Source organism: Stegostoma tigrinum, chromosome 1 (genome assembly GCF_030684315.1).
Source record: "Stegostoma tigrinum isolate sSteTig4 chromosome 1, sSteTig4.hap1, whole genome shotgun sequence".
Taxonomy (NCBI): Eukaryota; Metazoa; Chordata; class Chondrichthyes; order Orectolobiformes; family Stegostomatidae; genus Stegostoma; species Stegostoma tigrinum.
Window position 1 is genome coordinate 81,131,217 of NC_081354.1, and position 144,179 is coordinate 81,275,395.

The 144,179-nt window shown below is 41.1% G+C and overlaps 2 protein-coding genes across 3 annotated transcripts; one reads left to right on the forward strand and one right to left on the reverse strand.

The window, feature by feature from the left end:
* The first annotated feature begins 4,814 nt into the window (after positions 1–4,814).
* On the forward strand, positions 4,815–35,109 carry LOC125453541 (carcinoembryonic antigen-related cell adhesion molecule 15-like). 2 transcript variants are annotated; one of them, XM_048533282.2, is made up of 6 exons: positions 4,815–4,949; positions 18,134–18,472; positions 19,698–19,976; positions 20,074–20,232; positions 27,725–27,795; positions 34,339–35,109. In XM_048533282.2, the coding sequence occupies exons 1-6, from the start codon at positions 4,895–4,897 to the stop codon at positions 34,510–34,512; spliced, it is 1,077 nt and encodes a 358-aa protein (XP_048389239.1). In that variant the 5' UTR covers positions 4,815–4,894; the 3' UTR covers positions 34,513–35,109. The 2 variants fall into 2 exon arrangements, with proteins under 2 accessions (XP_048389239.1, XP_048389246.1); XM_048533289.2 differs by lacking the exon at positions 27,725–27,795 and having other exon boundaries at positions 34,339–34,445.
* Positions 34,842–100,970, reverse strand: bod1l1 (biorientation of chromosomes in cell division 1-like 1). Its single transcript, XM_048533271.2, has 15 exons — positions 100,802–100,970; positions 81,577–81,701; positions 75,300–75,487; positions 72,879–73,427; positions 70,076–70,240; positions 66,357–66,508; positions 64,778–64,922; positions 63,216–63,366; positions 57,571–57,661; positions 52,651–57,061; positions 51,584–51,657; positions 47,558–47,672; positions 47,292–47,421; positions 42,729–42,908; positions 34,842–36,505 (listed from the first exon to the last, which is right to left on the reverse strand). Exons 1-15 carry the CDS (start codon positions 100,916–100,918, stop codon positions 36,388–36,390), a joined length of 6,711 nt encoding a protein of 2,236 aa, XP_048389228.2. The 5' UTR covers positions 100,919–100,970; the 3' UTR covers positions 34,842–36,387.
* Positions 100,971–144,179: the final 43,209 nt, after the last annotated feature.

The window sequence follows — 144,179 nt, forward strand, 5'->3', positions numbered from 1 at the left end:
CCGCATCTGCTCCCACGATAAGACATTCCACTCCCGCACATCCCAGATGTCCAAGTTCTTTAAGGACCGCAACTTTCCCCCCACGGTGATCGAGAACGCCCTTGACCGCGTCTCCCGCATTTCCCGCGACACATCCCTCACACCCCGCCCCCGCCACAACCGCCCCAAGAGGATCCCCCTCGTTCTCACACACCACCCTACCAACCTCCGGATACAACGCATTATCCTCCGACACTTCCGCCATTTACAATCCGACCCCACCACCCAAGACATTTTTCCATCCCCTCCCCTGTCTGCTTTCCGGAGAGACCACTCTCTCCGTGACTCCCTTGTTCGCTCCACACTGCCCTCCAACCCCACCACACCCGGCACCTTCCCCTGCAACCGCAGGAAATGCTACACTTGTCCCCACACCTCCTCCCTCACCCCCATCCCAGGCCCCAAGATGACATTCCACATCAAGCAGAGGTTCACCTGCACATCTGCCAATGTGGTATACTGCATCCACTGTACCCGGTGCGGCTTCCTCTACATTGGGGAAACCAAGCGGAGGCTTGGGGACCGCTTTGCAGAACACCTCTGCTCAGTTCGCAACAAACAACTGCACCTCCCAGTCGCAAACCATTTCCACTCCCCCTCCCATTCTCTTGATGACATGTCCATCATGGGCCTCCTGCACTGCCACAATGATGCCACCCGAAGGTTGCAGGAACAGCAACTCATATTCCGCCTGGGAACCCTGCAGCCATATGGTATCAATGTGGACTTCACCAGTTTCAAAATCTCCCCTTCCCCTACTGCATCCCTAAACCAGCCCAGTTCATCCCCTCCCCCCACTGCACCACACAACCAGCCCAGCTCTTCCCCCCCACCCACTGCATCCCAAAACCAGTCCAACCTGTCTCTGCCTCCCTAACCGGTTCTTCCTCTCACCCATCCCTTCCTCCCACCCCAAGCTGCACCCCCCGCTACCTACTTACCTCATCCCACCTCCTTGACCTGTCCGTCTTCCCTGGACTGACCTATCCCCTCCCTACCTCCCCACCTACACTCTCTCCACCTATCTTCTTTACTCTCCATCTTCGGTCCGCCTCCCCCTCTCTCCCTATTTATTCCAGTTCCCTCCCCCCATCCCCCTCTCTGATGAAGGGTCTAGGCCCGAAACGTCAGCTTTTGTGCTCCTGAGATGCTGCTTGGCCTGCTGTGTTCATCCAGCCTCACATTTCATTATCTTGGGCTCTGGGGAGGTGCTGGGAGACCAATACTGCCAGTGTCCACAAGATGAGTGCACCCTCTCAGGACTTATCAATTGTCAGACAGGATAGCAACTGGAAGAGTATGGGCTCTACTTCTGCACAATGGGAGATTGAGGAGGCAAAGGCATTAATCACAGACTTGCAGAATGCAGATTCACATCATTTGTGAACATATCACCATGTAGTGTGGAAATGTTTGGGATTCAAATGTTGCTCACAGGCATTGTCCACCATGTCCTGACAAATTGCACTAAGATAACTCCATGAAGCAGAAGTAAGAACATTTAAAGAGGTGACTATGGGCCACAATGAACACAGTTCTTGTTAGACATCCAGGAGTGCATGAGGAAACTGAGTTGAATCCCTCTCCACCTGAACTGTATAATGCAATAAAAACCGAAAGAACTGCGAATGCTGTAAATTAGGAACAAAAACAGAAGTTGATGGAAAAGCTCAGCACATCTGGCAGAATCTGTGAAGAAAACATCAGAGTTAACGTTTTGGGTCCGATGACCCTTCCTCAGAACAGTTCTGAGGAAGGGTCACTGGACCTGAAATGTTAACTCTTGAGTTTTCCTTCACAGATGCTGCCAAACCTGCTGAGCTTTTCCGGCAACTTCTGTTTTTGTTACTGTTGAGGTTGTTGAGGTTTGTTGGCTCGCCGAGCTGGTTTCTTGTTTCACAGACATTTCATTACCATGCTGGGTAACATCCTCAGTGCAGCCTCTGATGAAGCATTGGTGTGTTTTCCCGCCTGGTTTTTAAACTCTGGTGTCCATTGAGATGGATTGCCTCACTTCCGGGTTTCCTTCATAGTGGAATGTATATAGGGTCGAGTTCAATGTGTTTATTAATAGCCTGCTTCGTGGAGTGCCATGCTTCTGGGAATTCTTGTGCCTATCTCTGCCTAACCTTTCCCAGGATCTTGGTGTTGTCCCAGTCAAAGTGGTGGTTCGCCTTGTCCATGTGGATTGAGATGAGTGAGTATGGGTCCTGTCTTTTTATAGCAGTTGGTGTTCATGTGCTCTTGTCATTCGTTTCCTTCCTGTTTGCCCGATGTAGTGTTTCTCGCAGTCTCTGCAGGGGACTTTGGTCCTGTCCATGGCAGGGAGTGGGCCCTACGTTCGGGTGAGCAGTTGTCGTAGGGTTGACGTGGGCTTGTGAGCCGTTCTGATGCCCCTGATTTATTCCTGTGTATTATGCAATACTCTCTTTCATACACTGGTAACTCTCATGGGTGATATGGGCCTTGAGGGGATAGGGCTCAGTACGCATGAACCATTTCAAGTTATTGTTATATATTTGCCAGATGACCATTAGAGCAACACTAGTGCTAATCTCAGAATTCCATGACAATTCAATCAATGGCCATTCTTGCTGGGACAACCCATGTCCCATTGTATGGAGGATTGTGTCCAGCTAACATCTGGAGGGTAACTGACTCTTCTCAATGTGATCTGTTTCTTACACATGTTTATTGTAAATGAGAGTGATGGATGCTGCCACACGAGGTGTGATCATTGCAGAGACTGCCTTGTGAAGAATGTGAGGGAAGATGAGGAAGAGCAGATGTGTGAGCTACAGTGTCGACGCAGGCTCAGCATGTTCTAGGATGCTGTGACTAACTGTGTGTGTGACTCGAAGGAGTGGGAGGGCCATCCTTTCCCAGTGGCCAGGAAGGTGATAACTGGGTCCTTCCAGGGAGTGGTGGGTAACCTGTGTTGTATCTCTCTGTCGTGCATCCACAAAGGACACATGACTGATACCATTTGTGCAAGGCCACACTAGTTTATTTTATTTCCCCATGATGAGGTTCAAGCTGCAGCTGCACACTTGGATTCAGTGTCATTGACTATACCCACTCCGCACTTTGATGGCTATATCACAACACAGTGGAACTCATCATAGGAAGGCTTCTGTACCATCAATGAGCGAGTGATCTGTGACCACCACTTCCTGAGGTTTTGTGTCTGCTAGCCTAGCAGCTGCAATGACTCCTACATCCTGGAACATTCTCATGTTCCTGCTGCATTTGTGGGTCCAGATGCCTCACTGGGCTGGTTATCGGGGGGACAAGGGCTACCCACTGTGACCATGGCTACTGACACTATTGCAGATCCCTTGATTGAGGTACAATGCTGCCTGTGCTTCGACTTGGGCTGCAGTGGTGCAGACCATAGGGGCTGCTGAGGATGTTCCTCTATTGTTTGGACTGAACTGGTGTGACTCTGCAATATATTCCTGTACTACATGTGTTGCGTATCCTAGCATGCTGCTCTGCATGACTGGAGCAAGCAGTGAAGGGAGAGAATGAATGCTGAGGAACTATGAGTGTGGAAGCAGCCTTTCAATGATGAAGGTGAGGACATTGATGAGGATGTTGTACATGATAGAGCTCAGCTTGTAAGCCAGACAGTAGTCAATGACATCCGGTTCTGGTAGCAGAGAGCTGATTGCAGCAAACAGTCTTTGCTGGTCAACATGGAAGTGATTTGTTTGTGAGAGATAGTAGGAACTGCAGATGCTGGAGAATCCAAAATAACAAGGCATGGAGCTGAGATAATGGGAACTGCAGATGCTGGAGAATTCCAAGATAATAAAATGTGAGGCTGGATGAACACAGCAGGCCAAGCAGCATCTCAGGAGCACAAAAGCTGACGTTTCGGGCCTAGACCCTTCATCAGAGAGGCCCGAAACGTCAGTTTTTTTGCTCCTGAGATGCTATTTGGCCTGCTGTGTTCATCCAGCCTCACACTTTATTATCAAGGCATGGAGCTGGATGAGCACAGCAGGCCAAGCAGCATCGGAGGAGCAGGAAGACTGATGAAAAGAAAAGAGGAAGGGTCTAGGCCCGAAACGTTAGCCTTCCTGCTCCTCTGATGCTGCTTGGCCTGCTGTGTTCTTCCAGCTCTATACCGTTTTATCAGTGATTTGTTTGTATTTTTTTAACTGTACAAGAAGAAATTACTAAAGCACAGAGGAGGTAAAATCAGAGTAATTCTCTTCCAGAAAACAAACAAATCTTAACCGTTTTCTGAGCATTTGTCTCCCAACTCCTTCTCATGTGCCCTGACCTATTCACAGTCCTTTTTGCTTCTCTAGGCTTGCCTGGCACAGCTAGTTTATTACTTTCCATCTGCCTTGGAACCAGCCCTGAACTAAACTGAAGTCTTGTGATTTTTGAATGAGACTGTAGACACAGTGATTTAAAATGTATATATTTTTTAATAAATGCTAAAGTAGTCTTATTTAAAGAAGTTGAACAAATTGAATTTTCTTAGGCAAACATATGGAAGTTCTCAATTGGTTTATAGCTAAATCTGTGGGCCATTGATAAACATCTGTTCTTGAGATTTTCAGTCAAATTCAAATTCAACCAAGTGCATCCCACATAGCTACTGCTATTTAAAGGGTCCGTTACTTTAAATGATGAAAATAAACCATCTTTACCAAAAAAGGAAAAGAAATAAAATAAAAACAACAGAAGTTACAAGACTGATAATAAAACATTTTTCAAGGAAAGGAAATGACTTCACAGGAAATATCAATGGAGGGTAACGAAGTAAAACATTATTAAGCAACTACTTTTTCATTAACGTATTTGAAAGCTTGCTACTTTAACTGTACTAAGGATCTCAATGGCAGTAGAAGTTTCAAGAAATCAGCTAACAACGTGGCTTTTTATTGTTATTGGTAAGTAATACAGAAAACAAAAGGTTAGTGTCAATGGGTCTTCCTCAAACTGGAAAAGATATGAAAATGATAAATATACCAAAGTCATCAGTATTGGATGCACTTTTGCTCTCAGTATCTGTAGATTATCTGGACCTGAGCATAGGATGTGCAATTTTGAAACTTGCCAATGGTGCATAAACAATGTCTACTGTAAACGAATATTTTAATGGTTGTTTCAGAACTATTTTCAAAACACTTAAGAATGAATTTTCAGACTAAAGTGGTAGTATTTTCAACTGTAATTTTGTAATTATGATTTCTGGTCATTGTAGTAGATGCAAGTATTGCAGATGTATTTTTCAAATTTATTTCTCACTGTTAGCTCTTTCAAGGCATTTTGTGCACCAGGTACAGATTAACCTTTCCTCTGCTGGTATGTCCAGCCGCATGCTTTAATGCCAGTGTTAGGAGTGGAGCCATTACATATAGTACCAGTGAAATTGCTGCATTTTTCATGCCAGATCTCCTTTTTTCCTCTTTGATTAATGTTGCTACTCATGCTTAATTATACACAAATCTATTTGTGGAGACGTACCAGATAAGTATTAGGGTGAGACTATTCAGATGTCTTTCTAAAGGTCTTTCGCTGCCATTGTGCTAAGAGCAGAGATGAAATAATAGTTTTACTGACTAAAGTACTTGATCGGTGGTTGCTGCTAAACTTGACTCAAGTAAAAATTAACCATATTAACAATCGTACAAATTGGTATACAGGTCTAAGTGCTAACATTATTAGATTTTTAAAACAAAAGTCACTTTGATTGCTAATTTCCGAAAAGAAAGCTTTCCAAAACTGCTGCATTCGCTGATTGTAGACTAATAACATGAGACAAATCACGAGTGAAGATGTGTGTTCCTGTGGAACCAGTGGAGGTTCTGACACGTGGAGCTACTTGGAAATTGCCTGGGAACTTTCAATTTCTGATGAGCAAATCTATTACTCCCTGGGACCTAATGCAAATGTCCTTAATTTTGTGTCAGTGCCAGACATTGGACAGATTCCTGGTAATTAGTTGCATGGTTACCCAGGAAATTTGGTCATTAATATCCTGTAGGGAAGGAAACTGCCATCCTTACCTGGTCTCTCCTAAATGTAACTCCAGATCCACAGCAATGTAGTCATCTCCTCGGCAATTAGGGCTGGGCAGTGAATGCTGGCCGAGCCAGTGATGCCCACATCCCGTGAATGAATAAAAGAAAGCTGGACAGATTAAATCCAGGTACATCATCTGGGTGATTAACAAATGAACCCTACATCGTCTTCCCTTTGACCCCTAGACTACTCCACTGACCCACTATTCCCAAAATCCTACTGTCCAAGTTAACCCAACCCAACCCAAATCAGCTAACTTGACCACTTGACAATGCCCCCAGCTTGACCTGACTATTCCCTTTGACTGACTATCCCTCTGGATCGCTCAACCACCCCTCCTGACCTTACAGGAGGAGGCCATTCAACCCATCATGTCAGTACTGGCTGACAATAGACAATAGATGCAGGAGTAGGCCATTCGGCCCTTCGAGCCAGCACCACCATTCATTATGATCATGGCTGATCATCCATAATCAGTATCCTGTTCCTGCCTTATCCCCATAACCCTTGATTCCTCTATCTTTAAGAGCTCCATCTATCTCTTTCTTAAAAGTATCCAGAGAGTTGGCCTCCACTGCCTTCTGGGGCAGACCATTCCACATATCCACCACTCTCTGGGTGAAGAAGTTTTTCCTCAACTCTGTTCTAAATGGCCTACCCCTTATTTTTAAACTGTGTCCTCTGGTTCTGGACTCACCCATCAGCGGAAACATGCTTTCTGCCTCCAGAGTGTCCAATCCCTTAATAATCTTATACGCCTCAATCAGATCCCCTCTCATCCTCCTAAACTCAAGTGTATACAAGCCCAGTCGCTCCAATCTTTCAACATATGATAGTCCCGCCATTCCAGGAATTGACCTCGTGAACCTACACTGCACCTCCTCAATAGCAAGAATGTCCTTCCTCAGGTTTGGAGACCAAAACTGCACACAATACTCCAGGGGCGGTCTCACCAGGGCCCTGTACAGCTGCAGGAGGACCTCTTTGCTCCTATACTCAATTCGTCTTGTTATGAAGGCCAGCATGCTATTAGCTTTCTTCACTGCCTGCTGTACCTGCATGCTTGCTTTCATTGACTAATGTACAAGAACACCTAGATCTCGTTGTGCTTCCCCTTTACCTAACTTGACTCCATTGAGATAGTAATCTGCCTTCCTGTTCTTGCCACCAAAGTGTATAACCGCACATTTATCCACATTAAACTGCATCTGCCATGCATCCGTCCACTCATCTAGCCTGTCCAAGTCACCCTGCATTCTCCTAACATCCTCCTCACATTTCACACTGCCACCCAACTTTGTATCATCAGCAAATTTGCTAATATTACTTTTAATGCCTTCGCCTATATCATTAATATATGTGGTAAACAGCTGCAGTCCCAGCACCGAACCTTGTGGTACCCCACTGGTCACCGCCTGCCATTCTGAAAGGGACCCGCTTGTCACTTCTCTTTGCTTCCTGTCAGCCAGCCAATTTTCAATCCAACTCAGTATTTTGCCCCCAATACCATGTGCCCTAATTTTGTTCACCAACCTCCTATGTGGGACTTTATCAAAGGCTTTCTGAAAGTCCAGGTACACTACATCCACTGGTTCTCCCATATTCATCTTCATAGATACATCCTCAAAAAATTCCAGAAGATTAATCAAGCACGATTTCCCCTTCGTAAATCCATGCTGACTCTGACCTATTCTGTTACTGCTATCCAAATGAGTCCTAATTTCATCTTTTATCAATGACTCCAGCATCTTTCCCACCACGGACGTCAGGCTAACCGGTCTATAATTTCCTGTTTTCTCTCTCCCTCCTTTCCTGAAAAGTGGGACAACATTTGCCACCCTCCAATCCACAAGAACTGATCCAGAATCTATAGAACCTTGGAAAATAATTACCAACGTGTCCACAATTTCTAGAGCCACCTCCTTAAGCACCCTAGGATGCAAACCATCAGGTCCTGGGGACTTATCGGCCTTCAGTCCTAACAGTCTGTCCAACACCATTTCCTGCCTAATATAGACACCCTTCAGTTCGTCCATTATCCTCGGTCCTTCAGCCACTATTGCATCTGGGAGATTACTTGTGTCTTCCCTAGTGAAGACAGACCGAAAGTACCTATTCAACTCTTCTGCCATTTCCTTGTTCCCCATAATAAATTCACCCGTTTCTGACTTCAAGGGCCCAATTTTAGTCTTAACCTTTTTTTCCTTTTCACACACCTAAAAAAGCTTTTACTATCCTCCTTTATATTTTTGGCCAGTTTTCCTTCATGGCTCATTTTTTGTCTGTGTATTGCCTTTTTAGTTGCTGTTGCTCTTTAAAAGCTTCCCAGTCCTCCGGTTTCCCACTCATCTTTGCTATGTTATACTTCTCTTTTATCATTATACAGTCCTTAACTTCCCTCGTCAGCCACGGCTGCCCCTGCCTCCCCTTAGGATCTTTCTTCCTCTTTGGAATGAACTGATCCTGCACCTTCTGCATTATATCCAGAAATACCTGCCATTGTTGTTCCACTGCCATCCCTGCCAGGGTACTGTACCACTGAACTTTGGCCAGCTCCTCCCTCATAGCCCCATAGTTCCCTTTACTCAACTGCAATACTGACACTTCCGATTCTCCCTTCTCCCTCTCAAACTGCAGATTAAAACTTATCATATTATGGTCACTACCTCCTTATGGCTCCTTTACTTTGAGGTCCCTGATCAAATCCGGTTCATTGCACAACACCAGATCCAGAATTGCCTCCTCCCTGGTAGGCTCCAGTACAAGCTGTTCGAAGAAACCATCTCGGAGGCACTCCACAAACTCCCTTTCTTGGGGTCCAGTACCATCCTGATTCTCCCAGTCTACCCGCATGTTCAAATTTCCCATAACAACTGTAGTGATACCTTTGTGACAGGCCAATTTCAACTCTGAAAGATCTGCCCAGCTAATACAGCTCTATGTCTATAGCCCTCTAAATTAATCACTTTCAAGTTTATATCCAGCTCTCTTTTGAAGCTTCATATGGAATCCGCCTCACCAGTCTCCCAGGCAGTGGATGTGAAAATCCTAACAAATTTCTGAACAAAGCAGTTTCTTCTTATTTCACTTCTAGCTGTCTTGCTGACAATCTTGAAATTTTGACTCATAGTTACTGACATTACTGAAAACAGGCCTTGTCAAAATTATTCATAATTTTGAACACCTCAATAAAGTCACCTTCTCATTTTTCCTGCTCCAAGGATAATAAGCCCAATTTCTCTAATCTTTCCTTGTATGTAAAATGCCTAATTTCTGGTATCATCTAGTAAATCTTCTTTGCATTCTTTCCAGAACTTTAACATCCCTCCTTCAGTAAGGTGACCAGAACTGAACATAATACTCTAAATGTGAACTGACCAAGGATTTGTTGAGATGTAACTTCCCCACCTTGCTTTTACACTCTATGCCTCTATTTATAAACCCAAAGATCCTATAAACCTTCTTCACAATTGTTTCAACCTACTTGACCACTTCCAGAGTATAAACCACATGAACCCTAAGGCCCCTCTGCTCCAGTACCCCTCTCAAAGTTGAGCCCTTGAGTTTGTATTGTCTCTGTTTCTTCTGCCAAAAAGCATCACCTTACATTTCTCTCCTTTGAAATTCATTTGCCAGGAGTCTGTCCATTTGGCCAACTTGTCAATGCCCCTCTGAAGTCACTCTGCATCACCCTCACAATTCATTGTCCTCCCTAGCTTTGTATCATCTGAAAATTTAGAGATTTTGCCCTCAACACCCATCTCCAAATCATTTATATAAACCAGGGTTCAAAAACCGATCCTTGGGGAACACCACTTTCAACTCATCTCCAAACTGCGAAATGCTCATCTATACTTACCTTCTGTTTCCTATCTTTCAGCTAACTTGTCATCCATTCTGCCAAGGACCCATCAATCACAAATATTTCTAACTTTCTAACCAACCTGCTATCTGGCACTATACCAAATGCTTTCTTAAAGTTCAAACATACAACATCCACAGCAATTCGTATGTCACCTCGTCAAAGAACTCAAACACATTTGTCAGACAGGACCTGCCCTTAACAAAGCCATGATGACTATTAACTTATTTTTCTCTACATGTATATTTACCTTATCACATATTATGGCTTCTATCAGTTTTCCCACTATTGATGTCAAGCTGATAGGTCCGTAGTTTCCTGAGTTATCCTTTACCCTCCCTTAAACAACAGTGTCACTTCTGCAATTTTTCAGTCCTTTGTGACTCAACCTGTGTCAGAGGAGCCTGGAAAACTTCAGTCAACAGCTCTGAAATTTGCTCTTTTGTCTCTCCCAGCAGCATCCCAGCCTGACCTCATGACTTGCCTACTTGGAATTCTCCCAGCCTTTTTAGCATATCTTCCTTATTTATCACGATACTGCTCAGTTACATAACACCCACACTATAAACTAGACCATTGTCACCATTTTCTAATTCGATAAAGACAGAAACAACATATTCATTGAGTACCTCTGACATGCCCTTTGCTTCTTTGATCAGCTTACCTTGCTCATTCCTGATAGGCCTCACTCTATCCTTCACTAATCTGAAATTTTTCATATGTTTGAAGAACATTTTACTGTATTAGCAAAGTCTGCTATCTTTTCCTCATGATTCTTCTTAGCCTTCCTTAATCCAACCTTATCCTTTTTCCTGCATTTGAGGTACTCTTCATGATTTCTATTGCTATTATTATTACAGTATGCATCATGTGCTTTCTTGCTCTTCCCTATTTTCTCATTGTAACCTATTCATCACTCTTTTGAAGTTCTCCCATTTTTCATGCCCTGTTTTCTACACCGAAATATACTTCCAATCAAACTGTTCTTGTCCAAGTTTTAAACTCCAAGATTCTGTCCTTCCCCAGTCTTTCTTAATAATTGATTTTTATCCTTTTCCAATTTAATATTGAAAATTATTTTATTATGATTGCTATTTCCTAAATTCTCCACTTACCTGCCTCATTTTCTAGGACTAGATCTAGCACCGCTGCCTCCCGGTAGATATGGAAATGTACTGTTCCAAAGAATCTGCTGCACATATTGTAGGAATTTCTCCCCCTCTTTGCCCCATACTCTGTTTCTTCCCATGTTACCCTCTGAGAATTGAAATCACCATCTATCACAAACATAGTTGTCCTGCAGGTTTCCATAATCTGCCTATGAATGCTATCTTTTACTTCTTTCCCATTATTTGAAAGTCCATAGTGAATATGCAACAAGATCACCACTCCCTTTTTCTCACCTCCAACCATATAAATTCTAATTCAGGAACTGCATCTCGTTCAAAGGCAATGATACTATCTTTGACCAAGACTGCTACACCTCCTCTCTTTTTGCCCACCCTGTTTTACTAAAATCCTTATAACCCAGCATGTTAAGTATCTAGTCCCATTCTGTCTTGAGTCATATTTTCATCAATGCTACTATGTCAGATCCCCCAGAGCAAATGCTTGCTCAGGTTTTGACACCAGATCCTCTGTAATCCCCTTCTCAGTTGTTGTGAATGGGCTGAGCTCTCCCAGAATCCTCCTCAGTCACTTCTCACAGCCACCCTCTCACCTGACTGTGTCTTTTTTTAGATTAGATTAGATTCCCTACAGTGTGGAAACAGGCCCTTTGGCCCAACAAGTCCACACCTCCCCTTACTTCAACTACAAGCCCAACAAGTCTTACCTCCCAACTACCAGACTAGCCTGCCCTGACCTAACTACCACTCTTACTTGGCTACCTATCTTTGACCTGACTGCCCATGCACCCACATTAATATATTTAAAATGCTTTTTATGGAATGTGGGTGTCATTGGCAGGCCAGCATTTACTGCCCATCTCAAGTTGCCCTTGAGAAGGTGGTGGTGAACTGCCTTCTTGACCTGATGCAGTCCACCTGTTATGGGTTGACCCACAATGCCATTAGGGAGGGAGTTCCCAAATTATCACCCAGCAAATGGCAATATATTTTCAAGTTAGGAAGGTGAGTGACTTGGAGGGGAACTTGAAAGTGGCGGTGTTCCCATATATCTGCTGCCCTTGTCCTTCTTGTTGGAAGTAGTCATGGGTTTAGAAAGTGCAGTCTCAGCATCTTTGGTGAATTTCTGCAGTGCAGCTTGCAGGTAGTACATAGCGCTGCTCCTGAGCATCCATGATGAAGAGAGTGGATGCTTGAGCATATGGTGCCAATCAAGTGGACTCTTTTATCCTGAATAGTGTCAAGCTTCTTGAGTTTTGTTAGAAATGCACTCATCCAAGCAAGTGGGGAGTATTCCATCCCATTCTTGACCTGTAGATTGTGGACAGGTTTTGGGGAGTCAGAAGGTAAATTACTTGCTGCAGTATTCCTAGCCTCTGACCTGCTTCTGTAGCCAGTGTGTTTATGTGTTTAGGTAGTGAGTTCAGTTGAGTTTCTGGTCATTGATAGCCTCCAGGGTGTTGATAGTGGGGGATTCAGTGATGGTAATGCCATTGAATGTCAAGCGGCAGTGGTTACATTTTCCATTATTGGTGAATGTCATATCCTGGCATTTGTATGGCGCGAATGTTACTTGGCACTTGTCAGCCCAAACCTGAATATTGTTCAGATCTTGTTGCATTTGAACATGGACTGCTTCAGTATCTGCGGAGTCATAAATGGTGCTGAACATTGTGCAATCATCAACGAACATTCCAAGTTCTGACCTTATGTTGGAGGGAAGGCTATGAACGAAGCATAGAAGATGGTTGGGCCTAGGATACTATCCTGAGGAACTCCTGCCGAGATGTCCTGGAGCTGAGATGACTAGCCTCCAACAACCATGACCATCTTCCCATGTGCCAGGTATGACTCCAACTTTGCCCCGAATCCAGTTTTGCTCGGGCTTTTTGATGCCACAATTGGTCAAATGCAGTCTTGATGTCAAGGGCTGTCATTCTTACCTCACCTCTGTTTGAACCAAGACTGTAATGAGATCAGGAGCTGAGAGGCCCTGGCAGAACCCAAACTGGGCATCACTGAGCAGGTTATTGCTGAGCAGGTGCTGTTTGATAGCACTGTTGATGATACCTTCCATCACTTTGCTCATGATCAAAAGTAGACTAATGGGGTCGTAATTGGCTGGGTTGGATTTATCCTGTTTTTTTATGTATAAGACATACTTGGGCAATTTTCCACATTATTAGTAAATGCCAGTGTTATTACTGTACTGGAACAGCTTGGTTAGGGGAGAGGCAAGTTCTGGAGCATAACTCTTCAGTACTATTGCTAGAATGTTGTCAGGACCCAGTACCTTTGGAATATCCATTGACTCCAATTGTTCCTTGATAACACATGGAGTGAATTGAATTCATGTCTGTAATGAATTCTGGAGGAGGCCAAGATGGATCATTCACTTGGCATCTCTGGCTGAAGATTGCTGCAAAAGTTTCAGCCTTTTCTTTTACCATGATGTGCTCAGCTTTTCCATCATTGATGGTAGAGATATTTGTGTATTTCTATACTGGAATACATGTGACAATAAAGGCTATTCTATTCTATTCCAGTGAGTTGTTTAATATTCCACCACCATTCACAACTGGATGTAGCAGAACTGCAGAGCTTAGATCTGATTAGTTGGATGTGGAATCACTTAGCACTTTCTATCACTTGCTACTTATGTTGTTTTGCACGCAAGTAGTCTTGTTTGATGGTTTCATCAGGTTGATACTTCATTTTCAGGTATGCCTGGTGATGCTCTTGGAATGACCTCTAGCACTCACTATTGATCCGGGGTTAATCCTCTGGCTTGATGGCAATGGTTGAGTGGGGGATATGCCGGGCCGTGAAGTGACAGATTGTGCTGGGGTACAATTTGGCTGTTGTTGATGCCCCACAGTGACTCGTGGATGCCCAGTTTTGACTTGTTCGAAGTCTGTCCCATTTAGCACAGTGATAGTACCACACAACACGATGGAAGTTATCCTCAGTGTGAAGGTGGGACTTTGACTCCATAAGGACTGTGAAGTTGTCACTCTTACCGAAACTGTCATGGACAGATGCATCTGCAGCCAACAGATCAGTAAGGTTGAGGTCAAGTATGTTTTTCCCTCTTGCTGGCTCCCTCACCACATGCCCCAGGCCCAGTCTAGTGGCTTTGCCCTGTAGGACCTGACCAGCTCGATCAGTAGTCCTGTTGCCGAGCCACTCTTGGTGGTGGACATTGAAATCCCCCACCCAGAGTACATTTTGTGCCCTTGCCATCCTCGGTGCTTCCTCCAGGTGTTGTTCAAAATGGAGGAGTACTGATTCGTCAGCTGAGGGAGAGAAGTCTATGTGGTAAACAGCAGGAGGTTTCCTTGCCTATGTTTAACCTGGAGCTATGAGGCTTCATGAGGTCCAGAGTCAATGTTGAGGATTCTCAGGGCAACTCCGTTCCAACTGTACACCACTGTGCTGCCACTCCTGCTGGGTTTCGCTTGCCAGTGCAACTGTACATTTGCAGGGTGGTATCTGAGACACTGTCTGTAAGGTATGATTCCGTGAGAATGATTGTGTTAGGCTGTTGTTTGACTCACCTGTGAGACAGCTCTCCAAATTTGGCACTAACTCCTGCAGGGTCAACAGGGCTGTTTCTGCAGATGTCTTTTCTGGTGCTTAGGTTAATCCTGGATGATCATCTGGTTAAATTTATTTGAGACTCCGTAGCAAATGGTACAACTGAATGGCTTACTAGACCAGTTGAGAATCAATTTCCAGTGTCTGCAGATTTTCAGTTCTTTTGGTTATTATTTTGTCAACCACATTGCTGTGGTTCTGGAGTCAATATGTAAGGCAGACCAGGTGAGGATGGATGATTTCCTTTCCTGAAGATCATTAGTGAACCAGATGGGATTTTCCTGACAATTGGCAATGGTTTCATGGTAATCAGTAGATCCTTAATTCCAGATATCTTTTTTTATTGAATTCACATGCTATCGTCTGCCATGATGTGATTTGAACCTGAGCCTCCAGGAAATTACCTGAGTTTCTGGTTAATAGTCTAGTGATAAAACTGTTAGGCCATCACCTCCCCAAACTTCTTAGTACCTTAACTGTATATCCATCTCACCAACCAACTTCTTTACTCACTCACCCATTCTCTCATTCATTCATAACATTCACACTGGATATTTATGCTTATATCCCAGGGTTACTGCTGTAAATAGGGAGTGTATCATGTCTTCCCCTGACTCTACTTTGCTCCAAAAGAGACCCCCAAAGGTGGCATTGTTGTGTATTTCTGTGAAGGTTGGATTGGAAGTTCTTTGCAAAAAAGCACAACAGCAGCAAAACAGAAATTTCTTAATGTACTGACAATCTGGCAGTCATTGCTGCTGTTCCTGCTGCTAATGGGAAGCTGTAGGTCTCAATCGGTCTCTTTAGAAAATAGTAAACACCTCTATTCTTCCTATCAAAGTGCATATCCGTATAGTTTCCTGCATTGTATTCCATCTGCTGCTTCTTTGCCCACTGTCCTCGCCTGTCCAAGTCATTCTACAGCCTCCCTGCTTCCTCAACCCTGCCTGCCCCTCCACCTATCTTTGTTTTATCTGCAAACTTAGCAACAATGCATCAGTCTTTTATCCAAATTATTGACGTTATATATTAACAGTTGTGGTGCCAACACTGAGCCCTGCAGAACTCCACTGTCACCGGCTGCCTTTCTGAAAATGGCCCCTTCATTACTACTTTCTGTCTTCTGCCAGTCAGCCAATCCTGTACCCATGCCAATATCTTGCCTCTAACATCATGGGCTTTTATCTTATTTAGCTACCTCTGGTGTAGCACCTTGTTAAAGGCCTTCTGCAAATCAAAATAGATCACATTCACTGGCTGATCCTTGTCCAACTACCTCCTCAAAGAATTCTAATAGATTTGTCAGACATGATCTCACCTTGATGGAGCCATGCTGACTCAGCCCCTTTTTAACATCCACTTCCAAGTACTTCTGCAATCTCATCCTTAATAATGTTCACTAAAATCTTACCAATGACCGAGCTTGGGCTAACTAATCTACAACTTTCTGTCCTCAGCCTCCCTCCCTTCTTAAACAGGAGTGTTGCATTAACCAATTTTCAATCCTCCAGGACCCTCCCTGACTCCAATGATTCCCGAAAGATCACCAATACCTCCACAATCTCCTCAGCTATCAATTTCAGAAATTAGAATTCTGGGGTGTAGTCACCAACTACAGGTGATTTATCCACCTTCAGATCTTTCAGCTTCCCCAGCATCTTCTCTTTAGTGATGTCGCTTGACTCTTGACCTTCTGGTATGTTGCTCTCTTCCACTATGAAAACTGATGCAACATACTTATTCACCACCTCTGCAATTTTTGTGCCCCATTACCACCTCTTCAGCTTCATTTTCTAAGGTCCAGTATTCAGTCATGCCTCTCACTTCTTCTTTTATATATCTAGCTTACCCTCATATTTCACCATCTTCTCCCTTATTGTTTTTTTGATTATCCTGTGATTTTTAATGGCTTCCCACAAATCTTCACCACGTTGTATGCTTTTTCTTTTGCTTTTATGCTGTCTCTGACTTCCCTCATAAGCCATAGTTGCCTCATCCTCGCCTTAGTGTGCTTCTTCTTCCTTGGGATGAATTTCTGCTGTATTTCCTGAATTATCCCAGAAACTCCTACCACTGCTGCTCTACTGTCTTACCTGCTAGTCACCACTTCCAAGCAACTCTGGCTAGCTCCTCCCTCATTCCTTTGTAGCCAACTTTACTCAATTGTAATATTGTGACATCTGATTCCAGCTTCTCCCTCTCAAACTGCAGGGTGAATTCTATCTTGTTATGGTCACTGCCCTCAAGGGTTTCCTCAGTTTAAAGTCTCTAATCAAATATACTTCAACTCACCTAATCAAATCAAGAATTGCCTGTTCCCCTATTGGACTCCACTACTCCAAAAAACATATTCCAGACATTCTACAAATCCTTTTCTTGATATCCACCACCAGCCTGATTTTTCCCAGTCTATCTGCATTTTGAAGTCCCCCATAATTATTGTAAAAGTGCCTTTTTCACATGTTCTTTTTTAATCTCCTGATTTATTTCCTGCCCCACATCCTGATCACTGCTAGGAGACACATAGATAACTCCCACCTGGCTCTTTTTTCCCTTGTGGTTCTTGAACTCTACCCACACAGATTCTACACCTTCTGACTTTAAATCGATAGCAAAAGGTGATGTAATTTCATTTCTTTCTGGCAAGACAACCCCACCCCCCTGACCACATGCCTGTCCTTTTGATCAGGCATGTATCCTTGGATATTTAGTTCCCAGCCCTGATCCCTGTTCAGCCACGTCTCTGTGATACCCACAACATCATACCTGGCAATTTCAATCTGTGTTGCAAGCTCATTTACTTTGCTTCATATATTGCGTGCAATTGAGAAAAACATCTTCAGTCCTGCATTGACAGTGCTCCTTCTTACAATTGTACCCTTATCTGTTATGCCTGAAGTTGGTTTCCTGACCATCCATGTACTCTCTGTCCAAAACCTATTTTGGAAACATTAAAAACACTGCTGAGCTGTTGCCCCCTTTAATTTTCCACAATTTTCCATGCAATTGAAGCCCCACCACATTATTTAATTTAAAGCTCTATCCACAGCCCTAATTATGTGATTTGTCAGGATGACATTTCACAGAAGCATTGAAGGTCTGCTATACTGTGAGTGGAGCTGTCTTTTTGGATACATGGGCCCCTTAAATGGGAATAAAAGTCAACCAAATGGCCATTTTGGAGAAAAATAAAGAAACATTCCTGGTGCTCTGTCCAACATTATCCTTCTTAGTGATTGCCTGAGTCCTTGAAAAGGATAATACGAATTTCAAAAATATTTTAACAGACTCACACTTAATGAGATTTCTCTTTAAGAAGCATGTTTCACATTTTTATTATTCTAAAATAATATGCATTTTTAAAAAGCAATGTAAATTAAAAATTAAAGTATTGCTGCATCTAATAAAGCGGACTTTTATTGCTCAGAATGTTACCTCTCGTCTCTTCCCGCTCATTTTGCAGTTTCTATTAGTCAAGCACAACAAAATAAGGTGAATGGATCGGTTGGAAGAAGTGCATTGCTTCCGTGTTCATCCAAGTTTATTCCTGACCAATACACCAACTTCAGTTGGTTGAAGAACAATTCATTGCTAATAACAGGAACCATTAGCAATTCTGAAGTCAATGTTCAAGATGAAACTTATCGAAACAGAGTTCAACTTCCAGAAAATTTTTCATCTGGGAATCTCTCACTCCTAATCACTGACCTGAAATTAAAAGATTTTGGAATATACAGGTGTGAGGCATTTAGGAAGAATCAAAGTATCAGATCTGAAGAGACCTTCCTTACTGTAACTAGAGGTAAGATATCGAGTGCTCACAGTAAAACAAAACCAAAGTTTCTAACTCACAATTTATTTCAGTTTTATTGCAAGTGTGAGAATAAAGCAGCATCTTAAAATTTCTAATTGTTAAAGTGAAGATGCTTCCATTGAAATATTATATAATAAGAAATTATTTTAAAAGGAGCCATCTGCACACGTACTGGTTTCTTTTATGCTAGAGAAGCAACCTTGGTGCAGATGATTCATGTGGGCTTTGTGATACATTTGAGTTAAATCTTGCACCAGCATTATTGTCATTATTATCATTTTTATTATTGATGAAGGTCTGAGCTATGGATAGGCTAGTGTTGATTTCCTCAGAGCAGCAAAGGTTGACAGGGAACCAGATAAAAGTGTATAAGATTATGAAGGGTATAGATAGTATGGATAAGAAGACATTTTTCTGTTAGTAGAAGAACTAGTAATGACGGAGATCGTAGAGTTAAGATAGGAGGTGGAAGACTAAGAGGGGAGTTATGAAGAATTGTTTCCATCCAGAAAGTGGCAGGAGTTGGGAACTCACTTCCTGAAAGAGTGTTGAGTTAGAAACTCTCAAAAGCAACATTTAAATTGTCACTTGTGTTACTAATAGCCTCCAGACTAGGGGTCAAGATCTGAAAAATGGAATTAGTGTTGTCAGATCCTTGTTAACTAGCGTGGACACAATGGGCAAAATGGCTTCGTTTAGTTTTGTAAGCATCTATGAGCCTATAAGATGGTTGGCATTTGGCAGTTGAGGGAAGCATGTTGTGTGGGGTCAACTTTCCTAGTCGACATTTTTGGCAAACAATTTCATAATTATATAGACCAGTTGAAATGTATCACAGACTCTGTGTTATCACATTATTTGTAGAAACACATCTGTCCAATAAATATATTAACATAGCTTTCTTTCTCAGAAAGAATAGCAAACAGTAGGACAGTTTACAATGCACTATTCGTTGTTGAAAGAAGGGAAAGACCTCCCGTTGATGCAAACTAGAAAGAAAAGCAGAAATTGCTGGAGGAAGTCAGCAGGTCGGGCAGCATCTGGGGAGAGAAAGCAGATTTAAAGTATTCAATCCAGTTAACCTTCTTCAGAGTAGAAGTTAACTCTGCTTTCTCTCTGCAGACATGCTGAGTTTTTCCAGCAATTTCTGCTTTTGATTCATTGATCAAAGTTTTGTGTCTTTTAAAGTTATTAAATACCTCTCTTATTTCAGATGCTGTTTCAAAACCTATTGTCAGAATTCTTCATCCTCAAAACATTACTGATCAAAACACAGTCATATTGAAATGTGAAGTCACACGTGGCTCCTTACCTATCACATACATGTGGCACAGGAAAGCCAATAAAACAGAAAAAGCCAAGAAAATAAAACATTATCAACAAACGTTGGAGATCAATCGTACAGTGAAGGAGGGTAGTGGCTTTTTCCACTGTAAAGTCAGCAATAATTTTAGTACAGAGAGGAGCAGCCCAGTGGAAATTCCAATATCTGGTAATCTCCCTTTATTACTATTATCACTGTATATTAACATATTTTCTAGATAAGTGCATTTTATGAACAATTATTTTGTTGTGATTTATTTTCGCAGACTCTGCCACATCCTCAGAGGAAACGACTCTCAGCACACCAAACAATACCAGCACTCCCAGAATTCCATGGCTGGTGGCTGTTGCTACTTCAGCAATGGTCTTATTCATTGTTTCCATAATCTTGATAACAATAAGGATAGTTAAGAAAAAGATGAAAGGTAATATATTTATTACAAATGTTATTAAAATTGTACTATCAATGTAATATATAGACAGATGAGTGCCAGAATTAATACTTCTAATTCCATCTGGTTTAAGATTTTTACCATTTAGTATCCATCAAGGATTCTGTAAGTGACTTTCTGAGAAGTTATTGCCATTTGCCTCAGTCACTATATTGACTACACTTCAAACAAATAAAAAGTTTGTTGTTCATCACTTTGGGTCGGAAGAAACATTCAAACATATGATAAAACAAAAACAATTGTGGATGCTGGAGACCTGAAACAAAAATGGAAATGTCTGGCAGCATCTGTGCGAAGAAAACTGGATTAACATTTCAAATCTGGTCAGAAATCTGAGGAAGGGACACCGGACTTGAAACATTGATTCTGCTTCCTCTCCACCGATGTTGCAAGACTTGTTGAGTTTCTCCAGCAATTTCTGTTTTCAGACTCATAGAGTCATAGAGATATACAGCACAGAAACAGACCCATCAGTCCAAATCATCCATGCCAACCAGATATCCTAAATAAATCTAGTCCCATTTCCCAGCATTTGGTCCATATCCTCTGTACACCCTTCCTATTTATATACCCATCCAGATGCCCTTTAAATGTTGTAAATGTCTTCACCACTTCCTCTGGCAGCTCATTCCATACGCACAAAACCCTCTGTGTGAAAAACTTGTCCCTTAGGTCCCTTATAAATCTTTCTCCTCTGACTTTAAACCTATGCCCTCTAATTTTGGACTCCCCCACCCTGGGGCAAAGACCTTTTCTATTTACCCTATCCAAGCCTCTCATGATTTTATAAACCTCTCCCCTCAGCCTCTGACGTTCCAGGGAAAATAGCCCAGTTTATTAAACCTCTCCTATAACTCAAACCCTCCAGCCCTGGTAACATCGTTGAAAATCTTTTCTGAACCCTTGTAAGTTTCACAGCATCCTTCCTATAGCAGAGAGACCAGAGTTCCACATGGTATTCTAATAGTGGCCTAACCAATGTTCTGTACAGCTGCAAAATGACCTCCCAACTCTTATACTCAAAGCACTGACCAAACGCCTCCTTCACGATCCTTTCAACCTGCGACTTCACTTTCAAGGAACTATGAACCAGCACTCCAAGGTCACTTTGTTCAGCAATGCTCCGCAGGACCTTACCATTAAGTGTACATGACCTGCCCTGATTTGCCTTTCCAAAATGCAGCACCTCACATTTATCTAAATTAAACTCCATCTGCTACTTCTCGGCCCATTGGCCCATCTGACCAGGATCCCACTGTACTCTGAGGTAACCTTCTTCACTGTCCACAATGCCTCCAACTTTAGTGTCATCTGCAAGCTTCAATGTTCATATCCAAATCATTTATATTAATGATAAAAAGCCGTGGACCCAGCATCGATCTTTACGTCACACCGCCGGTCACAGGCACCCAGTCTGAAAAGCACCCCACCACCTACACCCTCTGTCTTCTACCTTTGAGCCAGTTCTGTGTCCAGATAGCTAGTTCTCCCTCTATTTCGAGTGATCTATTGTTACAAACATATCAACAAGGAGCAGATGGAGGCTGTTCAGCTCTTTGAGCCTGTTCCACATTTAATACGATCAACATTAATCTGTTTGTGTTCCAGGCTTCGCATTCCTGTGAATCCCAAATGACCTTTGATTCCTTCCCTCTATTTATTTCTGCCTCAAAAATATTATTGACCACCACCCACCCTGCAACCTTCTGATGGAGTTACACAGCGCTCTGAGAGAAAAAAAATTGTGAGACTGAGGAGTTCTGAATAATTATTCCTTACAGTATTAGTTTATTTTATTTAGGAGTATGAAGGGAACATTCTGGAAACAGCCAGCAGGTCTGACAGGATCGATGGAAAGAGAAAAATAATTAAAGTTCAGGCCTGATTTTATATAGAACTTTGTCTTTGTGGTGTTACAGATTCTGCAAGGCTTGCTGAGTGTTTCAAACATTTTCCATTCTCATTTCAGATTCTCAGTTTGTGTCCTATTTTATTTTTGTGTTGTTGTTCCAATTTCTCAGCAGAGTGGAAATGTTACTCTTGCTGGCAAAGCAGAATTGAAGTCACGTGAATAATGTTTCTTCCTATAAAATTCATTGTACTGGAAAATAAAAAGGCAGCAAGAAAGATCTATCCATGGCTTATTACAAAGTTAAGAATAACATTAGATTACAGAGGAAGTTTATAATATTGCAAAGCAAGCTTGAGAATTTATATTGTTATAGAAATTTGTAAAAAGTGAATAAAAATGGGGCAAGATAGCATAAAAGAGTAAATTTACCAGAAATATAAACCCAGATTGTCAGAGGTTTTCAAATATACAAAAAGGAGAAAAGTAGGTAAAATACATTGTCTTACAGGCAATTACAGTTCGGGGAATGAGCAAATGTCAGAGGTATTGAACAGATATTTTGTGCAGACATGTTACAAGTAGAGGGTAATTAATGAGGTAACAAGAGTTAAGGGCTTTTGTGCTATTGAGCAGAAAATTTGTACTGGAGAAGCTTAAGGGACTAAAGACCAATGATTTACATCCTTGGAGGTAGCTGAGAGATAGTGGATGCACTGATTTTGGTTTTCTAATATTCCCTATGTTCTATAAGAATCCCTATATTCAAGATTAGATGCAATGGGCTCAAAGTCAGCAAATACAACACTATTATTCAAAAACAAACAGGAAAACAGAAAACAGGAGCTACAGGCCAGTTAGCCACATATAAATTTGTTAACATGAAACTACATATTCATCTCAATTCTGAATAGAAGTAATAATATTTAGAGCTATTTGTTCATGAGTTGTGGGCATTATTAGCAATTTCCTAGCCTACCAGCTGGAAAATTTGGTGGTGAGCTGTTTCTTTGAATTGCTGCAGGCAGTGATGCAGGGACATCCATAGTCCTTTTAGGAAAGGAGTTCCAGGAATTTGACCCCATAACATCGAAGGGAAGGTGATCGAGTTTCAAGTTGGGATGGTGTGTGCCTTAGACAAGAACAAGACAAGTAGTTCAAAAAATTCAAGGAATAGGCTAAATAGAATACTGTTCTTTTCATTTAGATTCTTAACTCCTAAAATCTGAAAGTGATCAGATTTCTTTGATCATATCTAAAAATGATGTATTAATGTTTGCATATGAATGAACAGCATAGTGTATTTTACCCAGAAACTAAAGCGCCACTTTTAATCTCAGATTTGCAATGCCCTTTCGTCTTATGAATGTAGCTCTTTATCTTAATCCATTTGTCAAAGTCACCTCAAGCCTTTTGTTTAATCATTTATGAAATGTGATGTGACAATATCACATTTGGGACCTGTACAAGAAGGACGGGTTGCATCTGAACTGCAAGGGGACCAATGTCCTGGGTGGAAGGTTTGCTCGAGTAGTTCGAGAGGGTTTAAACTAGTATGGCAGGGGGGTGGGAACCTGAGCTGTATACCGGAGGTGAGAGTTGATGCAGGTGAGGCAGTAGCAAGAGGCAGACCAGCTAGTGGGAAGGATTTTCCTGGGAAGGAACCAAGGGATCAGTTAAAGTGTGTTTGCTTTAACGCAAGGAGTATCAGGAATAAAAGTGATGAACTTAGAGCATGGCTCAGTACCTGGTGCTATGATGTTGTGGCCATAACAGAGACGTGGGTTTCTCAGGGGCAGGAATGGTTGCTGGATGTTCCAGGGTTTAGAGCATTTAAAAAGAATAGGGAGGGGGGAAAAGAGGAGGGGGTGTAGCACTACTAATCAGAGAGGGTATCACAGCTACAGAAGCTTCCATTGTCGAGGAAGATCTGCCTACTGAGTCAGTATGGGTGGAAATTAGGAACAGCAAGGGAGTAGTCACCTCGTTAGGGGTTTACTACAGGCCCCCCAATAGCAGCAGGGAGATTGAAGAAAGCATAGGTCGGCAGATTTTGGAAAAGTGTGGACGTAGTAGGGTTGTTGTAATGGGTGACTTTAACTTTCCCAATATTGATTGGAACCACCTTCGAGCAGAAGATTTGAAAGGTGCTGTTTTTGTAAGGTATGTTCAGGAGGGTTTCCTAACTCAGTACGTTGACAGGCCGACGAGGGGAGAGGCCATTCTAGACTTGGTGCTCGGAAATGAGCCGGGGCAGGTATCAGATGTTGTGGTGGGAGAGCATTTTGGTGATAGTGACCATAACTGCCTCAGATTCTACATAGCTATGGAGAAGGAGAGGATTGGGCAAAATGGGAGGATATTTAATTGGGGAAGAGGAAACTATGATGCGATTAGACATGAGTTAGGAAGTATGGACTGGGAGCAATTGTTCCATGGTAAAAGCACTACAGACATGTGGAGACTGTTTAAGGAACAGTTGTTGCGAGTGATGAATAAATATGTCCCTCTGAGACAGGCAAGAAGGGGTAAGATAAAGGAACCTTGGATGACGAGAGCGGTGGAGCTTCTCGTCAAAAGGAAGAAGGTAGCTTCAATAAGGTGGAGGAAGCTAGGGTCAAGCTCAGCTCTAGAGGATTACAGGCAGGTGAGGAAGGAGCTCAAAAATGGTCTGAGGAGAGCCAGGAGGGGACACGAGAAAGGCTTGGCAGAACGGATTAGGGAGAACACAAAGGCATTTTAAACTTATGTGAGGAATAAGAGAATGGTCAAAGAAAGAGTAGGGCCGATCAGGGATAGCATAGGAAACTTGTGTGTGGAGTCTGAGGAGGTAGGGGAAGCCCTAAATGAGCTTTTTGCTTCTGTCTTTATGAAAGAAACAAACTTTGTAGTGAATGAAACCTTTGAAGAGCAGGTGTGCATGCTGGAATGGATAGAGATAGAGGAAGCTGATGTGCTGAAAATTTTGTCAAACATTAAGATTGACAAGTCGCCAGGCCCGGACCAGATTTGTCCTCGTCTGCGTTGGGAAGCAAGAAATGCAATTGCTTCGCCACTTGCGAGGATCTTTGCATCCTCGGTCTCCAATGGAGTCATACCTGAGGACTGGAGAGAGGCAAATATAATTCCTCTCTTCAAGAAAGGAAATAGGGAAATCCCCAGCAATTACAGACCAGTAAGCCTCACGTCTGTCGTCTGCAAGGTGTTAGAAAGGATTCTGAGGGATAGGATTTATGACCATCTGGAAGAGCATGGCTTGATTAAAGGCAGTCAACACGGCTTTGTGAGGGGCAGGTCATGCCTCACAAACCTTATCGACTGGACGTCCATGGTGAAAATGAGGTGTTGGGGGCCAGGGATTTGGAAGTCCTGGAGGAGGTGGAGGGCATGGGTGGTGTCACGGACGTAGGTAGGGAGTTCCTGGACCAAAGGGGAGAAAATGGAGTCCAGATAGGTGGAGATGAGTTCGGTGGGGCAGGAGCAGGCTGAGACGATGGGTTGACCAGGGCAGGCAGGTTTGTGGATTTTGGGAAGGAGATAGACATGGGCCGTGTGGGGTTGGGGAACAATGAGGTTGGAGGGTGTGGGTGAACCTTCAGTTCGCCTGAGCCATCTCCAGCACATCCCTCACCTTCCTGGACCTCTCAGTCTCCATCTCAGGCAAACAGCTTGTAACTGATGTCCATTTCAAGCCCACCAACTCCCACAGCTACCGAGAATACACCTCCTCCCACCCACCCTCCTGCAAAAATTCCATCCCCTATTCCCAATTCCTCCGCCTCCGCCGCATCTGCTCCCACGATGAGGCATTCCACTCCCGCACATCCCAGATGTCCAAGTTCTTCAAGGACCGCAACTTTCCCCCCACAGTGGTCGAGAACGCCCTTGACCGCGTCTCCCACATTTCCCGCAACACATCCCTCACACCCCGCCCCGCCACAACCGACCAAAGAGGATCCCCCTCGTTCTCACACACCACCCCACCAACCTCCGGATACAACGCATCATCCTCCGACACTTCCGCCATCTACAATCCGACCCCACCACCCAAGACATTTTTCCATCCCCACCCCTGTCTGCTTTCCGGAGAGACCACTCTCTCCGTGACTCCCTTGTTCGCTCCACACTGCCCTCCAACCCCACCACACCCGGCACCTTCCCCTGCAACCGCAGGAAGTGCTACACTTGCCTACACACCTCCTCCCTCACCCCTATCCCAGGCCCCAAGATGACTTTCCACATTAAGCAGAGGTTCACCTGCACATCTGCGAATGAAGTATACTGCATCCACTGTACCTGGTGTGGCTTCCTCTACATTGGGGAAACCAAGCGGAGGCTTGGGGACCGCTTTGCAGAACACCTCCGCTCGGTTCGCAATAAACAACTGCACCTCCCAGTCGCAAACCATTTCCACTCTCCCTCCCATTCTTTAGATGACATGTCCATCATTGGCCTCCTGCAGTGCCACAATGATGCCACCCGAAGGTTGCAGGAACAGCAACTCATATTCCGCTTGGGAACCCTGCAGCCCAATGGTATCAATGTGGACTTCACCAGCTTCAAAATCTCCCCTTCCCCTACTGCATCCCAAAACCAGCCCAGTTCTTCCCCTCCCCCCACTGCACCACACAACCAGCCCAGCTCTTCCCGTACACCCACTGCATCCCAAAACCAGTCCAACCTGTCTCTGCCTCCCTAACCTGTCCTTCCTCTCACCCATCCCTTCCTCCCACCCCAAGCCGCACCTCCATCTCCTACCTACTAACCTCATCCCACCTCCTTGACCTGTCCGTCTTCCCTGGACTGACCTATCCCCTCCCTACCTATACTCTCCTCTCCACCTATCTTCTTTTCTCTCCATCTTCGGTCCGCCTCCCCCTCTCTCCCTATTTATTCCAGAACCCTCACCCCATTCCCCTCTCTGATGAAGGGTCTAGGCCCGAAACGTCAGCTTTTGTGCTCCTGAGATGCTGCTGGGCCTGCTGTGTTCATCCAGCCTCACATTTTATTATCTTGACTGAGCTCGGACTTTTTTCATTGGAGAAAAGGAGGAGGAGAGGGGACCTAATTGAGGTATACAAGATAATGAGAGGCATAGATAGAGTTGATAGCCAGAGACTATTCCCCAGGGCAGAAATGGCTAGCGCAAGGGGTCATAGTTTTAAGCTGGTTGGAGGAAAGTATAGAGGGGATGTCAGAGGCAGGTTCTTTACACAGAGAGTTGTGAGAGTATGGAATGCATTGCCAGCAGCAGTTGTGGAAGCAAGGTCATTGGGGTCATTTAAGAGACTGCTGGACATGCATATGGCCACAGAAATTTGAGGGTGCATACATGAGGATCAATGGTCGGCACAACATCGTGGGCTGAAGGGCCTGTTCTGTGCTGTACTGTTCTATGTTCTATGTTCTAATATTGTTTTTAACAAAAGTCCACAGCTTCAGGGAGATTCACATACTGTAAACAAGTTTCAGGTGGCAGCCAAAGTTAGCATAATTCTCTGGTTTTATGACAACCAGCAACACATTCAAGAAAAACACATTGGAGGAAAAGGAAAACAGAAGCCTGAAGGCAATACACAAGTCCTAAGTATGTTTATGATGTTTAACTTATTATAGAAAGACAACAGCGAAGTTCAATTTTCCTTGTGGAAAACCAAAAAGATATTGCTGTACAAACCGATGAAGAGGTAAATCTCCATTTTACACTTTACAGAACAAAGTACTTTTTCAGTGTATGTAACCAGCAAGTGTTGCTATTTGTGCTGTCTTCTAGTTTCTTCCTCCCATTCCTTTTTTCAAAAGGTTGCTGATTGTGGCTAGACATGTAGCCAGGAGCTGAACAATACCTTGCCCTGCAGACTGTTCTTCATTTCTAATTCACTAGGCCTTAAATTTGAAAGTTCCTTCTCTAAAAGTCTTGCCTCTTTCTCCCCCTTCAGGATGCTTCTTAAAATCCAGCTATTTGACAAGGTCTTCCTCATCTATCAATTTATCTCCTGGTGCCACTTGGTATAAAAATGTTGATAAGGCTTTTATGAAGTGCTGTGTGTGTTTTACAACATTAAATTTTTAAATGTTTTAATGAAGATCTGTTGCTTGGGTTGCGGTTGGAGTTTTGGTTGGTTTGCCGAGCTGACTGGTTTTCATGCAGACATTTCATCTCCCTTCTAGGTGACATTGTCAGTGTTGTGTAGCCTCCATTGAAGCACTGTTGTTCTGTCCCGCTCTGAATTCACATGGTCCGGTCTGTCATGGTGGGCAGTCTTGTTTCTGGTTTTGTACTGTAGTGGTATGTAGTTGGGGTCTATTTCAACATGTTTGTTAAATTGCATCGGTGGTTGAAACCAAGCCTCCAGGAATTCTCATGCTTGTCTTTGTTTTGCTTGTCTTGGTACTGTAACACTGTCCAGAAAATTGATGTCCTTCTATGTCGGAGGGTATTGAAATAAGGGAGAGTTGGTTGTGCTGTTTTGCTGCCAGTTGGTGTTCATGTATCCTGGTGGCGGGTTTCCTGGCCATCTGACCTATTTAGTGTTTCTCCCAGTTGATGCATTATATTTTATATGTCACATTTGTTCTGCTCATTGTGGCTATGAGTATGGGTATACTCACAATGAGCAGGATGAATATGATATACAAAATACCAAGTAGCAACTGCGAGAAACACGACGTAGGACAGATAGGCGGGAGACTCCCATCAGGATACATGAACACCAACTCGCAACACAGCGGGACAACCAACTCTCCCTTATTTCAATACACCCTGACATAGAAGGATATCATTTTATTTGGGACAGTACCAAGACAAGCGAAACAAAGACAAGCATGAGAATTCCTGGAGGCCTGGTTTCAACCACCGATGCAATTAACAAACATGCTGAAATAGACCCCAACTACATACCACTACGGTACAAAACCGGAAGCAAGACTGTCTACCATGATAGACCGGACCATATAAATTCAGAGTGGGACAGAACAACAGCGCTTCAGTGGAGGCTACACAGCACTGATATTGCCACCAAGGGAGATGAAATAATTTGTATGAAAACCAGTCAGCTTGACAAACCAACCAAAACTCCAAAATTAAACGTGAAAATAAAGACGTTTGCAGCAGAGATGGACATTCAATCCATGCCTGTGCTTTAGTTTTTAAAAAGTAACATGCTTAGATCTATATCACCGTCTTTTGTCCGTGACTCCATAGTTTTTTCATTCCCATGTAAGTTTCCACTTCACTTTGAAGTTACATGTTCAACCAGCTTCAACCACCTATTCAGGTAGACTCAAGTCTCAACAACAGTGAAAAAAAGATTATCTTCACCTCCCCTCCAGATTTTTGGCAATGATTTTTAAATCTCTTATCCCTGTCAGTTGACCAGAGCAAACTCTTTTTATTCTATCTACTCTTACAAAATTTCTCATTATCTTGACAACCTCCATTATTTCAATGCTTTTCTGTTCCAAGGTGAATTATTCTAATTGCCCTAACTTTTCCAACCTCACTTTGAAATCATGTGGTTATGAATATCCTGGTAAACCTCCTCTGTAGAAAAGGAGTGTGACAAGGCAGATGTAGACAAGATGCTACCGCTAGTAGGTGAATCTTGAACTATGAGACATAGTTACAGAATAAAGAGGCACTCACTTAAAACTGAGATATGAAGGAATTTCTCTGCTCAGAGGATAGTGAATGTCTGGAATTCTCTAGCCCCACAGTTGTGGAAGCTAGACCACTGAAGTATTCGAAGAGGAGGTAGATAGACTTTTGAAATATCAGGGAGTTGAGGAATAGGCTGAACTGAGATGAAAGAGAAGTCCATCAGCCAAGACCTTGTTGAATGGCAGGATAGGCTTGAGAGATCAAATGGCCTCCTATTTCTTGTGTTCTTTTGTAACCTTTCTGAGGCTTTCCTTAACTGCAGTATCCACAAATATCCACAATACTGCAGATCGGACCCACATGCTTTTCAAATTATTTACTGAATCAGCTTCCACTGCCTTTAAGGGTCGAGTGTTCAAATTGCTATTATAAATGCAAGATGCCAATGTGAGCCCTGAAAACGGAAACTCTGATATTCACCTGGAGTGGGAATTGCTGGTGCATCAATTGACATGGACAAAAATCTGACTAGGCCCCTGGAAAATAAGACTGAGTAATTTCAATTCCAAAGTTAAAATTAATGCAATACCTATATAATTGTCATTGTAATAAAATGTGAGGCTGGATGAACACAGCAGGCCCAGCAGCATCTCAGGAGCACAAAAGCTGACGTTTCGGGCCTAGGCCCGAAACGTCAGCTTTTGTGCTCCTGAGATGCTGCTGGGCCTGCTGTGTTCATCCAGCCTCACATTTTATTATCTTGGATTCTCCAGCATCTGCAGTTCCCATTATCTCTAATTGTCATTGTATCCTGGTCTTTTGTTTATTAATTAGCCTCCCCTCCTGCTTACTTTAAGGTTGCAATTTCAGATTACTCCAGGTGCCTTGTGCTCACGAGCACAAAAATAGGATAACAGAGCAGATAAACGTGTGGCTCAAGAGTTGATGCAGGAGAGAGGGTTTTAAATGACTGGATTACATGGACTGTTTCCAGGGAAGGGTGGACTTCCACAAGTGGGGCAGTCTGCACCTGAACCAGAATAGGACCAATATCCTTATGGATATGTTTGCTTATGCTGTTGGGATGAGTTTAAAGTAGTTCAGCAGGGAACGAGATACACTGTTCATACATTAGGGATGCAGCAAACCTTAGTAAATGAACCAAGACATAGACAGTTTAATCATTTTGAGTTTTAACAGAGTAAAGCAAGGCTGCATGATCACCCCTATTAATGTATCTAGTAATTATAGTATTCGCACTAAGGTAGATAAGTTAAGGGCATGGATTGACATATGGAATTGTGCTGTTGTTGCTATTACAGAGATGTGTGTGAGAGAGTGGCAGAACCTGCTAATCAACATTCCAGAGTATTGGATCTTCAAGCAGGGTGGGGTAGGGTGTAACAGTGGAGGTGATGTTGCATTATAAATTAAGGGGGCAGTCACTGTTTTAAGAAGGGAAGATATCTTTGAATGGTCTTCCATTGAGGCTTTGTGTAGACCTGAGGAAATAAAAAGGGGATGGTCACATTGGGGTGAGTGCCTTATAGACCAAGAAACATTCAGCATGCAATGACGGAACAGATATATAGACAATTCACGGAGGTTTGCAAATGCAATAATAAGGTAATTATGTTAGGAAATTCAACTTGCCCAACACTAATTGGGATTATCATACTATAAAGAGTGTATAACGAGCAGATTTCTTGAAATATATTCAAAGCAGCTTTTTATATCATGTTAGAAAGTCCAACAAGAGATGGTGCAGTATAAGATAACAAAGTGTGAAGCTGAATGAACACAACAGGCCAAGCAGCATCTTAGGAACACAAAAGTTGATGTTTCGGGTCTAGACCCTTCTGGGGTACAAAGCTGATGGGTATTTGAGGTAGCAGAGGGATAGCATTTTAATGATAGTGACCCGAATACCATTTGTTTTGGAGAAAAAGAAGACAACAATCTGTACAAATGGATTTTAGATTGGGGTGAAGTCAGATTTTGTTGAAATACGGCAAGACGAGGCTAAAACAGAATGGGAACTGCTACTTTATGAGAAAATCTACAGCAGAGCACTGGAACATGGGGGAGGGGACGGGGCTTTCAAAATGAACTTGGCACAGTACAAGTCAAACCCTTTACGGTAAAATGTAGGAGCAAAAAGCCTGGAGAACCCAAAGTGTCTAGGAATATTCAGGACTACATCAGATGGAATAGAGTCTGGGATATTACCTGGGATAGAGCAGTTTAGCTATGAAGAGAAGCTGGATAACTTCAGATTATTTTCTTTAGAGCAGAAAAAGCTAAGAAAAGATGTGATAAAGGTGTACAAAATTGCGAAGTACAGAAAGGCTGGATAGAAAGCAGCTGTTCACTTTTAAGAATCAGTAATGAATGGCATAATTTTAAGATCCAGTGTAGGAGGTTTAGAGGACATTCAAGAAAGAATTCTTTCACCCAGAGGGTGATAGGAATCTCAAATGTACTGCCTGTGAGGGTAGTTGATGTGGGAAAGCTCACAATCTTTAAAAATTATTTGGATGGGCACTTGAAATTACTTACATTCAAGGCAACGGGCCAAGGGCTGCTAAGTGGGACAAATATAGACTTAGAATAGTTTTTGTCTATGCAAACTCAATGGGTCAAAGGGCCTCTTCTTACTATATGATTCTACGATTTTGCATATATATTGGGCTGAAACTTACCATGTTTTTTGCAAAATACAATTTTCATGGTCAATTACAATACTCGATATATTCTCAATGTACATTCTTTGTTAAGGAGTAGAAAAATTGCCTTTTGTGGACTATGGCCAATTGGATAAATATCTTCCAAATTTTGTCTGCATCCTCCCAAGACCTCTGTATCCTTTTCATAAAGGATAACTGGAGCAGTTCTCTAAGTGTAGTCAATCCCGTGTCCTATATTGGTTCTAGCTGTATATCGAGTAAACTTCATGCAAACACTTATCTATGTTGAATTGCATTAATCAATGATTTGTCCATTCTGCACACTTATTAAAGACCTCCTTCAAACATTCCGCTTTCCCAATTTGACATCATCCATGAATGTCAAAAATATGGCCTGGATTTCTTGCAAATTCCATTGCGCTGATTAGGCAGAAATTTACACAAAGTTTAAATTTCCAGTGGGTAGCATCAGAAACCTTCCAAAAGATCTCCAACTCTGAGTTAGAGGCTTCTGACTTACTGATCTTAATCGTTAGCCAGGAAAACTTAGAGGAATTAGAACAGGCTTCAGTTCCTAACTACCAAGCATTAATAATACCCCAATCACTGACATTCACCAAACATCTGATTCAAGCACCCCTAACATATAATCCACTCTTAACCACCTGATAACTCACACCTAATCACACCTCAGATATCTGACCATACTCTTGGACACCCAGATGTCCCACCTAAATGTGAACTTCACACCCACTCCAATTTGACACTTGTCTACTCACTTCTCAGGACATGGTTAATCCCACTTTGATACTTGAACTATCTTACCCTCTTATCCGCTGACCTGGCACTGTCTTCCTCACCAGCTTACCTGTTACCATGCAGAAAGTTTTAATCAGGCATTAATTGGGCAGCAAGGGCGTTCTCTAGGGCCAAGGACCCCATAGATAGGAATCAGGCCAACCTTCATGAGCTTCTGGATGATCAGACTGGCAGTAACGCATCACGCAGCAATGCCAAAGGGGGAAGCAATAGCATCGAGTGGACCCAATCAAAGTCCAGGAACACCAGCACAGGCATGGGTAGGTCACAGAGAGTATGAGATATTACAGGAGGGTTTTTTTTTAAATTTGCCAGCAAATGCAGGTCATTTCATGGGGTCTCGCTTTCAAACACTATGCCCCTGAATAAGTGATCAACATACTCTTGCTCATGTGCTTTTTCAGAGTCCTCACTTAGTGAGTATCTGAAAGGGCTTCAACTGACATGGTGGGAAGGCATTTTACATGCCTTCTCATAGTGAACAATCATGACACTGTCAGGGGACCTGCCACGAACCTCTCTTGGGAGAACATTAAATTCCATTCAAAATCTAGTGTCAACATTTCAAAACCTCTACGAGAACACTGCTGAGTCGCTTTTATTAGAAAAACAAACAGATCTAGCCTGATAATGCTGTACAAGGGTTGTCTCAATTCTTGTCTCAGTGTTGTAACCACCTCTGCATCTTCAAGTGCATTTATTTATTAAAAATCTTTCATGGCGACCAGACCTGCACAGTACAGTAAAATATAATGAAAGTTTTGCTACACATAGCCCAAATTCTCCACTTTTCAATTTTATCCCATGGTGCTAAACCTGAGTGCTTCGCCTGTTTTTGCTACAGCCTTATTAATTTGTGTCACAATTGATTTATATAGTTGCACTAGTCCCCTTGCTTCGCTACACCATTTAAAATTTCTATTTCTATTATATGCCCTTACATTTTGGTAAGGGAAAAAAAATTAAGACAGCTTGGAATTTATTTGCCAATTCTATGTCCATTCAAGTTCATTAATATTTTAAATGATATTTTACATGTTTATTGATGTTATTTATAAAATATGTTTAAAAAATAACGTAATGAATAATCTCTCTATCCCATTACCCCTTTTCTCATTATATAGGAATTGGAACTCCACGAATTTTGGAAAGAAAATAATGATGTCACTTATGCAACCATTGACCACACTAGACGATTGTCTAGACCACCAGCCAAAGCAAGAAACAAATCAAATCAGTTCACTGAAACTGCCTCAGTGACGCATCAACCATACATGAATTGCCATGTAATCTACTAACATAGGAGCTGGTCACTGTGAAGCAAAAGACATCACCTACATGGTGTGCAACACTTTAACAACTGTGAAGTGTATTTTCATGCATTTACTTTTGCTGCAACAGTAAGCCATTAAGAATTAAGTGTTTCATATAATTGCTTCAGTTATCATGAATCAGTATTTTATTTTTAACTAACAAAGATGAAATAAAATATTAGATGCTAACTCAATCAGTCTATATATTTCTAAATAGCAATATTATCACCTGACAAAGTCATGTGAAGTAAATGTCTTTCAGATATTTAAGATTTGAGAGAGATTTACAACTTTGCAGGAATTTTTGATAATTCCTGCAAAGGTTAATAGGACCTCAAAATGAACAATGTAGCGTAACAGTTCGAGTAAAGGAGCTTGTTGTGAAGGAAATAGCTCAAAGACTCAAGATATTTAATGGATCATAAAAACAAAGTACTTTTGTTATTTTCTGTACAGGAAGACATACTAAAGCTCCTTACTAGAAATCCCTCACACTGACATTACATTGTCAGCTACATTAAGTAAATACTGATAAATTCTCTTTACATTTTTAAATAAATTACCTTTGAATTCTCTGTACACAAAAGGAAATTGATCTTAACATTTAATATATATTACAAAATATTGAAGTTTCACTTTGAATTATGCTAGTGCAAATTTTTACTTATCATTCATGTATTGTGCTGTAAATGCAATGTGTTATTTTAAATATGTTAGTTCAAGACAAATATGAACTCCATGCTTTACAGTTCTACCCCTGGGTATTCACTGGCAGTAATTTTACATCTAGTTGATCCTATAACCAAATTTTTTGAATACTACGAATGCTCATTCTTGCTGTGAAATTTTATTTACACATCACTTGTATGACAAGCATGATTTGATGCATGCATCTATATTTGAATATCAATTTTTTTCACACATTTGAAGAGCTCAAAGCCTAGTTGTTGTAAACAATTTCATTTTGTTTTGTGAGAAATATGGAATTCCAGGCTTATGCTCTTAGTCAAAAGCATTGAGATTATCTTTTCTCTTTAAAGTGATTGTTTTACACCTATAATTACTGGACAAAACCAGAGTTTAGTTATGAGATAAGAACAGCAGGAAAACTGCGCAACAAATCTAACCATTAGATAAGAAGCTCCCAACATTGATGACTATCTTACTCGGTTTCATTTTATAAAAATGTTCACAGGTTTAACAAAATATGTCAGGAACATGATGAACAAAGTGCGCATAGAACGATATAATACATAAGCTTGCAAACATAAGATGCATTAAAATTAACCTCAATACAGTCTTGGCCTTAACAGTAATTGCACCTTAGAAATTATTTCATGGTGTGAAGTGTTTCCAGGTGTTTCTGCATGATAAGGCACTATATAAACAAGTCTTTTCTTTTATTATAAACCATTTGTACATGCTCAATGAGTTTTATGTGAATACAAAATATTTTGGTCACCCATTCCAAAGATGTAACATATGGAACATTAACAAGAGATGCACATTAAATGTACAGTATATTCTGAATAGTCGCATCCCTCGATTGCTTATTCTCAGCAAACAACTTTTGTCAATTAAATAGGATTTGGTAAAAATAAAATACATTCATAGAATGAAAACTTTGTACTTAAAATTGCAAGTTACAACAGGTAAAAGCACGTCAACATTTTCGTTACAATTTCCCATATACAACACAAAATTTTAAGTACAGTAAAAAAGACAGTTTCAATCTATCAATACTGACTTCACGTTTCCCTTGTGTTACTACAACAAATATAACTTAATTTATAATATACAATGTACAAGATTGGCTTAACAAAGTTGTTAAGCCAGAGTAGCAACATCTAGCATTCTTAGTTATCGCCTTGTTCTCTTTGGTGGCACTTCATTTTTATGATGTCCCCTCCTGTGTTCTCCTGGACTTGCTTCTCGTTTGCGTCCTTGTTTAGTCACAGGAGATAGCTGACTCCTCGATCTGTGAAATAACAAACTCCTATGATATACAGTAGGATACAGACTTGGATCTAAATATTCAGTTTAGAATTCTATCCTTGATTACAATTCCCCACATTTCATTACAATGTGACTCAAATTATCCTTCATGGCTTTACAGCCAAATCTTCAGTGAGACATAATTTGATTTATGCAAACGTATGAATTAGGTGCAGGCACTGGTGACAGGACCCCTTGATCCTGCTTTGCCACTCAGATTACTCTACTTTCTTCCCACCCGATAACCTTTCACCTCTTGTTCACTGAGAATCTATCTATCCATCCCAGCCTGAAAAATATGCAAGGGCTTTGCTTCCACCACGACTTCTGGAAGACAGTGTCTGGGGAAAAAAAAAATTCTCATCTGTGCCTTAACCAGTTCTAGATTCTCACACAAAACATGTTAAGACCCTACAGGATCTTAGCAGCTTAATCAAATCACCTCTTACTCTTCTAAACTTGAACAGATACAAGCGTAGTTTGTCCAACCTTTCCTCTTCTGGTAATCCACTATTCCAGCTATTAGTCAAATACTTCCAATGCATTTACATCATTCCTCAAATAAGGAGGCTAATACTGTGCGCAATATTCCACGTAGTCTCATGTTTGACTTGCACAGGGCATTCATAACTTCCACACTTTAGTATTCAATTGCCCACACAATAAACAATAACATTGTTAGCTTTCCTAATTATTTGCTGTAACTGCAAAGTTCTTGTGATTCAAGCACAATGCCAGTCAGCTCCCACTGCATCTCAGAGCTCTGCAATCTCTCAAACAATTAGATACACTTTTTAAAAATTCTTCCTGCCACAATGGACAATTTCACATTTCCTCAAATTACATGCCATTTAACAGATCTCTACCCATTCATTTAACCAATGTGTATCACTCTAACTTCCTTATGTCTTCTTCACAATTTACTTTTCTACCTATCCTTTCTTGATCAATAAATTGAACCACCACAGCGTTCCTCCATTCAGAATCTCAGAATTCGATCCACTGTCCGCACGAGGTTCCCTAAGCAGTTTGAAGCATCCTCTGAGCATTTATCCAAATAATTTATCTAAAAAGTTGAGGTTCAAGCACTGATTTATGCGGCATGCCTCTCTTAATCTTGCTAACCAAAAAATGACCAATTTATGACTCTGTTTCTTGTTAGCTGGCCAATCTTTTGCCATGCCAATATGAATGTTAATTTTCCATAATAACTTTTGAGACAGCTCTTTATCATATGCTTTTTGGAAATCTAAGTACAGTGCATAAATGACTCCCCTTCATCCAAAGCATGTTAGTTCCTTAAAGAACTTCAACAAATTGGTCAAACACAATTTTCCTTTCATAGACAAAGGTTGGCTCTGCCTGATTATTTTGAACTTTTCTAAATTTCAAGTTATAGCTTAGTTAAAGATCGCTTCTAAGATCCACACTATGACAGGCACTAAGTTAACTGGCTTGAAGTTTCTTGCTTTCTGTATCCCCATTTTTTGAATAAATGAGTTACAATTGCAACTTTTCAACAAAATGGAAACTTCCAAGAATCTAGGGAGTTCTAAAACACTAACACACACTAACTCTCTCACTCAGCAATTATTTTAAGACTCTAGGATGAAGTCCATCAGGTCCTAAAGACTTGTCAGCCCGCATTCCAGCATATTGCTCAGACCTACTTCCCTGGTGATTGTAATTTCCTTGATTTCTTCTCTTTTCTATTTGCTGATTTTGATTGATTAATTGATTGATTTATTGTCATGTGTACGGAAGTACAATGAAAAGCTTTGTTTAATGCGCAGTACAGGCAGATCATAGTAAGCAAGGATGTACATTTCAAATAAGTTTAAACAGATGCATACAAGTTACACTGCACAGGATCAGCATTATTTGATGCTACAGAGTCCATTCATCAGTCTAATAATGTCTGGGAAGAAGCTGTTCCTAAATCTGCTGGTGCATGCGTTCGGGCTTCTGTATCTTCTACCTGACAGAAGAGGTTGTAGGACAGCATGACTGGAGTGCAATGAATCTTTGCTGATGTTGGCAGCCTTTCCACGGTAGCAAGCCATGTAAATAGGAGTTCGTGGATGGAAGGCTGGCATCTGTAATGGCTTGGGCTGTGCACGCTACATTCTGTACTTTCTTATGGTCCTGGGCAGAGCAATTGCCACACCGTGCCATTATGCACCTGGATGGTATGCTTTCAATTGTGCATCTGTAGAAGCTGGAGACAGTCCTTATGGGCATGCCAAATTTCCTGAGCCACCTGAGGAAGAAGTGTTGTTGTTGTGCCTTCTTGGTCATTGTATCTACGTGGGAAGTCCAGGACAGGTTGTCAGTTATCATCAATCCAAGGAACTAGATGCTCGCCACCCTCTCAACCTCAGTTCTGTCGATGGGGCCATATTATCCTACTTTCTTTCTGATTTTACAGCTATTTCTGGAATGTTATCTGTATTCTCTTTTGTGAAGGCTGATGCAAAACATCTGTTCATTTTCAGTCTCCTTATTTTCCATTAAGAACTTCAGATCAACTTGTTTTAAAATATCCACAGAAACTATTCCTGTTTTTATATTTCTAGTTTATGCTCTCTCATGTACTCTATAAATTTTCCCTCCTTATTACTTTAGGAAATCCTTTGTTGCTTTTATATGTTGCCCAATCATCTCAACTGCCACCCATCTTTGCATAGTCATAGGCTTTTCCTTTAAGTCTGATATTAGTTTTAACTTTTTTGATTCAATCACGACCCTTCCCATGGAATTTTTCTCTCTCATTGGAATTTACCTATTCTGTGTATTCTGAAATATCACCTTGAATATCTACATTTCTATTGACCTATCCCTCAACCAAATTTGCTAGTTCACTTCAGCTAGCTCTGATCTCAGACCCTCATCATTACCCTTATTTAAGTTTGAAATACTTATTGTCTTGGACCCATTCTTCTCTCCCTCAAACTGATTGTAAAATTCAATCATGTTATGGCTGCTACTTGCACTCAGTTAAACCACCAGTCATCTTGCCAAATTTTCCAGTGATAGTCCGATTTGTATTTTTCAGGTGGACTTCCATGGGGATTATCATGTTTGGAAGGATGGATCTGGAAGGGCTTGGCTATCTACAGTTGCAAACTCAAATCATAGCTTGCTTTGGAGCTGTGCCAGATGCGGCAAGCTTTGTTTTTGAAATTTCCAATTTGTAATCATAAAAAGTGAACTGATCAGCAAAGTGCTTAAAAAGTTTGAAGGGCCTTTCACTAGATGATAGAAGCATGCTTCTATCACCAGTTTTCATCGTTACCCTCGGCTCGCATCATCATTAGTCATCTCTCTCTAATAAGAGAGCAGCCCTGTGGTCCTCTGAGACTAATCAATATCACTGGCAGCAGAAAATCCAAATCTGATTTGGCTTTGGACTATGAGCATCAGTCAAAATAACTCAGTTGGGACAACAGTCAATGTAATCTGATGACCAGCACAGACTGCAGCTGCAGCTTGGGAACAGACAGAAATTCTGACACAGCTGACTGAAGAAAACTTTCATCCAATAGGCAATTTCCTGCATCTATACAACATTTGTCAAAATTGAAGAAATTAGAGAGTTCAGACTGATTTAAGCTGAACAGTTAGCAAGGAATAACTAGAAGATTAGAAACATACTCTTAAACCCCAACACAGCACTGATTCATCCTCATATATCTCCATCAGTCCTGACAACCCCGACTTGACGTCTAGCCCATTCCAACCTCACTGGACTTGCTCTCCCAAATGCCCCTGCCCCTGACAAACCACAAACTTACCTGACAATAACACCCAGCAACCTCCCCCTCACTCGCCTCTCTCCAATTCAATAACATCCCACAATGCTTATTAGATGCAACATCAGCCACCACCCTCACCATGCCCCTCAAAAAAGATGCTTTGAGTGCAAATTGTTGGGAAGTAAACAATTATTAATCCAAGTATCTATTAAAAAGACTTTGACTGCTTTCGCACTACAATAAGCTGTGCAATAAAATGGTCTCCAATGTCTAGTTGATGAAGATATTGTGTTGTAGGCCAACTTGGTATAAGTTAGTAGCAATGCCAAAGCACATTACATTGCTTAAATCAGTAATTGTGTCAGCAAGTAGTACAGGAGACATAAGTTCAAATCTCAACACACTGGCTGGGGAATTAAAAAATAGCTCCCATCGGTAATGAGTATATAAACTGATGGATTATCAAAAAAAAATTGGGTTGTAATTAAATCATTTGTCTTTGCATGGTTTGGGAGAGAAGGGAGTGGTCTGTAAAGGCAGTGGGAGAGAAAGACGTTTGCAAAAGGGGAAATGAGTCTGAAAGGCTACAAAAGGGAGAAAAACAGTTCAATTTTTTAAATAAAGGAACACAGCTAACTTGTAAACACAAAAAGTAGAGTAGCAAATTCCTTGCAAATTAAATTGCAAACTCGAGGTTAAAGTTTCGAAGTTGGTGGGGAAATACAGTGGATGTTGTTATAATGAATACTTAACTATTTTAAGATTGGACAGTTTGTTTTTTCTTAATTATAGAATTCCTACAGTGTGGAAGCAGGCCATTCAGCCCACTGGGTACACATCAACCCTCCAAAGACAATCCTACTCAGACCCATCCTCCCTATCCTGTCCCTACTCCTACATTCCCCATAGTTAATCCACGTAGCCTGTACATCCCTGGAAACTATGGCAATTTAGCATGGCCAATCCACCGAACCTGCACATCTGAGGATAAATAAAGATTTGTTTTTGTTTGTTGTTATCTTCACAGTTTTTTTTACACTTAAGGTGCAGTCACTGTGTTGTAGACAAATGTATAATTGTTTAACTATGATCCCACCAGTTTGCAGAAAGCAAGTTTAGGGTGATAGTTTTTGCGTACTTAAGTATATGTCAATAATCTTCGGATAAAGCAATTGTTGATAAATTATGCCTGTGGTCTTGTGGCTATTTAAACATACCGGGGAGCCTAGGAAATTACACTTTCCATATTTGCTTACATTTATGTTTAGTGGAGAAATAATGATTACTGGGAACTATGATGAATTCTACTAATTCTGCTTCTGTGCAAGTCTAAAACCCCAAATTATCAGCACAAACATACAGGGCATTAAGTCAAAATGACTGCATTACCCGAAGAGTCAGTTAAGTTGAAAAAGTAACTCCCAAAAATCAGAAAGTATCCCTTCAGAAATCTCAACAGAACCTTTCTTCATAAAACAACTGCTTTATCCCATAAATCAGCTGAGTACAGTTTCTCTGAACTGCTTTTCATGCAGTTACACCTTTTCTTAAATAAGGAAACTAAAACTGTACACAGGATTCCAACTGTGTTTTCACCAGTGTCCTGAACTGTACGAAAACATTTCTGCTTTTATCTTCCCTTCTCTTTGCAATCAACAACATTCTATTTGCCGACATACTCACTAGCTGTATCTGCATTTGTAATTCATCTACCAGATCATTCAGATTGAAAACACACAAATTAACATCCAGTCCGTCAGGTCTGCCTCCACCATTCAATAAGATTGCTCTGTGCCATCAAGTTCTTCAATCTATCTATTTAAATAATATGGTATTATATGAGTAGTATAATATAGTATTTCTGCCAAAGACGACAACTTCACATTTTTCCACGATATACTTCATCTGCCATACTAATGCCTACTCATCTGAATCATTGATACTCCTTCACAAGATCCCGCGTGCCATTTTCACAACTTATTCTCCTGCCTATCTTTGTGTCATCAGCAAACTTAACATATGCAGTCATTTCATCCAAGTAATAGTTACAGATTGTAAATAGTTGATGCCCCAATGATGAGGCACCTCGTCAACGGAAATCCACACACACCTCACCTACATGTCCCCTTTTATCGACACTGCATGTTACTTCCTCAAAAATCTCAAACATTAGACAATTTTATTTAACAAATATCGCTCACAGAAAAACATATTTTTGTTAGTTTTAAGGTTGATGCACCTACAAGTGCAATAGTTAAATCTGGTAACAAAATAATTTAAAAATTGAAAATTATCATCAGTAAATCAAAACCAATTTCTCTCCAGAACACTGGGAAGAAGTGAGGACTGAACTTTAGAGATCCTTCTAGGGACCAAGTGAAACGTCTTAATAGAAACATAATTAAATATGCACTAATTATCTGCAAAAGGGATAAACATTTGTGGCTTTACCTTGTAACTGACATTGTTACTGGAGCTTTCGCAGCTTTTATATCAGATGTTAGTTTCTCTTTTACTGGAGCCGATGAACGCCGTTCTCGTTCAGTCACTGAATGATGCTCAGGGCTACTAATTCTTTTGGCTGCACGAGTAGTTGGTTTATTCTGAATGTTTAAATCAGATATCTGGTTTCTGGAATATAGAATAGGAAATCTTTACTGCAGATTTACAGGGTCTTGATGAGATCACATCTGAGGTACTATATACAATTCTGGTCCACCCCAACTTGTTTGAAAAATATATATTGTTTTAGCCATTCAGAGAAAGTTTGCAACGGGGATAAAAGACTTACTTTATCAAGCAAGTTTGAATAGGTTGGACCTAGGCCCACTGGAGTTTAGGAGAATGCAAGATGTTGGACGGCTACACAGAACCCCTGCAATGTGCAAAGAGGTTATTTGGCCCATCAAGTCTGCACAAGCCCTCTGAAGAGTATCACACCCAGACCCAGCATCCTCTACTCTATCCCCATTACTCCACATTTACCATGGATATTCCACCTCGCCAGCACATCTTTGGGCTGCAGGAGGAAACCAGAGTACCCAATAGAAACCCATGCAGAACGGGGAGACCACGTAAACTCCAAACGGTCACCCAAGTTTGGAACCAAATCCGGGTCCATGGCACTATGAGGCAGCACTGCCAACCACGGAGCCACCATGCTACCCTTGCGATGGCACTGTTTCTATTTATGGGGCAAGACTGCTTAAGAAAACAAGGTCGGCAATGAAGGTAACGTTCCCTCTAAAGTGCACAGCTGCTTGGATAGTCTGCACATGTCAACTGGCATGTGGACAAATTGAATACTGCATCTAGAGGCTGCTGGCACACACTATCCTCAGAGGTCCACGCAGTAGCAAAAAACATTAGGGGTGACATGGGAGATAGGGAGACATTTTTATTTTTCTTGCTGAGGATTGTTAAAACATGGAATTCTCTTCCCAGAAAGCAAAGGAGTCTAAGCCTCTGAATTTATTCAATACAGAGCTGATTGGATTCTTGAAAGACAAAGAAATGTACAGTTATGGGGTGAACAGGAAAATATACTTGAGACCACAACCAGATCGGCCACGATTCTACTGAATGGCACAGCAGGCTTCAACAGCCGAATGATCCAGTTCTAGTTCTATGTACTACAAAATGGATAAAATATCATGGTACGTACTGAAACCGAGAACAGCAATCCCTTTGTAGTCTGACTATGGCTATCTTGGTCAAAACATTTTTATGTGATGCTGTTAAAATCCCAGCATTAGCTTAGGCAGCTAATCCTTCTATAGCCAAGTGATCACAGTTATTACCACCAAGGTGCTCATCTGTTTAATTAAATGTCACCTCTGCAACTAAGGCCACAATGGAAGAACTTGCACACTGTTGCAAAAACGATCATGAATCAGCGTGACAAGCTCTGATTTCGAGAGGATGCTAAATTGCTCAATAACTATCTGAAACAAAGTTCTTGGCACAAAGGTCACTGAAGAATTTGAACACAATTCTGCACCATGCTGTGCAGTGCTGCAATGTTGTAGATGCTATATTTCAGCTAATGCCACCACAAAGGACATTTCTCCCTCCCTACCCTTATCTGCTTTCCGGAGGGACCACTCTCTCCATGACTCCCTTGTCCGCTCCACACATCCCTCCAGCCCCACCTCGCCCAGCACTTTTCCCTGCAACCACAGGAGGTGCTACACCTGCTCCTATACCTCCCCCCTCACCCCCATCCCAGGCCCCAAGAAGACTTTCCACATCAAGTAGGTGTTCACTTGCACATCTGCAAATGTGGTAGACTGCATCTGCTGTTCCTGTTGTGGCCTTCTCACATTGGGGAAACCTAGCAGAGGCTTGGGGACCGTTTTGCAGAACATCTACTCTCGGTTCGCACTAAACAACTGCACTTTCCAGTCACAAACCATTTCAACTCCCTCTCCCATTCCTCAGACGACATGTCCATTCTGGGCCTCCTGCAGTGCCACAACGATGCTACCCATAGGCTGCAGGAACAGCAACTCATATTCCGCTTGGGAACCCTGCAGCCCAATGATATCAATGTGGACCTCAAGCTTTAAAATCTCCCCTCCCCCTACCGCATCCCAAAACCAGCCCAGCTTGTCCCCGCCTCCCTAACCTGTCCTTCCTCCTACCTATCCCTTCGTCCCACTTCAAGCTCAACCCCCATCTCCTACATACTAACCTTATCCCACCCCCTTGACCGGTCTGTCCTCCATGGACTGACCTAGCTACTCCCCACTTCCCCACCCACACTCACCTTTACTGGCTCCATCCCTGCGTCTCTCTCCACCTATCTTCTCCTTTATCTATCTATCCACCTCTCCCTCTCTCCCTATTTATTTCAGAACCCCCTTCTCCTCTCCCAATTCCGAATAAGGGTCTAGGCCCGAAACGTCAGCCTTCCTGCTCCTCTGATGCTGCTCGACCTGCTGTGTTCATCCAGCTCTACACCTGATTATCTTGATGTCTGCCCTTTCAGTTGCATGCAAAAGCTATATTGGAATACTAATAAGAGTCTGCCTGCTGCTCTGATCAATGTTCTTCCCTCAACTAAGACCAGCAAGAACAGATCAGATGGCCAATTATCTCAATGTCAATTAGTAGCTATTGTCCCTGCTTACATATCATGAGATGCAAAGAGTTTTGGGTGTAACAGCAAGATCTACCAGCTGGAGTACAACGTGGGGAAGTGTGAGGCCATGCACTTTGGCAAGAAGAATCTAAGTATGGGCTATTGAGAAAATTCAGAAGTCTGAAGTGCAAATAGACTTGGGAGTTCTAGTCCAGGATTCCCTAAAGCTAAACTTACAGGTTGAGTCATTAGTCAGGATGGAAACTGCAACTTTGGCATTTATTTTGACAGGACTTGAATATAAAAGCAGGGATATACTTCTGAGGCTCTATAAGGCTCTGGTCAGGACACATCTGGAGTACTGTGCACTGTTTTGGGTCCCATATCTCAGGAAAGATGTTCTGGCCCTCAGAGAGGTTCACGAGAATGGTCCCTGGATGAAAAGCTTAACATATGAGGAACATTTGCGGACTCTAGGTCTATACTCATTGGAGTTAAGGAGAATCGGGGGGATCTAACTGAAACTTACAGAATATTGAATGGCCTGGACAGAGTGGATGTTGGAAAGATGTTTCCATTGGTAGGAGAGGCTAGGACCCAAGGGGACAGCCTTAGATTAAAAGGAAAATCTTTTAGAATGGAGATAAGGAGAAATTTCTTCAGCCAGAGGATATTTTCAGGATGGCAACCTGTAGATTGTCACAGAGATCGGTGCAGGGCCACAATTATTTATAATATATATTAATGACTTGGATGTTTTTGGATAACACAAAAGTAGTTGGAAAGGCAAGTGACGAGCATGACAGAATCTGCACAAGGATATAAACAGGTTAAGCAAGTGGGAAAAACCTTGGCAGAGAGAATGTAAGACAGAAAAATGTGAAATTATGCACTTTGGCAGGAAAAATACAGGAACTTATTATTTTTAACAGAGGAAGTCTGCAGAAAGCTACAAAGTAGAGGAATTTTGGTATCCTCTTGCACAAATCACAAAGTTCAGCAGGTAATAAGGAAGGCAAGTGAAATGTTGGTCCTTACTTCAAAGGGAATAGTGTATCAAAGTAGGTAAGTTTTTTTAGAACTATACAAGATTACAGCTGGAATGCTGTGAACAGTTTTGGGCTACTTATCTAAAGGAAGATCTATTGCCTTTACAGACAGTGTGCTGAAGGTTCACTACTGTATTATCAGGTATAGAAGGGCTGTCTTACCATAAGAAACCGACTAGGTTGGATCTGTACTCATTGGTATTTAGAAGAATGAGGGCAACTAAGGGGATTTGACAGGTTAGATGCAGAAAGGTTGTTTCGCCTTGCAGGAGAATGTAAGACCAGAGGCATATTCACAGAATAAAGGATGACCAGCTTAAGACAGATGAGGAAGAATTTCTTCTCTTAAGAGGATGGTGAACCATTTGGACCTATTTACTTCAGAGGGCTGCAGAAATTGGCTCGCTAAGTATATTCAGATCTGAGAAAGACAGGCTTTTAATTACTTAGGGAATCAGGGGTTATGGGGAACTAAGATTTGTCAGATCAGCCATGATCTAACTGAATGATGGAGCAGACTTGATGGGGTGATTGGCCTACTCTGCTCCTACATCTGATGGTCTTGCATTGTGAAAGCCAAGGGAAACCCCTACTGACCTGTTAAGTGTTTTTCAATTCATTAAGGGGTCTCCAGCAGGTAGGCTTATGGAGCAGTAAAACATATCAGCTTCTTACAGAATTCAGTTCATAGAAGCTGCAATCTGAAGAAAGGACTACATGTGATTGCACAATTACCAATCTAAGTGTTCCTATTAGGAGTTTACTTCAAAATTTTAACACATTAGAAATGGACAAAGTCATTGTAAAGGATACAATAATTGGATGTTTTCTTTTTCAAAGTGTACCTCTTTAAATTGTCATAGTTACAGAGCAGGAAATCACCTTGTTCTTTCTTCAAGCTTGGCAGCAATTTTGCCCCGAGATTGTGTTGGTTTTTCTACATCTGGTACTTGAGCTGATACAGCTTCTGAATAAGGTTTGTGCATATCCTCCTCCATGGTAATTTTCTCCTCTAATGGCATTAATAATACAGCATGAAAATTTATTAGAATTGGTATCTAAAGACTGAAATTCTTATAAGCTGTCTTTGATTTAAAAAAATGACCAACAAGTGAAAAAATGTTAAGATGAGATTTGTTTATACTTACCTGAATGAAGATGCCGTCGTTTAGAGGGATTTTCTACTGGAGAGTAAGGGCGTTTGGGTTTTCTTTCTCTTCGACAGGAACTTTGTTCTTCAGCACCCTTAACAGATTGCTCCTCCTATATTGGGAGGAAAACTTGTATGATCACATCGCATTTGACTTTTTATAAAAAGCAAGACTATACACCAGAGCCGAAAACTGTTACATAAATCAACTTTCCAGTATCCTCAAAATATTCTCTGTACAACAATTGTTACAATGCAGTATTTTGCCTGTAAAACTGTCACACAAGTGCAAAAGCAATTAATTATGAAAAACATTGATAATGTTTGATCCAAAACTCTCAAGTATTCTTTATTTCAATTTTAATGAGCTTACATAGCAAACATACTAACAGCGCACAGGTGGAAATGCTGAGTGAAGAGAATTGTTATTAGCTGTTGGCTAGCCTGCCAACATTCACTGTGTAGGTATCCAAGAAGAGTGGTTACTTTCATGATACAAGGGATAGTGGTCATTGACAATCAAATCATATTCCAGCTGTGTTAGAACATTCAGAAGGATAAAAATTGTAAAAAGATGGGCAAAAATACTTGGAAATGCAAATAAAAGCAACACTTGGCCAAAAAGATTCATGTGAAATCATGATAACAAAAAAAAAATGTTCAGACCTAGTATTTCATGAATTTTACCAAAACAAATTGACACAGCCTCCTGCTTCACAGGGCAAAATACTTATCCCTTGACAGTGCTAGACTAATACTAATTTTGTTCTTTTTTTATTCAACGTGCAACATCTTGAGATCAATTGCAGCAAACCTGAGTAGAAAGCCAGTTTAAGTTTCTCCAGTTCACAGGTTACTGGATATAAACTTACAAAGCAAATATCTACAAAGCAAAATAAATAATGTTCAGCAAAAGATGCTCTCCTACTTGTTGGATTATCTGAGCCTAGCTGATCATTACAACTATTACAAATGCTATTCAATATTTCACGTATTAAAAACTGAATCCCAAATAAAAGTACTTCTTTACTCATTACTGGCAAAATACTTAACATAAACACCTACAGAATCAAGCAATTTGTGCTGCTTAGTGTGATCAAGTTGTGAATTTCTTTGTGAAGAAATAGACAGCATATAGAGACAATGCTAGGTAAAGATATCATTGCTTAGGCACTTGTTAACGAGTGGTGAAATGAGATATGCAGACATATGCATAGAAACAAGGAAAATCAGAGGGATACACAACTGAACCCTCTTAGCCTTCTCTGCCATTCATTACAAGGTGGGACTGGCTGATAAATCTTCACTGAAATGTGGTACTTACATTAGGATGGAAAGAAGATGGGTGGTTATAGACTGTAACAGTGCTTGAGAGAGGGGATGTCCCAGAGACTTCCAGGGCAGAAAATATTTGGGTATAGGTACAATCAATGACTTACAAGTGGTTCCTCATACAGAAGCAAGTCAAAAGATTGGGACTAGCTAAATTGCTCTTGCAAAGTTCAGGCACAGACACACTAAATGGCAAGTACCCAAATGGACTTGGGTTTGCCTGCACTGCTGACAGTTTGCTTTCTATTGCTATAAATGATTTGAACATAGACATTATTAAGTAGACATTATTCAGTAACTCCAAATTAAATGGACATTGCTTACAAGAAAGAATTGAGAAATATAAAATTGAAAGAAAATACTCCTTTGTTAAGACTAAACTAAAGATGGTAGGATTCTAGCTGTACTTTAAATTTATACATTAGACCAATGGTGGGTGTAGGGTGTGCAGCTCTAAATCTTCCATAATAGGAAAGAAAATGTATTCAGGTACAAGACAGTGGACATTCATAGATCAAATGCTGTAATGAAGGCTATAATAAAGGCTTCCGTTAATTCATGACTTTTTTTATATTAAAGCAAAATCATTTAGAAATCCAATTATGTGAACTACTTCATGTTAATAAGCACAGAACATACAAGAAAGGACTATTTAAAAAAAAAATCAATGTGATGTATACTTTCGAGTCAAAATCCTGGAACTCTTTCCCTAACAGCATTGTGAGTGTGCCTACACCAAATAGACTGCAGTGGTTTGACAAAAACACTTCATTACTACCCTCTCAACAGCAACTTGAGATGGGCAATAAATGCTGGCCAGCCAGTGGAGCCCATATCTGCTGAATAAAAAATTACTTGAGCAGTCCACATGCTTCACAATGCAAAAGTTCACTTTGTAATATTATATGATACATTCTGCCAACAGCCAGAAGCATGCCAGTCACTTCTTGGTCAAGCGTAATTTGGTAAATTGCAGGCTAGTAGCAGAAACATGCTTGTGAAGATTGCCTTATTGATTTATACACTCAACTAGTTCTTTAATAGAAATAGTAGGAATTGCCGATGCAAGAACCAGAGATAACAACCAAGCTCTCTGGTGAAGGGTCTAGGCCCGAAACGTCAGCTTTTGTGCTCCTGAGATGCTGCTTGGCCTGCTGTGTTCATCCAGCCTCACATTTTATTATCTTGGAATTCTCCAGCATCTGCAGTTCCCATTATCTCTCATAACAAGGTATGGAGCTGGATGAACATAGCAGGCCAGGCGCATCAGAGTTGCGGGAAAGCTGACGTTTCGGATCTGGGCTCTTCTTCAGATTTTCAGCTTTCCTGCTCCTCTGATGCTGTCTGGATTGCTGTGTTCATCCAGCTCTACATCTTGTATCTCTGGTTCTTTAATATACTTTATAGATACCAGGAACCGACCATGCTTATCCTGTCTAGTCTACATGTGACTTGAATTTACTCTTTGTGGTTCACTCTGATTGCGTTTGACTGTGGTCTAGCTGTCAGGTGCACAAACTACAAATGAGAAATGAATGCAGTGTTGCCAAGGACAGCAATAAAAATTGGAGTCATGCCTACGACAGAGGCTGCCTCACTATCATTGTCTGCTCATCAAGTCAGTATTGACTGTCTATACCTATGTAGAATCCATGATAGTCAAATGGAGCTGGTGATTTGAATTTACAGTGGTGAATGTCATTTTCAGCAGATTCCTCTTTAAGCTGATTGCACTTTTTAAAAAATTGTTATTCTTTCATGGGTTTTCACATGAGCCCCACAACTGTTAAATGCCAACATGACTTTTCTGACTTAAGATACTCATGCTTTCAACAAAGTGGCTACTGTTCCTCCAAAAAAATCAGTAATATTCATGGGCATCATTATATGGGATTCTTATTCTGTGGGGGACACAGACAAAAAACAATGTCATGGAAGAAAAGGCAGGCAGAGGAACTTCCAATCTGTAGAGGTTTCTTTCAACCATCACCCACCCCATGCTATTGCATGCTCATGCAAACCATCACAGTTTTGTAGCTCAGATCTTCTCGCACCTGAAAACATATTGTTGACAAAAGTTAGCATTTTACTTGGCAGCACTTTCTGAATAAACCCTGGATTGTGAGATCGCAATTTAAAAATGTTATATCTCATCTCGATGCCAACGCTTTGTGGAAATACTGTTTACTGTCTCAAGTGTTGAGTTATTGGGTGAATTCATTCGTCCTCAGGTGAGATTATATTGCCCAGGCACACAAGCAGCTCCAAGCCTGAATTCAAATTAAACTGCAAATTTGGGAGTGAATAGCAAATTCAAATTAACAAATTTGCACTGAGTTTCTAAGTAAGCAACCATTATTCATTAGGAGGCATTACTTTTCAATTTGAATAAAGCAGCTTTTAATCAAAAGTAAACTGAACTACAAAGACTTAAAACTGGCACCGTACCACTGGTTGGAAAAGAAGAGGCATTTATTATAGGTTTTCAGAATCATGGAAAGTTGCTTTCACAAATGACCTGTTACTAAATGTTAGTGATTCCATTAGACAAGCAGAACACATGCCAAATACCGTATCAAAGGCAGAAAGGGTTGGGCATGGAATAGGAAGCACACTAGAATCACCAGTGATAGTTGAACCATTTCACATTTTAGTTTCCAGCAACATGTACCGTTGCTATATAGCTACTTACCGCAGCTTCATCTTTCCACTCACAAATGGCACTTGTGATTATCTCTGATACAACATCCTGCTGAACTGGCAACTCTACATGAATGGGTAAAGAAATTTAGTAAGGAAAACTCTTCGCAATTTTGTGTTATAAGTTCTGTCATTCTTATTGGCATAAATCCATATAAAGAAAACAGCTACCTGCAGGAACACTGCAAAGAAAATATCAAATTCTTGTTCACTTTTATCAAAGTCTATTCATATACAACTAACATGAGGTTTTTTGTCAAAATAGGATGATAGTATGCATATTTTTAAAATTTCAATGAGCTTTTAAGGTACATCCAGACATTCGGGCAAAATGATACAAAGAGGGCTTGATCCATGAAGTTAAACATTAATTTTCACCATGATTGATGAATGGTGGCAGTAGCGTGTATTTGTAAACAAACTGCACTGCAGCAACTCACCAAGGTTCCTAGGACATCATCTTACAAACTTGTGACCTCTACCACCTAGATCAACAGCAAAAGCAGACTCATAGGAATACTATCACCTGCAAATTTCCCTCCAAGCAACACACCACACTAACTTGGAACTATTTCACTGTTCCTTCAATGTTTTCCGAATCTAATACTAGAACTGCCTTTCCAGCAGTAACACAGGCATCTAAACCAAACAGAATGCAGTTGTTCAAGAAAGCAGCTCACCAACTTCTCAAGGACAATTAGGAGTAGATTTGAAATGCTGGCCTTGCCGCAAGATACACATTCATGAAGAAAACAAAAACTTAGGTGAACTTAGAGCAGAAAATAGCACACGTCAAATGACTTCAAAGTCACTGAAATCTCCACTGTGACGAAATACACACTGCAAGGAAAATGTGAATGCTTTCTGCAACCACTGAGAAAGCTAAAAGAACCAGTTGAAATCTTGCCCTCAGTAATATTGGGAAGGAAAATCAGTAGTTCTGAACAGATTGTGCCATGCAAAAGCTAAATCCAAACTCTACAGTGTACTTTTAACATTGAGTTTTTAATATTCTTGGCCACCCTATCAATGCAGGATCATCGTATACTTTCTCCTTACCTTGCGATTTCATGTTCAAGTCATATTTTGATTCTAATTCTTCAGCTTGCTGCTCTTTACATAAAACTTGCTTGATATTTTCTGAAGTACAAGCCTTTTGCTTTTCAGAATCTTCTACAGAAGATTCAACCACATCTTTGGAACCAGAGGATGCCTCATAGCTAAAGCTTTCATCAAGTGTTGGAGTGGCTGGCGAAGATGGATTATAATGAACAAACTGTGCTAGGCTTGCAGCTGGATGTTGAAGACTTGCATCATTTAATGTTGGAGTGTCTGCAGGAAGTGTCTGATAAGGAGGAAGTAAAGACTCTTGTTGATCCACATTTGGAGGAATGTTTAACTCATTAAGCCTTGCAGCTTGGTCATGAGCTGGGTCCTCAGTTTGCTCTTTTTGCAACAATGCTGCACTACAATTACCAGTTCTGATTTGTACAGATTTGTGCTCTTTTTCACCATTTGGCACATGCTTCAAATGCTTGCTTTCACTCACTCCACTTTCAAAGGCTTCATTTCTCTCCTCTAGTTTGTTTTCACTTTTCAAAAACTTCTCTGCTTCTACCTTTAAATCTCCTGCATCGTGTCCAGTTCCTTTTGTATCCAGCATGCTTTCTTCTGATTTGAACTGGGAGCTTGATGTACCAGTTCCCTTTTCAGCACACGGATCAGCTTGTACTTTTTCCTTTGAACTTGACACAAGGTTTGCAGACATTTTTCCTGTATCATCTGTTTCGTCAATATCTTTCACTTGCCGGTCCTCTAATTTTGAATCTAAACTTTCAGAATAATTTTTCTTCCCTATCTCACTACTTTTGACAGCTTCCAGCAGATAAGCTTCAGATTCCGGTTGATCATTCTCAGGTTTATTTCTTTCTTCAGTTCCATTGCCTTTACTAGGTGTCACATTTTCCTTGAACGCTGACATTAAGTTTTCCAGTTTACGTTTTGCCTCACTATTTTGAGCATCTTGATAACCAACTGCGAGTGATTTGGAAAAATAATTTTGAGACTCATTTTCTTTCAGCTCTTCACTTCCTCGATTATTTTGTATTTTATCCAATGATCTTGTTTGAATGTTTTCTAAATTATCCTTCTTTTCTACATCATTCTCACAGCTTTGTGCTTTTCCTGTAGGCTTTTCTTGCAGATTTTCAGAGGATTCTTTGGATTTTGACTGAATACATTGGAAATCATTTTTCTTTTCCTCACCTTTTTCATTGTCTTGAATGTTTTCTTCATCTTCATTTGTTCGAGACCTTCCAGGCTGTTCCACAGATTTTAAATGTCGGATGTTCTCAGAAAGACATTTATCTTGTCCTTTTTCACTGTTTTGAATAGCCTGCAGCAAATTTTCTTCACATTTTGATTGAGTGCTTTCCGGCTGCTCTTTAGATTTTACCCATGAATGTTCAAAAGGTTCCCACGATTGTGACTGAACATTTTCAACATCACGTATTTTCTCCATTTTCTTGTTAACGTCATCTTCCTGCAAGTATTCCTTAGACTTTGATCGGGACTTTTCAAAATAAATGCTTTTTGAATCATGCCTTTTTTCAGTTTCTTTCTTATTGCTTTGAATGTCATCTTGCATATTCTCCTTGAATTTTGATTGAAAGCTTTCCGAATGATCCTTAGCTTTTGACCAAGTGTTTACATAATCAGGTTTCTTTTCCATTCCCTTTTCATTGTCTTGGACACCATCCCTTACTTTCTGTCTGGATTCTGATTCAGAATCATGGCTCTTTTCTGCTTTCACGAACTGAACATTTGCTTCTAATTTATCCTTAGGTTTTAATTGTGATATCTCCGAGTCTCTGGTTTTAAACTGAATCTTTTCAGTGGCATGTCTTTCTTCTGTTCCCTTCTGAGTACATTCAATATTTTCCTTGAATTTTGACCGTGAAATTTCACCGCTGTCCTTTGATTTTGACTGCGGGCTCTCAGCACTGTCCTTTGATTTTGACTGCGGGCTCTCAGCGCTGTCTTTTGACTTTGACTGCCAGCTTTCAGCGTTGCTTTTTGATTTTGACAGCGAGATTTCAGAGTTGTCTTTTGATTCTGACCGTGAAATTTCAGAGCTGCCTTTTGACTTTAACCGTGAGATTTCACGACTGTCCTTGGACTTTGGCCGCAAGCTTTCGACACGGTCCTTGAACTCTGACTGTGAGCTTTCAGTGCTGTCTTTTGATTTTGACTGTGAGGTTTCAGTGCTGTCTTTTGATTTTGACCGTGGGATTTCACTGCTATCCTTGGGCTTTGACCGCAAGTTTTCATTATTGTCCTTGGATTTTGAATGCAAGTTTTCACAGCTATTCTTCAGTTTTGACCGTGAACTCTCAATGCTGTCCTTGGTTTTTGACCGCGAGCTCTCAACATTATCTTTGGACTTTGGCCGTGAGCGCCCACAGCTATCCTTGGATTTTGGCTGCGAGCTTTCAAAGCTGTCCCTGGGTTTTGACCGTGAGCTCTCACCACTGTCCTTGGGCTTTGAACGTGAGCTTTCAGTGATGTCCTTGGGCTTTGACCTCAAGATTTCACCACTGTCTTTGGGTTTTGACCTTGAACTTTCTGTGCCGTCCTTGGGTTTTGACCGTGAGCTTTCTGCACTGTCCATGGATTTTGATCGTGAGTATTCTATGCCACCCTTGGATTTTGACCGCAGGTTTTCAACACTGTCCTTGGATTTTAACCCAAAGCTTTCAATGCAGTCCTTGGATTTTGATCGCAGACCTTCTGCATTGTCCTTCGGTTTAGATCGTGAGCTTTCAGTAATGTCCTTGGATTTAGATGCTGAACTTTCAGTACTGTCCTTTGATTTTGACCATGAGCTTTCAATGCTGTCCCTGGACTTAGACCGTGGGCTTTCAAATCCATCCCTGGGTTTGGACCGTGAACTTTCAATGCTGTCCCTGGGTTTTAACCTCAAGCTTTCAATGTTATCCTTGGATTTAGAATGTAAGCTTTCAACGTTGTCCTTGAATTTTGACTTTAAGCTTTCAACAGCATCCTTTGACTTTGAACGTGAGCTTTCAATGCTATCCTTGGATTTAGATCGTGAGGTTTCAGTACTGTCTTTGGATTTTGACTGAGAGCTTTCACCGCAGTCCTTGGGTCTTGACTTTGTGCTTTCAACAGTGTCCTTCGATTTTGAACGTGAACTTTCAACTATTTCCTTCAATTTTGATTGAGAGCTTTCAGAATTGTGTCTCCTTTCTATTCTCTTCTCGTTGCGCCTATCACCATGCAAATCCTCCTTGGACCTCAATCGTGCATCTTCAGAATTTTTTCTTTTCTCTTTACTCCTCACATCTTCCTGAAAATTTTCCTTTAATTTTGACTGAGGGCTATCAGATACAGCTTGAATCTCTTTCACTTTCTCATGGCTTCTTGAATCTTCCTGCACTCTCTCTCTGGATTTTGACCAAGAGCTTCTAGGTTCACTTCTCCGCTCTTTGCGTTTCACATCTTCCTGCATGCTTTCCTTAGATTGAGACCGAGAACGTTCAGAATCATTCCTCTTTTCCTTGCTTTTATCATCTTGCACAATTTCTTTAAATTTTGCTCGACTTTGCTCAACTTCATTTTTCTTTTCTTTGCTTTTCTCATGGCTTTTAGCATATTCATGCGTGTTTCCCTGGAATTTGGTATAAGGGTTTTCAGAATTATTCTGTTTCTCTTTCACCTTTTCACTAACATTAATGTCTTCTTGAGAGTTTTCTTTGAATTTTGGTCGATTAATTTCAGCTTCATTTCTCTTTTCTTTGTTCTTCTCATGGCCTTTTGCGTCTTCTTGTATATTGTCCCTAGATTTTGACAAGAAGCTTTCAGAATCACGTCTTTTTTCTTTCCCTTTCTCATCACCTTTCTCTTCCTTCACTTTTGAGTGCTCTTTTGGTTTAACATCTTGGCTCTGTTCAATTACAGATGAATCTGAAGAATTAGAGGAAACTGGAGTTTTGTTGTCACTCTTTGACACGATAACATAGAGGCAATTTGGAATGGCTTTCTCCTCTGAAGGGTTCCTCAGCTTCTGATCAACATCTACATGAATACCGTCTGCATAACCACTCTCAGATACCACCACTTGCTCATCACTTTCTTTTATGTGCTTTCCTTCATCTTTCTGCTTAGATAATTCATTTTCATTAATATTTCCATCTGATTCAAAGTTATTAACTTTATTATTTGTTGACACTTTTAACGCTTCCATATCTGAATCTTGAGAGGAGGAATTGCTTCTTAGCTGCTTTCGACAAGGCTCATGATCTATTTTCACTTCATTCCTCATGTCATTTGATTGAATGCACTCTGAAAATCTCCTCACAGGCCTCGATGGCACATCTGAGGATGATGCACTCCTGGAATCTTTCAAAACAGAGGAAGTAGCCACCTTTTCTTTGCTCTGAAAAAGAAACTTAAAGCAGAATTTTACAATTAAATTATAAGAAACAAACTATTGGTCCAAAGTGATCAGTCCAATTTTTACAAACACTAAGGTGAACAGAAATATCTGTTCATCTTTTACAGTATAATAAAGATTAACACTGAAATAAAAACTACTTATTTTAAATGATCAAACAATAATAGTCATGCAAAAATATTTTTATGCACTATGTCCAAATAAGCTGGTTGAATTACTCTATGCAAACTAGATACAAACAGGACAATAGGAGTAATCTTTCAAAAGCATCCAAAACCAAAATTCAAATTTTTCAAATGTCTTTTAAAATTAATCAAATATCAATTTCTACATTGAAGAATAAAGCCACTTTTCTCACCTAATTTCAGGACCTGTAGTGCATATATTCTTGATACATGTGTTTACATATTTAAGCTGCATTATTTTAATTGCTAACCATCACACACCAGAGTAAAGCCAATTATTTCAAATATGCTAAATGATAACTTGCTTTCATACACTACCTCCATTTTACTCTGTCTTTCTTTAAAGTCTTCTGGCTGTGCACGCTTTCTTTTTCGATCTTCATGCAAGACACGTTCCTCTGATAGGGTTCTGCAGGAAAAGATAATGTTAAGACATTATGACTAAAAGAAATCAAAAACGTTTGCAAATCATTATTTTCAGTCAATGATGCTATTTGACAAAGGGGGGTTGCTGAGTTAGAAGGATTGCAGTCTCCTTTTTAAAAATATAAATTATTAACATCAAGGAACTTAAAAATAGCTTTATCAGCATTAAGATGCTGTAAACTGGAAGACGGTTACTAAATCAAATAAAAAAGCAGATGCTAGACATCTAAACTAAATCTCACAAAATACTGAAAACACTCAGTACTTCAGTCAGCATCTGCGGAGAGGTCCAGCAAATTTGTATTTTGATTTTGCATCAGGAATTGCATTAGCTTCAGGAATTTCTAAGATTTTTAAAAAAAGTTATTTCAGAGCACTCGTCAATGTTCAAATTACAATTGCGTGCAGATGTAAATAGCAACAGTACAGTACCAAATTATATGTTAAAATGATTGCACTATGAAATTTCTAAGTTTATCTCTTTTGCCACCAGTTTAATTTTAAGTATTCGGTTTTTATTCATTTTTACAATTTTAAAATTATATCATTTTTAACCGTTGCAAAGTGCTACATCTAACTTTTTCGTGCTTTTTATATTTCATATATTCTGGCAGTCTAAATTTACTTAGTTAACACGTAACTTCTGATCATTTTCAAACTGTCCAAAGGCAGTTAAATTAAATGGAGCAGTGACATTAGAACTAATTAGTGAAATACCTGGTCAAATTTATGCAAGGGCTAAGTAATCCTAGATTGTGTTCAGGAGAGTTTTCCACAGCAGCTCATGCCTGGTACAACAAGAAACGAGGCATTGCAAGATCTGGTTCTTGGGAATAAAGTCAGCCATGCCCAGCAAGTGTCAGTGGATCTGCATTTTGGGGAGAGTGATCATTGTCATAAGCTTTAGGGTGACAGCAGAAGAAAAAGGGCACTCCAGAGTAAGAATACTTAACTGGACTGCAATGGGGCAAGAACAGACCGAATGGGCAAGAATGGGCTGAATGCATTGAAGGTTTGTAGGAAAAACCGTAGATGAACAATGGGCCACCTTTAATGAGATGATTTGGACATTGTTGAAGCTTATTCCTTCAAAACAGAAAGACAGGGCAAACAAACTCACTGGATGAGAAAGGAAATACAGATTAAGATAAAGGATGCTTATGATAGCTGTCAAGTAGAAAATAATAATTGATAACCACACTGAGTACAAAGGGAGATGTTAAAAACAAATAAGGATTATGAGAAAACACGAGCAGCTAACGTAAAAAAGTTTTCCGCAGGCACATAAACAGTAAAGCAAAAGGGTGGTGAAAGGAGTAGGGTTGACTTGCAATTAAAAAGGGGATTTGTAAACAAAGGAATGGGGCATAGTTGAGGAGTTAAATGAATACTTTACATCTAAGGGTGTGTGGAAATTGCAGAATCGTTCAATCTTTCTTGTACTAGACAGTGATGCCACAGGATAGAAAATTGCAATGTCCTTGTTCAAAAAAGACAAAGATAAGCCCAACAATTACAGATGAGTGAATAAAACTTCAGTGATAGGAAATATCTTGAAATAATTAGGAACATAGGAATATGCATAGCCCATTCAGCCCCTTGAGCTTGTTCCACCATTCAACAAGATCTTGGATGTTCTGTGTCCTAATTTCAAACATCGGCCTTTGGTGCATATCCCTTATCACCTTTGCTTAACAAAAATTTATCAAACTTATGCTTCAAAGCATCCACGGCCTTTTATGAAATAGACTTCCAAACTTCTACCACCTTTTGTGTGTAGAACTGCTTCCAAACACCTCTCCTGAATGGTGTGACCCCAAATCTCAGGCTATGCCCCCTAGTTCGAGAACCCCTAACCAGTGAGAATATCTACCACTAGTTATCTGCCTTGTCTTTTCCTGTTATTACCTTGAACACTTTGATGAGGTTACCCCAAAACCTTCTGAATTCTAGAGAAAACAAGCCTAACGTGTAAAATTACTCCTTATAACTTAACCCCTAAAATCCAGGTAATGTTCTTGTAGGCCTATGCTGCAGGTCCTCCAAGGCCAATGTATTCAAACTAATTGTTTGGGTTAAAATTAGTAGTCATGTGGAAGAATGCGGGTTAATCAGAAAGAGCTAGCACAGATTTGGGAGGCTATTTTGAAGAGGTTACGGACAGAGTTGATGAGGCTAATACTGATGAATGTACAAATGAGAAACAAGAATATGCCATTCCACCACTGAAGCTTGCTCCACTATTCAAAAAAAAGTATGGCTGATCTAATTTTAACCTCAGTTCTGCATTCCTGCATATACCGTTCTAAACCCCTAGTAATCAAGAATCTAAAATCTGGCAATGTGGTGTACATGGAATTTGATACAATGCCACACATCAGACTCATGAGAAAAGTTTAGCTCATGACAAAAACAGCATAGTAACAAATATACAAAATTTATTCAGGGAAATTAAACGATTAATGAGCAATGATTAATGGATACCTTTTAGGCTGGAGGGAGATTTGTAGTGCAGTTCCCTAGGACAATTTTAGGATCTTTGCTTTTCCTGATATATATTAACGATCGAGACCTTGTTGTGCAGGAAATAATTTTCAAGTTTGTGGATGACACGAAATTTGAAAGCACTGTGAACTGAATGGAGGATAGTGGAACATCACAAAAGGACATTGACAAATTGGAGTGAGCAGATAAGTTGGAGATTAATATCAATGCAGAGAATTGTGAGGTGACAATGTGGCAAGAAGAACATGGAGAATCAGTTTCAAAATGCAATCCAACCCTCAAGGTTGTGCAGGAGCAGAGAAGCTTAGGCATGAGTCACTAAAGGTGGCAGCACAGGTACAGTGAGCAGTTAATAAAATATACAGTAATCTAAATGTTATTAATAGGGGAATAATAAGAATAGTAGTAATAATAATAATAATAATAATAATAATAAGGGCAGGAGGTCATGCCAAACTTTCATAAGACGCTACTTAGGCTCAACTAAAGTATTGTGTACAGTGCTACACTTTAGGAAGGATATGAACATATCAGAAAACGTGAAGAGGTGTTTACAAGAGTAGCTCCAGGGATGACAAATATCAGGTATGAAGACAGACTGCACAAGTGGGGACTGTTTTCCTTGGCGATGAGACAGCTAAGAGGGGATTTTATAGAAGCTTTTGAATCATAAAGGGATTCCTGCAGAAGGATCAAAAGTAAAAGGGAAAAGATATAAAATAATTTGCAAAAGAAGAAAACGTGATGAGAGAAAAAAAAACTCGTTCATACTTTTGCCACACAAATGTCAGAACATGGCCATCACCAATTAAAGACAATCTAACCACAGCTCCTTGACATTCAATGGTGTTATCATCACGGATTCCTCAAAGATCAACCATCCTGGGAGTGATCATTTAACAGAAACTCAACTCCCTCTTGCCACATAAACTCAGTGGCTGGAAGAGCAGGTCAGAGGCTAGGATTACTGCAGTGAGTAACTCACCTCCTCACTCCCCAAAGTCAGTCCACTACTTACAAATCACAAGTCATCAAGGTGATGGTATAGTCCCCAGTTGCCTGAATGGGTGCAGCTCCAACAACATAAGAAGCTTGATGCCATCCACACAATGCAGCCACTTGATTGGGGCCACATCTGCAAACATTCCCCACCAAAGATGCTCAAAAGCAGCAGTGAGTACTATCTACAAGATGCATTGCAGACATTCATCAAAGAGCGGCACAGCAACTAGCACTGCTGCCTCACAGCACCAGGGACCTGGGTTCAATTCCAGCCTCGGGTGACTGTCTGTGTGGCGTTTGCACATTCTCCCCACATCTGCGTGGGATTCCTGTCGGTGCTCCGGTTTCCTCCAACAGCCCTAAAGGCCTCCAAGTTAGGTGGATTGGCTATGTTAAACTGCCCATACTGTTTAGGGTGGGAAATGCAGGGATACAATAAGGTATGGGGTGGGTCTGGGTGAGATGCCCTTCGGAGGATAGGCGTGGACTCCATGGGCTACAATCCTGGAAGTCCATCCCTAATGGCATTGTGTTTCAACCTACAGCGGTTCAAGAAGGCAGCTCACCAACACCTTCTCAAGAGCAATTAGGGACGGGCAACAAATGCTGGCTAGCCAGTGATGCCCATATTCTATAAATGATTCAAGAAAACTGAGCAATTACCATTTAAAACACATCACCTGGACATATAGTGGAGGCAGGTTCAACAGAGGCATCTAGTGAGGCCATGAGATAATTATTTAAATAAAGACAATATTCAGGGTTATGAAGGAAAGGCAGAGAATGGCACCTAGCCGTTTGAGCAGAGACTGACATAGTACTCACGATGTACAGCATAGAAACAGACTCTTTGGTCCAACTTGCTCATGTCAACTAAACGTCCTAAATTAATCTAGTTCCATTTGCCAGCATTTGGGCCATAGGCCTCGAACCCCTTCCTATTCATCTATCCATCCAGAAGCCTTTTAAACAGTGTAATTGTACCAACCACCACTACTTCTTTTGGCAGCTAATTCCATACACACACCACCCTGCGCGTGAAAAAGTTGCCCCTGAGGTGTTTTTTTTTAATTCTTCCCCTCTAGCCTTAAATGTTTGCTCTCTAGTTTTGGACTCCCCCACTCTGGGTGGATGAAAAACCCTTGACTATTAGCCCCATCCATGCTTCTCGTGATTTTATAAACACTGACGCACCGGGAAAATAGCTCCAGACTATTTAGTATCTCCGCATAGCTGAAGCCACAAACCCTGGCAACATTCTTGTAAATCTTTTCTGAACCCTTTCAAGTTTCACAACGTTCTTCCTATAGCAGGGAGACCAGAATTGAACGTGGTATTCCAACAATGGCCTAACCAATGTCCTGTACAGCCACAACAAGACCTCCCAACTCCTATACTCAATGCACTGACCAATAAAGCCAAGCATACCAAATGCCTTCTTCACTATCCCATCTACCTGCAGCTCCACTTTCAAGGGACTACGAACCAGCAATCCAAGGTCTCTTTGTTCAGCAACACTCCCAAGAACCTTATCATTAAGTTTACAAGTCCTGCCCCAATTTGCCGTATCAAAATGTAGCATCTCACATTTATCTAGATTAAACTTCACCTGCCACGCCTTGGCCCATCTAATCAAGGTCTCGTTGTATTTCGCGACAACATTCTTTGCCGTTGACTACACCACCAATTTTGGTGTCATCTGCAAAGTTACTAACGACACCTCCTATGTTCACATCCAAATCATTTACATAAATGACAAAAAGCAGTGGACCAGCACCAAACCTTGCGGCACACCGCCGGTCACAGGCCTACAGTCAAAGAAAAATCTTCCACCACCACCCTCTGCCTCCTACCTTTCAGCCAATTTCATATCCAAGTGGCTAGTTACTTGATTGTCCAAATGGCCTCTTTCTGCAATGGAATGATTCTGCGATCCTGCAGGCTAATATTCCTCATGGACACTATGAATCATTTTATCAGTTATCCAAGGAAATTTTCTTTCTCAGACAATGCCTGAAGAATTATTATACCTTAAATCTCCTTTTCTTTTTCTTCTTAAGGCCACTTTTTTCTCCAAGACTTTTTGTTCTTTCAAAGTTGCTTTATTTACTTTAGAATTTAAGGCAGCTGATTGTTGCATTTTCCTCGAATTAATCACAACATCCAAATTATTATTAATACCTGAAATAAATATTAAGGAAGAGAGTGTATAGAATTAATTAAAATGTAATCTTCAGGCACTTTGAATAGATAAGCCTCTCAAAATTTAATAAAGATGCAAGGACAAATGCCAACACTGAAGGATCACAGTGTCAAAGGACCAAATTGCAGTTCTTAGCATATTTAGTCTCGTGTATTTGGTTTTCAGCTAAGAACATGGAAGCATATTGCTTAATTCCATTTTAGAAAAGTTCTGGATATAGTCTGTTTGCTCTGACAAGAAACTGACAAAACAGGAAGAAACATTTATAAGTTTACAAACACCGCTAACAGGGATATTTTTCATCAAGACATGATATAACAAAAAGACAACTTGTAAATCTTGATAAACATGACTTTAAATTAATTTCCATACAGTTCTAACTAACGAGAAAAGACAATGCTTTCAACACTGGTTGAAGCATTCAATTTATTCCAGAGCCTTTAGCCAGTTTGATGGGGTTATTGATTTCAGAGGTTGCCATGTGCAGGGAATTCTGATAAGAAAACAGGAATATGAGTACACTTTTGAGGGAAAAATTTCTAAACAGTTTGACTACATACATATTAACCGAGTGCAAGTTCATAGTTCCTTGAGAGTGGAGTCTCAGGTAGATAGGATAGTAAGGAAGTCACTTGGCATGCTCACCTTTTATTAGTCAGTGCATGGAGTATTGGAGTTGGGAGGCCATGTTGTGGCTGTACAAGACATTGATTAGGCCACTTCTGGAATACTGCATGCAATTCTGGTCTCCTTGCTATAGGAAGGATGTTATGAAACTCCAAAGGATTCAGAAAAGATTTACAAGGCTGTTACCAGGGCTGCAGGGTTTGAGCGATAGGGAGAGGCTGAATAGTCTGGGTCAATTTTCCCTGGAGCTGAGGGGTGACTTTATAGAAATTTATAAAATCATAAGGGGCATGAATAGGGTGAAAGCCAAGGTCTCTTCTCTGACAGTGGGGGAGTCCAAAACTAGAGGGGATAGGTTTAATGCGAAGGGGAAAGATTTAAAAAGGGACTTGGGGGGCAATATTTTCATGCAAAGAGTGGTGTGTGTATGAGATGAGCTGCCAGACTAAGTGGTAGAGGCTCGTACAATTATCAAATTTAAAAGGCATCTGGAGGGGGTAAATGAATTGGAAGGGCTGAGAAGGATATGGGCCAAATGTTGGCAAAAGGAACTAGATTTGTTTAGGATATCTGGTCTGTACGGACGAGTTGGGCTGAAGGGTCTGTTTCCCATGATGTGCAACTCTATGGCTCTATGAAAGATTTCGTTAATAAAACACATTAAACCAGATTTAATTGTTGGGGAAATATGCAATAACCATTTAACGTTGGAGAGTAAATGCACAAGTACACCATTTGCAACTTTGAATTAGTGTTAACTACCTTTTTGCAGTGTTTGGTGACATTCTTCATCACTGCACCTTTCTTTTGGTGGTCTGTCTTTATCAGTTTCCACCTGTTTATGCTTATCATCTCCCCTTTCCCTGTTCCACTGCCGCCTGAGTAACCGCTCTGCTTTTTGTTTTGCCTGCATAAATAGACGGTAACAGCATTTCAATTATATCTAGTATGCTCCCAGTGATGGTTGAAAATTGGCAGGAAAGCTCTATCATTCCCTCATAAATTCTGTTCATAGTAGTGCTTGTTACATGGCTGCCATCTGATTTTATCATTTGTTTGGATATTTTCGTACTGGTTTATGTTGTAATTGTTATTTATGATTCGTGCCTTGCACACTAAGTGGACAAAATGCTTTCCTATCAATGGATGTAGCCTTATGTTCCAAACTTGTCGAAAGTGAAACCAGTAATGCTTTGTTGTTGAGCATTTGAAGCTCAAGCATAAATTAGTTTTAAATTAAATATGTCTAGCACAATTTAACTGGTTCCAGACATCATGAGATTAGTATGAAAAAAGCACCTGTAGCATTCATGGTTCCTATACTTCAGTTTGCACAATCTTAGATTAATATCTCAGCATTATTTTCCAAATATTTCTCAGTAATGCAGTGACAAATAAATCACAGACAATGAGTGAATTTCACAACTGTTGTCTCACAGAGTAACAGATGGAATGCCAAGGAAAGCAGCTCAGAAGCCGGAAATCAAATAAGATAGAAAGTGCTGGCAATCTCTCAGGCAACACTCATGGGAAGAGGCAGAGTTAACTTTGCTGGTCTAGTACCTTTTGTCTGGGAAAACCTGGAGATTTAACATGTTTTAAGCGAGTACAAAGTCGGGGACATGGGTACAGCAGGGGAGGAGAACAAAAGGGAAGGTCTGTTCAGTCCACAGGCATACCAAGGGCTTCCGGCTCCTGCCACTTTCATTCATCTTCTCATTCTGAATTCTTGTCCTTGACCTTAAGAAACAGCATCTCATCTCTCCACGAGGCACTTTACATCGTTTTGGACCAGACAGCGCCTTGTGTTATGAGCTATTAGCATGCTTTTGCCTCACATCACCTTTTATCAGCTATATTCCCTTGACTTCCATCCTATCATCGGCTTTCCCTTTCGTGCTATGCTAGTACGCCCCAACTTTGGTACATTTCTAACATTCCTTGCTCTGAAAAAAAATCATCAACCTGAAATTGTAACACTATTTCCCTCTCCACAGATGCTACCAAACCTGTTCAGTACTATCCAATATTTTAATGTTTCTGTTAGACTGGAATCCCCATTTGCAAACAAAGTGGCTGGGAATGATTAAACATGACAGTGCAATAACCAAATCAATAACAGATAAAATAATAAATTAGCAAATCACTCCAGGTCTGCAAAAAATTGAGCTCATTGTCAAAGCCAGTAATTTCAGGAAATCAATTATCTAACATACAAATAACACAAAAATAAAATATAAACTTCAATCACTTCATCTAATTGGCTCATTCATTCCACACCCCTAATTCAAAGTATAAACTTTCAAACTAGCAACAGGAAAAAGGAATAGCTCAAACTTACGATTGACTGTCGACGTTGAACTACCGTTTCTTCATCATCCGAATCACTATAATACTTTGAATACAGAAACGGTTTGTGGACATATGGATGTCGCACAGGTTTTGCTCTGCTCTCCTTTTGGTCCTCGTTTGTTCCTGATTTAGTATCTTTTTCTAAATAAAGACAAGATTTGATGAAAGCCTGTCCAAAATTATTTACTTTATTTTCTCTTCAGCTTCCTGACTCCATCAGCCTCAGTACAATGTACCATACTCATGAGATGGTTGAACATGGAGCAGCATACCACTGCTTTATACTGGAATTGACCCTCATTTGGACTTTCATCGGACGTGCTGTCTCTTTGAGTGAGTGAAGGGATTACTACATGGTGGGTGCTTAATTTCAGGTGTTCCCTAATAAACGACTTGTGACAACAAATTATTTACGCATCTAATAACTTGAAACTTATTTTTATCAATTAAATGGATTTTGGCATTCTTGCTTATATACAATTACTGATGCAGTATGTCTAAAATGCACAATATACCACAGTATCTTTAAGGACATTTAAGGGATTCAATTTCAGGTGTAAATGTGCTACTATTTAAAGCGAAAATGGAAATGTTATACACAATTCTGTACTGTCTTTATGCTTTTGGTTTCTATTGGCAGTTGCACATGCAAAATTGATTGTGCAAATTCATGATCAACTCAACAGATTATTTTATCACTGTGAGGAGAGGAGAGGCAGTGTACATATCACAGTTTCCTTACAGTGTGGAAGCAGGCCTTTTGGCCCATCAGTACAAAAGATCCATCTCTGGTTTGAAAGGCAAGTTGAGGACGTTATTAATTCAAAATCAAAGCTTATATTGTTACAAAGATTACTAAGCCTGAGGATCAAAGTGTTTTCAAAGCCAGCAAAGGATGTCCAAAAATGCTGAAAAGGGATAAAAAGAATGAATCTAAACTAGTAAGGGAAATAAAAATTGACTGCAAGAGCTTTTATGAGTGTATAAAAAGAATAAGCATAATTAAAGCAAATACTGGTCCCTTGGAAGCAGAGACCAAGTCTAATATACCCAAGTTTGCTGAGGATACAAAGCAAGTTGGAATGAATGCAAGCTGGGAGGAAAGAAATGCTGCAAAGAGATACAGAAAGGTCAAAGGAGCGGGCAGCAAGTTGGCAGATGGAGTATGCAGTTTGAAATTCTTTATCCGAAAACATTAGGACCAACTATTTTTTGGATGAAGGATATTTTTGGTTTTCAGATATCATAAGACCATAAGCTATAATAGCAGAACTAAGCCCTTCAGCCCACAAGCGTGCTCCACCATTCAAGTATTTCTGATATATTTCTCAACCTCATTCTTCTGCCTTGTCCTCGTCATCTTTGATCTCCATACTAATCAAGAACCTATCTTAAAAGCACTCAATGACTAAGCTTCCACAACTTTCTGTGACAACAAGTCTCACAGAATCATCATTTTCTAATTGAAGAAATTCCTTCGTATCTTTGTTTGAAAGGGTTTTCCGTTTACTGTAAGGTTACACCTCTGGTCCTAGTCTCTCTAACTAGTGAAAACATCTTGTCTGTGTCCACTTTATCTAGACCTCTCATTTTTTGCTAAGTTTCTGGGAGATCCTTCTAAATTCTATCAAGTACAGACCCGGAGTCCTCCACTGCTCCTCACATGATAAGCCCTTCATTTGCAGGATCATTCTTGTTAACCTCCTCTAGACCCCCTTCAATGCCAGCACATCTTTCATTAGATACATGGCCTAAAACTAGTCACAAAATCCCGAATTGGTTTAACAGGAGCCTGTATAATTTTGGTAACAAAAAACAAAAATGTTGACAGACACTATTTTAAGTGCTTCATTTATTCCAAACAAAAGGCAGATTTTTAAAAATATATATATTTCTTACGAAAACAGTTGACATAACTTATCCAAAGCAATCAGAGAAATACTTCGTCATAAAATGTTCCAATTATTTTAACAACTTAATGTTTAAATAACTTGACTGAGTTATTAAATATTTTTGTGCTGAGGAAACAGAGGAGGTAATGCAATTAGCATGCTGTAAATGAACTTGCAAACAGTGTTCGATGAAGTCCCAAATCATATGGTTTTCAGCAATAGGGTTAAGGTAAGCATGGGGAATAAAACAGAAACAAAGTTTGTGAAATGAAAAGGAATAGCATTGATAAATGGTTGCTTTTGCAACTGAAGAACGGTAAACAAGAGATTCCCAGAGTTCAGTGCTAAGATCATTGCTATTAGCATTTATCAATGATTTAAACCTGGGGGTACAAGGCGCAGCTTCAAAATTTGCAGATTACCCACAAGTTACAAGTACTTAACTGTAGAATAGCAAAAGAATTCAAAAGCACAAACGGGTTGATGAAATGACCAGACTGATGTGAGTTGCAATTTAATGCAGATGACTGTAAAGTGGCATATGTGCATACAAAAGATGAGGAGAAACAATATAAAATAGCAGGTACAATTCTAAAGGGGGTGCAGGAACAGAGAAACCTGTAGGTGTGTGTGCAGAAATCACTGAAGATGGCAGAGTAGGTTCCTGAGCTCATAAACATATAGGATCCTGAATCTATAAGTAGGGTCAGCACAGTACAACACCAAGAATATTGGAATTAATATTTTTCTTTAAAAAGTTGATTTGCTTTAAATGGTGCATTGTTTTCGGTTATGGTCACTTTGTGAAGGATGCAATGGTTTTTTGAAGGTGCAGAAAAGATGGTTCCAGGGACGAGAACCTTGAGTTATGTAGAAAAACTGGGAAATTTAGTGTGGTTATCTTTAGAGAAGTAGACATTTGACAGATTTGTTGAAGATCATGAAGGGCCTAGAAAGAGATACAGATTTAAAATGATTGGCAGAAAAATCAAAGACAATAGAATGAATGACATTTTTTAATACAATGTCTGGTTAAGAAATAGAATGCAGTTCTTCAAAGGGTGGTGGAGACAAATTGAATTGTGGCTTTCGAAAATGAGAACAGGGTAAACACCTGAAAGAGAGAAAATGCAGATTTCAGCGAGGACAGGGAGGGGAATTATAAATTGCTTCTGTAGAAAGCCAGTGCAGATCAAATGGCCTCTTTCTGTGCTGTCATTATTTGATGATACTACTGTACGTCTTTCCCAATGCCATTTTTTCAAGATGCAGAATGTTTATGATGAAAAATTTCCTTAATGACTCTCCTTTTGATATTAGCAAAACCTTTCTGCTATTTTAACCCAAGTGGTGAATCTAAGCAAGACTTACTTTGACATAAATTCTATTACATACTAAGTAGTTCTTTACAAGATCCAACACGTTTTCATAGTAAGATAATTTTTAAATCAGTTTTACAATCTTACTTTAAATTTATGGAGTTACATGATGTAATACTCAAGCAATAAAATCAGAAAATACAGAGACTACACATATGTTCTTTCAAAATAAGCTGATTAAGCTTTGCACTACCCCCGAAACAGGTACTCAAGAATAAGCTGTGACTAAAATAAATATTATTTAATTTTCATTTTTGATGGATTATCTACAGCTAAAATATTAATTTTTGCAGGCTGGTGTTCATGAACTTGACGCCAAATGTGAAATAAATTATCTCTTTGCACTTATGCTGCGACTACATACCTTAATCTTTTGTTCATCTTGGTTCATTTTAAATCTGTTGAACAATACAAGTTATTGATGATAGATGCAGTACCTTCTGAACTTTGATCCTGGTCTTCTTCAGTGCTGTCAGAAGCCATAACTTCACCCTCCTCCTCTTCATCATCATCCACATCAAAAGATGAAAGATCACTGGTATGGACTGAACTAACAGTGATGTCACTAAGGCCTTCAAAATCAGAATCGTCCAAAGAATATTCTGAAAAATAACAAAGTAGTTTAACATTAAAATTCCAACAATGTGAAATTTTTCTTAGAAACTAATTTCCAATAAACTTTGTTGGACAGCTTTGCATATATCTTGTCCTTTGCTTCATCTTTCCCTCAATTACATTTTTAAAAACTGCAAATGTAAACCACCTTCCTGGAGCAATGGACAGCAGATAATGTATTATACCGATACTGCAACCAGTCATGGTTCTGAAATGTTAAAATTTAGTACTCTACTCATTTTACAAAGTAACTAACTATGCAGAGCATGTCCAATATGGGGTAGGCCAGTTAACAAGAATTGAAGCAAGAGGCAATGGCAGAAATGAAACACGCCAGGTTTTTAAACAGTTGATGGATACAAGACTGTAGAATTGCCAGAGGTGGGTGTACAGGTAATATGTGAGGTTAATGCTCATAGAGACAAATCACAGGAGCTTGGACTTACATCCAGTATCCAAAAAAAAATGAAGGCACCAACTAGAATTTTCCCAGAAGTTTACAGAATAGAAAATTGAGCTCAAGAGTGCCTGCTGTGACTCCTCACAATGAACACAGCAAGGAGGAACCAGAAAATTATAGGCCAATTAGTTATTCAGGGACAAGAAGCATAGATTTCTAAATTGCAGGTCAAGTTTGAGCAATTTAATAATTATTTGCAGTAGTAGATGTTAAAAAAATACAATGAATGTAGTTTGTCTGAATATTCAAAAGCATGCAATAAGGTATCACATAAAACACATATGGCAAAGCTAACAATACATGGAACTGAAACGAACGTCTCGGCATAGATCAATATAGCGGTAGATAGAAAGAAACTAGTATAAAAGAACCCTCCCAGATCAGAAAGGCATGAGTGTCATATTATAAAATGTGGCTGGTGATGAACTCTTAATTGCCACCAACACAAACAAAATGAACTCAAGGGGCAATAAGACTATAGTCAAATTACAGGTTAGAAGCATAATCATAGGCAATCATAGAATTCCTAGAGTGTGGAAACAGACCCTTCAGTCCAACAAATCCACACCAAACGTCAGACATCCCACCCAGACCTATCCCCATATAACCCATCCAATCTACACATCCCTGAACACTATGGTAATTTAGCATGGCCAATCCACTCAGCCTGCACATCTTTGGGCTGTGGGAGGAAAGTGGGGGGCCCAGAGGAAACCCATGCAGACACAGGAAGCATGTGCAAACTCCAAACAGACAGTCGCACAAGGATGGAATCAAATCCGGGTCCTTGGTGCCGTGAGGTAGCAGTGCTAACCACCGAGACACCGTGGCAAATATAAAAAAAATTAATACATGCAATGATAAGTAGATGGACCAAATTAAAGGTTTAGTTTTAAATGCTGACTGTTGGTGTAGATTCTGAATTTCTCTTTTATGAAACATAATTGACAATTTTACTGAATCTCTTCTGCAGACTTTAACATCTTATTTTAAAAAGGGTGCATTAATTTATTTTCATGATGGGTTTACCTGCCTCTTAATCAATTTATGCGCTATTTTACAGTTAAGCAAGTTCCAACTATCAAAAATTAATTCTATACCTCCTAGATCCAAGTCTAGATCACTCATTGAGAAGGAAAATAAGTTAAATGCTAATTACTAGGTTTCACTACCTTTACATCTCTCCAGTGTTAAAAATATTCATTACCACTGGTCTGGTTCTGTTCTTTAACCAACTCTCTATCTAGGTGGCCACCATGTTCCCTTTATTACTGTGCAGACTAATTAATTAGCAAGCTTCACACTTCAAACGTCCTTTGAAAATCACAGATATGAAAACCACTGCATTTCCTTTATCAATACAGTGTTAATTCCTAAGCAGCTGCACTAAATCTGTCACACACTGCTTTTCACATGTCAACTATCCTGAATGAACACCTGAGCAGACGTGTCACTTTAGGAACCGTGCATCAAAAAATGATTGAAAGATAAGGTAAAAGCTCATTTCTCGTACAACTCTCCTCAGTATTCTTTGACGGATGTCATCAAAGTCCACTTAGTGCCACTGCTGGAGTTTTATTAATTTACTTGCAGCATATAAGCATATCTAGGTCAAATAGCCCCACAACAATTTGCGTCTCCACCTCAAACTTTATTCACAATACATTGCATAGTTAAATATATAAATAATCGAACCCCTTCTGTTTGGTAATACTTTATTAGTGTAAAAATTATTCGTTAGAAATAATCAGTGCAGATATGTCACCAATTAATCAATAATTAACAATTCTGCCTGCAATGCCTTGTAAAACAATACTGTCTACATGGGAAAGACAGATTTTGGCATATGTATTGGAAGTGCATGTATCCACTGGAAACAGAAAGACGCATACTTAAGTAAACCAAAGGATATGTACAAAATTATTTGTGAAATTTGAACAAATTCATTTTTTCTGTACACATTGACTCAAACCTTTTTAAATTTTCAGTTTAGAAAATAAGCTCTACATTTTGTTGTCCCCTTGTATTTTAAAGCATGCTTTATTACTAGGTACTCACCGGTATTTTACCAATTACCTGCTTTAGCCGCATGCACATTAAGCAAAATGTGCGCTGAGTTATAAAAACGTCTGCTAGTGCAAACTAGAATAAAGAATTCACATTACCTTTCTTCAAGTTTTCCTTGGCTTTCTGCTTAATAGTTAGAGCTGCAGTGATGTATTTCACAGATTCACATTCTTTTCCCTTTCCTCTTCTTTCCTCTTTAGAAAGTCCAAAATATTCATCCCTTCTTAAAACAACCACATCCTTCTTATCCACCTTATCAATTTTGTCCTTTATTGCATTCATATCTTCAACACATTCCTCTATGATCTCAGGCGTTTCCTTCTTTTCCTCAAAGTCCTTCTCAGGCATCAAAACATTAATTGAGCCTTCTGACTTAGAACAAATCCTTCCATCATCTATTTTTGTTTCCAATACAAGCTTTTCTATTTCTTCAGTAGTGTGATCTTTCTCCATTCCCAAATCAAAACTTTGTTGAGTCTTAAATTCCGAAGTAAGGTTTTTCTTGGAGGTCTTTTCCCCATTCTTATTAGATGAGTTTTCTACTGTAGACCTGGCTGCACTGGCTTCCTGATTAAGTGAGGTTATTGTGTCCAGAATAGAAAGAGCATCATCAGCTTTGCTTGTACTCGGACCAACGGATAAAAGACCTGCAAGTTGAAAACACTAAGTGTAATCCAATGGTATTGGAAATGATAAAATTATATTTAATACACCATATAAATAATTTTAATTGTTAAGAATACAGTGCATTGGAAAAAAAAAGCAGTAATTGAAATACAGCATTTAGACTTGAACTGAACAGAGGGAGCAGCAGTTAAACGGCACTCAGAAGGAGGTAATAGAACATGCAGCACTATCTTATCCATTTTTTATCCAAGTTATCATGACAAGGTATGATCATTTAAGGTTGCAATGCATTTCTGTACTTGCCAGGAAAAGATGGAGGACATCTTGTGCTTTTCACTCCGCTGCTAGAGCGGTTGATGAAACTAAATGGCATAGAAACAAAATAGTGTGTTGCTGATGGTAAAGTTTAGCTTTGAGGCAGTCTATGGAAGGACATTAAACTTCCTAGCAAGGAACAACTATAGGGTAAAAAAACAACAAAAAACTGTGAATGCTGAAGATCTGAAACAAAAACAGAAATTGCTGGAGAAACTCTGCTTTCTCTTCACAGCTACTGCCAGGCATGCTAAGTTAATGTTTCTGAAAAAGCAACACTATAGTTAATGGCTTATTCTTGAAGAAAAAAGGATAAGTTGGAAGATCTTCCAAAGTCTGGTGCTCCGATGTTCAAGCAAATGTGGTCAAATCACTAAATTGGCACAAATGTGTCTGAAGTCTGGCGGACACAGTTTACTCAAGAGAGATGAGTAACAAGCTTTCTTCCAACTCAGCTTCCAAATGAATCAAATAAAAAACAAACCTTTTCAAGACAGTTACTGTTCAAACCCAACCCTAATAGGGTCAAGAGCAAAACAAGAGGTTATCACCAGTATAATAAAATGTGAGGCTGGATGAACACAGCAGGCCAAGCAGCATCTCAGGAGCACAAAAGCTGACGTTTCGGGCCTAGACCTCACCAGTTATGTGATTTCTAGGAAGCCTTATTGGAAAAAAAAGGCAAATGTCCACAGTCTCCTTTCAATTACCTCTCAAGGAAAACCACTCAACTTAGGTTACAAAACTTGGAATGAAATCCTTTTTCCAAGTCTTCCGAGCAATCTTACGTGTGAAGCGTCTTCGTAATAGTAAGACTTATCACCCCATAGACAAAACCTAACATTTTCTGGCATGCTTCCTGAATATCTATATCATAAGTACTCCAAATTCACACTCTTCCATAAATTTGAATGCGGAGCGTCTCAATGACATATTGTAAAGCTTCAGGAACAGCAGAACAACTTAGATAGCAATTCCATAATTTCCACATCTAACAGTGCATGTGCAGCTGCTAGAACTGTTCAATTTATTCATTAACACCAGCGAGCAATGATAGCATCACCATTATTTTTATTCCGAAGTCCAGATTGACCTGTTTTACTTAAAGATGGAAGCATCATCTACAATAACACTATGGTAATAGGAATGTTTATTCGCAAGATTCTGAAAGATTCACAAGATTTATCCAATTGAACCATGTTATATTTGTAAAATAATGCAAACCAGGCAGGATTTTTTGTACACAGGCATTAACATTATTAGAGATACAAATCAATCACTAAGATAACATTTTACTCAAAATATGGTTTACATTTACCTGCATGGGTGACATCTCTGATCACCATAAATGCAATGCACTGCTCATTTCTTTCTCTATAATTTGCAGTTTTTTAAAATCATTTTTCATTTCTTGGAAAAGTTTACACTAAATGCATAAATCCCAACTCTCAAGACAGTAACATTTCATCAAAATGATAAATGATAAATACACTGTTCATGAATCTCATAAAGATCTTTGAAAACCACCTTTTGGATAAAACAATAAGGACCAACCACGTTAGTTTTTCAGGTATTACCTGGAGTTGTTGGCTCTGACTTCTCAGAGTTCGGCACAAGGCTCACAGCAGTAGGCTCTTCTTTCCGATCCAAAGTTGCTAAAAACTCATGAACGGCTTTCTCAACCTGAGGCCGGAATATGTGATTTATCTTTGGATCCACGACTTGAGAAATGATCCTGTCAACACCAACCTCCAGCATACCCGATCTATAAAATGACAAAAGATGATTTCCCAGAATAATCTATCACAATGTATCATGCATAGTGCCCATTGTTTTCATGCTTTTAATTTTAATAAATCAAAGCGTATGCATGTTTTCAATCACATTTCCTAATTAAAACGGAATAAAGATATTCATACGTCCTTATTAAACATGAAGGCCACTAGCAATGCAAGCTACATATGTTCAGATATTCTCGCATCAACCTGTGGAGTGTTGCTTAACAAAGAGGCCTTGGAGTGCAGGATCATAGTTCCTTGAAAATGAAGCTGCAGGTAGATGGGAAAGTGAAGGTGGTGTTTGGTACGCTTGCCTTTATTGGTCATTGTTTTGAGTATAGGAGTTGTGAGATCATGCTGCAGCTGTACAGGACATTGGTTAGACCACTACCAGAATACAGTGTGCAGTTCTGGTTTCACTGCCAGGCAGGATGTTGTGAAATTTGAAAGGGTTCAGAAAACACTTATAAAGGATGTTGCCAGGGTTGGAGGGTTTGAGCTACAGGGAGAGACTGAATAGCTGGGGTTATTTTCCCTGCAGCGGAGACTGAGGGTTTACCCTGTAGAGGTTTATGAAATAATAAGGAGCATGGACAGGGTAAATTGACAAGGTCTTTTCCCCAAGGTGGGGGAATCCAAAACTAGAGGGCATAGATTTAAGGAGAGAGGGTAAAGATTTACAAGGGACCTAAGGGGTAACATTATCTCGCAGAGGGTGGTGCATGTATGGAATAAGCTGCCAGACAAAGTGGTGAAGACTGATACAATGCCAACGTTTAAAAGGCAGCTGGATGGGTATACAAATAGGAAGGGTCGAGAGGGATATGGGCCAAATGGGACTAGATTTATCAAGATATGTGGTCAGCTTGGACAAGTTGGACTGAAGGGTCTGTTTCTACGTTGTACCTCTCTGAGTCTAGGACCCTAGATGTAATTACACACCCCTGGAGTGGGGGCAACTTGAACGTGGACCTCCTGGCTCAGAGGTAAGTCACGACAACTTATCTATTTTCATGCAAAGTATTTGCTTTATGGATTGCATTTACAGTGCCAGCAAAATCATTTCAATAATACGTGAAAAGGATTTTCTACAACGTGGCTTTTTATTAAAGACAATGTGGAGGTGCCAGTGTTGGACTAAGGTGGACAAGATCAGAAGTCAGATGACACCAGGTTACAGTTCAACAGGCTTATTTGAAATCAGAGATAATGGGAACTGCAGATGCTGGAGAATTCCAAGATAATAAAATGTGAGGCTGGATGAACACAGCAGGCCAAGCAGCATCTCAGGAGCACAAAAGCTGACATTTCGGGCCTAGACCCTTCATCAAAGAGGGGGATGGGGAGAGGGAACTGGAATAAATAGGGAGAGAGGGGGAGGCGGACCGAAGATGGAGAGTAAAGAAGATAGGTGGAGAGAGTGTCGGTGGGGAGGTAGGGAGGGGATAGGTCAGTCCAGGGAAGACGGACAGGTCAAGGAGGTGGGATGAGGTTAGTAGGTAGCTGGGGGTGCGGCTTGGGGTGGGAGGAGGGGATGGGTGAGGGGAAGAACCGGTTAGGGAGGCAGAGACAGGTTGGACTGGTTTTGGGATGCAGTGGGTGGGGGGGGGGGAAGAGCTGGGCTGGTTGTGTGGTGCAGTGGGGGGAGGGGACGAACTGGGCTGGTTTAGGGATGCAGTAGGGGAAGGGGAGATTACAAGCCTTTGGGGCATTCTCAATTCACCTGATGAAAGGACAGAGAAGAACACAGGCACAGAATTTATAGGCAAAGTGATCAAAAGATCATACAAAGTAGAGTGCCGTCAGGCCAAATAATATCGACACTCCACTTTGTATACTCTTTTTATGCTTTGCCTATAAATTCTGTGCCTGTGTGCTACTGTCTCACTTCACCTGACGAAAGGGCAACAGTCCGATAGCCTGTCATTTCAAATTGACATGTTTGACTATGTCCAGGTGTCGTCTGACTTCTGAGCTTTGACAAAAAGCCCCACAGTTGAAAACTTTGTCACCTAGAGAAAAGCCAAAGCAGCAATTGAGGATAATGTAGAAATAGCCAAAGACAGAGGGCCAGCTGTTCATGGGCATATAGCAGAGAAGAATAGTGTAATGGTGCAAGTCCGTGATTAGATCATGGACGTGGATAACAGATTGCTCAAAACAAGTTAAAGAATTTGTTAAAGTAAACACAGGAGATGCACAGCACCTTTAGGCATAGAAATAAAATCATTCAGTAATGTTTATCGACATTCTGCAGCATCCATATTATTTAGCTTTTGAGCTGAAATTGAATGCACTGTTGACAGAGAGCCAGGCAAGTAGAATTTTGACAAATGACATGCAGCTTATTTTCCCATACACTAGAATTTGTGGAGAAGGCCGCATGACTTGGCTGAGCAAAGATTTCAGCAGAAGAAGAGTTATGGTCAGAATTAGGACAGAAACAGAAATAAACTAAGTCATGCAGCATCTCAGGAGCACAAAAGCTGATGTTTCGGGCCTAGACCCTTCATCAGAGAGGGGGATGGGTTGAGGGTTCTGGATTAAATAGGGAGAGAGGGGGAGGCAGACCGAAGATGGAGAGAAAAGAGTATAGGTGAGGAGGTAGGGAGCAGATAGGTCAGTCCAGGGAAGACGGACAGGTCAAGGAGGTGGGATGAGGTTAGTAGGTAGCAAATGGAGGTGCGGCTTGAGGTGGGAGGAAGGGATGGGTGAGCAGGTTAGGGAGGCAGAGACAGGCTGGGCTGGTTTTGGGATGCAGTGGGGGGAGGGGATGAGCTGGGTTGGTTGTGTGATGCAGTGGGGGGAGGGGACGAACTGGGCTGGTTTTAGGATGCGGTGGGGGAAGGGGAGATTTTGAAGCTGGTGAAGTCCACATTGATACCATTGGGCTGCAGGGTTCCCAAGCGAATATGAGTTGCTGTTCCTGCAACCTTCGGGTGGCATCATTGTGGCACTGCAGGAGGCCCATGATGGACATGCAGGAACAGCAACTCATATTCGCTTGGGAACCCTGCAGCCCGGTGGTATCAATGTGGACTTCACCAGCTTCAAAATCTCCCCTTCCCCCACCGCATCCCAAAACCAGCCCAGTTCGTCCCCTCCCCCCCACTGCATCACACAACCAACCCAGCTCATCCCCTCCCCCCATGCATCCCAAAACCAGCCCAGCCTGTCTCTGCCTCCGTAACTGTTCTTCCTCTCACCCATCCCTTCCTCCCACCTCAAGCCGCACCTCTATTTCCTACCTACTAACCTCATCCCACCTCCTTGACCTGTCCGTCTTCCCTGGACTGACCAATCCCCTCCCTACCTCCCCACCTATACTCTCCTCTCCACCTATCTTCTTTTCTCTCCATCTTCGGTCCGCCTCCCCCTCTCTCCCTATTTATTCCGGAACCCTCACCCCATCCCCCTCTCTGATGAAGGGTCTAGACCCGAAACATCAGCTTTTGTGCTCCTGAGATGCTGCTTGGCCTGCTGTGTTCATCCAGCTTCACACTTTGTTATCTTGGATTCTCCAGTATCTGCAGTTCCCATTATCACTAAACTGAGGTCATGATGGCTAGAACATAGGACCAAAATTGTGATGTATTTTTGCCTATGACAGTGGCTAACAAACAGGTGGAGGGGGAGGGAGTGATGGCCATGGAAAATGATTTCACCCTTTCCAATATTCAACATAAATTATAGCTGCATTGGAAGTAATTTGTCTGACAGTGGTGCATCTAAACATGTTGAAGGGTGTTGAGACAGCACTGAGTACAACATGTAGAAGTATTGAAAATTTACAGAACTGCTCATTCTGCCCATCATGTTGGATCAATTTGAAAAAGAGCTATCCAGCTAATCCCCCATTCTGCCTCTTGATGAGATATTAGCTAAACTATTTTCAGAAATGAACTGAAGTCAATACATGATATTGACTGGTTATCTCTAGACCGCTAGATTAAAACTGCATGGGCAAACCTGAAGAACTAGAGATAGGAAACATTTTGGAGCAGAAGGGATGGTAAACATTGTCAAATACTGCAGAGATTGGCAGGGAATAACGCAAAGCAATGTGACAATACTATGGCTCTAAGAGATGTATTTTCTCCTTTTACTTAATGAAGATAGGTTGAGACAGAGGTACAGAGGAGTCTGCTCCAATCAATTAAGTAAACAGCTCAAGAGGCCTTGTGCTTTTCTTAAGTTGAAACAATAGAAGCAGCATAAAGGGATGGGGTCAAGCTCCCACAAATCTAGGATTTTAGTTTAACCTTCAGTAATTGCAGGAATCTTGAAACTGGATGCGGAAGCTTTATTCTGTTATCTTACAGCTAAAAACATAGGTTCTCAATGCTGCTAGAATTGCATGTGGGGCAATCTGTTTTACTAAATTTGTCTTTGCTAAGGGCGTGTTTGTGGGATGTTACTATATTGGAACCGTTGCTACTTTGTAGATAAATAATCTATTATTCCGTTAAGTTTCTTAATAGAGTTAAGTTATTCCGATTCTTCTTTCTTTTGTTTGTATTTTAACAATAGTTTAAGAATAAAGTGTGTTTTGCTTCAACGGTAGTAGTTGAATTGCATCCTGAACACAATGCGTTCAAAAATATGAAAAAGTTGGGGTCTAGGCTATCTTAATATATTTTTAAGCGGGTTTTAGTCTGGTCCATTATGTCAGTCACAACATGATTGTACATCCCTACTTTAGTTAAAGGTCTTTCAATGAAAACAGCAGAAACTTTTGCTGCAGGAAGATATGTTTCCACAGGCAAATTGTGCTTAAAAAAGGGATGGGGATGTAATTGGTAAATAAGATAAAATGGTCAGAGGTGGTCTCTTTGGAAGGGTTGGACCACAAACGCAGAGGCAATAAGGCCAAAGGAGATAGAGGAATTTATATGTGAAAGGCAACTGGGAAAACGGCATTTTTTTTTAAAAGTTTGATGGTAATTTAAGATGAACAAAGGATTCTCTTTCATGAATGAAATGATATATTTGTTCCTTATACAATCCTAGATCAATTATTCCAGTAGTAATGCCACAGGGCGCATCTTAACTTTTGGATTAACTTAGCAAACTGTCACATTTGGTGGTACAAAACCTCCAATAAGCAAGTTACAGATTGCAGATTTCAAAATTGCACATCATTTTACACACGCTTGGTAACTAAAGTAGAATAACAGAAGTAAAGCTTTCATATTTGTCTCTGAAGATCTTCAGACAAATCTAACTCAATTAAAGCTCCTTCATACAGATTGTATTCTGCACTAAATTCTATTCACCAAGCACCCCACCCTCAAACCTCTATTGCTCCTGTGCTTTGATGTATCAAATTCAAAATACTTGCTGACTAAACTCTATTTTATCCTTATGTTCTTGCTGCATCCTCTTCCAGCTACAAGTCACAACTTAAAACAAGCAGTCCTCCAGCACTAGTCTATTATCTCTTCCATACACATCAGGGATAGACCTTCCAGCTGTATAATAACTATTTGTAAGTGCAGCTGCAAACTTTCCTCATCTTGCTTCTTCGCTCGCTTAAAAGCCAAATATTTTACATCCATTAACACTTCAAAAGAAAAAATGCATTAATGTGCACTGTGTTAAATTCAGAGGATGTGCCAAAGATGCTTCAAAACAAACCACTGACTACATAAAGTCCAACAAACAACAAAAGCCACAAATAAGAAGTGCAGAACGAGAGAGAAATATTGGCCAGAGAAACAGAAAAACAGTTTTTTTAGTAGTATATGTGGTCTATTATGTTTATTTAGTGATGCATATAAGCTTCAATTTAACACCTCAACTGAAAATGAGTTTTAACATTAACTGTTTTGTTCTATAGTATTCAAGTCAGTCTAACTTGTGCCCAACACTTAATTCACCTGTAGTACTCATTTTCTTTTTCAAATTATTCTTGAGGCATTTCTACAAATTATTAGCATGCTCCTGAGTGTAACAATTCTACAAGAAAATCCAAAGGCATTCTAACAAAACTTCCTTAAGTAAATCCCTAACCCTGTATAAATACTTATTTTTATAATCTGTAATAAAAGATTATTTTCTGCATTCTGACACCTACTGTAGAACCATCTGTCTAAGACTGTTCCTTAGCTGATTCTTGTTCAGATGAGGGCTCCACGTGTGGCTTGCAAGATGGTTGGACACAAAGTTATCCACTCGCTGCCGTAAGTTCTGATATGCAGGCTAAAAACAAAGAAAAACAACTTACTATGTTGCGTACATGCCGTTTTGTTTGCTTTAGACAGCATGAGTAGAACAGACTTTAATACAATGCAAGACAATGTTATAAGTCATATGACACCAGGTTACAGTACAAAAGGTTTATTTGCAATCACAAACTTTCAAGCTCTGCTCCTTCATCAGATTTCACCTGACAAAGAAGCAGCGTTCCAAAAGCTTGTGATTTAAAACAAGCCTGCTGGACTCTAACCTAGTGTCTTGTGACTTCTGAATTTGTCCACCCCAGTCCAACACTAGAACATTCACATCAAGACAATGTTGGAATAGGTCAAATAAGTTAAAGTTATACTTGTGGGGTGAGGGTGAGGGTGCAGGAGAGGGACAGAAAAGCAGACAGAGAGAGAGAGATCAGGATTGCCTGAAATAACAAACCTAAAGAAAAAATTACAAATGGATACCGAAGGACAGACTAAAAGAAAGAATAAAAATAACATAATGGCCAGAAATCAGATAATAATGAAGTATAAAAGGAACATAAAATTAAAAGCAGAAAATTATTTTCTTTTAAACTTATACCATTGATACAGCCATGTGCATAGTATCCACAACAAAAATGGTAAATTAAGTGATTTGTAAAGAGTACACCATGCAGAAAGAATTGCAGAAACATGGCTAGAGAGGGCAGTTCTGAGGAAAGGACACCCGACTCTCAATTTTAATTCTGAACCAGGCCCGAAATGTTAATCTGATTTTCCTTCACAGATACTGCCAGACCTACTCAGCTTTTCCAGCAACTTCTGGTTTTGGTAACTGTGTACAGACAGGACAGGTCTGGTAAGCAATAATGGCAGATACTACACATTTAGCAATGGCAGGGGAGAGAAGTAGGTGCACCCAATTAAAGATCTCTCAGTGGGATTGTAAAAGGGTCTTTAACCCTGAAGATTAAGACAGAGGGTTGGAAAATTTTAGATGTTGTAACATATGACTGATAAAAGGGAAATTAAAATGAGAATATGAGTAAAAATACAGACAGAGCTTCTACAAATACAAAAAAGGAAGAGAATGGTTAAGTAAATACAGGCTCCTTAGAGGCTGAGACATTGGAACTAATAATGGGAAACAAGGAAGTGGCAGACATGAACAAATCTTTTGTCTAGGTTTTCAAGATACAAGATACATAAAAGTACCCCAGGAAGACTAGAAACATACAATCATTGAAAGCAGGAGCAAGAGTACACCATTCAGCCCTTCGAGCCATTCAGTATAATCATAGATGATTATCCAATGTAGAACCCTCTTCCTCCTTTCTCCTCATAACCTTTGGTCCCTTTATTCCCAAGAACCGTATCTAACTCCTTGAAACATTCAATGTTTTGGCCTCAATACTTTCTATGGCAGAGAATTCCACAGGCTTATCATTCTCAGTGGAAAAAATAGCCTCATCTCAGTCCTAAATGGCCTCCCTTCCATCTTTAGGCAGTCACACCTGGTTTTGGACTCCCCAGACATCCAGAAGATCCTTCTTGCATCTATCCTGTTTAGTCCTGTTGGAATTTTATAGGTTTTTAAATGGAATCTCTCCTCATTCTTCTAAACTCTAGTCAATACAGTCTTAACCAATCCAGTCTCTTCTTGTATCAGTTCTGTCAGTCAGATAAACCTTTGCTGCACTCTCTCCATGGGCAGAATATCTTTCCTCAGAAAATGAGACCAAAACTGCTCACAGTACACCAGGTATGGGCTCACCAATCCCCCATACAATTGCAGCAAGACTTCCCTACACCTGTGCTCAATTCCTCTCACTATGAAGGCCAACACAGCATTTGCATTCACCACCTGCTGCACGTGCATTTTCAGCAGCAGGCGTACAGGTTTCCATGTCTAGCTAAACCTCCCCCTTTCTCAATCTATTGTCATTCAGAAAATAACCTGTCTTTCTGTTTTTGCTAGCAATGTGGATAACCTTATATTAACCATATTATGCTTTATCTACCAGGGTAGATCCTAACCAGAGAAAAAGGGAGGGAGGAACTTGCATACGGCAAAGAACAGGAGCGAGCCATTCAGTCCCTCAAGACTGCAGATCAACATTCCTGCCCATCTTCTAAGCATTCACCTCTTGATTACCAATAGTCTGCCTTCAAAGTATTCAAAGACTACTTCCACTTCTTTTCAGGAAAAGGGTTCAGAAGATTCATGATCCCTGAGACTAAAAATTTTGCCTCAGCTCAGTTTTAAATGGGTGCCCCTTAATTTTATATGCTTCATTCCCATGAAATTTTTCTTCGTCTTTGGAATTTATTTTTGTTCATTTGGTGACATTCCCTTTAATGTCTGCCATTACATCTCTACTTACCTATCTTTAATCCAATTTCACAATTCAGTTTAGCCTGGTCTGCTTTTGTGTGCACATAATTTCCCTTATTAAATGTTTAAGAAGATAATCTCAGGCACATTCCAATCTCCCTCAAACTGAATATAAAATTCCATCCCATTATGCCACTGCTACATGGGGTCATCTACACTTTGAGATCAATTAATCCTGTCTTGTTGCACAATAACCAAACTTAGTGTAGTTTGTACTTAGGTTAGCTCCAGAACATATGGTCCAAAGGAACGATCACAAAAAAAATTCCCTGAAGTCATTTAGGCACCGTGGCTCATCTAATTTTTCCAGATATGAAGATTATGATTAGATGCAGATTAAAAAAATCTCATGCTTATCACTGAGATAACTAAGTGTGGAGCTGGATGAACGCAGCAGGCCAAGCAGCACCTGAGCAGCACAAAAGCTGACGTTTTGGGCCTAGACCCTTCTTCAGAAAAAGGGGAGGGGGAGAGGGTTCTGAAATAAATAGGGAGAGAGGGGGAGGCGGATTGAAGATGGATAGAGGAGAAAATAGGTGGAGCTGAGAGGAGACAGACAAGTTAAAAGGGCGGGGATGGAGCCTGTAGAGGTGAGTGTAGGTGGGGAGATAGGGAGGAGATAGGTCAGTCCAGGGAGGATGGACAGGTCAAGGGGGCGGGATGAGGTCAGTAGGTAGGAAAAGGAGGGAGGGGATAAGTGAGAGGAAGAACCGATTATGGAAGCGGGGATGAGCTGGGCATATTTTGAGAGGCGGCGGCGGGGGGCGGATTTTGAAGCTTGTGAAATCCACGTTGATACCATTGGGCTGCAGGGTTCCCAAGCGGAATATGAGTAGCTGTTCCTGCAACCTTCGGGTGGCATCGTTGTGGCATTGCAGGAAGCCCAGGACGGACGTGTCTTCTGAGAAATGGGAGGGGGAGTTGAAATGGTCCATGACTGGGAGGTGCAGTTGTTTATTGCGGACCGAGCGTAGGTGTTGTGCAAAGTGGTCCCCAAGCCTGTGCCTGGTTTCCTCAATATGTAGAGGAGGCCACAACGGGTACAGCAGATGCAGTGTACCACATTGGCAGATGTGCAGGTGAACATCTGCTTGATGTGGAAAGTCTTCTTGGGTCCTGGGATGGATGTGAGGGTGTGGTGTGGGGGCAAGTGTAGCACCTTCTGCAGTTGCAGGGGAAAGTTCTGGGTGTGGTGGGGTTGGAGGGGAGTGTGGAGTGGACAAGGGAGTCACGGAGAGAGTGGTCCCTCCTGAAAGCCGACAAGGGTGGGGATGGAAAAATGTCTTTGGTGGTGGAGTCAGATTGTAGATGGTGGAAGTGTCGGAGGATGATGTGTTGGATCCGGAAGTTGGTGGGGTGGTATGTGAGGACGAGGGGAATTGTCTTTTGGTGGTTATTGCGGGGATGCATTGCCGGGGGTGGGGGGGATGTTGTGGTCCTTGAAGAACGAGGACATCTGGGATGTACAGGAGTGGAATGCCTCATCCTGGCAGATGTGGTGGAGGTGAAGGAATTGGGAATAGGGGATGGAATTTTTGCAGCAAGGTGGGTGGGAGGAGGTGTATTCTAGGTAGCTGTGGGAGTCGGTGGGCTTGAAATGGATATCGGTTTCTAGGTGGTTGCCCGAAATGGAGACAGAGAGGTCCAGGAAGGTGAGGGATGTGTTGGGGATGGTCCAGGTGTACTTGAGGTTGGGGTGGAAGGTGTTGGTGAAATGGATGAACTGTTCGAGCTCCTCTTGGGAGCACAAGCGCCGATACAGTCATCAATGTAACGGAGGAAGAGGTGGGGTTTAGGGCCAGTGTAGGTACAGAAGAGGGATTATTCCACGTAACCTACAAAGAGGCAGGCATAGCTGGGGCCCATGCGGGTACCCATGGCCACCCCCTTTGTCTGTAGCAAGTGGGAGGAACCGAAAGAGAAGTTGTTGAGGGTGAGTACGAGTTTGGCTAGGTGGATGAGGGTGTCAATGGAGGTGGACTGGTCGGGCCTGCGGCCATGCTTATCACCTTTCTTTTTGACAATCTCCCTTATTTTTTCCTTTATGCTCCACTCTTATTGTGTGGTTGCTGATAAGGCCCTGTACTGCCATAAGTAACTCCTTTCTCATTTCTCACCTCTATCCCTATTGTTTCCACTCCCTGGTTTCCTGAATTAGGGCATTCCTGTATATCATTAACCACCTCTTCTCCTTTTCCTAGCTTCCTGCCTCCTTCAATATTCAGCCTTCAAGGTAATCCATGTCATCTGCAGGCAGGTGTCTGTAATGGCCAACAAATCATACATATTCCTATTTATGCTCCCAGTTCACCAGTTTTGTTTTGAATGCTTGGTGTATTCAGATACAATATCATTTTGTTATCCCTTTATTCTTTCTGCAACCTCTGGCTTTATCTATGATTTACTTTTAGATTCGTACTTTCTATCATCCAATTATCATTTCCAATGTTAATTCCTTTCCTTTTTATCTCATCTAGGTTCTTTAATGTACCACAAATTTGATCCTTTGGCCCCTTTGTTTAATTTAAAATCCTCGATACAGGGGGTCCTTGACCTATCAACACCTGTACTTATAAACAGCTGTTTTACAATGTAGAAGTCAACTCGCGAATGAACAACAGAACAGAACCCATTCACAACTGTATGTACTTTTCTAGTTATGTGGTTTGTTAAAACAACCCCAGTACTGCTTGGGTGCACAGTGCACAAACAACATAGATCCTACTTTTAGAGTCCTGGTGATAGTATCCCATGAAATAGAATCTACGCACCGCCCCTGTCACCTGCGTCACTCACAGTAACGCTGTCTGTCTCTGAAAGTTGACTGAATCAGAAGGTCCGATTCTAAGATGCATACTGCTTCTTGGTTCAAAGAATGCCCCACCATGACATGTCACGGTGTTTCTAGTACACCCTCCGGCTCAAACTCTGAGGCAAAGCTGCTCAAACTTGAAACAGTTACTATTCTTGATTCAAACTATTGTCTGGGAGCTTGTATAGGCTGCAGCTATGACACATCATCTGTCCAGCTATCCTTAATGCAGTCTAATTAGCTATTTAATTATTTTATTGGATTACATGACTGAGTGCTGCTGAAAAAACACATTTTTATCAAAGGTAACTGTCTCGCACTCAGTCAAGACAATTCACAGACGTACCAATAAAGAGGAGAAACCAACATGTGTATGGTAAAAGAGGAGTGTGCTATTTGGCAAGTGGACTGATTGGTAGAGGTATTGCCATGAAGAACCTATATGCAGTGTGACACAATGTAATAAGCATATCTCAATTTCAGTGATGGGTCAGTCTCAAAGGCAGATCATACCAAACAGCAAAGTGTGGAGCTGGTTGAACACAGCAGGCCAAGCAGCCTAAGATGCTGCTTGGCCTGCTTTGTTCATCCAGATCCACACTTTGTTTTCTCGGATTCTCCAACATCTGCAGTTCCCATTATCTCTCATACCAAACAGCATATCTCGTCACCTGTTCACAGTAAGAAAGGTATTGACTATACACAACTGGCCCGTGATTGCAAAATTTGTATCACAGTGCCTGACATTTGATCTGATTCTGCAACTGGACAACAGTTGGTAGTTCATTGTGAATGTTTGACGAGTTACAATGACAATCAATTTAGGACTTTTAAAAAAAATCTTAACAATCAACCCATTTGGATGTGTGATGATACCTGAGGCCACGAAATCCTGATGAGGAACTTGAACCTGGACCATAGGTAAGGACTCTATCAGTGTGCCACAATGCCCTTTCATTGGCTAGTTTTGTATGCTGTCCCCACAAAAATTCCATCTCACCCAGTTAGAGAAACAATTTTCAACCACTTTTTAAATTAACTAAACCAAACTATTCTTCCAGCAGAGACTGTATTAAAAGACTGCTTAATATTGAAAACTTTAATAATTGAACTGTACATTTCAGTTAAATGCTTACTACAAATAAAATTAGTTTCTACATTAGGATTAAACTCTCTTACCTTTGATCTATTGACATTCAGGCCAAACACAAGAATTACTACGGCAAGAAAAGAACTGAGAAATCAAATCAGCTACAGTTTGATAAAGCACACCCTCCTACCGAGACCTCATAGCTTGCATCCAAGAATTTTAAACAAAGTGGCTGTAGACAATATATTGGTTGTCATCTTCCAGATGCCCACTTTTCTGGAGGTCCCATGGATTGGGACATAACAAATGCAACGTAATTATTCAAGGAAGAAAGCAGGATAGAATAGCCAGCTCTCCTAATACTCATCATTACAAAATGTTGAAATCATTAGGAATATAGATGTATACAGTATTTAGATAATCACAATACAATCATGCAGGCCCAATACATTTTCATGAAAGGGGAACTGAATTTGACAAATTAGTTAGAATTCTTTGACAATTTAGAATAGATTAACAGAGAACCAGTAGATACAACAAACAACATCCAAAACACAATTGATAATGGCACAGCATAAATGGTGAGTCGACAAAATAACAAACTCAATGTTAGAGGGATGATCCTTTAGCATGGAGAGGGGATAGGAAAGGTTGAATAGGTTAGGCCTATACTTAGTGAAATTTAGAAAAATGAAAGGTGGCCTTACAGAAACGTGAGAGATTGAGGGATGTTCCCACAGGATGGATGCTGAATGTTTCCCTTTGTAAGGAAATCTAGAATGGGCGGGCAACAGGGGAGGGTTCTGTTTCAGAATAAGGTGTGTCCAATTCAGGACAGAATGAAAGAGAAATTTCTTCTCTCAAGAGGCATTAATCTTTGAAACTCTTTACACAACAAGTCGTTGAGACTGGGCCACTGAATACATTAGAAACTGAGTTACATTATAGTTTGATCTGCAGGGGTTCAGGACAAGGAAGGAAAGTAGAACTGAAGCCAGAAATGTAGTGAATGGTCTAGCAGCCTCAGTAGGTGAAACGGCCTACTTCACGTCCATTTCATGTGCACTTAGGACTGGCAAACAGCAAATATTTTCTCCATATATAAAACGGAGATAAAATAAATCTGGAAACTGTAGACGAAACTGCAATTTAGTGACAAAGAAGATAAAATTAACGAAGGGGCAATTAGACCCAGCAAAAAATAGTCATTTGGATTACAAAAACTTAAAATCATGCTAAACTAATCTGATAAATATCTTTCAATACAGAATGCAAAAGCAAGACAATGTCACACACCTGGGTTTACAAAACGTATTAACAGGCTCATTAATGTTCAATGTAATAGTAGCAAAACTTATATACCTTAAAAACCAGAAGTTTACTGTATTACCCATCTTTGCAATGTCCCAGTAGTCAGCTGTGGGTGCTAGTAAAAAGGCTCCCTCTCTATCAGTAAGTTTTTTTATGGCAAAGTTGCATTATTATTTAAGTAGCCTATGCACTAAACAAAGTATAGCAATGACGTGTATACCCCCTTCATTGTGTTTCTATTACTTAGAATGTGTTTTAACATTGATTATGTGAATCTCTTTATCAGCTGGAATACTTGAGTGAATGGTACACTCCTGTACCCATAGGTGCCAGTTAATACATTTTGATGTGGCTTGTACGTCATTAATATTACAAAATCAATCATGTTACTTACTTGATAGCTTCACAAGGAATTGTCATTAAAACTTTTACGTGAAGCTCAAGGAAACAAGAATACTACTATCTCCTTTAGTATTTTCCCTATGCTGATCCATCTGTACAAAAATCTATGGCTTGCTAATTTCTCTGAATTTAAGCAAAGAATGATTTACCGAACAGGAAAAGAGACATTACCGCTGAAACAACTCCACTTTACACATATCTGGATTAATTTAGTTACCAAAATATTAACTGTATGCACTACCATTCCAAAAATATTCAAGATATAAAAAGGAATTCTCAGTGCTGAATGCTAGTGAAGATTCAGTACACAAAACAGCAATGCGGTATGAGGGTTATGGACTATTATTGCTGAGATTGATAGAAACCTCTCAGGCGTGGAGTGTCTTCTTTTAAAGCAACACTTTCAAATGTAGAAATATTTAGCCAGGTTTTCCCATCAAGACAGTTAAGTCTAACTGCTGTTCATGTATCAATGGTATTGAAACTTTGGCTGGTGTGATGTGCAGTTGAACATCAATGTACAAAAGCTTGTACATTTTTTGAAGTGCACCAATTCACAAAAGTAGCTTTGCGTTGCCTCCCTAACCATGGGAATGGATTGTATGTACTTCTGTGCTAAACGTGAACTAAACTCACCAGAAAAAGCTCATTCTAGTCATTACCTGCACAACCAACTCTTTAAAAGATGTTGCAACTCTTAATGCATTTGCAGAGCACCACCAACCGTGGTTCCAATTACCTGTTCTCACAATGTTGCTTCTGGTACAGATATCCTAACTAGCACCAACTCCAGCCCATCATCACTTCAGTTTCACAAATGTACATGGGTTCTTAGGTGAGCAGTATCAGGGTAATGAGGATACAACTGTAATCATGTATATTTCATTCTACACTTTGATTGGACGAACCAAATTAACGTAGCGCTGTGGAAGAGGATTACATTTAATGTCTGCATGATGGTGCTTTACACCTATAGGTTAAGGAAACAAGAAGAAAACATGCCACCCTAGACTAGGTGTTATGCAACAAAGTATTATTTGACAATCTTACTGCGCGAAATCCATTGGGGAAGAGCAACCATCAAGTTTGGAATTATTCGTTAAAACAGAGTGAAGAAGTTGAAATTGAAACTGGGGTCCTGAATTTAGGTAAAAGGAACTATAATGATATGAGGCATGCATTGTGAGAAAAGGGTTGTGAAACCTTAGTAAAATGTTGGCAGTGGATAGGCAATGGTTACTATTTAAGGAATGTATGCAATTATTCTTTCCCATTTGGTGCAAAATTAAAACAGGAAAGAGCACAACAATGGCTAACAAAAGAAATGAGGGGTGCTATAAGATTCAAAGAGGGGACATATAAAAGTGCCAGCCCAAGGGACCAACAGTAGTTTAGAATTCAGCAAAACAGGAAAAAAAAGATTGATCAAGGGTGAACTAATAGAGTACGCGAGTAAACTTGCAGTAATTGTGAGAGAGAGAATGATTAGTGAAGACAAATGCAAGTCCCTTACTGTTAGAAATGATGAATTTTATTAGGGAGTACAGAAATATCAGGAGAACTGAACACATACCTTGGCTCTGTCTTCACAAAAGAGAACACAAACAATTTTGCAGAAATGTTAAGGAATCAGGATCTAGTGAGAAGTTAACTGGGGAAATTAATGAGATTAAATGCTGAAACTCCCCGTCCCCATATTCCAAATTTAATTGAACTCTGGGGCAGTTTCTACCACTGGAGGCAAATTTAACCGTAATTTTAAAAAAGAGGGAGAGAAAAAAAAGATAAAATTATCAACCAGTTAGCCTAATATGAAACATTTGGAAAGCATTAACAGAACGTGGCAGTCAGTGTGGATTTATGAAAGGGAAACCATACTTGACTATCTTTTGATGATGTAACTCACTCAAAAGACAAAGCCAAACCAGTGGATGTCAAATTTCGGTTTCAAGACTGCTTTTGATTATGGTCCCACATAGGAAGTTAGCATGCAACATTAAAGCACATGGAAGTGGGGATTAGAAAAACATCTGGCATGGATTGAGAACTGGTTGACAGACCAGAAATAAAGTGAGAATAAACATCAGTTCTGAGGAAGTGGCAGAGACAACATAGTGTGGAGCTAGAGGAACCCAGTAGGCCAGGCAGTATCAGAGTAGGAAAGTTGACGTTTTGAAGCAGGGCCCTTCTTCAGAACTGGGGAAGAGGAAGGGAGCTTGGAAATAAATAGAGACAGAAGGGTTTGGGCTGGGGAAAAGCAGATGCAGGTGGAGTGGTGGGGACTGGTTGGGGTCGGGGGTTCAGGGTCAGAGGGTGGTCAGGGTGGGGTGGATAATTGGGAGATAATGGACAGGTTGTGAGAGGTCAAGGAGGCAGGAATAAGAGGGATGTTTGGATGTGGGATGAAGCCGAGGGTGGGGAGATTTTAAAGCTGGTGAATTCCATGTTTAGACCAACAGGCTGTAGGCTCCTGAGGCGGATTATGAGGTTTGCATGAGGTGTCATTGTAGCACTAGAGGCAGCCCAGGCTGGACATACCTAGGGACTGGGAGGGAATGTTAAAATGGTTGGCGACTGGAAGGTATTGTTGATTATCGAGTACAGAGCGCAGATGCTCCACGACCTGGTCCCCAAGTATGTGCTTGGTCTCAGTGATATACAGGAGACCACATCAGGTGCAACGAATACAGTAGACCAGGTTTGAGGATGTACCAGTAAACCACTGTCGGATATGAAAAGTTTGCTTTGGGACTTGGATGGAGGTGACAGGGGGTGGGGTGTAGGGGCAGGAGTAGCACTTCTTGCAGGTTGCAGGGAAAGGTGCCAGGCATGGTGGGGTTAGTGGGAAGTGTAGAGCGGACGAGGGAGTCACAGCGTGAGCGGTCCTTATGAAAGGCAAATAGGGGTGGTGAGGGAAATATCTCTTTAGTCAAGGGGTCGGCTTATAATTGACGCAAGTGTTGGAGAATGAGACCGTTGATACGGACGTTGGTGGGGTGGCATGTGAGGTCCAGAGCAATTCTGTCTTTATATTTGTTGGGAGGAGGGTTTTTGAGGGGAGAAGTGAGGGAAATGCAAGAGAGCCGTTGAGGGTGTTTTTAAGCATGGGGGAGAGGCAAGTTGCGGTCCTTGAAATAAGAGGGCATCCAGGATGCCTGGGAATAGAACGCTCCACCTTAGGAGATGTGGCAGAGGAATTGGGAGTATGTGATCACATTCTTGCAGGAGGGTGACAGGTGGCATGGTGCAGGTAGCTATGTGAGTCGGTGAATTTGAAATAGATGTCGGTGTCGAGGTGATTACCAGTGATGAAATGAAGAGGTCCAAGATGGGGAGGGTGGTATCGGAGACGGTCCAGGTAAATTTGAGATCGGGGGTGAAAGGTGTTACCATGCCACCTAACTTTCCTCAGCCCCACCCCTCCTCCCTCCCGCCTCCTTAACCTGACACAACCTGTCCATCTTCTCTCCCACCTATCTGCCCCACCCATCCCACTGACCAATCACCACCACTTCCTACCTGCATCCACCTATCACCATCTCACTTTTCTTTCCCCAGCCTCACCCTTCTTCCTCCTATTTATTTCCCAGCATCCTTTCCCCCTCCCCAGTTCTGAAGATGGATCCTGATGTGAAATGTCAATTTTCCCACTCCTCTGGTGCTGCCTGACCTGCTGTGTTCTTCCAACTCCTGCAGTTCTTGCTACCTCTGAGTCAAGGAAGTGTTAATTCTGACTTCTCTCCATATATGCTGCAAAATTTGCTGAGTTTTTCCAGCTATTTGTTTTTGTGCGTGAGAATAGATGGCTGGCCTTCCAGGTAGGTGGTGACTAGGAGTATACCTCAAGGATCAGACCTTGGGCTGGCTATATATAAATGATGTTGGAACCAAATGCAATATTTTCAAGTTTTCTGCCAACATAAAATGAGGTGCAATTGTAAATTGGGAGAAGGATGCAAGGAAGCTTCAAGCTGATTAAGCAAATGGGCAGACACATGGTACGTGTGGTATTATGCAGATAAATGTGAAACTCAAAAGGGCACAATATTACTTAAATGGTGATATATTGGTAAGTGTGGATGTATAAAGGGATCCAGATGTCCCTGTACCCAGTAAAAGATTAGGAAGAAAATGATATTATTCTTTGCAGGAGAAAGCAGGTTCAGATGGGGGGGATGTTTTCATTGCAGTTTTACAGAGCCTTGCTGGATTGCATCTGGAGTACCGTGTGCACTTTTGGTCTTCCTTCCTAAGAAAGGATGTATTTGAAAAGGGGAGAGTGCAACTAAGCTGACATCAGGAATACCACGACTGTCCTATCGGTTTGACTGAGCCTACGTTCACTAGCGTTTAAAAGACTGAAGGGGAATCTAATTGAAATGTATAAAATTCTGACAGGTCTGGACAAACTTGACACAGGCAGGATGCTTCCCCTGATTGTGGAGTCTAGAACCAGGGGCCAATCTTAGGATATGGGTCAAGGTCAATTAGGACAGCAATGAAGAAACAATTTTTCACTCAGAGCGTGATTAACCTATGGAATTCACTATCACAAGAGGCTGTGGAGGCCAGATTGGAGAATATTCAGGGGGAAAAACATGAACTTTTCAGTACAAAAGGCATGAAGGGGTATGGAGAAACCGCAGGAATATGCCATTGAGAAGCAGAATCAGCCAAGATCATATTAATGGCACAGCAGAGGCGGTTGTGGTTTGAGTATAAATCATTCCAGACTCAGGAGATCTTCAAAAGTGGTGTCCCATATTCGACCATCTTCTAATGCTACCTTAATGACCTTCCCTCCATGAGGTTAGAAGTATGCTATTCACTGAAGATTGTATAATATTCAGACCCATTTGCGATTCCTCAAATATTGTAGCAATCTGCTACCATAGATCAGAAACTGGACCAGCCATACAAGGGATTTGTCTCTTGTCTCTGTGCCTGCCAGCATCTACATGGTGCAAAGTCAGGAGTGTGCTGGAATATTCTCAACTTCTGTGGGTGGATGTAGCTCTGAAAACACTCAAAGTTTGACATCATTAAAGATGAAGCAACCCACTTGCTTAGTACCCCATCCACAACCATTCACTCCCTCCACCATTGACAGTGCTACAGGTATATAACATCTAAAGATGTACTGCAACATTTTACCAAGGCTCCTTATACAACATCTTTCAAACTTGCAGCCTCTACCACTTAGAAGGACAATTACAGCAGATGCAGGGGAATGCTCATAATATGCAAATTCCCCTCCAAGCTGCTCATCATCCAGACTTGGAACGATATCTCTGTTCCTTCACTGCCAATGGGTCAAAATCCTGTAACTCCTTATCCAACAGCACTGCCCATTCCCCTACATTCCAAGCACTGCACTGGTTCAAGGAGGATTAACAGCCAGTGAAATGAACCAATCTTTTACAACAGACCTGTCCGTGATCAAAATATTTTTTACTAGCATGCAACTCCACCTAGTGGCAACTGCATCCATTTCCACTTTAGCACAGATTTGGTAATACATGACGGATTAAAATTGAAAATCCTACTGTTAGTTTATTGCTGTACTCTTTACCCTATTTATCAAAGCTACCAGCTCATCTCAAAGTCATGCTTCGTGTTCAGAACCTCTAACTTACAGTTACCCACAACTCTAAACATACATGTTGATTTGTCAATTTATTCTCAGCACAAATATGAGCCAAAGTCCAAGGAACATCGATGCCACACAGATTTTGTTTTGTGTTTTTTGGATTGAGAGAACAGGCTCTACAGGCGTTATTTATTCTATTCCATTTTATGGACAATTCCACTGCTTCTATTAATCTTCTAAAGTTAGCAACTGAAACAGGACTCAGTACTGGACCAGGAGAAGGGCCCGCTTCAAAGTGAAGATCTGAGAAGTTGGAGCTATAATATTGGAAGGTTCCAATCTCCTTCCATTCTGTGACACCAAACACTCCCATGTTGGCGATGACAGTTATGGGGTCAGAAGAATGTGGGAACAGAATGCTGACCAACACCAGTCCCTGCTGGTCGTTGTTACTCTTTGATCATATATGGTGTTCTCTGTTGATCTCCGTCAGTCTCTTCTGGTCTGTGTTAATCTTTGCTTGTCTCTGCTAGCCTCTGTGCTCTCTGACTGAACCTGCTGGTTTCTATCAGGTTGATCAAAGTCTCGTCCTCCAGAAACCAATTCCAATGATGATTCCAAGAAGAATGAGTAAGATGGCTGCTGCTCCAATCATCATTCCCAGTTTAATGCCTCCATGTAACACTTGTTTCTCGGGTACATCAAGCTCCTCCATGAAGCTGGCATGCTCAATGTGACAGGAATCTCTCGCCCCATCACCCGTGCTGAGTTTGACTGTCACCATCACCTGATACATCTCCATCCAGTTGGGGAGCAGGTCATTGCATTTGACGTTGAGGACCACTATTCCATTCCTCAACTACGTCACATCGCTAGCCCCAAGATAATAGCCATTCACAAAGCAGGAGAGTCTCAGTACTCACTCACCATCAGACTTGTTCCTAATGAACACCTCAGGGTGACTGTCCTCTGCAGCGCCGTTTGCCTACATTCAATATTTCATCTATATCTTCCAATCTCAACTTAAGCATCAAAGCAGCAGCATCTATTCCCAAAGAAGATCGGCAGACACAGAAAGAGGTAGGAGGGAGGGCAAGTTTCCTTTTCACAGCAGTAGCTGCCGTATTTAGGTATGATTTTTAGGTTAAACTTTCGGTAAGTGAGTAACTAAGTTAGTGGTTGATGTATTCAGTAGATTGATGAACAGTGGTGGGTGGAGTTGTTGGCTGTTGGGTCGGCTGGTGGGTTGGCACAACTGAGTTATATTCATTAAAAACTTATGCAAGGTATTGAACGGTGTGACAATTTTGGAGATAAGTCCTGCCTTTTTCGTCCACTGCTTCAAAGAGTCATGCGGTGGTTCCACCAGAAAGTGAATGTCAGCAACTCAAAAGTTTAAAAGTTCCTGGGCAATTATACTGGTGTCTTGAAATTTGGACCTATGCAAATACATCTCCCAAATAATAGCCCATCTTCAAACAGCCAGAGATGGGAGGATTGGGCCTTATATGGGTTTTAGTTGTTTTTTGAGGGGAGTGGCATTACAGTAATGTCAAAGGGTTGTAAAACTAAAGGTCCAGGTGAATTGCTTACGATTCAAACTCTAGCACAGCAGCTAACAATTCAAGCATTATGTAACTTTTGGTGGGTAGTTGGAAGACGCTGAGCAGCATGGGTAGTTCAAGTTTCACGCAGAAACCTCAAAAAAAGTCAGCTAAAAATAGTAAATAGACCTCAATGGTGTGTCTTCCGTCCATGGTAACAATTGCAACAGTTGCACTTCAATAGAAGACTACAGAACCTACCTCATCACTAAGAGAAGACTGCCCTAAAACTATGGCATAAGACAGTGCAGTTTTAAATAGGGTCAGTGATATTATTTGCTCCTGCTCCACACCACCCTAAAAATATAGACAGTGTTGCTGTTAAGTGTAGCAGCTGAGTTATCCAGGTGTATATGAGCTTGTGTCATTGAACTCAGCAGGTTAGGTCAAGATAAAACACAATATCCCAAGCATTATTAACAATGCATTGTGCAGAAAAGCAAGCAGGTTATGTTATGAAGCTTAAATAAAACAATCGCTCCACCTCATTTGTAGAATTGTCTACTTATGGGTTACACTCTGTAGAAAGGGAATGAAAACATTGGAGTGAGTACAGAAGAGGTTTAAAAGAATAATTCCAGAAATGAAGAATTTCAGGCATGGAAATGGAGATGGCTGCTCTTTACTCTTCAAGAAGAACTGATCAGACAGCATGGTGGCTCAGTGGTGAGCACTACTGCCTCACAGCACCAGGAACCTGGGTTTCGTTCCACCTGAGGCCGACTGTATGGAGTTTGCACATTCTCCCCGTGTTTGCCTGGGTTTCCTCTGGGTGCTTTGGTTTCCACCCACAGTCCAAAGATGTACAGGTTAGGTGGACAGGCCATGTTAAATTGTCCATAATGTCCTGGGATATGCAGACCAGGTGGATTAGCCATGGGAAATTCATAGAGTGGAAATTGGGCTTGGGTGCAGGGATAGGGTACTGGAGTGGGTTAGTGTGGACTCAACAGGCCAAATGGTCTACTTCCACACTCTGTGAATTTTATGATTTAAGTCTTCAAAATCTTAAGGTGTATGGGCAGCGCAAACAGTGAGAGAATGTTCCCACTTACGAAAGGATAGCGAATGAGGGGACACAGACAAACTAATTAGGAAAAGCAGAAATGATGAGGAAAAAGTCTTTCAAGCTACAAGTGGCAGGAACAGGTAGGCACTACCTATCTCCAATCACATCCCATCAGGAACTAGTCAGCATCTGAAAAGGACCAACAAGCAGGATTACAGGCTAGGGGAATGGCACTTGGGTGACATGCTCCCTAAGACAGCCAATGCAGTCAACAACAGCCCTATGAACAACACCTATGCATATATTTCTCTTGCAAGCTACTGATGATAACTTACTACTCCACCTACCTGGACTCCATTTTCTCCCCTTTGGTCCAGGAACTCCCCACCTACGTCCGTGACACCACCCACGCCCTCCACCTCCTCCAGGACTTCCAATTCCCTGGCCCCCAACACCTCATATTCACCATGGACGTCCAGTCCCTATACACCTGCATTCCGCATGCAGACGGCCTCAAGGCCCTCCGCTTCTTCCTGTCCCGCAGGCCCGACCAGTCCCCCTCCACCGACACTCTCATCCGCCTAGCTGAACTCGTCCTCGCTCTCAACAACTTCTCTTTTGACTCGTCCCACTTCCTACAGACTAAGGGGGTGGCCATGGGCACCCGCATGGGCCCCAGCTATGCCTGCCTCTTTGTAGGTTACGTGGAACAGTCCCTCTTCCGCACCTACACAGGCCCCAAACCCCACCTCTTCCTCTGGTACATTGATGACTGTATCGGCGCCACCTCTTGCTCCCCAGAGGAGCTCCAACAGTTCATCCACTTCACCAACACCTTCCACCCCAACCTTCAGTTCACCTGGGCCATGTCCAGCACATCCCTCACCTTTCTGGACCTCTCAGTCTCCATCTCAGGCAACCAGCTTGTAACTGATGTCCATTTCAAGCCCACCGACTCCCACAGCTACCTAGAATACACCTCCTCCCACCCACCCTCCTGCAAAAATTCCATCCCCTATTCCCAACTCCTCCGCCTCCGCCGCATCTGCTCCCACGATAAGACATTCCACTCCCGCACATCCCAGATGTCCAAGTTCTTCAAGGACCGCAACTTTCCCCCCACAGTGATCGAGAACGCCCTTCACCGCGTCTCCCGTATTTCCCGCTACACATCCCTCACACCCCGCCCCCGCCAAAACCGCCCTAAGAGGATCCCCCTCGTTCTCACACACCACCCTACCAACCTCCGGATACAACGCATCATCCTCTGACACTTTCGCCATTTACAATCCGACTCCACCACCCAAGGCATTTTTCCATCCCCACCCCTGTCTGCTTTCCGGAGAGACCACTCTCTCCGTGACTCCCTTGTTCGCTCCACACTGCCCTCCAACCCCACCACACCCGGCACCTTCCCCTGCAACCGCAGGAAATGCTACACTTGCCCCCACACCTCCTCCCTCACCCCTATCCCAGGCCCCAAGAGGACATTCCACATTAAGCAGAGGTTCACCTGCACATCTGCCAATGTGGTATACTGCATCCACTGTACCCGGTGTGGCTTCCTCTACATTGGCGAAACCAAGCGGAGGCTTGGAGACCGCTTTGCAGAACACCTCCGCTCAGTTCGCAACAAACAACTGCACCTCCCAGTCGCAAACCATTTCCACTCCCCCTCCCATTCTCTAGATGACATGTCCATCATGGGCCTCCTGCACTGCCACAATGATGCCACCCGAAGGTTGCAGGAACAGCAACTCATATTCCGCCTGGGAACCCTGCAGCCTAATGGTATCAATGTGGACTTCACCAGTTTCAAAATCTCCCCTTCCCCTACTGCATCCCAAAACCAGCCCAGTTCGTCCCCTCCCCCCACTGCACCACACAACCAGCCCAGCTCTTCCCTCCCACCCACTGCATCCCAAAACCAGTCCAACCTGTCTCTGCCTCCCTAACCGGTTCTTCCTCTCACCCATCCCTTCCTCCCACCCCAAGCCGCACCCCCATCTACCTACTAACCTCATCCCACCTCCTTGACCTGTCCGTCTTCCCTGGACTGACCTATCCCCTCCCTACCTCCCCACCGACACTCTCTCCACCTATCTTCCTTACTCTCCATCTTCGGTCCACCTCCCCCTCTCTCCCTATTTATTCCAGTTCCCTTTCCCCATCCCCCTCTCTGATGAAGGGTCTAGGCCCGAAACGTCAGCTTTTGTGCTCCTGAGATGCTGCTTGGCTTGCTGTGTTCATCCAGCCTCGCATTTGGAATTCTCCAGCATCTGCAGTTCCCATTATCTCTCTCTCTCTACTACCATCGACACCTTGTTTACATCTAACCTTATACAGTCTGGGGCAAAAGTGATCAATAATGACTTCTGGACGTTACACCCATCCCCACGCCCCCGCCCCTTTTCTGAAGACTGTTTACCAGTCGTGTCCACTCAACTCAGCAGTGTTAAGTACATCGCTACGGATAGATGTAGCCTGGAGTCTGCTCCACCGTTTAGTTACACAGTAGTTGATCTGGATGTCCAGACTGTCCAGCCACCCAGGCTCCGGTCCTTCAGCAACTACAGTGACTAATATTTCCACAGCACCTCTAATCCTGGTGTGAACCATCCCAAGCGGCTCCAATGGGGACTTGAGCGGTGCTGGAGACAGAGAGCAGGTGGCCCAGCGCTTGCTCACACAGGCAGCTTTCCGGGGGCGGCTCTAGATGTTGCAGCGCTCGGGCTGTTTCCCCCCGCAGCTCAGCGGGGGGTCGGGTCAGACCGGCCCGGCCACCACCCTGCACAGGCAGGGTAGAAAGGGATAGGGGAGCGGGGGGTGTGGCGGTGGGTTCCAGGCCGGACCCACCGGGAGCAGCGAGTTCGAGGACTCCAGGCCGCAAAGCCTCGCTCCTTGCAGCACCTCACCTTGGTATCGACGTCGGCCAGGCAGTCGCGGCGGAACTGGTCGAAGAGGCCCTGGCTCTTCAGGTGGTTGACGATCATGGAGACAAGCTTCGGGTCTCCCGGCGCCAGAGCCGCCATCCCGAGCAACGTCACTCAGCAACCGCGGCCGCGCGCTCCGCCGCTGCTACCGCCAGCCCCACCCCCTACCCGCCGGGGATGATGGGAGAGCGAGACGTCACATCCGGAACCTCAGCAGCAGGGCGCATGTTCATAGTGAGGTGTGTTCGAGGAGTAGAGGAGCGTGCAGTGAATAAGGATCCAGAAACAGTATCACAGCAGGATAGAGTTAGGAGAAGCGGTTGATGGAAGAGAATAAGAGGGGGAGAGAGAGAAAGAAGGAGCATGCGGGCGGAGGGGGTGGCTCGGTTAGCTCATTTGCAGAGTGACGCCAGGGAGACTCCCGTGAAAGACGCCCCGGCTCAATCCCTTTCTCTTTCCCATCCCAACCCCCTCCGGCTCAATCCCCTTCTCTTTCCCACCCCACCCCCCCCCCCCCCGGCTCAATCCCCTTCTCTTTCTCACCCCCCCCCCCCCGGCTCAATCCCCTTCTCTTTCCCACCACCCCCCCCCCCCCCGGCTCAATCCCCTTCTTTCTCCCCCGCCCCCACCAAGGAGCCTTGGTAAATTACTGCAGTCTGTGTTGAAGATGTAATGGTGCTACTGACCATTGGTGGAGGAGGGAGTAGATTTTTGTGAATGTGGTACTAATTTGGCAGGCTGCCTTGTGCTGGATGGTGTCAAGCTGCTTGTGTTGGAGCTGTGGTCATCCAGGCAAGTAAGAAGTATTCCACCTTGCTTCTGCCTTGTGCCTTCTAGATGGTGGACAGGCATTGAGGAATAAGAAGGTGAGTTACTTGCTACAGTATTCCTAGCCTCTGACCTGCTTTTGTAGCTACTGTCTATGGATAGCCCTGTTCCTTTTCTGGCCAATGGTAATAGTTATTGTTTCAAATCAAAATTGCTCAGATGGCTAGAGACATTTCACATTGCTTGAGTGTTCCAACTTACTGTTCTGCCTGAGAACCTAATTTGGAGGAGACATCATGACATAGCCATCTCACATCCACCTTTAACCAGAGTAAAGTGCCTTGGCCATGTATTAACTGCATGGTATTCAGAACTGTTTGGCTTCTGATTGAACGTTATGAAATTATTTTGTTGGACTGAAAAATTTATCCAGGGCTCATGAATGAGGTGATATGGTAACGATTTAGATATGTAAAGTTAAATGAGAAGAAGTGATTAAGGTTAGAAAATATAAAACAGAAAAAACACAACAGTGAAAAATGAGAATTGGAACAATGTGTCTTAGTGTAAATCAATAGAATGTTAGTTTTGCATTAATGTGCATTTTACTGAAAGGGAAGCTCAGATGAGAGGAGTAAACTGATAGCTTTCTCTTTTACAGTTGGGCCATCCCCTGAGGCATTGGACCAGATATGGAGAGATAAGTAAAGACCTCCCAGATCTTTGATCAGCATGAACAAAATGGGTAGACTGGTCTCCTTCGTATCATTTATAACATATTATGGTTCTACAAGATGACATGGGAGTCAAGAATACATGACAGCGTAGTGAACTGTTGTACAAGTGTGCAAGAATATACTGAAAACCAGCTCAAAATAGACTGGCTCAAAGGATTGGAGATGTTGTACTGAAAAATAGATTTTAATGTACAACTACTTGGCAAACATCATGACATATGAAATGGGTTAAATGTAGCTAGTAAACTGAGAGAACATCTTTAAAAGCAGCTCAACATTTTTCTAAAGAAGGGTCTCGGCCTGAAACATCAGCTTTCATGCTTCTGTGATGCTGCTTGGCCTGTTGTGTACATCTAGCTCTGCACCTTGTTATCTCAACATTTGATGTTGCTCCTTAGAGAAACTGATTTTAAAACAATTAGGATGTAATTAACCACATTAGTACCTGCCAAAGTGAGGAAAACTAAAATAAAAATGATAAAAATTTGGATTTGAACAAGTAAGGGAGTAAAGGCAGGATCACTTACTAAGTTAGATGCAAGATGAATACAAGTGAATGGAGAGCTGGAGAATTTTATGTCCTTGTATGATGTCATTTCAATATTACTAGGTGAAGTGACCTCCAGGTGGGGACCTGGAAAATGTCAAACCAATTTAAGGAGCATATAAGTCTGAGTTGATGTTATTCAGAGCTTACGGGTAGTAAAATGTGGTAAATTTTAAAATAAAATATGGAAATGTAGGAAAAAAAAGTAGAAAAACATTGAGCAGATCACAGTACTCAAGTTGAACCAAGCAAGTGTGATCTTGAATGATGATGAGAAAAGGGATGGGAAAACAGAAGGTTCCAAATAAGTTTTTATTTTGTTGGTGACTTGTTCAAGTGACGAATAACACCTGACTTAGCAAATAATTAATGAAAGTTAGAATTCAATGATAATATGATTAGTGACTTGCTTAGAAATTACAATGGCATGAGTTGAATGAGACACTATGGGCTATGATACTTAGTAAAGGGAAGTTTTTGAAAGATACTTAAAGGTCAGTCATGAGAAATACTGGAACTGAAATAACACGGTGTGAAGCTGGATGAACACAGTGGGCCGAGCAGGAAAGCTTGGCATTTCGGCTCGGGACCCTTCTTCAGAAATGGGGCAGGGGAAGGGGATTCTGAAATAATTAGAGTGGGGGAGGCGGATAGAAGATGGATAAAGGAGAAGATAGGGTGAGAGGAGACAGACAGGTCAAAGAGGTGGGTTAGAGCCAGTGAAGGTGAATGTAGGTGGGGAGGTAGGGAGGGGATAGATCCGAAAATATAAAACAGGAAAAACACAGTGAGGAGGACGGACAGGTCAAGGGGGAGTGATGAGGTTAGTGGGTAGAGGATTGGGATGGGGCTCGAGGTGGGAGGAATGGTTAGGAAGGTGGGGACTAGCTGGGCTGGTTTTGGCAGAGGGGAGATTTTGAAGCTTGTGAAATCCACATTGATACCCTTGGGCTGCAGAGTTCCCAAGCAAAATATGAAATGCTGTTCCTGCATCTTTTGGGTGGCATCATTGTGGCAATACAGGAGGCCCAGGATGGATGTGTCGTCCAAGGAGTTGAGGGGAGGAATTGAAATGGTTTGCAACTGGGAGGTGTAGTTTTTTGTTGCGAACAGTCTTTCATATCAGCTCCCCCAATTCTAGTTAAACCATGCATATGAGTCACTCTTCTATGATGTGAATATGTCAGTGTGGGGTCAGAATAAGTCTACCTTTACCTTCATTCGGGTATGTATTGTGTGACACTCACAACAAGTTATTTATGCACAACGGAAGAGCTGCTTGCTTTCCAAAAAAAAACCAAATTTAAATAATCAGATGATGGCAACAACTCCACAGATTTTATGAATATTGAAGAGACAGTTAGGAAGAAGCCATTGCAGAGGCAGATCTGACCATATATATGAATAGATCCTGGAGAATAGTGAAGGAAAACTTTGAAACTAGCAATAGTAGAGGATAGAGGAAACCCAGGAATGTCTGATGAGGTAACATCCAGCTCAGGTGACAGAACGTAATATACTAATTGAGGTTTTCAAAGTATCAGAAGGAATGATAGGGCCGGTACACATTAGTGTCCACTATTGTGTTGGATCATGGAGCTATTGTGGATATGTGACATTTAATGGTCATACGATTCAACATGAAATATTAGTCAAAAATTTATCGGAGTTTGTACAGAGACCTCATTGACTGGCAGTAAACAAAGTCAAGGCACGTAGGAAAATAGACACACCACCACTAGAAAATAGCCAGGCAGATAAGACACGAGTGATATGAAGAAAAGTTTGTAGTGCAAGCAAGGGACCTACCTGTAAGGGAAAATATTCTGAAAGTCGCCATTGGGGCCTTCAGGGAGCATCAGAGAATGATTAGATTAGGAAAGATGCAGAGCACAGAAAGATGAGGTTAGTTATGTCTAATTGCCATGAGGAGGAACTGAAGAGTGGATCAAGACAAATACTTGGTGACTCCTATCAGTCATCAGACTCAGATGGGTTATAGTACCATGACCAATTACATAAACTGTCACTAAATCTGGGATAATGGGAAGTACAGATGCTGGAGAATCCAAGATAATAAAGTGTGAAGCTGGATGAACACAGCAGGCCCAGCAGCATCTCAGGAGCACAAAAGCTGACGTTTCGGGTCTAGACCCTTCATCAGAGAGGGGGATGGGGAGAGGGTTCTGGAATAAATAGGGAGAGAGGGGGAGGCGGACCGAAGATGGAGAGAAAAGAAGATAAGTGGAGAGGAGAGTGTCGGTGGGGAGGTAGGGAGGGGATAGGTCAGTCCAGGGAAGACGGACAGGTCAAGGACGTGGGATGAGGTTAGTAGGTAGGATGAGGTTTGTAGGTAGGAAATGGAGGTGCAGCTTGGGGTGGGAGGGAGGGATGGGTAAGAGGAAGAACTGGTTAGGGAGGCAGAGACAGGCTGGGCTGGTTTTGGGATGCAGTGGGGGGAGGGGAAAAGCTGGGATTGTTGTGTGGTGCAGGGGGGGGAGGGGACGAACTGGGCTGGTTTTGGGATGCGGTGGGGGAAGGAGATTTTGAAGCTGGTGAAGTCCACATTAATTCCATTGGGCTGCAGCGTTCCCAAGCGGAATATGAGTTGCTATTCCTGCAACCTTCGGGTGGCATCATTGTGGCACTGCAGGAGGTCCATGATGGACATGTCGTCTAAAGAATGGGAGGGGGAGTTAAAATGGTTCCGACTGGGAGATGCAGTTGTTTATTGCGAACCGAGTGGAGGTGTTCTGCAAAGCGGTCCCCAAGCCTCCGCTTGGTTTCCCCAATGTAGAGGAAGCCACACTGGGTACAATGGATACAGTATACCACATTGGCAGATGTGCAGGTGAACCTCTGCTTAATATGGAAAGTCATCTTGGGGCCTGGGATATAGGGGTGAGGGAGGAGGTGTGGGGGCAAGTGTAGCATTTCCTGCAGTTGCAGGGGAAGGTGCCGGGTGTGGGGTCTCTACATTGAGGAAACCAAGCGGAGACTTGGGGACCGCTTTGCAGAACACCTCCGCTTGGTTCGCAATAAACAACTGAACCTCCCAGTCGTGAACCATTTCAACTCCACCTCCCGTTCTTTAGATGACATGTCCATCTTGGGCCTCCTGCAGTGCCACAATGATGCCACCCGAAGGTTGCAGGAACAGCAACTCATATTCTGCTTGGGAAACCTGCAGCCCAATGGAATCAATGTGGACTTCACCAGCTTCAAAATCTCCCCTTCCCCCACCGCATCCCAAAACCAGCCCAGCTCTTCCCCTCCCCCCACTACATCCCAAAACCAGCCCAGCCTGTCTCTGCCTCCCTAACCTGTTCTTCCTCTGACCCATCCCTCCCTCCCACCCCAAGCCGCACCTCCATTTCCTACCTACTAACTAAATCTGAGATATCAGTTAGTTTTATTAATCTAGGATGTGAATGTATAAGAACTGTCCTTTGTGTGATACAATGCGTGGAATAAGAGGATGATGGATATTTGATATCAATATAGCTGTACATTTTAATATAATAGTTAGCTGACAATTCCGTCCCAGGCACAGGAGCCCAGCCTGAATGGGTAGTATAATGGATCACGATGATTGGAAAGATATACAATGTTATTTCATACTCGCAGATTTCAGAACCCTACACAATGCCTGACAATTATCAACCCACTGCCAGGTGAAATGGTTAGGATAGGGGAGCATGAGTCATTATACAATGCATCTTGGTTACTCTTGAAGTAACACATGATGTGTTGGGACTAACAGCCTGTAATAATCGTTAAAATGCCAAGCAACAACTAAGAATCACTTGGCCAATAAGTTTAAAATTGCTTCGGAGACAAGGAGAAGTCTAATTGGATATCAGCAGATTGTTCAGTTGTTCCAACTCTACTTGTGAAGTATGTTTGCCATTAATGACAAGGTTTCCTTGGGTGATTACAGAAACAGTGAGGGGGATTTGCGGCTAAGAAGACAGAACAGAATTGGCCTTGACAGCAACAGGTGTACAAAGGGAAGGATTTTAAGGGCCTTGAATCAAACTGACAGGAATAAAAGAAGTCACTGTCTTGCAAGCAAAAGTGAAGAACAGGTAGTGCTGTTTGTGGTATTTCAGGTGAAGAGAAGTGGAGTTCACTTGTGGTAATCTGATGCAAGTTCCTGTATGCAGGTTACTGACTACAGTGGGGAACTTCCATCTATCTGGAATGACAGTGGGCTGTCTGTTCAGTTGATGATAGCATGGTATACTTTCCACAGATCTTTGTCCAGTAAACAGTGCCATTAGCATTGTAAAGGGCCACCTCTATAGCCCAAGAGTGCATTAGAAACATAAAAGGAATTTATGTTGCAGGAATGATACAGTGTAATTTAGTTATTTAAACCTCCTAGTGACTAACTCAGCAGCCGAATCAGCCACAGAGAACTGAGTAATAACTTGCCAGGAAGTTTTTAAAGTCGGAATCACTGCAGCTTATGGAGATTTTCTGCTGCTGGTGAATAATTAATATCAGAGGGAAATGTTGAGGAAGGCATGACTGATCATGGTACAAGAATACATATGAATGCTGGCTGGAAGAAAATTGGTCTAGAGAAGACAGTGGAGTATAATATTCATGATACAATAGATTAGGATTTTTCTTTCGATTTGAGTGACTGGCCATGTGAAGGAAAGGCAAGGACATCTCAATTAAAATATGGTCTGTCTGGGCTTTGCCACAGGTCAAAAGGGTGAATTGAAAGGTAAAAGGCTGAAGGTATGATTGAAAGAGCAGAAGTTGAAGATGCAGTTTGTATTCAGGCTCTTCGAACCAGCTGCAAGCAGCATATTATGTGTTGAACCATCAAAGTGGGTGGGGTGGGGAGTGTTGAGAGATTTGTAAGAAAGTGGTCATGTGCCTTAAAAGGAACTAATGAACAATGTATGTTAACTTGATTGTGATAGGATAGTTTAATAACCTTGTGTTTGGAATTAGGTAATTGTATAACAGGTAGCCATAATTCTGTGATTGGATCACTGCAACTAACTTGAATATGCTGGAATAGTATTACTGTAACTGTAATACATCAGTGGAATTTGTCATGCACATCTTCAGATTTGTACAGTTCACCTTGCATATGCTCAAATAAACCAAGGAATGAGGAAATGTGAGTCTTGTCTGATTACTGCAAATGAGGAGAGTGACTGACTGACTGACTAACTGAACTCCCAATGCCATGGTAAACCAGGGGATTGCGGAAGTTTTAAAAACCAACAAAACCTAACCAAATCAAAACAGAGGGAGAAGATAGATTTTGAAGGTAAATTTGGAAGTAATGTCAAGACGTTAAGAGCAAGAGGATAACTAGAGAGAGGGTAGGGCCTGTTAAAGATTAAGATGGTCATCTATGTGTTGAACCCCAAGCGATGTGAGAGATACTAAATGAATATTTTGCATTAGTTTTTACTGTGGAGGAAAATGGAGTCTGGAGAATGCAGATAAATAAACTTTGTTTTAAAAACAGTTCCTGTTACAGAAGAGAATATTTGGATGCTCTTGGAGAATGTAAAGGTAGGTAAATCTCCAGGACCTGATCTAATGTATCCCTGAACATAGTGGGAAGTCAGGGAGGAAATTATGAGACCCCTTGCAGAAATATTTGCATCATCTATAACCACGGGTGAGGTGCCTGCCTGATGACTGGATAGTGAGTAGAGGTGAACTTGCCAGAGATGCTGTTCTCATGTATCTGCTGCCCCTTCTAGACTTAAGTTGTCATGGATTTGGAAGGTGCTGTCTAATGATCTCTGGTGAATTTCTGCAGTGCATCTTTTGGTAGTAAACATTGCTGCTGCTGTGCATCAGTAGTGGAGAGAATGGATATTTGTGGATGTGATGCCAATCAAGCAGGCTACTTTGCTGATGGTGTCCAGCTTCTTGAATGTTGTTGGAGCTACACCCATTCAGGCATTTGAGGATTATTCCATCACACTCTTGGTGTGTGTCCTGTGGACAGTGGACATACTTTTGGAAGTCAGGAAGTGAGTCACTTGCCACAGTATTCATAGGCTCTGACATGCTTTTGTAGCCACTATGTTTATGTGGTGAGTCCAGTTGAGTTCCTGGTCAATGGTAATCCTAAAAGATGTTCATAAGTAGGGAATCGGGGATGGTAACATGAATGAATGTCAAGGAGCAGTGATTATAGATTGTCTGTTATTGAAGGTGTCATTGCCTGGTATTTGTGTGGTGTGAATGTAAATTGTTAAATAATTGTCACAAATCCTTGTGCCACTCCATGAGTTACTGGTTTTCACCCTAGAAGTTCTCCTGTTATCCCAACCCACTGCCTTCTATTAATTCGTCAGTCCTCCCCCTGCTATTAAGTAGCCTTATGTGTGGTACTTTATCTCATTCCTGCTTAAAAAAAATGCAAATATATTACATTCTACTGGTTTCTGTTTACATATACTGTGTATTACGACCTCAAAGAATTCTAATGAATTTGTCATAACCATGTTGTGTACTTTTGAATGTGCTGCTCTTACATCCTTTATAATAGACTTTAACTTTGCACAAAAACAGATATAACATAAACTGGCGTACAGTTAACTACTTTGTCTCCTGCAAATCCCTACTTTTTTAAAAAAAACAGGTGGTACTTTCGGCAGGTTTTCAGTATCTGGGACTTTTTCATGGATTAAAGATTCTTCAAGTGAATCAGTTTGCGCTGTAGCTATTACTTTTAGTATCCTAGGATACATCCCACAGGTCCAGTAGATACATCAGCCTTTAACCAAATTAGTTTCTCTAGCATTTTCTCCCTCTAGTAGTAGTTAATGTATTTATATCCTCTCCTCCTTTTGCCCCTTGATTACTCAGTAATGTTGAATTGCTATTAATGTGTTCCACTGTGAGGACTGATTAAAAGTACTAACTCAATTCAACGATTTCCTAACTGTCCATTATCATTTCCACAGCCTTATTCTCAAAGGTCTACATGAGCTTTGGTCCCTCTCTTCATTTTGTCTTGCATGTAAAGAAGCTCTTGCGGTCAATCAAGTCGTACAGCACAGAACCTGACCCTTCGGTCCAACCGGTCCATGCCTAACATAATTCCTGGCCAAACTAGTCCCATATGCCTGCTCCAAGCCCATATTCCTCCAAACCCTTCCTATTCGTATACTTAGCGAAATTGTTTTTAAAATGTTGGACCTGCATTCATCACTTTGTTAGGAAGTTCGTTCCACACAGGAACCACCCTATGTGTATAAAATTTGCATCCCATGTCTTTTTTTTAGATCTCTCTCCTCTCACCTTTAAAAATGTGTCCCAAGTCTTGAAATCCCCCAGCCTACGGAAAAGAGAACTACCATTAACTCTATCTAATCTTCTCATCATTTTATAAACTACTGTCAAGTCGCCTCTCAATCTGCCACACTCCAGTGAAAAAGGTTGCAGTCTATCCAGCCTTTCTTTATAACTCAAACTTTCTACACCTGGCAACATCCTGGTAAATCTTTTCTGAACCAGCTTGATAATATCTTTCCTATAACTGGGTGGCCAAAACTGGACACCGTATTCCAGAAGAGGCCTCACCAATGTCCTGTATAACCTCAACATGACTTCCCAACTCCTATTCTCAAAGAACTGAGCAACATAGGCATGCTTGCCAAATGCCTTTTTACCCACCCTGTCTGTGTGACACAAACTTCAAAGAATTATGTACCAGCACACCTAAAGCCCTCTTCCTCAACACCACCCAAGGCCCTGCCATTAATAGTATAAGCGCTACCCTTGTTTATGGTACCAAATTACTTAGATTGAACTCCATCTACCATTTTTCAGCCCATTGACCCATTTGATCAAGGTCCCTTTATAATGTTAGAAAACATTCACTGTTTACTATGCCACCAATGTTGGTGTTGTCCACAAACTTACTAACCATGCCTTTTATATGCTCAGACAGATCAGTTATATAAATAACAAAAGAGGACCCAGAATTGATCCCTTTGGAATGCCACTGATCACAACCCTCCACCATTACTCTGTCTCAAGCTGCTTATATACCCCTTTGACAAGCTTATCTTGAATCCTATCTGACCTAACTTCACTAATTAGTCTACAATGTGGAAACTGGTTGAAGGCTTTACTAAAATCCAAATAAATGTCTATGCTTTGCCATCACCAATCTTTTTGGTAACTTTGTGGAAAAAACAATCAAGTTTGTTAGACACTATTTTCCTCACACAAAACCATGCTGACTATTCCTGATCAATTTTTGCCTCTCTAGATGTCCATAAATCATATCTTTTATAAATCACCTCCAACAATTTACCCACAACTGAAATCAGATTCACAGGTCTATAGTTCCCTGGTTTCTCCTTACAACTTTTCTTAAACAAAGGTACAACATTAGCCACCTTCCAATCATCAGGCATCTCACCTGTAGTAATAGATGATGCAAATATTCCTGAAAGGGGTCTCAAAGTTTCCTTCCTTACTTCCCACACATTCTGGGATACATTAGATCACATCCTGGCGATTTATCCACCTTTATATTCTTTAAGACTTCCTGAATGTCCTCTTCTGTAATGTGAACTGTTTTTAAAACATCAAAGTTTATTTCTGTGCATTCTCTAAACTCCATTTCTTTCTCTACAGCAAAAACTGATGCGAAGTATTCATATAACATCTCTCCCATGTCCTGGTGTTCAACAGAAAGGTGACCTCCTTGATCTTTAAGAAGCCCTACCCTCCGTGTCGATTTACTCCCTTGCTTTTAATGCATTTGTAGGATCTCCTTGTGTTATTCTTAGCCTTGTCTGCCAATTCAATCTCATATCCCTTTCTTGCCTGCATGAGTTCTCTCTCCAGAATGTCCCTATACTCTTTTTATTTTGTTTAAGATATTCATTTGAACCAAATTGTCTGTCTAAAATAAGATTCTCTTTTATTCTTAACTAGAACCTCAATATCTTTATTCGTCCATTGTCCCTTGATCTTACCATCCTTACCCGTCACTCTAACAGGAACAAAATGCCTCATTTCGTCATCACAGTTTTGAATGTCTCCTATTCCTGTATCTGCTCGTGTCTTTTTGTTGAAGGAGCTGTGCTGAGTTCCTCAATGCATGTTGTGTATGGTACAAACTGTTGCCAATACATTTTGGTGGTGAAAGGAGTGTAAGCTGAAACCTGTGGATGATTGACTAGTCAAACAGACTGATGCTAACCGGAAAACAAACAATCCTTGTGTTGTTGGAGCTCCACTCATCCTGGCAAATAGCGAGTATTTCATCGCACATCTGGCAAATATCTTGTAGATAGTTGTAGGTTCTAAAGAGACAGAAGATGAATTACTGCAGATTTCAACAACCTCTGACTGGATCTTATGACCAAATATAAGGCTGGCCTAATTCAGTTTCAACTCAATCATAATGCCCAGGATTCAATGAATGTTGAAATGGAAACAAAGCGCTGGAGAAACTTGACAGGTCTGGCAAAATCAGTGGAGAAAGAGAAACCAAGCTCATGTTTTAAGTCTAGTAAGTCATTAAAGGACTTAGTCGTGTGATTTTATGATTCCTGTGCTTGCATGAGCAGCCTCTGCTAGTGAATTGCATCCACCATTAAATGAGAGTGTGAGGGACTGTGGATTTACATATTAAAACGCAAGTGTTAGATAGGGTTTCCTAGCAATGAAAACTGCAACTGATTATACTCATTAGCTTTGATGATTATGCAAGAAATTATAAACCCCAAGTTACTAATCACTTGAATTAAAGAGACCAATTTTGGATGCCACCTTCACAAAGAATTTCGAAAACATGAAGGGAATGCAGAAGATGTTAACCATACAATTGATAAGGAATATCAGTTATCTGGGCTGACAGGAGACAGAGTTGTTTTGCTACTATCAAAATAAGGTAAGAGAAATTTTATAAAGCAAAGAATTGCTGATGCTGAAAGTCTAAGACAGAAACAAGAGAAACTCAGCAGGTCTAGTGGAACCTGTCAAGAGGAAATGCCTCTGATCTGGTGACTCCTACCCAGAACTGAAGAAACTTCTTGATTCCCTTCTAATTAATGGTCTGTCCGTCTCAGCCTTGAATGTAATTAATGACACAACCTCAACTGTGTCTCTATCTTGTGGCTTCAAAAATTGACAAAATCATTGTAGTGTTTTAATTTGAAATAATCTCATGGAATCACCAGCAGAGGGAACCCTTGAGGATCAACATCCTCTGCAATAGTTACTGCCAATGGTGTTAGGCTCTTCATGTAAAACAAAATAACCCAATGGAGTTGTTTCCATCCAATCCCAGTTTGTGTTTAACCCTCCCATGTTTTTCAGACCCTAAGAAGCCATCTAACTGCCAATGCAACTTCGGTTCAACATCACAGTGATAAAAATGATGTAATTTTTCTTCTCTCTGCAAATCACTGATTGTTATAACACATTAATAAAACATAGATCTTTAAAATTTGTATAGTGAGGAACACAGTTTCCCCATATTTGAGTAATAGAGGTTTTGTTGGTTATAAAATTGAAATCACATTGCATAATACTTTGCAGTGAACATTCTTATTCTTGCCTACAGTATTCCTAGAGAGTGTTTTTTATTCCCCTATTTTGATTTAATTTGAATTTTTCATATGCTATTATATGAAAGTGATATTGGTCTAAACTTGAGATAATGGGAACTGCAGATGCTGGAGAATCCAAGACAACAAAATGTGAGGCTGGATGAACACAGCAGGCCAAGCAGCATCTCAGGAGCACAAAGATGCTGCTTGGCCTGCTGTGTTCATCCAGCATCACATTTTGTTGTCTTGGTCTAAACTTGAATCTATTGGATTTCAGGTTTTGGGTGGAAGTTAAAACTGTCAAAATTAATGATGCAATGGGAATCAAGCTCTAATTTCTAAGTTTTGGGTATACTCTAAACATTCTTGTTAGTTAGGAAATTTGTTTACAGTGCTTTCACTGAGCGGTTACTTTCTCTACATATGTTGTTCATTTATGAAATGTGGTGTTACTGGCTAGATCAACATTTATTGCCTGTTCCTAATTCATTTCGAAAAGGTGATGGTTTACTGTGGTTCACCGATCGGTTTAATCATGTTAGCAGCTTTTAACTCTCTTTTGCTGTATTCAGCTCTAAATACATTCAAAACTATCCCTGAACAGAAGTCTCATCTTGGACCTGAAAAACTGTGGCTTTTTTCTCTCGTTTAAAACACTAAATGGTCCATCTTCTCATCTTTGGTCTATGATCAAAACAAATACTATTTCAAAAGAAACTCTGTTGCCTTGTTCTAAATACCCTCTGTATTAAGACTTCTGTACTATGAGTGCTCTATTTACTACATTGAATTACTCAACATCTTTCAAAGAACTTTCTTCCCATTTGCTTTATGCATATTCCACGTAACTTCGAGACACTCCACTGGATCAATTTAAAATCTGCTGACCCCACTCTCTTTTTTTTTTTGCAAAGGAAACTGGGCATCACTGGCCAAATGATGTCTCATGTTCAGTCAGCATGCTTCAACAAACTCTGCCTATGCATCAACCTTAGGTTTCAGTACCAGTTTGAGAGATTTTTGAGTTCACCTTAAGACCTAAGTCAATTACAATTATAGACTGAGTTGAGAGAGCCAACCTAAAAGGTGTGCTAGATTTAATCAGTTGAAAGGCACATCCTAGGTACAAGTATGTTTTTGCAAATTTCACAGTAGTAATTAAGCTTAGCAAAACATGTACAAAAGCAAATTACACAATAAAGCTAGTGATTTGATGATCCCTTCTGGTACACAGTCTTGCATTTTGAGGACATGTTTTTTCAGTTCTCTTCTGTTGTTGAATTTGTTCTTCTGTCTTTGGTTTTCTTCCTTTGCACACTTGTTCTATGAGGTACCTTGGTTTTATGCCTTCCAGGGTGTTGGTGCCTTGTCTAAATAAAATGATTAGATTTGATTTGCTCCATTGACTTCATGATGATTGACCTCATGATGACTCCATGGCTGACATGATTGAGTTAGATTTATAGTAGTCAAGCTAGCGTGGTTGACTTAGCTGAAACTACTTTTTTTTAAATTTGTAGTCCACAGTGAGCTTGCCTAACCACATTACATTTTGATTAGATTTTCCAATGATAGCCCATTGCTGAATTAACACTCAGATATTGTCTCTCTGCATTTCATCACTTGTACAAAATTTGTTACTAACATTCAACATAGCTTAACCTTCATGTTTCACAAGTATGTTATATACAGAATGCAAGTGTAAGATTTACTTCAATTTACAGCAACTCTATTTTAATAGTGATATATTTGTACAGAGTAAACTTAATCTCTCACCGCATGGGATTTGTCAAATTTTCTAGCAATATGACTGCCTCAAATATTAATGGTGGAGTTTTGCCACATGGGAACACAATACCATGGATCACAGCAAGCCATCATTTGACATTGAGATCTCCATGCAAAAGTGAATGGAAAGCCTGTGAGCAAGTTCAAAGAATTGCCAAGGGGAGAGAAATTGAAGTTGATACAGCAAGTGGAAAAGTCATGGCGTCAAACACAAACGTTGTGAAATGATTGTTGACAAACTTTAAGATGGAGTCCCCTATCTTGAGATTGAAGGTGAACAGTTCAACAAGCTGACAATTTCTTCAGCAAGGCAGAGGATCAGAACAGCTGCTTATTCCAGTGTTGAAGAAGTTCTGCTAGTGTGGTGCAAGGTAGTCTGAGCAGAGAATGTTCCCAGTGTCAGTCAAATGTTAAATGGTCAGGTCTTTTCCCCAGGCTAGCAGAGTCCAAAGCCGGAGGTTTAAAGTGAGAGGGGAAAGATTTAAAAGGGTTTTAAGGGGCAAAGTTTTCACGTAAAGGTTGGTGTGTTGGAATGAGCTGCCAGAGGAAGTGGTGGAGGCTGGTACAGTTATAACATTTAAAGGGCATCTGGATGGGTATATGAACAGGACGGGTTTAGACAGAAATGGGCCAAATGCTGGCAAGTGGGACTAGATATATTTAGGCTACCTGGCTAGCATGGATGGGTTGGACCGAAGTGTCTGTTTCCATGCTGTACATCTCCATGACTCTCAATTCTGCAAGAAATTGGAGATTCCCCCGGCACAGAAGCTGGGTCGCAAGGAGTTTGCCTGTAATAATGATGCCTGGATCATTTCAAGACCAGTATTGTCTTGTGCGCAGAAAGCGCTGAGGCTGTAATAGTTATGAAAGCAATGACAGGTAATTGGTTGCAAAATGGCCTTGCCCTGAAGGAGTATACACAGTCATGTTTTTAACACGAATAAAACCCAAATGTTTTGTCAACATTTTTCATATCTCTTTTGATGCATAAAAATGAAATGTGATGGTGGAAAGTGAAACAAGGAACATGTCACTGGTGTAGTCTGCACCAACAGTATTACTCCAAATAGCTCCCCTCCTTGTATTAGGAAAGTCCAAGAGTCATATCGCCTTATGAATATTAAGACACTATCAATACAGGGCAAGGCTCACCATCCAGATGAGCGTTAGCATGTTTGAGTGAATCAGGAAAGTGAACAAAACAAATCAACAAGAGAAGAGGAAGATTGTTATCTCTCAATGTAACTGGTCTCAAGAGCATCAAACTGATTTTCTTCCTTCCCAACACCACACCTAAATTCCAACCATGGATTAGGGGATGATTCAGAAACTGAAATAATAACCATCAGAGTAAGAGTACAGGACTTATCAGGCCCATCAGTTTAAAAGGCACAACTGAACTGTTCTAGAGGTCATGTTCATTATGAACAAGAGATGGAAGCCACAGTTGCCTACTGCTTCCTCCATGCTGGATTCAAAATGGTATACAGCTGCAAAAGGCACTGGGACTGAGCGGAGGCAGGGTGAGGCTAGCTATCTGAATTCTGAGGCTCCTTTTAGTCACCTGTGGGAAGCCAGCATTGAAATTCCAGCAGAGCCAAGTATTATAACTTATGGTGAGGTGAACGACACTGTACAAAGGAACTGGCAGATGAGGCAATTGTAGATACAGTACATTCCTCATCTGAGGAAATTGATTACCCTGAACTGTCCAACAAATGCCCACCAAGCGCACAGTTTCTTCGCTCACTGAAATTCTTGAAGACTGGAGAGATGCACTGGGATTCACTGAGGTACAAACTAATGGGAAACATGTTTCATTGCATTGGCAACATGGCAGACTGAATCACATTTGTTTAAGGAAAGCACACTAAGCAGAAAAAAAAAGGTTATTTCCAGAGCTAACACCATTTTTAAATGCCTTTTACAAGGTCTGGCTATTCTGAACTGTGAACGAATCAGCATGATATGTTTCACATATACTGCTTTACTGTGTTTTCATATGGCATTTCATTTTGGAATAGAGCGTGTGTGTAGGCAAATTTGGTTACATAAAGGCCTCTTCATCTATAGCCAAGCTTTGCTTTACACAAGATTGTGGGAGAATCCCCTGGGATTTGACATGTTGGAATTTTACTGTACTTCAAAAGTACACCAATAGGTGGCAGTGGTACCATTCAGTTCACTTGATGTGCGAACATTGAAGTGGTGCATTCAATGAGAAAGTACTGTCCCCCATTGTGATTGAATTTTTAATCATGATTTTTGCTACAGCTACTTTAAGCGTTCAAGTTCCATTTTGGTGTAATCATGAAAATGTGAACTCACTACACATGGTGTGGAATGGTGGTTCAGTGATTAGCACTGCTGTCTCACTGATTGAACTGGGGTTCAATCACTGTGGACAAAAGTCTGTATAAGAGTTTGCACGTTCCCCCTCTGTCTGTGTGGGTTTCCAACAAGTGCACTGGTTTTCTCCCGCAGTTCAGAGGTGTGCAGGTTATGCTAAATTGCCCATAGTGTTCAGGGATGCATATGTTAGGTGTGTTAGCCATGGGAAATGTAGGGTTACAGGGAAAAGAGTAGGAAAATTGGTCTGGGTCAGATGCTCTTCAGAGGGCCAATGTGGACTTGTTGGGCCAAATGGCCTGTTTCCACACTGTAAGGATTCTGTGATTTGCATTTTCAAAGTATAAGTCACAAACTTGGGTTTTGTTCTCTGATTCCCTGGCTAGCATAGTCAAAAGATATCAGTTGGATGAGGAGAGTTATAAACAAGAACTTTAAATCTTCAGGTGGAACGACACTAGGCAATATTAGCTTTTTGAGAAAACAAGCAAAATTCACTTTTGTGTGTAATAGGAGAGATCTGATTTTGACACCTGTTATCTTGTTATCTCAAGAAGTGCCTGATTCTCCTGCAGGTTAATTTGCGGACAGTTCTGGGGATGAATCACTCTTGTGCCCACAATACATTCCTCTTGATGTCAGGACTCTGCAAGTTAGCAAAAGTATTATCACTCTTGACTTTGCAAGCTAAGCTGCTGCATTGTAGTTATATCCATTAGCTTCAGTTCTTTGAGACAGACTGGATGAAGTAATAAGACTTTTCTGCACAATATTTGAGGGAGCAGGAGAGATTGCAATCATATTTTATCCTTGTAAGACAAGTAGGTATGGAAAGGTAGGCATACTTACTTCAGCATCTCACCCACTGTGACTGGATTCCCTGTGCTATATGATGAACCGTGAAGAATATGTTTCGCTTATTGGCAACATTCTGCTCTCCCATACTTAGGGATATACATGTAACCATTAACACTTTGTAAATGCTTCTATTTACAGGACAAGGCAGCACAAAACCAGCAAGGAGCAGTTATGCAACATTGTAGCCTAATCATGTTTGCATCTCTTCTTAGCTGTGTCATCTTTATTTCTGGAATGCCTTTCAGCCTTACAACTCTCCAAATCTCTGTTCCTCCTGACACTTTACCACCAGCCGCTGTGTCTTCTGAGTTCTGAGACCTGCGGCTCTGGTTTCCTCCTTAAATCCTTTTTGTGTCCCTGTTCAAAAACTTTGCATGATATTTCCAATCAAGATTTTCCTGCCTTACCAACTACTTCCTGCTTTGGCTCAATGTTCATCTTTGAGTATACCTCTGTGGAACAACTTGATACAATAACCAATACCTTCTATATTTCCCCACTGCTCCAAGCTTTTATTTAAATAATTAACATTTATATATTCAGGTATACAACCACTACCCCACTTCCCCAAAGTCTCTGACTTCACAAACTCAGGTGTTCTGTGCATTTCTGATAGGTTTCACAATTCTTCTAGAATACAATCTGTTTGTACTTGGAAGATTGATAGGTTTTTGGCTTGAGGATTGATCCTTTTGCTTCTGATATTCTGTAAAATAATTATCTGCTGGAGGATCTTTCAGCTGTTGGATGTCTTTTGTGGAGGGTACCATTCTTGTTGAATTCGCATGTTGGTTTAGTCTTACCTCATCAGGAGAACTCTAAATCTCCTGTGTCGTCTTTACAGTGGAACTATTCCTGCCACCTCAGGTTGTTACTCAATAACAACATCATTTGATGAACCTTGCACTCATGGACGTCCATCATGGAAGACAGCTACACTTTCAAAACATGCCGTTGTATCCTGGATTGTTATGCCCAATCAATGTCTTCTTTTGGCCGTGTCTGGACATGATCTGGCTTTTATTGAAATGCATGCGGCTCATTTGCAATTCGAACAGATCTTTATTCCTAATCTTCTGAGCATTTGTGTTTTAATATTTGCTCTTCAATTCTAACTTCAACTTATTCAGTAAATAGGACGTTTTCATTTATTCTCTGTAGATGTTTTCCTGGTGAACTAGACATTTTGACACCAATTGTAACAATGTTACCCTTACTCTGGCTTAGACCAGATAATTTAAAATATAGTTAGAAATATAACCTGAACTATTGGAATGCATTTAACACCTGACTTTATCTTCCTTAATTTGTGGAACATTAAAAAATGGCCCACACAAGAAAAGGTTTCTTCTGAGTACAATCTACAATGAATGGCATTCATTTTCACATACAATACATATAATTTCCTTACATGTAATGCACAGCAAATCTTCCACATGTCTAGGTTCTGCAGGATTAAATAAATACCTGACCTTGCCAACATAAAGAACACAACAATATTTTACATTCAGTAAATGTTACCTTGTGCATACTAGTTTTAACCATTTGGACTAGAGCAAACAGCAACAACATTACAAAGGTCAAGTTCAGAAGAGCGTTTTATACTAAATGGAGGCAGAAATGCAGTGCTTGTTGGTTGGAGCCTGGCAGTTAAACTGATTCTTAGAATGGGAGGCATTTGCCAGCCAAATACTTGGCAGAGGTCAAAATAATGACCAGACAACGTGCAGCGGAGAACTGAAGAAGTCCTTTATTCCGTACAGCCTGTAACAAGGCTGGTGCTGACACCTTCAATATTTCCCAATCGATACTAAAGCAATGCCTGAAACAAATAGGCATTGGTCTGAAATCTGCTTCCTGATTCTCACGCAGCAGCAAAACAGAGCAGTCCTTGTCAATGGCCACAGCAGAATAGAGCAAAACCGTTCTGAATCTTCCCAGGGACTGTTGGGGAAGCAGGCAATTTTATGCTTATTTGGATAGAATGTAATAATTAAGATTGAAAGTGAGTGTCAATTAACCAGGGAACTATACACATATAAATAGAAACATTCATTTCAGATGTAATATAATTGTGTTCCCAATTTGCCAAAGCATATATGGAATGTTATATATATGTACTTAAGTGTGTGAGGAAAAACATGACGTGACCTATTGATGTGTGTTTTGTATGTTTTATACTATATATTGATACACTGAAGAAATCTACCTCAGTTTTGAAAGGATATCTGTTCTGAAGCTGACTGTTGTTTCATGGTCAGGTCAGTACTGCACAATCTGCTTTACATACTATAATAATTAATTGCATTTATGGCCATTTCAACTGTATATTGAACATGAAGAACATTTTTTATAGATATTCTAAATGGCTCTGGCAACTTTGACCAAGAGAAGTGGCAACTTCATCCTAATACATTGAAGAGGAAACAACACAATATGGGAATCCTCAAAGGTAGGTACATGCGTATGTGATCTAGTGATTCACCATCATCAGGAGCTGGACAATTGAGGAAGTGTATGGTTGTGCCAGCTCCCATCAGTCAGTGGAGACAGCTGCCCGTGGTGATAGTGTCAATGATTTATAATGAAACGAGCATTAAAGAATGCCAACAGTATTAAAGTAGTTTTGCTCCATTCTGTTGTAGTCATTGCTGACAAAGACTACTCTATTCAGCTGCTGGTGAGAACCTGGAAGCAGATTTCAGAGCAGTGCCCAAAAAGAAGTGCTCCAGGAAGATAATACATCTAGGCTCTGAAACCAGGCTGCAAACATTGAATCATAAATTAGTTACAGCCTCAAAATATGTCATATCCATACTGACCCTCTGTGAAAGTGTCTCAGCTGATCCCATTCACCTGCACTTTTTCCAGATCTTTTTCCAACTCCCTTTTAAAAGCCACAATTGAGCTGCATTCAAACCATCTATGAGCAATCCAGATCGTAAACAATTTTTACGTAGAAGAAAAAATTGTCCTCCTGTCACTTCTGGATCTTTTGGCAATTACTTTTAACGAGATGGTCTCAGATCTTCAACCCTTCCACTGCTGGTGACAGTTTCTATCTGCTCTTTACAGGCTCCTCATGATTTTGAACTCGATCAAATCTCTTAACATTTTCTTTTCTGAGAAGAGCAACTTCAGTTTCTCCAATCTACCTATATAACTGAATTTTCCCATCTCCAGAACCATTCTCGTAATTTACCTCTGGATCCTCTTCAATGACATCATATCTTGCCTAAAATGTAATATCTGGAGTTGAACACAATGCTCTAGTTGAGGCTGAATCTGTTTTTAATAAGGATTCACCAGAGATTTCTTGTTTTCATATTCTATAAGCCTGGTTTTTGTGCACTCAAATAAACTTTGGAAACTATTAAAAGTAGCAGGTGGCACCTGGTTTCAAAAGTACTTATTGTGGACAAGTCCTATTTTTGCCTGTAGGGAAAGGGAATAGGACACAAGACAAACAAATGAGAAACCTGAAAGCAGCAGCGCTTTTATTAAAATTAGTTCTGAGTTCAAACAAGAATCCTTCTTTACTATTCCAAGAGTCTTAACCTGCAGCATTTGTGGAGGAGATGTTTGAGGTATTTAGCAAGGTGAGATAAACTCATTTGCAGAATGGATACGCTCAAAAAATAGAAATAAGGAAGGAGAGAATGAAATATGAAGGTAGGCTAGCTAGTAATATTGGAAATGATAGTAAAAGTTTCTTTCAATACATAAGAAACAAACGAGAGGCAAAAGTAGACATTGGGCTTCTCCAAATTGCTGGAAGGCTAGTGATGGGAGATAAGGAAATAGCTGAAGAACTTAATAAATACTTTGTGTCAGTCTTCACAGTGGAAGACATGAGTAGTATGTCAACAATTAAGGAGAGTCAGGGGGCAGAGTTGAGTATGGTAGGCATTACAAAAGAGAAAGTGCTAGAAAAGCTAAAAGGTCTAAAAATTGATAAATATCCTGACCCCGATGGGCTACATCCTAGAGTTCTGAGGGAGGTGGCTGAGGAAATAGTGGAGGTTTTGGTTGTGATCTTTCAAAAGTCACTGGAGTCTGATTGGAAAATTGCTGTTGTAACCCCCTTGTTTTAAGAAAGGATCAAGGCAAAAGATGGAAAATTACAGGCCGATTAGCCTAACCTCAGTTGTTGGTAAAATTCTAGAATCCATTGTTAAGGATGAGATTTCTAAATTCCTGGAAGTGCAGGGTCAGATTAGGACAAGTCAGCATGGATTTAGTAAGGGGAGGTCGTGCCTGACAAACCTGTTAGAATTCTTTGAAGAGGTAACAAGTATGTCAGACCAGGGAAACCCAGTGGATGTTATCTATCTAGACTTACAAAAGGCCTTTGATAAGGTGCCTCATGGGAGGCTGCTGAGCAAGGTGAGGGCCCATGGTGTTCGAGGTGAGCTACTGGCTTGGATTGAGGATTGGCTGACAAGGTAAAGAGTTGGGATAAAAGGCTCTTTTTCGGAATGGCAACCGGTGACAAGTGGTGTCCCACAGCGTTCAGTGTTGGGGCCGCAGCTGTTCACTTGATATATTAATGATCTGGATGAAGGGACTGGGGGCATTCTGGTGAAGTTTGCCAATGGTACGAAGCTAGGTGGACAGGCAGGTAGTACTGAGGAGTTGGGGAGGCTGCAGAAAGATTTAGACAGTTTAGGAGAGTGGTCCAGGAAATGGCTGATGAAATTTAACGTGAGCAAATGTGAGGTTTTGCACTTTGGAAAAAAGAATACAGGCATAGACTATTTTCTAAACAGTGAGAAAACTTGTAAAGCAGAAGTACAAAGGGATCTGCGAGTGTTGGTCCAGAATTCTCTAAAAATTAACCTGCAGGTAGAGTCCATGATTAAGAAAGCAAATATAATGTTGTCGTTTATCTCGAGGGTTGGAATATAAAAACAACAATGTGCTTCTGAGACTTTATAAAGATCTAGTTAGGCCCCATTTAGAATACTGTGTACAGTTTTGGGCCCCACACCTCAGGAAGGACGTACTAGCCCTGGAGCTTGTCCAGCGGAGATTCACACGTACAATGAACGGCTAAGGATCCTGGGATTGTACTCATTAGAGTTTAGAAGGTTGAGGGGAGATCTAATAGAAACTTACAAGATAATGTATGGCTTAGAAGGGGTGGACGCTAGGAAGTTGTTTCCGTTAGGCGGGGAGACTAGGACCCGTGGGCACAGCCTTAGAATTAGAGGGGGTAAATTTAAAACAGAAATGAGGAGACATTTCTTCAGCCAGAGAGTGGTGGGCTTGTGGAATTCATTGCCACGGAGTGCAGTGGAGGCTGGGATGTTAGATGCCTGCAAGGCAGAGATCGATAAATTCTTGATCTCACAAGGAATCAAGGGCTACGGGGAGAGTGCAGGGACATGGAGTTTAAATGGCGGATTGGACTTGATGGGCCGAATGGCCTCACTTCCACCCCTCTGCCTTATGGTCTTACGGTCTAAGTGTCATGATTAGACATTATTTAAATCTCTGACGTTTAAGAACAAATTTTGGCCTCGAAATCAATTCTCTCATCCTAAGAAGCTATTTAAAACTTCTAACCAACTTCATGCCACGACCTTGATCATGGGTCTTCACTGTTTTTCCTCAAGGTGGGAGGCAGATTTGCATTTTTAGACCCCAAATTGACACTATTTTGCACAGCACCAGAAATTTGCCAATGGAGCGCGGACCCTGGATTCTTGGCTTTCTGTCATTTTACCTTGATTTTGTCACTCGTACCTTTCACAATTTCTGGCATCAGGAGTTATTTGGATAGCCAAAAGAATAGCATTGGTATATCATGACATTAGTCTTTGGACTGGACTACATTTCACGCATTCAGTAGGTGTTTTTTTTGTCCACTCAAGGATTAGGAGTTAGTCTATGTCAGGTTGGCTCAGTTTCTTTATGATCACTTGGTGATTTTCACTGCCAGTCCAGCTTTTCCATTTGACTGGGGATAGTTTGGGTACGATGCTTCAGTTCAAATTTCTCAATCATTTATGAAGACTGCATTATTCACTTGTGAATGGAGGGGTCATTGTCACTCATTATAATGTCTGGAGTACTTAACAGTTGAAGGGTGTTTTTAGCCATTCTGCAATCTAACTGGTAATTATTGATGCCAGCTGGTCCAGGTCCTAGAGTAGCAGTCAATTGTACAAATGCCTTTCTCCAATCATGAATCTCCCAACACAAAAAAAATGCTCTCACTGGGCAGATGCACCAACAAGGTTCCGCCATCTGAAATATGGCCAATAAAGTATGTCGGCCTTCCCTCTCAATGTCTTTCCCTTCCATATTATACTTCCTAGACTAATGCCAAAGGGCCAAGAAACTTCAGCTCTTACGCATCTAAAACAACCATTAGTTTTTACAAATGCAATTTCTCTTTTAGCAATAGCTTTCAGTGGCACTTCAATTACCGCAAAATTTAAATTAAAAGGCCAAATTGCTAAGTAACTTGAAGAGTGCTGCAGACAGATTCATCAGGCATACAATGGAAAGATCAGACCAATTCACTGTCTTTGGATCTGTCATTTAAATAACATTCAATCGTAGAATAATTATCAAATTCAAGGCTCTGGAGCTGAAAGTGCTATTATTAATTCAAGGACTTTCTTTCAACAAATATAAATCATTCAGTGAGTAACACAGGCAAAAATGTCCAAACAAATAATGCAGCAAGACTTTCATTCTGTTAAACTAAATAACCTGTCAACAAAGTAACAAAAGAAAAATCACCTGGCTTTAAAATATATCTGTGTGAGCAGTGGCCTAGAATTTGTTGGAATCTTGTGGTAAGCCCAGTTTGTGAGAAACTATGCTGGGAAAACTCAGCAGGTTTGGCAACAATTATGGAGAGAAAGCAGAGTTTACATTTTGGGTCCAGTGACCCATCTTAAGAACTGATTATCGCTTGGAAAGGTTGGTACACGTGCTGAAGACGGGTGGGGGAGGAGGAAGGAGTAAACAATAAATGGAGATGAATCCCAGAGAGAGACAGACAGAAAAACAGTTGGACAGAAGATTAATGGGTAAAGGTCACCCTGGGGGAATCAGTAGCTGCTAATGGGGACCATTAGTGGCTGACAATGGGTAATGTATGGTAGCAACCCACGTGATGGCAAGGCTTGGGGTTTGGGGTAAGGGAATGGGGGAAGGTGTTCAGGCCCTAATCTTATTTAACGTGATATTGAGTCCGGAAGGCTACAGGGTTCTCGAGCAGAAAATGAGATGCTGTTTTTTCCAGCTTGTGCTGAGTTTTGCTGGAACCCTGTAGTAAGCCCAAGACAAATGTTGGCCGGGGAACATGGTGATTTGTTGAAGTATCAGGCAACAGGAAACTGAGGGTCAGTTCTGTAGATAATGTAAGTGTTTTGCGAAGCCGTTGCGTAGTCTCCGCTTCCTCTTCCCAACATAAAGGAGACCACATTGTGAGCAGTGAATAGAGTAAACTACATTGAGTGCTAATGCTGTAGGGGAGGGTTTAAACTAATGTGGCAGGGGGGTGGGAACCAAATATTGGACAGAAAAGAGGTAGAAACGAAAGCCTGTAGGGAACTGGATAATGGAGTCAGTGTGACTAAAGGGAATAGTAGTCGGGGAGCAGATGATGAACACAAATGGACAGGTGGTCTGAGGTGCATTTGTTTTAAAGCAAGAAGTGTAGTAGGTAAGGCAGATGAGCTTAGGGCTTGGATTGGTACCTGGAGGTAGGATGTTATTGCTATTCTGAGACTTGGTTGAGGGAAGGGCATGATTGGCAACTAGTTGTCCCAGGATATCGATGCTTCAGGCGGGATAGAGAGGGAGGTAAAAGGGGTGGAGGAGTTGCAGTAATGGTCAAAGACGATATCACTGAAGGAAGGCCCCATGAAGGACTCAAGCAGTGATGTGGGTAGAACTCAGAAATAGGAAGGATGCCGTAGCAATGTTGGGGCTGTACTACAGGCCTCCCAACAGCGAGCGTGAGATTGAGGTACAAATATGTAAACAGATAATGGAAAGGTGTAGGAGAAACAGGGTGATGGTGATGGGAGATTTTAATTTTCCCAACATTGACTGGGATTCACTCGGTGTTAGGGATCAAGATGGAGCAGAATTTGTAAGGAGCATCCAGGAGGGTTTTCTAGAGCAGTATGTATGTAGTCCAACTTGGGAAGGGGCCATACTGGACCTGGTGCTGGGGAATGAACCCGGCCAGATGGTTGATATGACAGCATGGAACTACTTTGGAAATAGCGACCGCAACTCCGTAAGTTTTACAATACTCATGGACAAGGATAGGAGTGGTCCTAAAGGAAGAGTTCTAAACTGGGGGAAGGCCGACTATACCAAGACTCGGCAGGATCTGAGGAATGTAGATTGGGAGAAACTGTTTGAAGGTAAATCCACATTTGGTATGTGGGAGGCTTTTAAGGAGAGGTTGATTAGCATGCAGGAGAGACATGTTCCTGTGAAAATGAGGAATAGAAAAGGCAAGATTAGGGAACCATGGATGACAGGTGAAATTGTGAGACTAGCTAAGAGGAAAAAGGAAGCATACATGAGGTCTAGGCGACTGAAGACAGACGAAGCTTTGGAAGAATATCGGGAATGTAGAGCGAATCTGAAATGAGGGATTAAGAGAGGACATGATATATTGCTGGCAAATATGGTTAAGGAAAATCCCAAAGCCTTTTATTCATATATAAAGAGCAAGAGGGTAACTAGAGAAAGGATTGGCCCACTTAAGGACAAAGAAGAAAAGTTATGCGCCGATTCAGAGAAAATGGGTGACATTCTTAACGAGTATTCTGCATCGGTATTCACCAAGGAGAGGGACATAACGGATGTTGAGGTTAGGGATAGATGTTTGCTTACTGTAGGTCAAGTTGACATAAGGAAGGAGGAAGTGTTAGGTATCGTAAAAGACATTAAGGTGGACAAGTCCCCAGGTCCGGATGGGATCTATCTCAGGTTACTGAAGGAAGCGAGAGAGGAAATAGCCAGGGCCTTAACAGATATCTTTGCAGCGTCCTTAGACACGGGTGAGGTCCCAGAGGACTGGAGACATGCTAATGTTGTCCCCTTGTTTAAGGGCGGCAAGGATAATCCAGGTAATTATCGACCGGTGAGCCTGACGTCAGTGGTAGGGAAGCTACTGGAGAAGATACTGAGGGATAAGATCTATTCCCATTTGGAAGAAAATGTGCTTATCAGTGATAGGCAACGTGGTTTTGTGCAGGGAAGGTCATGTCTTACCAACTTAATAGAATTCTTTGAGGACGTGACAAAGTTGATTTCTTTGAGGGAAAGGCTGTAGATGTCAGATACATGGAATTCAGTAAGGCATTTGATAAGGTTCCCCATGGCAGGCTGATGGGGGAAGTGAAGTCACATGGGGTCTAGGGTGTGCTAGCTGGATGAATTAAAAACTGGCCAGGTAACAGGAGACGGAGAGTAGTAGTAGAAGGGTGTTTCTCAAATTGGAGACCTGTGACCAGTGGTGTTCCACAGGGATCTGTGCTGGGACCACTGTTGTTTGTGATATATGTAAATGATCTGGAGGAACGTGTAGGTGGTCTGATCAGCAAGTTTGCTGATGACACTAAGATTGGTGGAGTAGCTGATAGTGAAGGGGACTGTCAGAGATTACAGCAGAATATAGATAGACTGGAGAGTTGGGCAGATAAATGGCAGATGGAGTTCAATCCGCGCAAATGCGAGGTGATGCATTTTGGAAGATCAAATTCAAGGGCGAACTATATAGTAAATGGAAAAGTCCTAGGGAAAAATGATGAACAGAGAGATCTGGGTGTTCAGGTCCATTGTTCCCTGAAGGTGACAACGCAGGTCAATAGGGTGGTCAAGAAGGCATATGGCATGCTTTCCTTCATTGGCCAGGGTATTGAGTACAAGAGTTGGCAGGTCATGTTACAGTTGTATAGGACTTTGGTTCGGCCACATTTGAGTATTGTGTACAGTTCTGGTCGCCACATTACCAAAAGGATGTGGATGCTTTGGAGAGGGTGCAGAGGAGGTTCACCAGGATGTTACCTGGTTTGGACGGTGCTAGTTATGAAGAGAGGTTGAGTAGATTAGGATTATTTTCATTAGAAAGACAGAGATTGAGTGGGGACCTGATTGAGGTCTACAAAATCATGAGGGGTGTAGACAGGGTGGGTAGCAAAAAGCTTTTTCCCCAGAGTGGGGGACTCAATTACTAGGGGTCATGAGCTCAAAGTGAGAGGAGGAAAGTTTAAGGGAGATATGCGTGGAAAGTTCTTTACACAGAGGGTGGTGCGTGCCTGGAATGCATTGCCAGCGGTGATGGTAGACGCAGACACGTTAGCGTCTTTTAAGATATATTTGGACAGGTACATGGATGGGCAGGGAGCAAATGGACACAGACCCTTAGAAAATAGATGGCAGGTTAGACAGAGAATCTTGATCGGTGCAGGCTTGGAGGGCGGAAGGGCCTGTTCCTGTGCTATAGGTTTCTTTGTTCTTTGTAGGTAAAGCACTGCTTCACCTGGAAGGTATGTCTGAGACCATGGATAGTGAGGAAGGGTGGAAGTAAATGTGACACATTTGATGGTTGCAGAAAAAGGTGCCATTGGGGTATAGGGAGTGAAGGAAGAGTGTCCCAGAGGGAATGTGAGGCTGGATGAACACATATAGCTCTCTGATGAAGGGTCTAGGCCCGAAACGTCAGCTTTTGTGCTCCTGAGATGCTGCTTGGCCTGCTGTGTTCATCCAGCCTCACATTTTATTATCTTGGAATCTCCAGCATCTGCAGTTCCCATTATCCCAGAGGGAATGGTCCCTACGGAAGGCTGACAAGGAAGGACAAGGGAATATGTGCCTGGGGTTGATATCCTATTGGAGGTGGTAGAAATAGCAGCTAATGATACTTAAGGTGTAGATGCTGTTGTGATGGTAGATAAGGAGCGGAGGACCCGATCACTGTTTTGGGTGGGAAGAGAAGGGGTATAGCCAATGATCAAGAAAAGGGTCCTATGGATCACAGTGGTGAAGAATCCTTCGTGAAAGAAGAAGGTGGACATTTCTGAGGCCTCCTTATGGAAGTATCATCAGAACAGATGTGATTGAGACAGAGAAACTGAGAGAATGGAATAGAGTCTTTATGTGTGCAGATGGGTGGATGTATAGACAAGGTAACTATGGGAGTCCACAGGTTTGTAATGGATTTTAGTGGCCAGCTTATTCCCAGACATGGAAACAGATGTTGAGGATGGGAAGGGAGTCAGAGATGGACCAGGTGAAGGTGAGACCGGCGTGGAAATTGGAAGGTGAATTAGACAAACTTCAATACCCCCAGGCTGACCTTTTACCATTCCTTTGTCCATCCACCTGCCGTCCTGTCTCTGAGTTTCATCTCCATCTATCGTCTACTCCTCCTCATACCCTAACTTCAGCATCTATATCAACCTTTTCCTCATTACAACCAGTTCTGAAGAAGGGTCACTCAACCTGAAGTGTTAACTCTGCTTTTTCTCCACAGCTGCTGCCAGATTTGTTGAGTTTCTCCAGCAATATCTGCTATTGTTTCTCATTTGCAGGATCTTTTGTTCTTTGGTTATATTGCCCAATTTGTTTGACTTCTTTCTTCTGTTTTAACTTGGAAAATTTGAAGCCCCACAAATTTCTAGCAATGTGGGCTGATAATGGTGTGGTCATTGCAACAGGATACATGAGACCCTGGTGATTACCAGGATCAATAATCCAACTCCTCAAAGAGTTCTAAGGATTCCATAAGAAACAGGAATAATGGAAATGGAAATAGGATAAATTCAAGTCATTAGGTACAGGAAGAGAAATAATACAGAAAATTTGACTAGATTAAGAGTGTGTTGAAAATTAGAAGGAAAACACTTTCCAAAAAAAAACTCCATCAGAGCAATTTACTTTCTGGAGGAATGAGATTCTAAAGTTTTAATTGTTCCTTTTCAGGTCTAGAGCTTGATAATGAAGGAGCATAAATTTTGTTATTAAACCATTCTCACATGTTCAGCATTACAGGGTCCAATAAATCAAAGCAGTACAAATTCAGGAATTTCTTGACACATACAGGGAGATTGAAGATATGATCCCACATTCAGGAAACTAATGACAGAGAACCACTAATTGTCAAGCAATCATGGTAGTTAAAAGCTCACAAGCTAGCTCTTCCTCAGAACAAATTGCTGCATTTACACAATTATATCACAGTGTACATTAAACTTGCTGTTATTTTTCAGTAATTTCTGGGCCAGCTGCATTTTTTTATTCAAGGAAACCATGAAAAATTAGTTTGTATTGAGTAAAATGCACACAGTAGATGGTGACATGGTGCTGAATACATTTCAGGCACTAATGGAAAAACTGTATTTAACTCTTGCAAGTAAAGCACCCGAGCTGTATAAACAAACAAGTGGACTTTGGTTTAGACACATCTTTCCTCACAACACATACAATAGCTGCTTTTAAGATCTGAGTTGAGCTGGTCATGAGTCAGCTTGATATTCTAAGCAAATGTATATCAGGATGATTTTTGAAATGGCTGTTACCACTGAAAATATTTGATTTTAGATTTTCTGGGCACAACAAACACCTTTTCAAAACATTTATTATTTTCAATCAATAATACTTGTCTGCAGCTTTAATTAGGATTTCAAAGCCTGCCAGTTTATTTTTGCCATCGCCTGCCTAAGGAAGTAAATTGTGGAAGTGGGGGAAGATATTTCTAAGATTTTCTTCACTCATTGTCAAAGAAACATTATTTTTGTTGTGTAGGATACAATTAAATAACAACATTTGAAAATTTCCTTGATATGCTAGTTGAGAAATTTGCTAATGGCTTCTTTACTACTATGTACAATGAGATTGCTTTCATTAGTCAATATATACATTCAGATTTATATAGCTGTATGCACTATAGGGCAATCTTCTCAGAAACCTTATAAATAGGTAATGGCCATTTGATCACTTGACAATCGTGGCATTAATTTGGAACATGTAAATGCTATTCTGCATGTCAATGATCACTGCCTTGTCTGCCCTGCTAAGTTGTAAATGGGTCAAAGGGCCTTCTGAACTCACCTGAACAGTGTCAGGCTTATCTTGCTACCCTGGAAAGGCAAAGCATTTCAATAACTTGCTCAACATTTTAAACAAGCCATTTGATGCTGCTATTTAATAGCAATGTGAGTGATGTTTTCTACTAAGAGGATGTTGCTATCAGACCAAAGTTGTACAACATCATGTATGATTTTCAGGGCCAGCCTGCTGCTGTTTTGTTCAGTAGCAAAGAGGTTTGGTCGATTTTAAATGTTAGAAAAAATATGCAGGAGATGATGAAGATGTGCATGACACTGATCATGTGGTCTTCGATTCAGCACAAACATACCTCAGACGCAGAAAAAAATCGGCACAATCAATGTCACAGCAGCCATTCTTGGTACTGCTGAAAAATCATTAAATTTTATTGATTGAAGTAATTTTAAGAATATTTCTACCCACATTTCAATCAGCAATCTTCGAAAAGACATATCTTCATTCATCTCCATGACCGTGACATATTGACAAACTTTTATATTGAAACAGTATTTGGAACATTGGAAACTTTAATAGCTTTGAATTTTAATTCTACTATCTCAATCATTTCAAAGCTAAAGATTGAAATATCATTTTAGTCAACTAAGAATACAACAAAGCAACATATAAAGAGCTCAAGTTCCTAACAATGATTATCCAGTTCGAGAAAATAATTAACAACTTTGAATTTCTAAAATTTGCTTATGGAATAAGGATATCACTAGCCAGGCCAATATTTGTTTTCCATTACTAATTTTCTGGGAGAAGATAACAGTGAGCTGTCTTTTAAACTGCTGGAGTCCATGGTGTTAAAGAAACACACAATGCTGAAGGAAGGGAGCTCCAGATTTTTTTCCATCCAAATACAGTAGAAGAGTGGTGATTATAGTCCCAAGAGACAGAGGGAACCTTTCTGGGGTGGTGGCGCAAGTGTGCTGTTTGATGTTCCTATCATTTGCAGCTCATGTCCTTCCAGGTGGCAGTTGTAGGCTTTGAATGTGCTTTGTCGGAGGAATCTTGATAAGTTACTGAAGTTCATGTTGTGGATGGTACATACTGCTGCTACTGTGCATTGGTGGTAAAAGGAGGGAAAGAAGGGTGGTGGGTGATATGCTAATCATGTGAATGTTGATGGTGGCAGATTCAGTACTGCCTTGAATGTCAAGGTATGATGATTTGATTTTCTCTTGTTGAAGATGATCATTGCCTGACAATTGTGTGGCATGAATGCTCCTTGCCACTTATCATCCCAGCCCTAAATATTGTGTAGGTCTTGCTGCACATGAGCACAGACACCTTCAGTATCTGATTTCAACAAGAACAAAAGCAAAGTTGCTGGAGAAGCTGAGCAGGTCTGGCAGCATCTGTGAAGGAAAAAAACAGAGTTAACATTTCAGGTCCAGTGACCCTTCCTTAGAACTCAGTATCTGATTTGTTGTGAATGGAGTTGCACGTTCTGCAGTAATCAGTGAGCATCTCCATTCTGACCTTAAAATGGAGGGAAGGTCACTGATGAAACAGATCCAAGACATTATCCTGAGGAATTCTTGCTGAGATGATTGACCTTCAAAAAACATCACAATCCTCCTTTGTTCTAGATATTGCTCCAACAAGCAGAGGGCTTTCCCCTGATTCCCAGTAACTTCAGTTTTGCCAGGGGCTCCTTAATGCTGTATTCGGTCAGATGCTGCCTTGATATCAAGATAACAAAGTGTGGAGCTGGAGGAACACAGGAGGCCAGGCAGCATCAGAAGAAGAGGAAAGCTGATGTTTTGGCCAAGACCCAAGATCAGTGACTCTCACCACCTGTACTGAACTTTTCACTGGAAAAGTTCAAGTTATCATGTCCATGTGATAGACCAGCAAATTGGAAAAAGTGGAAAGCAGAATTCCTTGTGCAGAACAGATTTACCAGGATATTGCCTGAATTGGAGTGTATTAGCCATATGGAGAGTTTGGACAAACTTGGATTATTGCCACTTCACCATCAGAGGCTGAGGGGTAGCCTGATTGATGTATATAAAATTATGAGGGACAAGGATAGGGTAAGTCAGAATCAGAGTCTGATAGTCAGTGTCTCTTTCCTAGGGTGAAAGTGTAAAACACTAGGGGGCAGAGGTTTAAGGTGAGAAGGGAAAAATTTTTACATAGGGCAGGAGGTGCCTGGGACACAGTGCCAAGGAAGCTAGTAAAAGCAGATACAATAGCAGAGTTTAAGAGTCATTTAGATAGACACATGAACTGGCAGAGAATAGGTGGAGATGGACCATACACAGGCAGATGAGAATAGTTTAGAATCGCATCACAGTTGGCACAGACGTGCTGGGCTGAAGGCCCTGTACCTGTACTTTACTCTTCCATTCTATGTTCTAATTCCTAAGAATGCAAACAGCTTTAGGATTGGATGCCAAATCAAGTAAGGCCCTGTTATGACATGGGCTGTTTTCAGCACAGCCACCTATTTCACCTACATATGGTCCCCAATATCAGTTTTTCTTCCTCCCCAGCTTACTATCATTCATCCCCTTATCTGCCTGCCTTTCTCTGCCTGAGCTCTGTCTTCACATACCCACTAACTTCTCTTTCCCGTTACCTTCAGTCATCAGCATATATACTGTTTTTTTCCTAGCTACTACTAATTCTGAAGAAGGGTCATTGGACTTGAAACTTTGACTCTGCTTTCTCTCCACAGATGCAATCAGATCTGCTGAGTTCCTCCAGCAGTTTCTGTTTTTGTGTCAGATCTTCAGCACCCCAGTTTGTTATTTTACTAAATCAAGTAAGGACCAGATTAGCACCCTCTCCACTATATTGGTAGAGTACCAGATCATAAAGATCTAAAGGTAGGCAGAGGGACAAGTAGCGGAGAGGCTGTGGAAAGACTTGTACAGGCTAGAAGAGCGGGCAAAGGTGTGGCAAATGGAGTACAATGTGGGAAACTGTAAGGTTATGCACCTTGGTGGGAAGAATAGAAGCAAAGAGAATTATTTTCTAAATAGGGAAAGTCTTCAGAAATCTGAAGCACCAAGGGATTTAGGAGTCCTAATTCAGGAATCTCTTAAGGTTAACATGACATTTAAGAAGTCAAATGCAATGTTAACATTCATTTTGAGGGCTAGAATACAAGAACAGGGAAGTATTGCTGAGGTTGTATAAAGCTCTGATCAGACTGCATTTGGAATATTATGAGCAACTTTGGGCATTGATCCAAGGAAGGCCTTGGATGGGACCCAGCTGAGGATCATAAGAATAATTCCAGGAATGAAAGGATTGTTACATAAGGAGCAGTTGGGGCCTTTGGGGCTGTACTCGATGGAGTTTTGAAGAGTGAGCTGGGGATCTTATTGAAACTTTAAGAATACTGAGAGGCCTTAATAGAGTGGACATGGAGTGGATGTTTCCATCGGTAGGAGAGACTAGCACTGGATGGTGAAGGGTTGACATTTTAGAAATGACATGAGTAATTTCTTGAGTCAGAGGGTGGTGAATCAGTGGAACTCATTGCTGCAGAAACTGTGGAGGCCAAATCATTGATTGTCTTTAAGATTGATATAAGTTCTTGATTAGTCAGATGATCAGAGGTTACAGGAGCAGGCAGAAGAATAGGGTTGTGAAATATATCAGCCATGATGGAATGGCCTAATTCTGCCCCTATATCTTATGGTCATATGTTACAAAGAGAATAGATTGATATGAAGCAAAGGGAGAGTAAAAAATGGCCGAGGATTTGAATAAGTACTTTGCATCAATCTTTGCAGTAGAAGAAATTAATAGCATTCAAAAATGTTATCAGTCAAGGGTCAAAACGGGGAGCGGAAATAAATAAAATGACTACCACTGGAGAAAAGGTATGAGGAAATTTAACAGGGATAAACGTCAATAAGTCCCCTGAACCTGATGAGTTCAATCCTATGACGATAAAGCAAATTGCTCTAGAGATAATGAATGCACAGATACGAATCCTCCAAGCACCCTTAGATTCTAGAAAAGTCACAAAACTGCCAATGTAACACCGTATTCAAAAAGGGAAGGAAACAAAAAACAGGGAATGATAGACCAGTTAACGTATTGTCTGTCATTAAGAAAAGTTAGGATCTTTTAGACAGAGTCAGCATGGCTTCACAAAGAGTAAATCATGTCTGAAAATTTATTACTATTCTTTGAGGAGCTAACAAGCAGGATAACGGAGAAGTAGCGAGTATAATAAATTTGAATCATGGCATGTAAGGTTACTTAATAAGATAAAAGTCCAGGATGTTGAATGCAATATATTCGTATGGATTGACAACTGACTTTTAGAAGGTAGAGAGTTGGGATAAGAGGGTGATATTCAGGGTGATAACCTGGAAGTAGTGAAGTGTCACAGGGATCAGTGCTAGGGCCACAATTATTTACTATATGTCTTAATGGCTTAGATATAGGAAATTAATATACCATCACAAGTTTGCAGATGACATGAAAATAGATGGGAAAGCAAGTGGTAAGGATAAGAATCTACAGAGGGATATAGTCCAATTTAGATGCTGGGCAAAAACTTGGCAGTTGGAATACATTGTTGTGAAATATGAGGTTGTGCACCTTCTCAGGAGGAATCACCTAATCCAGATATTAATGAAGGGGAAGAAGAAATAACCCAATTTCCCCATATATTCCTGCTGTGCAAGGCCATTCAGCAAGAATTGCTGAGCTAATGGAAGCCAATGGAGAGAAAAGTGTTCACCAACTTTACCTCAAGTGTTTCTATACATTTTTCATAGACTTGCGTGAAAAAAATCTCAACTTAAGACCATAAGATGCAGCAGCAGAAATTAGGCCATTCAGCCCATTGAGTCAGCACTACCATTCAATTATGGCTAATTAGTTATGCTTTCTCCCTGTAACTTTTGATCTCCTTTACAATCAAGAACCTATCTATCTCCGTCTTAAATATCCTCAATGACCTGGCCTCCACAGCCTTCTGTGGCAGTGAATTCCATAGATTCACCACTATCTAGCTGAAGATGTTTCTCCTTATCTCTCTTCTAAACGGTCTTCCCTTTACTCAAAGGCTGTGCCCTCAGGTCCTAGTGTCGCCTACTTATGCAAACATCTTCCCAATATCCAGTCTGTCCAAGCCATTCAGTATTCTGTAACTTGTCATCTACTGAGGCAGATGAATCAAGTAAATGACTTGGGGAGGGGTGGGAGATACATGTTAAAAGAAATGCAATGGATGCTGTTAAAAAAAGAAAAGTATATCTAGGTAATTCTTTTGAGAATGCATATAAATTTTAATCAACTTTATGATGGCAGGATAAACTTGGGCAAGGCTGTGTGCAAGTGCTTAAAGACTCTGGAATAACCTTGTGATGATGTCATGGAGATGCTCCACACTAGGCACAAATACAAAATTATTGCCATGCCTCATTCAATTCAGCTTTTGCCCAATGGATGGTCTGGGTCTTACGGATGATGGTGCTTTGGAAAATCAGGAGAGATGACTGGCTTTTTATTGTCGAAACGTTCATTAGCTACAATTACCAGACATGAATGTTACCTGTTTCTTGTCAGCTCTAATTAGACTGTTATCCAGATTCAGCTCTGGCTGGTGAATACTGCTTCACTTTCAGAGGCATGGTTGATGGAACTGGACATTGTAATATCAGCAGTAAATATTCCCACTTCTGATTTTAAAATGAATGCAAGATCGTTAATGAAGCATGAAGTGTTCATTCACACAGATTATTCGATATTGTGTGTAGTTTTGGTCTTCTGATGTGAGGAAAGATATTCTAGCTCAGGAGAAACTGCAATGAAAGTTTACCAAACTGATTCCTGGGATGGCAGGTCTGATGTTTGAAGAGAAATTGGATCAGTTAGGACTGTATTCACTGGCATTTAAAAGAATGAAGGGAGGGGATCTCATAGAAACCCATACAATTCTAACAGGGCTATATAGGGTAAACACAGCCCAGTGACCAGGGAGTCCAAAACTGGGGCATACAGTTTAAGGAAATGGGGTAGACCATTTAGGGCTAGGATAATGAAATATTTTCACCCAGAGAGTAGTGAGCCTTTTGAATTCTCTGACACAGAAAGCGGTTGAGGCCAAATCATTGTATGTTTTCAAGAAGGAGATAGACATAATTTTTAGGGCTAAAGAGATCAAAGGGAATGGAAAGAAAATGGAGACTACGTTGGGTGATCAACCATGATCATATTGAATGGTAGAGCAGATACAAAGATCTGTTCCTGTTTCTGTATTTTATTTTTCAGGAAACTGCTTCAGCATTTCCAGTTTGAAAGTAATGTGTGGCATCAAGGACATGGACAGCACGTTCATGTGAACACTGCCAATTCCAAATTCCCCTACAAGACAGTCATCTTCCTGACTTGGAAGTATATTACTGTTCATTCAATATTGCCATGTGAAAATCTTGAAACTTCCTGCCTAATGACATTGACACTGTACCTATATCGAAAGGACTACAGTGGTTCTAGAAGGAGGCTCACCACTACTTTGCCCATTCCTAATTGTCCTTGACAATACATACTGGCCCAGCCAGCAAGACCCACATCCCATGATTGAATTTTAAAAAATGGAATTAGTGCATGATAATACAAACTGTTCTTATGCCTGGTTCCTCAAGATTTCTGGTTTTTACTGCCTACAAGTGGGAGCTAATAATACAGAACTAGCAAATGAATTCAATTTTCTGTTTTTAGATTTCAACAGAATAAGATCATTTCAACTTGGGTTTCTCTTTGTGAAAAGACGTGCATTGTATGTAGTTCGGATTTTAACTTCAACAGATCCAGTCTTCAGTCAAGTGGCCAAATGATTTTTCAAGAGATGCAGAAAATATAATTTAATAACGGAAATCCAGCTCTTTTAGAACTTGAGCATATTTTCCACCTTTGATGTTAAAAATAAATGCCAGCTTCATTGCTGCAAAAAACAATTTGTTTTGACATGTACCAACATTACTGCAGCAATAAACTACCATCATCCTCTTAGGTTAATATCTCTTTTCTTTTCATAGAACAAGGGCTTATCTATCAACTGGGCATAAGTTGAAGACATTCTGCTCTGCCACTTTCTTTCCTTTTACATTTGTTTCTCTGGAAAAATAGCCTCTATCAACAAGCTTTTACTTTTACATTCGGCCATGATGCTTATCTGGGAGCCATCACAATGTACTGTGCTCCCAGCATTTATGTATTAAGTGAGTCAATAAATTTGTATGCAGCTCCTGAAGTCAAAACTCACTGTGTTGCACAAACTGAGATGACTTCAGCAGACTCTGTGAGTTTCGAGTGTTATGCATGTATAATATTTTAAACACAATGCAAAGACGCCATTTTTGCCTAGAGCTGATATCATGCAACAGCATATTTACAATATAGAAGTATCAATCATGGAATTTTACAGCAGAAAAACAGATTGTTTGGTTCATCATTTTAATATCAATGTTTTCTCCATGAGTCACAAGCTTAATCATTCATTCTTGCTCATTCCATCAGCCTTCAGTACATTTTCAGTGTGCTGCACTTTCAAGGAACTACCTAACTGCCTTTTGAAAATACAAATGCACTCTGTATGAACAATAGTCACAGTGAATTTTACATTTTAATTGACCTCTGTGGTGTTCTATTTCAAACTCTGACTGGGTTCTATTTAAGTGGAGCAGGATGTCTGTCTGAGCCAAGACCGCATGACCTTGATTGTATTTCAGAACTTGGGGTAACTTTCTACAAAATGGCTTCCAGCATCTGTCAGGACAACCGCCAAGCTGACACTGCATAGTGTCCTGACATTAATAGGCATTTGTTCAGCCAAGCCAGTAATGAAAGGACAGGTGTTCAAGTATGCTATACTCTTCAGAAGCTCCCTAATTAATACAGCAGGATAAAATAGCCAAGTGTTTTCTTGGATAACAAGGCGTAGAGCTGGATGAACACAGCAGGCCAAGCAGCATCAGAGGAGCAGAAAGGCTGACATTTCAGGGCTAGACCCTTCTTCAGAAAATGAAGGGTCTCGGCCCGAAATGTCAGCCTTCCTGCTCCTCTGATGCTGCTTGGCCTGCTGTGTTCATCCAGCTCTACACCTTGTTATCTCTGATTCTCCATATCAGCAGTTCTTGCTATCTCTGAAAGATATTTTTCTTGATTGTCCTCCACAGCACTTTTGGCAGACAGTTGTTGAAAGAAACTATGGATGAACAAATAAATACTGATCGTTCACTGAACTATAGCAGATAAGTATCATGAAATCTGGAAAGATTCAGGCTAAATGATAATCAGAACAGCCTGAATAATAGACCATTGTCAGAGGAAGAATAGGTTGTGCCACTAAATCAGCATGAAAATAGCCTTGCTCTGACAACTTGCAGTGACATATTTTCCAGGCCAAGCAGTCCTGAATTGGAGTAATGCCAAATGATGGGGTGAATTAGAAGCATTTGATCTCTGTCTGCACCACCATGATACAAAGCAGCTCCATGAGTAATGTGCAGGAAGTCACAATTGCATTATACTGTATAAGTGGTTCACATTACCAAATTAATGTGTGAGATGTTTACAGATTTGCTTCAGGTCCACCTAACCCTCCGTGCCAGAATGATGGTTGCCTCTTGGTGAGAAAATGGCTACAGAGCGTAGGGATACTGAATTGTTTCATTTGGAGTTATAGAGTGACTGTAAATAAATAACCAGGAGGTAATTACACAAAGAGTTTTTGTTCTACAAGCTATTTAAATTTGTTAAGACAAAACAAATTCTAAAGTAGCTAGCACTGCCAAATGACATTATGTTGCCAAATGGATAGTAAAGGAACCGAAGCTCTAAACGTAATTATAACTGTGATGGTGGCACCAGGTGCTGCTGCACTGATACTTGTCTTAGTCTCTCCATAGCAACTGCAGCGTTTTGCAAATATCCTGAGCTATCACCATTAAAGAGGGACAATATAATGTTTTGGTTGAATGCCACACAACTGCTGCTTTGCCACAGAGCAATGATAAATAAAATCAGCCTTGTGTCTTCGGTAGGGAATGAGTTAAAGCTGTCAATCAGGGTGAAATTTTTTGGGGGTGTTGATGGAGGGGGCGGGATGATTAATTTTCCAGTAAATCTTACATGTTTTGTCATTAAAGGACAACTGTCTTTGGTTCTAAAGGATCATAATAGAATAAACAGCCTGCAATAGCAAGATTATTCAAATATTGTGATTCTTATCCTCTTTCAATTATAAATTGTCACCACTGCACCAATAGGTCTCTAAATGATAAAATATTTTTGATTCCAGGGCTATCTATCAGGTTGTTACAGTCTCACCCAGAATGACAAAACACTTATCAACTGTGCATTTAAATGTTTAATGAACTCTTAACAGCTGGTGCAGTTTGGACCCAATTGATAACAAATGGGTCCGTGGGGTAGCAGCAATCACTAGCTTTCATGTCTGTGGAGAGACCTTTGAAGTGCCAATGAAGCTCATAGGACTTTTATTAAAATAGATCTGATGCAGTTCCTGGCATTTATCCAAGGGTCACATTCACTAGTGTAACGTAGACCAAATGTTCTGAAATTCTGAGCAAGTCAAACAATGTAATAATACTACAGTACACTTGCAGGATGATGGGGTAAGGCGAGATTGATATTTCAATGCTAAGGTTAGAAAATATAGAAAACCAGTAATATTTGGAAATAAACAGACTGGACCTCCACTTTGAAGTATAACAGATGTTTTGGTCCATTCTGTGTCATTAGCAAGTCTTAGTGGTTTTACCTTCTGTGTGTGCTCCATTTGATCAGTAGACTTTTTTCATTAGATACCCAATGAACTATTTGTCTTCACTGAGAATTTTATAGGCAGATATATAGTCATATTTGGATTGCTGACTATAACTTCATTTGAGAACTTTGGTGTAATAAATGCTTTGAACTAAACTCATCTTTCAAGAGTTTAAATTCACAGGAAAGCAAGGCTGGGAGATATAGAATAAAATGCAAATAGCCATGCCTGAGCCAGGAATGTGCTGACAATAAAATATCTAATTATTGTTTATACTTTTTTTGCTATATCAGTTATTTTCTTTAAACTCAGCAGATACCATTGCCAGGTTAAGCTGATAGATTTTATTCAGAGATGAAGGTAGTAAATGATTTAATTCTGACATGTAAGTGACATTAGAAGAAGAAAATCAGAAGGCTGACAATCTCAATATAAATGCCATATCTTCTGTAAATCACCTCAGCTGACTAATGTGGGATATGAGATGAATTATTTAATTTTGTATCATTATGTAAAGATAAGTTAATTCATTTGGTACTTGATCATAATTGTTGCTATGCAAGTTTAATTTACCTGTCTTGAATTTTGTAATATTCAGCTGGTAGGATTCTCACATTTAATCACCTTGAAACAGAGATTAGTAAAAGCTCTGTTGCTTAAGTTCTTACTTGAAGCAAATCAGATCCTACAATAACCCAGCCCTCACTCCCTAATTGTGTTGCGGGTGTACCAACACCAGATGGATTACAGCAGTTCAAGTAGACATCGTAGGACCACCTTCTCAAGGGCAATTATGCTTAGGCAATAAGTACCTGCTCAACCAGTGAAGCACACATCTCATGAATGAATGACAGAAAATCCAGCTGTTAATCACTCACCCCATTGATAATTCTGCTTTTGGTTTCATAACTGTAAAGCTATGGAATCCTGTCCTCAAACCCGATGCCTTCCAACCTCCGTCTTTTTCCTTAATTTGCTCTGTGAAATTTACTCTTTGAAATGATCATATGGCCATCTGCCTTTATGCCCCTATGTGCATATAGGTGTCAAATTGTGATTTGTTGCTTCCCTTTGAAGTGCCTTGGAATGTCTTATCAATTTAAAGGTACAGAAATGCAAGTTGTTGTTTGCCTCATGTTGAAATATATAAATATCCAGCTCAAGTCACAGAGAGGTACTATTTTTACCCCTCAGGTTATGTTATCACACAATAAATGTTTATTAAATTAAATCCACTAATGTAAAGCTATATTTCTGTGATGACTAAAACACTTAAACCTCCTAAGGTATCTACACAGTTGTGTTATCCCAGGGTCTTTCAAGCATCTTCTTGAACAATACTTCAGATCCCTGGCCTGAACTATGATTCCTGGGCCACAGACACAGAGTTGGGACATCCTTGACTTGGCAAACCTGATAATGGGAGAAAGTGATCTGGGTTTTAGGTATGGAGATGGATATTGTGGGCAGTTGTTACCTGAAGGCAGGCCTCCTGCTTCTGGAATGACTTTGGAGACAGCTTTAGGAGCTGCCGTTCACTGAGAAAGGCCATAAAAACCGAAACTGTTCCTCCAGCCATAACCCCTCATGCCCTCTCAACATGCCAAACACTCGCCATGCCCTATTTTTGACAAGTCAAAATCTCATAACCAAAGCTTATCAAACCATTGCCAACCCAAGTTCCTCTACCCACCTTCATGGCCCTTTTACAGCTCCAATGTCAATTTAATGTGGACTCATGCTGACCAACTCATACCACTCTGCCAATCACCCTTTGCACTTACGTCCTCAATTCAATGTCACCAAAATCTACAATAAGAACATTTCATAACTCATAGAGATGTACAGCATGGAAACAGACCCTTCAGTCCAACTCATCCATGCTGACCAGATATCCCAAATTAACCTCGTCCCATTTGCCGGCAGTGTAATTTAGGGTATCTGGTCAGTGTGGACCACTTGGACTGAATGGTCTGTTTCATACTGTACCTTTTTAAATTCATTCATGGGATGAGGGTGTCACTGGATATGCGGCATTTATTGCAGAGTCAACCATATTGCGGTGAGTCCAGAGTCACATATACTCCAAACCAGGTAAGGATGGTAGTTTCCTTAACTAGAGGACAGCAGTGAACCAGATGGGTTTTTCCAACAATCAACAATGGATTCATGGTCGTCATTAGACTCTTAATTCTAGATATTTGTTGGATTCAAATTCCACCATCTGAAATGGCGGGATTTGAACCTGGGTCCCCAGAACATTATCTGTCTCTGGATTAACATTCCAGTGGTAATACCACATCTCAATGACTCTTATGAGTTATGAGGTGTTCTTATTGTAAATACTGAGTGAAATGTTGAGATGCAACAGAGTTCTAAGTGCCTTCACCTGAATTCACAATTTAAACAACACAATATTGCAATATTGACTGAGGAATCAAGTATAGCAGTGAGAATGAATAATATCTTGGAAAGATTGTAAAATTATACCATTTGGGCAGGAGTAAAAAGCATAAAAGGGACAAGCATATGGTTGGGTGTATATGAAACATCTCCCAAACACTTAGAGATACAAAAGATTTAATATGTAATCGAGTTTCAGAGAATTATAAGGATAATAAGGCAAAGAAAGAATAGTACATGCTGGAAATCTGAAACAAAAACAGAAATTGCTGGAGAAACTCAGCAGGTAACAGTGGAGAGAAAATCAAATAACTGTTCTGAAGAAGGATCACTGGACTTGAAAAGTTAAAGTTAACTCTGTTCTTTTCTCTACAGGTGCTGCCAGACCTGTTGAGTTTCTCCAGCAATTTTTGTTTTTGCATTAGAATAAGAATGCAGTACGAGTGGAGGATTTTAATTACCCTAATACTTACTGAAA

Bases quoted from the DNA above. Each gene is read 5' to 3' on its own strand.
- LOC125453541 (XM_048533282.2), top strand. From the start codon at position 4,895: ATGGCAGTAGAAGTTTCAAGAAATCAGCTAACAACGTGGCTTTTTATT. The intron at 19,977-20,073 runs GTAATCTCCCTT...TTATTTTCGCAG, and splicing joins AGTGGAAATTCCAATATCTG to ACTCTGCCACATCCTCAGAG. The intron at 20,233-27,724 runs GTAATATATTTA...AACTTATTATAG, and splicing joins AGTTAAGAAAAAGATGAAAG to AAAGACAACAGCGAAGTTCA.
- bod1l1 (XM_048533271.2), bottom strand. From the start codon at position 100,918: ATGGCGGCTCTGGCGCCGGGAGACCCGAAGCTTGTCTCCATGATCGTC. The intron at 57,662-63,215 runs GTATAATAATTC...CTTTTCCTGCAG, and splicing joins AAAAGAAAAGGAGATTTAAG to AACCCTATCAGAGGAACGTG. The intron at 42,909-47,291 runs GTGATTTCCTGC...TCTATATTCCAG, and splicing joins AAGCTTGAAGAAAGAACAAG to AAACCAGATATCTGATTTAA.